Raw genomic sequence first — 137,457 nt, 5'->3', positions numbered from 1 at the left:
AATCGGTGTGTTTAGCCCAGTTACATTTAATGTAACTATTGATATTTTTGGATTCAGATCTGTTGTTTGCTATTTGTTTTCTGTTTTCTTCCCCCTCTGGTTTTCATTCTTTTTTCCATTTTCTGGCACCTTTTGCTAAACGTTATTTGAACATGTTTTATTTTATTTTTGAACATGTTTTAGTAGTCCACTTTAATTTGCCCATTGTGTTCTGAAACTATACATGTTTGTACAGCTATTTTGGTGATTGCTCTAGGGATTACAGAAGACACGCTTAACTTTATACCATCTGTTAGATGCATATTTTACCACTATAAGTGGAACATAAGAAACTCACCATCATGTAGGGGCAAAAAAGCAGGTAGCCAACGGAGCACTGCTTAACAGCTGCAACCACAAAGAGTCAAAATTGGGGTAAGGGCAGTCACCATCATCCCAATAAAAAGTTACTATCCCATGGTTATTTCCCAGTCCTTATGCAAAGGAACCTACAGCCATTACAGCCATTTACTTGGCTGACTGTGCACAGGAGAAAGAGAAACCCTCAGACATTTCAAGGGCTACTGGGCACAAGACGTAAGTGGGCACTGAAAACTGGAAAACCAGAATGTCACTATGGCCCCACTGTTAAAATGGGGTGTATGGAGCCATGGTAATAAATGGAGTTCTGGTTAAAGTTCAGCTTTATGTGATCCCACTGGGTCTACAACTCACCCAGCAGTCATTTTTCTATCACCAAGTATATTATTAGAATTGATCTATTTGGTGGTCGGAATAACCCCCACACTGGGTCCTAGGCCTGTGGGTTAAGATCTCTCATAATGGGGAAGGAAAACTGAACAACCTGTGACAGTTCCCTCAGTCCCACCGCAAGCTGAGACAGTCTGTCAAGAACAACACTGCATCTTGAAGAGGGAGAAAGTGGAGACCATTGAGGTCATAAAGGATACAAAGAGAGTGGTACCTAGCACATCTCCATTTAATTGGCCAGTCTCAGCCCTCATCCTGGAGAACAGCCAGATGGCTATGAGCTAAAACGGGTGGTGGTTCCGGCCACAGCTGCTTTGTCAGGCACGATGTCTGAACCCACAGCACATCCACGATATTCAGCCAGTGGTTAGTCAGATGCCTTCTTTCTTATTCTGCTTAGAAAAGAGTATCAAAAAGAGTCTCAGGGGAGGCACACAATAATAGCCTTTCTTCAGTTGATAGCCTCAGGTCTATGTGAACCCTCCTTCCTCTGTTCTAGTCTTAAGAGATCTGGACAACTTGGACATCTCACAAAACATTACACTGATACATCGGTGACGTCAAGCTGATCAATCAAGGATAAGGGAGAGATGACTAGTACACTGGGGACCTTGGCAAGACACACATGCTCCAGAGAGTGGGAGTTAAGCCCTGTGAAGGTTTGGGAACCCGCCATTTCAGTGAAGGCTTTATGGGTCTAGCGGTAACGTGTGCTCGGTGTATCACAGAGTGAACACCTAACAACACCGCTCCAGCCCGGAGGCTGCCTGACAGGGAAGGATGCCGCCTTTGAGTGGGGCCGCGAATAGAAAGGGCTTTTGCAGCAGGTCCAGAATGCGCCACAGTCTTGCCACTTATTGGAGGTATCAATGGGGAAAAGTCTGTTAAAATGAGAGGATTTTTGTCCTTGAACAAAAAGACCAGAGACTTACCAGACTTACCAATGAGGTTTTCAGGGATTATTTAAAAAGTACTCTGAGCCATCAACTTCACACATTGCATGGTGCTACTCATGGCATCCTGCATCTGTGGATAACTTGTGCAAAGGGCTTTACAGTTTCCAAAAGCTCCCATCTGCAGTTTCTCATTTGAATCCCATTCAACGTAGCAGGACGGTAGATCCAGTTGGGTTATGGGATTCACTCTCAGCCACAGAGCTGGAAAGAAGCCAGTCCAGTCTCAGATGCCCTGAGATTCCAAAGTCAACGCTCTTTCCCATATAACCCAACGGTCTAGCTTCCTGTATCAGCAAATAGGTAGTTGAGGATTGTACTCCAAATTGATCACCTGTTTTATGTTTTTATGGTCTTAGTTTTAGTTTTATTTTTATCATAAACCTGTCAGGGGTCCAGGAAATAACTAGAATGAGTATTTAATTTTTGGCAGATAGGATACAATCAGGGCATCCTCCAACATTGGCCTAAGTGAGAGTTGTGATGCTTTCAAAGTTCAGTTCCTGTACATTTACCAGTCTGAACTGCTGTCAAAGAGACTGATCCATCAGGCTATCTATCAGCTAGCTAGCTATCCACCCTCCCACCCGCCCATCCACCTCTGTCTCTCTAGCCGTTACGTATCCCTCTTGGCTATGACTAGGTCATCTTCTCAGTCAGGCTTAAACAGAATCGTAGGGTATTTGAGCTTTCGGGTTCTTCTGCTGGGAGCTTCCACTGCACTGAAGGATCACGTCCCTCCTCAAACCCATCTAAGTCCTGCTCCTTGGAGAGCTCCAGGAGAACCTGAAAGGGGAAAGGAATAAACAGTGAGGGTGCCACGCAGCCTCCTATCATTCCAGGTGAGCAAGACGATGTTTATTAATTCATAACTTGTATATGCTGATATCTAATGACTAAAATATGTTCCAGGGTGGACTTTGAGATGCTGTCCTCCTCCAGATCAAATGCCCCCCCTGTGGGAACTGTGGTCAGAGCGGACTTTGCACGGACAAGGGAGGGGTGCAGAGCCTGAAGCCCTGGGTCCAGCTCGCGGGTTAACGGGTGGTCACACCCTCTCCTTGACCTCCTCAAACTAATACTTTAAAAAAAGAATACAAATTAAATCTCTAGCTCAGAAAAATAGAATAATAATAACAAAATAAACCAAAAAGAAAGCCAAACAAAGAGATAATAAAAGAAAGGCAAAACATAATAAGAAGAGAATAGAAAAACAGTACGTTTAGTTAATCAACCTAAACCTTTTTATAAATAAATATTTTAAAATACACAACCACAAGCTAGCTAATCATTTGGAGGACCAAAAGGAAATATGGATTAAAGTGAAAGATTTTCTAAAATATAATGACAATGTGTGCAGGTATGTATATGTATATTTGTGTGTATGTGTTTCCACAAATGTTTGGAAATTATGTAATGCAATTCTAAATTAAAAATGGACAAAAGATAACAAAATGGAAAATTAGAAAACATTATTTCTTAGTTATAATAAAATACAGTACATAAAACTTGTGAATATAGTTAAAGTAATGATTAAAGGGCAATTTGTCGTTCTAAACATACATATTAGAAAAGAAAAAAAGATTGAAATCAGTGATTGAAACTTCATCTTAAGAAGCTAGAAACAAAACAGTAAACTTAACCCGACAGAGGAATCTTGTAGCCCAAAGGAGAAAAACCAATTAAGTCAGAATATGATTCTTTGAAAAAAATAATAAAAATTGATAATACACAGAAGAGGACTGAATAAGAAAATTAGAGGATGCCAAATAAATTACCTGTATCAGGAATGAAAAGGAAAGTTTCTTTATAAATCCTACTGATGTCAAAAAGTAATAAGGGTATTAAGAACGACTGTAGCCCAGTAAATTGAAATTTTTGATTAAATGCGAAATTCTTAAAAATACAATTCAGCAAAAGTTAACAGAGGCAGACATTTGAAAATCTATCATAAAGCTTTTCCGTGAGAGGGAAGGAGGGAAGTTCCCAGGTCTGGATGGCAAATTTGTCTAAATACTTGAGGAAAAATTAGTACACTCTTACACAAACTTTTCAGAGAAGAGAAGAAGGAATGATTATGTGAAGAAAGACTTACCGCTGGACTGGACGGCTCCATGATCTTCTCCAGGGACACTGGAAGTTGGCTATTGACCCTTGGCCAAGAGAAGAAGAGACGGGCCAGCTATTAATATTCAGTGCGCTGCCTAAGGTATAAAATTCCCCTGGCAGTACCTGGGCCACCTTGCCTTCATTGTTTAGGGATGCACAGACGGGATGGTTTACATCCAGTTAAACCAGTTACACGGCTTGGTTTGGCTACCAGTGGGGTATAAAATAGCCCACTACACTTTTTTTCCCTGGGAATCTCCTGAAACCAATATTTCTTGTACTTATCATGGTGGCAGATAATTCAAAAACAAAGAGTAACTTGTGTGACTGACAAAAAGGACCCCAGGGGGCTACGTCTGGAAGTTCTCTGGCCTCTGGTGCTTTCCCTGCACTTTCTCCCTCCTGCTGCACCTTAACACAGAAATACACCCCAAGAGTCTGTGAGTTCTTTCAACGATACAATTTACAAAACCAGCACCGCGCACAAGATTTTTAAAATTACCCTTGACGCTACAGTCTTAATCGTGGCTGTGGCTTTGTGTGGGATAAAGAAAAACGAGGAAAGGCAGAGGAAGGGGGACCAACTGGAAACACAGAGTGGCCAGATGGGTTTTGTGGCCATTCCTGGGGTAAAGCGGCTGATGGGCTGTGATCTCTGACAAAAGGAAAACCTTATCAGTGGGACCTGGAGTTGGTACATCTGAGGTCGGGGATGGATTACAAGCACATTGCAAAAGAAACACAAGCTGACTGGAGATCAGCCAAGAAAATGGTAACTTGGCTGCTTTGGGTTCTTTTGTCAACAATGAAAGTAACTAAGAAACAGTCTGAGGCTGCCAGGGTTGCTGAGTTACAACGGGTGATTCAGCCTGAAGAAGGAAGGACATAACATCATGGAGGATTTCGGTGAATATCTGTCCTGATAGGAAGGCGGTCCCTGTCCAATGAGTGATCACCGAAGAGATGTCACAGGTAGCAGGGAGAGAGCATACAGGCAGGGAGAAACCACCTGAACATGGGGCGCTTGGCCGCGGTGCGAGCCAGCCTCCGGACGCCCTCTGCACTCTCTAATGCAATGGATTTTCCATATGGATATTTAGGAACTATTTTCCCTGCATTGGATACCCCCAAAGTGGAAGGGAAGGCTTGGTCTGACTCAGGACCCTCAGTTAGGGCTAGAGTAGCAAGGAAGATAAAGCAAAACAAAAAACAAAACAAAACTGCACTTGGAGGGAGGCAGGTCATTTAGTTTTAAAGTGACACTAACCAGCGGAGAGTGGGTTTTCACGGACTGGATGGGAGATCTGTTTCTTGATCTATAGCCTGAGCCAACAAAACAATACGCACTACAAAGGGACACATCTTACACATAGCGTTCAAAGTAAGCATGTATCTGGGATCTAAAAGATCTGAACGACTTAACCTTCTTCAATGTGGAATAAATTTTGTCTTCTCTTGTACCTTCATACATGCCCTTCAAAAGTATTAATACAGTAAGAAAAAGTGAAAAATAACCCTCGCCCCTTGTAATGCACACACACATTGATACATGGAACCACGTCACCCCCTCATTTTGTGTTTCTGAAATTCAAACTGAACTTCTAACGTTGAGATTTAGCATATTGGGTTCCAATTCAGTTTATCATCTCTTTGGATTAGTTTCAGTTTTGGAATTCTGTGCTTCCCAGGGTCTTACTTCAAACAGACCTCTCTGACCTGTCTGTAACCTGAAGACAGTCCGTGACAGAGGTTGCCCGTTCTTGACTGACAATTTATAAACCACCAGCGAGGAGCACCTGTTAGGAGATGAGAGGTGGGGCCGATCTCTGGGTATGAGCGGCTGACCTAAATCTACCAGTAGAAATGCTAGAATGGGTTCACGGTCATCCAAGGAAGCCAGTTTGCAAGCAGGAGAATTAGGAGAGGAATAGTGAGACTCGGTGTCAGCTTCATATCTCAGGCTCCTTGGAGTCTAAGTACATTTTGGGACTTGTCTTTGCCCCTCACACCCCTGCTGCAGACACCAGGGACTCAGGGTCTTCGTACAGAACCACAGTTTCCTAAAGTTTCTGAAACCTAGAAATCTAGGGCTGTTCTCTACAGCCTCATCCACTCCCCTCACCCCATTCAAAAAGCTTTAATATGGGATAAATAAATGGGTCTCTGAGAGGAAAGTAAAAATCTTCAGGAATTCAGTGCCGTTTCCTGCAGGAGGGCTCAGTGTTCACCCTCTGCTGTTCAGGTAAATATTTACCTACGTATTGTTCACAAATAATCAGCATGAATTAGATTCCTTTTCATAGGATTTCATTTCTTCCACGTCACTTCCACCCATGCTGCTCCTTATGATTATGTCCTTGCGATGCATTAAAATTTAGCAGTGCGACGCACGGGTTACTTTTCGTATAATCCACTGAAAAAAATATTTCCCTTCTTGTTATTTAAATTATATTTCTCACTTTTCTGCTTTTTTCCCCTCTAACTCCTAATCATCTGTGTTCTGCAGCAGATTCAAGGTATAAAATATCTATGTTACTTTTCCAAAGCTGGTGCCACCCCTGAGTTGTTAGATAAACTTGGAATAAATGCATAGATTTAGAATGAAAGTAAGCGATACATTCTAGCCCTGTTGCCCATCAGATTTGCCACATGACCCAATTTGTTTCTGTGTCAATCTCCCATTAATAAAGATACTGATAATATCCACATATGGTATTCCTAGGACAATTTTTTTTTTACTTTGTTTTAGGCAAAGTAATAACAGTGTCTTCTTTTCAAGGTCTCTGTGAAGGTTGGACAAAATAACGGAAGGCTAGGACAGGACGGGGCCTACGGTAGAGACACGGCACGTGCATGGCAGCTTCTAAAGCAGGTCTCTCGTCTCTGGTTTGTTACTGTTTTTTCCTAGTAACCTACAAATAATCTTTGTTTTAGGGTTTTTTTGGGGGGTAAAAGTGACCTTCAGTGTCTACAAGGCAAAACAGCTGTCAGGAAAAAAGCCGACATTTGATACCCAGTCAAAACCAGCAGACGTCTTTACCTTTCCCACCAAGCGGCCTGGGGGGAAAGCCTTAGAATTTCAGCGTGAAGTGAAGGGTCTCCTCTTGCGTGGGGGTCTTCATCTTCATCTGCAGCAGGTAATCCTTGCCAAATTTGCTCTTCAAGTGTTGGATGGAACCCATGCATCTGGAGCAGGAATGGTAAGTGAACAAGGCAACGAAGAGAAGCGTATTTAAGAAAACGCTCCTGTTGCTACTTAGCTAGTGCTGCAGACACCGTGGTCCTACCATGGGTATATCAGGAAGCAGCAGCCTCAGCTCCTCCCCAGGATCTGACTCCTCCAAGAGCAAAACTTGCTTTCTTCTGCCCCAAGCTGCAGTGGTCAGGCGTTGGCTCTGGATGGGCGCTCACCTTCCAGACACCACGATTGCCCTGTGGTGATACGGAGCCTCAGTCTCTGCTGTGTAGTGGGTGGTCAGGGGGAGCCTCAGTCTGTTTCTAAAGGGGGCCTGAATCACCTGCCAACACTGGCAAGAGAACACTGGCAATCAGTGGAAGTCCTGTGATTAATCTGAAAATGGTGGGAAGGATACTCCAAATGGCAGAAGAGCTGAGGCAGCAAGTCTCGATAAAGCAAGAGGGCAAGATAAAGCAAGGATGAGGACAGACAGATCAGATTCAGGAGGAAAATGAAATACTGAGATTGGAGGACGGAAGTGGGAAAAACCTAGTAGACGTTTACATAAGAGAAAAATTCTGAGCAACAAAGAATTGTTTATGAGAAGGCAGAAGGAAGGTGAACAGACCCAGCAGAACCATACAGCTGTCAGGACTCCCAGGAAGAAAAGGAACGCACAGCAAACATACAGACCACAGTGTCCAGGAACCCCAGACTTCAGACGCTTCAAAAACTAGATCCGCAAGCTAAATATCAGAGTCATTGGATTCTCGCACTAACAGAAAACATAGCAGATGAAGAACCAAGTGAATGCTGAACTCTGAAAGCTTTTCCCCACCCACTCAATGAGATCTGGAAATAAAATGTGAGACAAAATGCTATTTTGGAAATTATTAGTTAGTGCTTAATGATATGGATGGTGTTTGCTACATTTAAAACCGTTTTAAGGGACAGTTTTTGTTTGTTCAACAATACTAACAAAATTCACAGATTTCCAGCAAGGCCTCTGCACGGGCCGTGACTGGGAAGCACCCCTCACTACATCTGCAGCTGCCCCTCGGGGTCCATCCCCGTGGACGGCTCGTCCAGAAGCACCGCCGACGGGTTTCCCAGGAGGCTCAGCGCGAAGCACAGCTGGAACGGGAGGAACCGCGTCTGGCACCGACCTGGGGGTGCGCAGAGGAGCACCCAGCCCCGCCCCTACCTTTCGCTTTACTCCCTCGGATAAAGCCTTCACGGGGAGCTTCAGCTGCTCCTGCAGCTTGAGCGCATCTACCAACCTGAAGGAGACAGAGTGTTTCAGGCTTCTGGATAACAAGGAAAGTTGATGGGAGAAGGGCCAGGCGGGACAAGCGTGGGGACCAGAGCTCAGAAATGCGGCTCTGAAAATGACACCCAGTCATCTCACATTGGCTGATCCCCCCCCCCAAAAAATAGCCTTTCTCTTAAAAAGAAAATGTAGGCACATTTCACGATATCCAGATAGCTGCCCTGTGATAGTTTAAATTTTAGTATTTTTGATAAATTTTTACCAATGGTTATTTCCTCCCATATTCAATATGAGAGGAAAAAACAAAACAAAACACTTTGAAATCCAGGAAATTAGTTTCTAGTTGGAAATCTACCCGGTGTGGCCCGGGTCTGCATTCAGAGCCCCCGCCCTGAGCTTCCATGAAGGCCGGCCCTCCCAGCTGTCTCCCCATCCCCTCAGGAGAGAACAGGTGTGTCTCCCCCGTGTACCGTGTGACGGCGGCCATGGCATCTGCTTTCCTCAGCCCTTTCATGGCTGCGAACACCTCCAGGTGCTCCTGCACAGTCAGGCTGGGCCACAGCGCGTTCTCCTGGGGACGGTAGCCCAGGAACCCCAGGGCGTCCGCTCCGCTGCGCCCTTTCAGTAGCACCTGCGGAGGAAAGTCCCCTCTCAGAGCCTGCAACCTCTGAGTATTGGCATGACGTCGTTCTCTTTATATTAGGTTCAGTGATAATCTAGCAAAGAGGAAACCATTCAGAGCAGGAATACACAAAACCAGGTGTGTGCAAAGTAGTGCATTGACCTGTGTTGAAAAATGAAACACCCCTGACTTGCCCGAACTTGCCTTTGCAGCTGAGATCTTGCAATCAATTTCCTCATTATCAGCAGGACAAAGCACCTTAATTTTTCAGAACTTGCCTTCATTCCCACCACTTTGTTTTTTTATTGCTCCTCTGTCACAGACATTGCGCAAAGAGCTTTGTCCAGAGAGGAGAACAAAGTAACTAGAGTTCCTGACCACGTGGTGTTTCCATTCTGTGGCGCCAGGAGGGAACAATCAGTGAATTGGATAAATGCAGTTTGTGACTGTTCCTTTGAAAAAAATGTTCAGGAGGTTGGGTTGCAGAATAACAATGGAGTGACTCTAGGCAGGATTCTGTTTGTTGGAGCACTAGAAAAAAAATCAAATAAGCAAATTTGGGGGAAAAAGCACAAGAAGCATCTTCTGAGAAGAAAAAGGGAATAATTCATATTTGCAGGTTGCTTGAAATGAGGATAAAGACGGTGAAATTCAAACACAAAAGCAAACGCATTTGCAATTTAGCAATAAAGACAAAGACTTATAAGTAAAACGTAAGAAAACCATTTAAAAATATTTTTTAAAGAAACTTGTCCAGATTGGACACATTGGACAAACATTGCATAGAACATTGGCTTTGGATAAGTCATTTTTTTTTCCTTTATACATACTTTGTAATAGTTTTATCTGTGCTGGAAAAAAGAAAATGCAAACATACAGACATACAATATAACCACTAGTTACACACAAATACAAACATATATGTGTACATTTGTATTTAAACTATTCACATTATATAATAAACATAGTAGCAAAAATTATAAAGTGAAATTTTTTTTTCCTGAAACTTCAGAAAAGCAGAGATAATCATTATAATCATTACTCATAAATGGTTCTTCCAAATCAACATGGTCAATAATCAAGTCCAGAAAGGAATCCCACTGCTGCTTTGCGGTCACCAGTTCACGTCCCCCTTTGTCCAAATGTCTACTCATGGCCTTCTAGGTGACAGGATGTGGCTACTTTGTCTTGCATGGGAAATACAGCTGTGAAAGACACGGCCTTTGCGCTTGGACACAGAAGGCGTGGTAGACAAGTGATGCAGCACACAGCTCACAAGCACTTACCACGTACCTAGCGTGCCCAGGCTCTCTCAAGTTCCTTGAGGCATTCCGGCTGACAACACAGGAAAAGACGTGTGCCTTTGAGGAGTTTATATTCTAGGGACAGATGAATAAATGACAACGGGTGAAACTGTAAACATAGGACTTAATGCCCTTTCTATGTGATTATGCATGACATCACAGCCACCTCGGGAGATTTTTGACAATATAGATGCCCTAGTGCCACTCCCAACTAGTCCAGACAGAAGGTGTCCACTGAGCTGGGCCTGGCCCGTCTCTGAGGCCCCCCCGGCTGGCTCTGATCCACAGCCAGAGTTTTGAACCACTGAGCTTTCAGCAACTACAAATTTCTATAATTAGGGACAAAACCAGGAAGCATTTAAGGAATTACATTTATAAGCAGCAGAAGGAGAAGGAGGAAGAGGAGGGATGGGGAGGAGGAGGGACGGGGAGGAGGAGCAGGCAGTAATCATTAACTTAATTCCTCTAAAAAGCTGTTGATTCTATTCACACAATGCAGAGTTCAGTCCTGAGCAGGTAAGTTGCAAGGGAAGAAATGAAGAACTGTTTATTTTTGTGGTGACTACTGGGCTCATCACCTTCCTGTTGATGTACAAGTAGTTCTTAAAATATAAATAATGAATGTATAAGAGATATTTTTAAAAGAATGCAACCATAAACATGGCATTAAGTTTTAATCATGCTACCATTTACTTGGTAAAAATTTTTCAAAATTAAGTGCCAATACCAGATAAACTATCAAAAACCAACCTGAAAAGGCTATGATTAGATTTGAGCCATGCCTCAAGTCTGCTTTAGAATTCACATCATGATCCATTCTAAGAGCTGAGGTTGAAAAACAAACCAATAAATTAAAGGGAATTAATTACTTTAAAAATTTAAACTTAATAGTCTAGCATAGACTGTAATCATTACGTTCCAAGAGATCCCAGAAAATACAAAGTTAATGCCTGCCTACTTCAGAGTTTTCTATTGGAAAACAGGGGTGTGTGAAAAACTATAATATAGTGATTGGTACGGTAGAGGCATGTTCCAGCTGAAAAGCAAGCACGGAGGCGAGAGGCAACATTTGGGCAGTCAATCCTTAAATAGAACTGGGAATTAGAAATTGGGAATGGGAAAAGGTAAAATGTTTTAGAAGATGGTGGCCTGAGAATAAAAATGTTACGAAAAAGCACTGGTATGTTTAGGGAAAAGACAGTAGAAAAATTGGGCTGATCCATATTTCTCAAGAGAAGGAATACTATAGAGTTAAGTTTTTAAAACACATCATAGTGGAAATTTACTGATTGGCCTCACTCAATTATTGGGGGAAATGGGTAGTCTGTTCAGTGTAAGAAGCCAACAGAGGAAGAGAAGAAAGACATTTTGGGAATGAAAAGGGAACTACCTATGGAATAGATACTATTATTTATCCTATTTTAAAGAAGAAAAATCTAAAGAACGAAGTAATTCATTCATCTCCCCTGGTCTCAGAGCCTGAAGAGCTAACTCCAGAAAATTGATAATAAGACAAATATTTACTGTCCGTAGTTATACACGTGATTCCTATCCATGGCAATTTCGTCAGCTTGACACTATAAATCTCTGTAAGTCAAATCCTCATTTCAGCTGATTCTAAACTACTACTGACCAGTCTGAAAAGGCGTTATACTGTATGATTCCAACGCTATGACATTCTGGGAAGGGTCAAACTGTGAAGATAGTAAAATGAACCACCGTTGCCAGGGGCTTGGGGGAAAGGAGAGGGCTGATCAGACGGAGCCCAGGGCATCTTTAGGTCAGTGAAACTCTCCTGTATGAGACTGTGATGGTGGATATACGATATTGCTCATTTGTAAAAAACCTGTAGAACTGTGCAACACAGACTGAACCCTAATATAAACTACAGTCTTTGGCTAATAATAATGAATCAGATTGGTTAATCAGTTGTAATAAGTGTATCCCACAAATGCAAGGTGTTAGTGATAGGGGAAACTGCCCTGTGATGGTTTCTTCCGTAATGTCTTAAAAATGATGTCTCTTTCAAATGATCAAATAAATGCCTTCTATTTCCCATAAAAACTCTTATAGCAAATGGTTAATTAAATGTCAGGGACTCCTAATTCTCACAAATCTTGGAGCAAGGGATATTGGTTGTTCAACATCTGAAACATTCTCCCGAATGACAAATGTGCAACAATTCCACCTTCACCTCAGAGAACATGGCAAAGTCCAGCCTTCACCTGGCCAGCATTACCAAGTGCAATTTATCTGATTCACAAGTTAAAAAGGGAACGCTAGGAAAGCTTTAGGTTTGAACAATGATGCTTTGTAGCCAGAAGAGGTCTACTTTACCTGAGTTCCTCCACCCATCTATTTATTCTGGATATTCCTTTTTCTGTTTTATTTGGAACACATTTCTTTAGACATTTCCTGACTCTTTTAACTGTTTTCATCCTAACTTTTATCATTCCCTTTGTTGTATTGAAGTTTTACTTTTGTTATAATGAAACATTGTAATTTTCACTCTGTGATTTTGTATATGTGTGTGTATGTATGTCCCACATTTTTGAAACACTTTCCTTTCTGGAAGCCAAAATACATTCTTCTATATTTCCCTCTAACACTTCTAAAGTTTTATTTGTCACGTTATTTATTCCACTCTCCTGTATTTCATTTTTGTGTAAGGCACAAGACAGGGATCTAAATTTTTCTTTTACGTTTGTCAAGCTAAATGTCACAGCATGGTTTACTTAACAGTTCTTTCTTTCCTCATGGACTTTTTGTGCTTCAGCCTCGTTTTCTGACTTTCTCTTCTCCCCACTGACTTCTTTGTATATCCCTTCCATACTGCCTTAATTACAGAGCTTTCTGAGAAATCTTGGTACATGATTCCTTTATTCTTTTCTTTAAAAATGACCCTAGTGCCTCGGGGACTTTTCCCTCTGTGGTTGACAATGTTAGCTCATCACTCAAGGGCACTTCATTATTGTTGATTGTTTTTCCCCTCCTCTTTTCTTTCCCGAGCACATATCCAGGGTTCATTTCTCAGCTTCTTTGCACTCAGATGTGGCCTTGATAAGGGAACATGAGGTGGGGGCGATATGAGGAAGCTTTAAAGAACTGGGTGTGCCTAACAGACCCCCTTTCCCTGGACACCAGAGATGACAGAGCCAGGAGATGGGGGTCTAGTTCTCAAAGTCGCCGCCGGAGGAAAGGCAACCACTGATCAGATATAGTCACCTAGGACTCTTGTGAGGAAAAAGAATCTCTTTGGTTTGAGCCCTTACACTCGTTGGGGTTGACTTGTTATTGCAGCCTCGCTTGTCCTAATATGCCTTCCACACCTTCCAAATCCATTCTTCCCCCAGTTTCACTGAGATAAATTTGACATACAGCACTGTGTAAGTTTAAGGTGTACAGCATAATGATTTGACTTAGACATCATGAAATGACGATCACAATAATTCAGTGAACATTATCATCTCACATAGATACAAAATTTAAGACATATTTTTTAAACGTTTTTCCTTGTGGTAAGAACGCTTAGAGCTTACTCTATTAACGACTTTCATATGTGACATACAGCAGTGTTAATCACACTGATCTGTTGTACATCACATCCCTAGTACTAATTTATCTTGTAACTGTTAAGTTTGTACCTTTTGACCGCATCCATCCAATTCTTCCTCCCCTCCCCTCCCCCACGCCGACCTCAGATAACCACAAACGTGATCTCTTTTTCTGAGCTTGTTCGTTTGTTTCTGACGTATCATTGACCTACACCACTACAGTAGTTCCCGTTGCACGATATAGTGATTTCATATTTCTATACATTTCAAAATTATACCATAAATCTAGTTATGATAAGTTACCATACAAAGATATTACGTATTTAGTGACTATATTCCCCACACTGTGCATTTCATATCCATGATTCATTTATTTTGCAACTGGAAGTTTGTATCTCTTTATCTCCCTCACCTATTCCTTTCTTCTTCCCCTTCCTTCCCCTCCCCCATCTACCTGTTTGTTCTCTGTATCTATAACTGTGTCTATTTTGTTATGTTTGTTCATTGGTTTTGTTTTTGAGATTCTACACATAAGTATAATCATACAGTATTCTTCTTTCTCTCTCTGACCTATTTCACTTAGCATAATACCCTCTAGGTCCATCTATGTTGTTACAAATGGCAAGATTTCATTATTTTTAAGGCTAACATTGCATTGTATATATATTTACCACATCTTCTTTATCCACTTATCTATTGACAGGCACTTAGGTTGTTTCCATGTCTGGACGATTATAAATAATGCTGCAATGAACACAGGGGTGCATGTATCTTTCCTAATTCGTGTTTTTGTTTTCTTCAGATAAATACTCATCAGGGAAATGCAAGTCAAAACTACAATGAGATATTACCTCCCACCTGTCAGAATGGCTATTGTCCAAAAGACAACAAATAACAAGTGTTGGTGAGGATGTGGAGGAAAAGGAATCCTAGCGCATCGTCGGTGGGAATGTAAATTGGTGCAGCCGCTATGGATAGTGGTATGGAGATTCTGCCTCTCCCAAATCTCAACGTTTTAGAAACAGTTTGACAAGAAACATCTTAGAAACATTTCAGTAACTAATCATCTTATTCCTTCAGTGTTTAATCGTTACATCTTGGACATTGCTTTGTCGTTACATATCAAAGCCTGACGTCATTTACTCCCAATCAGCTTGGCTTACAAGAAAGAAATTTCAACATACCTTAACTCTGTGGAATTTCCAACCACGATCATCCTTGTCACCGCTTTATAAAATGTTAGTCCCACCTTCTCTGTTTATAATACGCAAGAGGAGATGCTTTCTTACAATCACAAGTTGGTTAGCTGCATGAACGGATGTCACTGGTTACCATGGAAAGGCGGGGATGTGCTGGAGGGGATGGGAAGAGCCTCCCCGGACACTGAGATTCAGATAGGCTTTAGCTGGTGAAAACCCAGGACCTGTTGACCTGTTTTTGTTGACTTCCTTTCATTGATCATCTAGGAGGGTCAAAATGGTGCAGATTATAGAGTGAGTGATTACAGCGGGACTTGAACACGTATACAGAAGAGAAGTGGGCATGGTTGCGTGGGAGAAGCTGGGGACGGGGAGAAATGGTATTTAATATTTTGGACGCTTGATTATTAGCAAGACGGGGGATGCTGACATAGCAGAATATGAGCCAGACCAGGTTATATATCATCCTGCACAATCTTCCCTGATGAGGCGTGTTTGTTACCACAGACACCATCCTCAGTCCCTGTATGTTGTGCACGTAGGCAAGGCTGCTCAAGGTGTGGGTGGTTTCTGGCCAGTGACAATATAGTAAAAATTTAAAAAAAATTTTTAAAGTAAGTGTATACTTTAGAAGCTTTTATAGCAATTTAACATTTCTGCAACCTCACGGTACGTGTTTTTGTATTTAAAAAATACATACTGATCTGTAGATGAGAAATGAAATGATCCTTTACCATGGATCGTTTGAGAAATACTGCTGTATGATGTCCTGGGAGTGTAAGATTTCCCCAGGCGTTGACAGCCTGCTGGGTGGTGGTAGAACTTGAAATGGAGACTTAGGGATTACTGTAAAAGAGGGTGTTGTGAACAGAGGTGCCGGTGGAGTTGTGGATGCCCTCGGCATCTGGCAGGCCCACTCACCCTGCCCCTAGGTGATAGAGCAACAGTTGCAATTTCCAAGAATGTGATACAAAGGCTACTTCTGCTTTTTGTTGTTTATGTGTGTCTATGTGCGTGCATATGCACATGTGGTTTGTGTGTGGCTAAACGGGCAGAAGGCAGATAGCAATGGTGAGGACGATAAGAGAGATGCAGAGAAGAACTTCAAAGATTTTTAAGCTCTTAGCAAGCAGAGCAGAAGTATAGCAGTGGACCAGCCCCCTCATCTGGTCAAAGCTGCAAATCACAGCCTTCGTACTTATAACCTATGGCAAAAGGAATGTCTGGGAGGGTGGGGATTCCTATAATGTGATGGGTATATTAGTTGGGATTCTCCACGGAAACAGACCAATAGGAGAAATAGATAGCTGACTGATAGCTAGGTAGCTAAGGAGGGGATGTAGAGAGAGAAATTAAGTAACTGACTTGCACGACTGTGGGGGCTGACCATTCCTGAATCTGTAGAGCAGCCTGGCAGGCTGGAAATTCGGGCAGTAGTTCTACGCATGGTCTGAGGAGAATTCCTTATTTTTTGGGAATCTTCAGTCTGTGTTTTCAAGGCCTTGACTGAAGGAAGCCCACCCACAGATGGAAGCTAATCTGCTTTACTTAAAGTCCACTGATTTCCATGTTAATCACATCTGAAAATCACCCTCACTGGACTGAAAAATCACCTTGATCCAGGTTGGTGTTTGACCAAACAGCTGACCACCACAGCCTAGCCAGGCTGACACATAAAATTAACCATCACGAGGGGAGAATTTACACACACGTTTCGTTGCAGCAGTAAACGGCTGGTCTGGTCACCAATTCCAATTGTTTGGGGGGTGGGGTCCCCCCCACACCACAGAGCAATTCTCTGGATACCAGCTGGGTGTCCCACCACTTATCTCAGTTCTGACACTGCCTATTCAGAGATGGAGTCAGATTCCACAGGTTAAGGGTTCAGTCCTACCAGGCTCGGCCTCCCCCTAATTCAGATGCCAGTTTCAAGCCCAGGTTGTTACCTGTGCTTCTAACCAACTGCTTATAAATCAGAGGTTCCCACGACCCTCTTATTCCTCTGATTTGTTCAATTTGCTAGAGTGGCTCAGTGAACTCAGAGGAACATTTTACTTACCACATCACCAATTTATCTTAAAAGGATCTAATTCAGGAACAGCCGGGTGGAAGAGGTGCATAGGGCAAGGTGTGTGGGAAGGGGCTCAGAGCTTCCATGCCTGCTCCAAGGCGGGCCATGTTCTGTGAGCAAACCTCCATCACTAACCTGGAAGCTCTCTGAACTCCAACCTCTTGTGGCTTAATGGAGGCTTCATTATGTACTGATGCAACCATTGGCCATTGGTAATAATTCACCCTCCAGCCCTATTCCCCTCCTCGGAGGCCAGGGGGTGGCCTTGAAAGTTCCAACCCTTTAATCACTTGCTTGATTTTCTTGATGACCAGCCCCCATCTTGAAGTCACTTCATTAACATAAAAAAAGACTCATTACCACTTTCATCGTTTAGTGAATTCCAAGGGGTTTAACAGCTCCGTGCCAGAAAGGGAATAAAAGCCAAATATGTGCATCTTATTATAAATCACAATATCACAAACAGAAAGCCAAAATCTCACTCAGGAGACACTTCAGGGCATTGGTGAGTACCATATCTTTTCCATAGCCTCAGTCTAAAATCCCATACCAATAGGATTTTCTGGGTCTCTCGAAAACTGTGGGAACTTAAGTATTTACAAAAGGTCTTCATTGCATAAGAAAATAGATTTCTCAGTCTGAATTACCAGAATAAAAGTTATTTTTACAGGGAACATTAGTTTTCTGGAAAGCACGCCGGGGGCATGACTTCCTGAAATGGATCGAGACTTTAACACACAAAGCCAGCAGCTCCATCCTAGCTGGTCTCATTTGGCTCTTAGGTCCTGACATTTGAGATGTGATCCGCTCCTTTTACACTCTGTTGGCTAAGAATGGTCCAAACAGTTGTCATGGAATATTGCATGGAGATAAGAAATGGGGGTCCCCTGTCAGAAGGCTTCATCCCACTCATGAAGCAGGATGATGCTTTGGGTTGAAGTATCTCCTAGAGACAAAGCTCAGGTAAGAGGTGCAGGGACCAGTCCCAATAGGAGGCATGCTAGCCAAGACAGCCTCAGAGCGCATTGCCAGAGGAAGAACGTACGTGTGGCTGCTTAATGAGGCTGAGAGGCAAGTAGACAGAAGCAGACTTAACATGTTATATCCAAAGAGTAAAAGATACAGGAAAGCATCTTTTTAAAGATATAAGTCTATGGATAAAGTTGTGATATATTTATACAATGGAATACTACTCTGCCATAAAAAAGAATAAAATAATGCCATTTGCAGCAACATGGATGGATCTAGAGATCGTCATTTTAAGTGAAGTAAGCCAGAAAGAGAAAGAAAAGTACCATATGATATCACTTACATGTGGAATCTAAGAGAGAGAAAAAAAAAAGGACACTATGAACTCATCTGCAAAACAGAAAAAGACTCATAGACTTAATAAACAATCTTACAGTTACTAGGGAAAGAGGGTGAGAAGGTTTAAATTTGGGAGTTTGAGATTTACAAATGTTAGCCACTGTGTATAAAAATAGATTTTAAAGGTTTCTTTTCTATAGCACAGGGAACTATGTTCACTATCTTGTAATAACCTTTAATGGAAAAAATATGAAAATGAATATATGTATATATATGCATGACTGGGACGTTGTGCTGTACACCAGAAATTTACACATTGTAATTGACTGTACTTCAATTAAAAAAATTCTCTCTCTCTCTCTATATATATATATATCTGAGAGTGAGATAGAGACAGTAAAAACATTTTTCTAAATGTTACTGGTGAAAAAAATCTTACAGTTAGAGTAATTGTACCCAAAATACCTCCAAACTGTCATGCAATAAAATCAGATACATATACTCATGTATGCATAGCTATTTGTCTATCTACCTGCTTTTCTCTCTCTCTCCCTCTCTCTATACACACACACACACATATACGTACTCAGACTTGCAAATTCATTCACAAGAGTTACTTAAGTTCGTAAAGATCAATCCAGTAGCAAATTTCCAGCTTACTCACACAGTCAAGATTTTTGTCCTCATATGATAAAATAGTTGCAATTTTTTTTTTAAAAAAGGTTATTAACCCAATGATTAGCCCTCCTTTTCTGTGGAATATAAATCAGCAGCTATTCATAAACATTAAATTAATTATTATAAGAATGTCTCCAGAGATGTTTGGCATTTAGCATATGGGAATCATATGTTTTTGTATAATACAAACAAAACAGAAGAAAAAGATGAACTTACTTTTGAGACAGTAAGTTTATGCCTAGGTCTCATTATTTCCAGGAAAACTGTTCACATTCCTCATCTGTAACACCTCTGCATTATGGTTGAGCTGTTTGCCTGCCTTGAAAATTCCCTTTAAGACTGCTTTCTAGAGGGAGACTGTGATAGCAATTCTCTTGGCCTGACAGCACTGGATTCATGTGATCACTCTTGGAGAAACTGCTTTTTTACTGACCTGCAGCCGATTCCTTGGCAGAGAAGTGTCAGCTGTATTTCTGGAGCATCACATAAGGAGGGGTCTCCAGAGGGAATCTAAGGTTTGTAAAACGCTCTCTTCTGTGCCTCAAAAGAAAATGGCTGATTTCTAAATATAAAACACTACCTTTAAAAAGTAAGAAGGTAAAGAGCTTAGTCAGACAGAATCCTTTTTTCCTCTGTTCAGGAGTTCTGGACCTTCTGAATGGTTATGTTGACTCGAGTAATTTAATCAGGTTTTGACCATTTTGAAAAGCAAATGCTTAAATCTTCTCTGCTTCCTATATCATCACATCCTCCTTTCCTACTTTTTACCTCAGGAAATAGCACCAACTTCTACTTGCTCAAGATAAAATACAGGAAATCTCCTGGACTGTTCTTTCCTCCCCCTCCCAACATCCCCCCACACCCAAACCACCAGCAAGTCTTACCCGTCAATGTTAGTTCTCAGGTATAACCCAGTCCATTCAGTCTCCATACCTCTCCACCAACCTACACCAAGCCTCTGTCATCTCTCAATTTGTATTATTGCAACAATTAATTAATTAATTCCCTGTACCCACTCTTGATACCATACAATCTATTCTCCACTCACAGGAAAGTGCTGTCTTTTTTAAAGTGTGTATCTGATAATGTAATTCTCCTTCTCAGCACCCTTCAAAGACTTTCCGTTGCACTTCAAGTCCATGTCAATTTCCTCATTTCACCGAGCCCTCCGCGTTGCTCCAACATCACCTCTAGGCACTCAGACCTGTTCCTGACTTGAGACCATTGTCTGTGCTCTTCGCTTGGCCTGTCCATCTCTCCCCTGTTCTCAACATCACTGCTTTCTTCTTGCCCTTGACTCTCACCTTGTCATTGGCCAGAGTAAGTCTTTTCTGATTAATGTCCCCAGTGTTTCCTTCCACCATTTCTGTTATCTGACCACATTATTATTATTTATTTTTTGCACAGTGCTTACCTCTATCTCAAGGCTTCTCAACCTCAACACTATTGACACTTGGGGCCAAATAATTCTTTGGTGAAGGGAGGAGCCGTGGTAGAAATGAAATAAATAAGGGATCATTGAGAATGAGAAGGCTGAAACTACAGAAATTTATTTTCTCACAGTTCTGGAGGCTAACAGTCCATGATCGTGGTGCCAGGAAATTTAGCTGCTGGTGAGGTCTCTCTTCCTGGCTTTCAGACAGCCACCTTCTCGATGTGCTCTCAACATGACCTTTTCCCTGTGAGTGTGCAGAGAGATGAGGTGTCTCTTCCTCTTCTTGTAAAGACACAAGTGCTATCAGATTAAGCCCCATCTTATGACCCCATTCAAACTTATTACCTCCTTAAAGGCCCTACCTCCAAATACAGCCACGCTGGAGATGAGGGTTTCAGTGCATGAATTTGTGGGGAACACAATTCAGTGCGTGACAGCTAGCAACAATAACAGTAGCAACGACAACATTAAAAGCTCACCTAAATAAGAATGTACAAGAATAGTGCACTGACTTTAAAGTGTTTATAAGATCACTGGTTGGGTAGGTCATAACATATACAGATACAGGAAAGTAACATCTATGAAGTTTTAGTGCTTTGTATAAGGGTAGACCTTTGCATTATAAGAAAACATAAAATAAATTTTGAAATTGTATGTACTATACGTAGTTTAAAACTTGTACCAGCTTGATCATTCAAATCTTACTACAATGACTTTAACAGGTTTCAAACCTCCTGCATCGTCACAACAGACAGAACATGGACTCTACAACCCAAAATTTGAAAAGTGACAGAAAAGGAAAAAAATCAGTAAATTAAGATCAGGTGATAAAGAAGTGAATCACGAAAAGCAACACCGCGCTGCTATAATTAATCATTTGACTCCCCTTCCCCTACAACCATCGGCATTGTCTCACTGCGTACGTACCTGCTCAGAAAGACGAGAAAATAGTTAATATTTTGAAGTTCAGAGAAAGAAAATGAAACAATCTCTGTATCATCCTCAGAAGCATAAACAGTTCCATAATCAATGCGTTTTAAAATTTGCTGCCGTGTGAAACACGGGGTTCGGCAGCTGCTGGGGGGCTGCACGGCCGGCTGAGCGTCACCGCCCTCACGGGCCTTGTTCTTTAGTCCCACTATATGGAGTATTATTGAGAAGAACGATGGCATGAGTTTCTAAAGCATTTTGAAGCCACATCTGAGATAAGATATATTAATGCCATAAAATACTATCTTAAAGATCGAGTATTTGGGCTTTAGGGCTCTCCCTGCAGGAGCTTCCACTCTATTGAGAGATCAACTTCCTCATCAAAACCGTCCAGCTCCTGCTCCTTGGAGAGCTCCAGAAACACCTGCAATGGAGGGAAAAAATAAAGAGAAGGGCGTCACACTGCCCCCGGTGGCTCCAAGGGAGTGCAGAGTGAGCGTACGCACATAATACGCACACATTCCACGGAGGCCGTAAAATCCCTAAAGCGGACGCACCTGCTCCAGGGTGGACTGCGAGAGGCTGTACTCCTCCAGGTCGAAGCTCCGCTTCACTGCAGAAGGATGGCCGTGCATTAGGAGCGCATATAGTTTTCATTCACAGAGTTTTACCAAGTCATGGACGAGAAAGTCCGTACAAACAGATTTTAAATGTAAAAGGCAAGGTAACAAATATTCCTGGATTGAACATGGGAAAGCAAATTCACCACACGGTCCTGCAACAGGATGGAAACACTCTCCCACTGTCTGGGAGTTTGGGCAGAGGCTCCACGAGCCTGGAAGACAACACGGAAGGTTCCAGACCAGCTGTGCAGGACAAGCCAAAGGACAGGTCCCTGCGGCCTGAGCACCTACCACGTGCCCCTGCTGCCTCCGCCTTCCCTCTGCCCCACCCTGCCCTCTGCGCCAGAGGCTGACTTAAGAGGCTCCTGCTGGGGGGCTCTGCCAGTGGAAAGCCCAGGAGGAGGGACAGAGGAGAGAGGAGATGAAGGCCTTTATTCCTTCTCTTCCTCCCTGACACCAGGTGTGTCCCTTGATTCAAGGTCACTGCTTCCCTCAAGGTGGCAAATTCTACATGACTCTGCTCCCAAGTTTCAGTCCTTGTTTTCTCTCTCGGTCCCTTCGGACCTGAGAATGGAAACACTTCTGCCATTTCCAGCCTCGGATAATTGCACTGTTGCTTGCACCTTGCCAAAGGGTCCCTTTATCAACAATACTGCATGGGATTATCCTGGTTTTGAGTTTACAGTCTGCTACCAGTGTGGACTGTGACCGAGCCTCCAACTGTGCAAACACGTAAGAGAATAATGAACGGGAAGACGGGGCTGGAAAGCAAGGCTTCTTTGGACATCTGTGCATGGCTGTGGTATTTCCGCCCTCCTCTCCACGGACAGAGGGTGTGGTGGGACTGGCCTGCAGTCTGGGGGCATGGGGGTTTGTCCTTGACTCACTTCTGCGAACATGTGAAGAAGAAATACTGCGGGTGGCTGACGACCCTGTACTTTCAGAATTTGGAGAAGCAAAGACGCTGCAAATTTCTGATGGACTTTGAAGGGAGGCACCCCAAGAGTAACTCCTGGAAGGACCAAGGGGTTCTGAGCAGGAGCCCAACGTCCGCAAGGTGGTAAAGGAGGCATCACCTCCCCTTCCCAGGAGGCTGCAGTCAGAGATTACAGATGGGAGGGAGAGGAGCCTTCAAGGAACCCACAAAAGCACTCCACAAAGGAGAGAACTGCTCATCTCCACACAGGAGGCCCTGCTGCCGTATTCCGGCTCTAATGACCAGATCAAGCTTTGCTGCCGTATAATCTCCTCCACTCTCCTTAAACTCCACCCCAGGGAGGCCCAGAACATCAGCTTATGGGCAGAGGAGGGAATAGGGTGAGACGAGAGAGAAAGCTGAACATCCCGCCTTCCCAGTTTCAGGTCTTCAAATCTGAGGCAAGTCTGACCTGCAGCGTGAGGCTCATGTTTTGCTGGAGTCTGCATTACCCGAAAGTGATCTGATGGCCTGGAAGAATGGGTCTAGGTATCAAGGCAAGGAAATTGTCACCGGGCAGGCATTTTGCTTGCCTGATGCTGGGCCGAGCTCATTCAGTAAATGTGTTGCAGCTGAGAATGTAACTGTGTCTAAATTAACATTTGGAGGGAAAAAATGCTAGCCTAGATCCCCTATTTTGTACTTTGTGTACTCTTCACACAATGGAGCAGGAAACTGTCACAAAAAGTTGTTTTTTTCCCCCCAAAATGAGAATTTCAGTTTTAGCACGTTAAGCACAGCAGAAGGAATCTGAGGTGGGAGGAACAGTTTTGAAAGCAGAAATGTGAGAAGGCTCTTAAGAAAAGGCTCCAATGTATTCCGGGGAGGGAACCATCCTGGAACATCTCCCTCCCTGATCTTAACTAGTTATAAAACCCTTCCTGTTGCCCGGAGCCAGCCAGTTGTGGGAATCCTTCCCACTGAATGATGCAAAACTGGTCACTCGGTCAAAATGGTCAGTGTGGAGAATGACCACAAGAGCCATAGAACGAAGGTGACCAAAGTGAAAAGAAAACCTGCCTGGGACGATCGGAGCCTTGTCTCAAGGAGAAGACTCTCTTTAAGAACTAGCATAGAACGCTGATGGGGGTGGGGGAGCGGGGTGGCAGACAGCTCGGCGGTAGAGCACCTGCCTGCACGTAGGAGGTCCTGGGTTCAATCCCCAGTACTCCCATTTAAAAAATAAATATACAACCAAAAACTTGTTTCTTTAAAAAAAAAAAACAAAACAGAAAAACTAGAATGCTGGGGCCTGTAAAGGCAGGTCACTTGCAAGAAAGGCAAGATCAAGAAGAGCGGGGCGGTGTTCAGCTTTTTATCAGAGTTCATACATTGGTGTGTCAGGCAAACACTGAGCCCATGACAGACCCACGCAGGAAGCAAAGATCAAACTCCGCGAGCCTAGAGAAGAGGCCTGGCCTGGCCCAGCTCCACAGAGGGGGCCCTCCTTATCAGCATCTGAAAGGCGATGGAAGCATTAAAGAGACAAAAAGCATGTGTATGTCTGTCTGTCTGAGCTGCGGACGCTGTGGCCCCAGATGCCAGTGTCTCGTCCTCCCTTCTAGTCTCCTTCAGTTAGGCTGGGGTTTCTCAGTCTTGGCGCCCGGTCCTTGCTTTGCTGTGGGAGGGGCTGACTTGTGCGCTGCAGGATCTTCAGCCCCTTCCCTGGCCTCGAGAAGACCTCCCAGACACCAGCTGTACCCCGAGTCGTGAGAGCCAGAAGTACAGGCCGACGTCATTTTACTGCGTTTCATTATTGCGCTTCCCAGATACATTTTTTTATCTTGTCTTGTCTTTTTTTTTTTTTAAACAAATTGAAGTTTGGTGGCAGCCTTGCATCGAGCAAATCTATCGGTGCTATTTTTCCAACAGCATTTGCTCCCTTCGTGTCTCTGTGTCACATTTTGGTAATTCACAAAATATTTCAAATTTTTCATTATTATTATATTTATGTCATGGTGATCTGTGATCAGTGATCTTTGATGTTACTACTGCAAAAACATGATGACTCACTGACAGCTCAGACGATGGCTGGCATTTTTTTAGAGAGAAAATATTTTAAATTATGGTATGTACGTTGTTTTTTTAGACATAATGCTATTGCACACTTAATAGCCTCCAGTATGGTGTAAACACCACTTTTATATGCCCTGGGGAACCCCAAGATGAGTGCAACCCACTTTATTGGGATGTCCACTGTACTGTGTTGATCTGGAACCAAACCTGTAATATCTCCAAGGTCTTCCTGAATCCCCAGAAACTGCCAACTGAGAACAACTGGGTTAAAAGTCTTGATATTTATTTAGGTATAATATCACAATTTTATCTTCATGTGTTTATTATACTGTTTTATGCAAGATTTGCATACATCTGTTTACTAGAGTCTCACCTCTCAATGGTTACTCTTACCTGCTTCTAATTTGAAGAAAGCCTGCGATAAAGGTCGCACATCCTCGACAGGCAGCCTGTAGACCATGAGGGAGGAGAACCTGCGAGGAAAAGAGAGCGAGGCTGAACTCCAGATTCCAAAAGCACAGTCACTAACGGATGCAGGTCTGAAGGGGAGTGGACCTCGTCCACAATGCGTGCAGGCGTACGCATCTCGACAGCGCTGGGGGCAGCCGTAGTGTGAATGGTCTGTGATCAGCAGGAAGTAAACTTACTCAAGCGGAACCATTAGAAGTTTTACTGTCGGGAGGCACGGGGGACGATGGGGAGGAAGCTGACAGCACCGACGCCCCGAGAAGGGGAGAAGCAGGGTTGTGTATCACCCTCTTCTCTCAATGAGAAGAGGGGAGCATTCAAGCGAGGAGAGTCAGGTTCACCTTCTGGCTCCCCCACTAGTTCCTTGGCAACATCTAACCCACCTGGGCTTCAAGGGCCACTGCAGATCATAATTAAAATGCTCAGAGATGCCATTCCCTGCGCTTTGACTGACGCCTGCTACTGGGCACAGGCTTCACACAGATGATCTTGTTTAATGGGAGTAGTTTTATCCTTTAGGAAGAAAACCACTGAGATGACCTAGGTACCTGTACATGTTAGTACCTGGCACGTTATAGAGCTGCCAGAAATGCTAATTTTCTTACAAGGATCAGCTTTCAAATCAGTACTTGGTTTTCTTAGTTCCCCTCTGTACTATCCCTTGGAACTGGGCCTTTCTCCAGTCATTAAAGTATTCATAATCACCATAGAGGTGGAAAAAAAAAAATGAGCCAATGAAGCTTTTATCTCTCACGGCCATCAGAGAAAAACAAAACAGAGACCAAGCTGAAACAGAACAAGTCCTGTGTTCACCTCTCCTGCCGAGCAGCGTGGAGGAAAACCCTCAGAATTTCGCCGTGCAGAGACTCCACCCGGGCCAGGGTCTTCACCTTCATCTCTAGCAGATAATCTTTGCCAAATTTGCTCTTCAGATGTTGGATGGAGCCGACACATCTGGAGGTAAGAGGAGGAGGAAACCCAGGAAGAAAATGGAGAAAGAACCCTGTTGTAGGTGACCTGGGGCCGGGAGCCAGGGGCAGCCAAGCCCTGCGGCCTCTCACAGACATAACTGTGTGCAGGGAGAGGCCGCTTGTGCAGAGCACACCTGGGGGCCAAGCGTGGGCTGGGACGGGCACCCACCTCAGCCTTCCGGACACCATGATGGCCACGCGGTCACACACGGCCTCGGCCTCTGCCATGTAATGGGTGGTCAGGAGGGCGCCCCTCTCTGTGTTCCTAATGGTGGCCTGGGTCGCCTGCCTAACATGAGGTCAAGGGAAATGTTAGCTAGTGGAAATGCTCCGGGCAACATGAAAACACATTTTAAAGGAGCTTCCATTGGCTCATATAAAACAGTGAATTCAGATCAGACAAAGAAAGGATCTTTGAAGGGCCAACATGCATGGAAACAACCAAGCTAACAGGGTACCTAATTCAGAGCATGGCCTGAGCTGAAGGTAGAGAATGACTGCGTACAAGGTCGTTTAGAAAAATGCTGAATTTCAAGAATATTTATGAAAGGCAGTGGGAAGACAGAAAATGAGGAGAGCTTATTTAAAAGCATGAGAGTAATGACATATTCCCTAAAGTACAAAGTGACAGATTTCAGGATATTCCTAAAGTCATTAAAAGAACACATTGAGTATAATCTAAAAAACTTCTGAATCACAGACGTTGTATGTCTGAAACTAATATAATATTGTAAATCAACTATACTTTGATTAAAAATGTTTCAAAAATAAAATTAAATGGACATTTTGCATGGCAAAAATAAGAATATATTGGAATTTATTTTCCCTCCATAAGAATTGTGTATCTGGTGGTGCTGCCAAAATTTAAAATTTAATAATAGATTAAGTTGATTGAATATAAAAACAGGCCTTGCACACTTGGAAATTCTTAGAGTGAGTACTGAGTTGTTAAGAATTATCTTTTTCTTCTTAAAAAAATTGTCTATGACATGACGTTAGATTTTTTTTCTCTTAATAATTGCTTTTTCTGATAATGTGGATGTTTTCACATTATAAACAATTTAAAAAAGAATTTTATTGCATCAAGGATTTTTTTAGTGTAAAATTTCAGACTTTCAAATGATGACTGCACAATCGTTGCCTAGGTGTATTTATAAACTGTGAGTCAAAGAGGAAAAAACCTCCTTCGGCACAAAAAAATTCACTGACTCTCACTATTGGATCGGTTATAAACGATTTTGAAGTTCAGTTCTTACAGGGCTATACATTCACTTGGGGGTGCTCCTCATATACCCTCACCACATCCGCAGCTGCCCCTCGGGGTCCATCCCCGTGGACGGCTCGTCCAGAAGCACCACCGACGGGTTTCCCAGGAGGCTCAGCGCGAAGCACAGCTGGAACGAGAGGAACCGCGTCTGGCACCGACCTGGGGGTGCGCAGAGGAGCACCCAGCCCCGCCCCTACCTTTCGCTTTACTCCCTCGGATAAAGCCTTCACGGGGAGCTTCAGCTGCTCCTGCAGCTTGAGCGCATCCACCAACCTGAAGGAGACAGAGTGAGTCACTCTCTCCACACTGCCTCCGCACAGCGGGGAGTGCGTGGGAGAAAGGGCAAATCAGAGCCAACACTCCAGTAGAGACATTTTTAAAAGAGTTTTCGGAGTGATCGTAAAATTGGAAGTATCTAGGATACTTCGTGAACTTTGTATGGCAGCCAAATTCATATTTTCAGTGGCTTCTTTCTGCATTAAGGAGAATCCATAACCAAACATTATGAGGGTTCCTTAAAAAGCTAAAAATAGACCTACCACAAGATCCAGCAGTCATATTCCTGGGCACATACCCAGAAAAGACAAAAACTCTAATTCAAAAAGATATAAGCACCCCAGTGTTCATAGCAGCACTATTTATAACAGCTAAGACATGGAAACAACCAAAGTGCCAATCAAAAGATGACTCGCTTCAAAATGTAGAATAGATAAACAAGATTGCACTGTATAGCACAGGGAAATATATGCAAGATCTTATGGTAGCTCACAGAGAAAAAAAATGTGACAATGAATATATGTATGTTCACATATAACTAAAAAGTTGTGCTCTACACTGGAATTTGACACAACATTGTAAAATGATTATAAATCAATAAAAAATGTTTAAAATAATAATAAATAAATAAATAAGAAGATGTGATATAGATATAGTGGAATACTACTCGGCCATAAAAAAGAGAAAAATATTGCCATTTGCAGCAACATGGATGGACCTAGAGAATGTTATGCTTAGTAAGTCAAAGAAAGACAAATATTATGTCACTTATATGCAGAATCTAAAAAATAATACAAATGAATCTATATACAAAACAAACAGACTCACAGACATAGAAAACAAATTTACGGTTTTCAAAGGGGAAGGAGAGGGGAGGGATAAATTAGGAGTATGGGATTAACAGATGCAGACCTCTATACATGAAATAGATAAGCAACAAGGATTTACTGTATAGCACAGGGAACTATATTCAATATCTTGTAATAACCTATCATGGAAAAGAGTCTGAAAAAAATATATACACATAACTGAATCACTTTGCTGTACACCTGAAATTAACACAATAATGTAAGTCAACTATACAGCAATCAAAAAAAAAAGAATAATCCATAACCCTTTTCTCTCCAGGTTTAAGGTGAGAGAAGACACTGAATTGGGCTCTTGATGATCAAATCGTCTCCCATGAACATCACTTAGAATCTCCGTCCCTTATTTTGTGTTAAGGCATCATCCCCCTGGTGGAGAACAGGTATGTCTCCCCCGTGTACCGTGTGATGGCAGCCGCGGCGTCTGCCTTCCTCAGCCCTTTCACGGCGGCAAACACCTCCAGGTGCTCCTGCACCGTCAGGCTGGGCCACCGCGCGTTCTCCTGAGGACAGTAGCCCAGGAACCCCAGGGCGTCCCCTCCGCCGCACCCTTTCAGTAGCATCTGCGGAGGAAAGTCCCCTCTCACATTCTCTCCAAGCCTGCGTGTGTGTGTGCACTGTGTGCGTTTCAGTGATGCCCCCTGACGCACATGGGCTGCCAAGAGTGCAAAAGTACATACGTAATCACTTCACTCTGGGGAAAAGATGATGAAAAACTCAAATGGCAGATAATCCACACTGCTGTACCCCTCCATTAAAGTTTAGATTTTATCACCAAGTCCATCACCATGACTGAATTCAGGGTTGCTTATTCAGTTGCCCAGTGCTTGACTTCATTTACTGATCTAAACATGCAGAGGAACAGGTATTTGCTGAAGATTCTGTTTTTCCAGTGTTAAAACAGTTATAACATCTGTTTTACACGTTTGTTATGAGGATTACATAAGGCAGTTTTTCTCAGTTGGGGCAATCCCAGGGGATATTTGGCCATGTCTGGAGACATTCCTGATTGTCACGACTAGGGTGCTGCTGGGATCCAGTGGGTCAAGGACAGGGGAGCTGCTAAATATCCTGCAATGACCAGGACAGTTCTTCACAGTAAAGTCATCTGGTCCAAAATGACCCGAGTGCCAAGCGTGAGAAATCCTGCACTAAGGTAATAAATTAAAAGCTCTGAGCACTAGCCTGGCACACAGGAACCAATAAACACACGATAGCATTTCTTATTTTTATGAGCCAGATACCATGCTGTATATTAATAATGACAGGTAATGTGTACCAGGGCTTAACATTTTATGTTTTGAATTACTTTAACTTTAGAAAAACCCTCTATGACTGAAGTATTGGTTTGATCACCCCTGTTTCACATGAGAAAACAAACACATGCACAGATTTAGAAATTTGCAGAAGGTCACACAAGGCAAACCCTAGAGTTGAAACTGGGATCCACCTTCAGAATCCAAGCCCTTGACCTCGATGCTATAGTGTCTCTCCCCAGTACAAAGGAGGAGAGACCTAGCTCACCTGGCCACACAGAGCCTTCAATCTAGACAGAGAAATGGAAAATAAACAAGTAAACACATATGTGAATGAGTTACAGCCCCTGCTGAATGCTTTCGAGGAAAGAAATGTGCTAAAAGGGAGGGTCCAATTTAGCTCCCAGTGTAATCAGGGAAAGGGCTTCTGGGGAGGTGAGTTTTAAGGTGATGAGAAGGAGATAACCAAACTCATGATGCACCGAAAGAAGAGCACTCCACCCACCAGAAAAGCAAACCTAAAGGTGCTACGCTGGGAAGACGAGCAAAGGCCAGCGTGAGCAGTCGGCATTGGGGGAAGGGTGCTCAACAGAGCCCAGATCTTACAGGTAAAGGTTTGGGATCAATTCTAACGGAAGGGTTATAAGCAGGACAGTGACACGACCTCATGTGCATTTCTTAGAGACGGCTCTGGCTGCGGTGTGAGGCGAGAGTGGAAATGGAAGAATGGTAACTTGGGGACCTCCGCAGTGACCGGCACCCCTGCGCAAGCTCTCTTTGTGAGCGCTCCCTCTGGCCTTAACCCTCCATCAGGTGTCAGGGGCGTCTCCCCTTCAAAGGTTTTGAACTTCGGTCCACTGTCCATCGTTTCACACAATTTGGCACGTGGTGTGTTCATAGGCTATTCTCATTTTTGCTTTGGAATTTAGACAGTTTCCTCTAAACTATGATCTCTATTTTCTGAATAAATCCTGGATCTTGGCAATTCAATTCAACAAGTTCTCGGGATACGTAAGTCAAAAAAAATAAAATCCCAAACATCTTGGACTGAAAATAAAACTAATATTTAGCTTTACTTACCAAAATATTTCCCGTTAATGTCTCTATTTATCATTCTTTAAAAGGCACAGTATAGATAACACGTAACCCTTTTTAGCACCTAACTATTTTTGGACTCAAGGAGAGAAATTTTTAATTAATCCTCTTCATTCAATGCATAAATCACATTGGTTAATAAAAAAGGATCATCTGTGTATTAAGACTGTCATCAGTATTCATTGTAAAATGTTTGCTCTAGGCAGCATTAGTGACCACGTTTCTGTGTTTTACTGACCTGCCCTGCGGTTGGTTTTGTGTCTCCGGTTATCATCTTGATAGTTGTACTTTTACCTGCTCCATTGTGTCCTAAGAGCCTATAACTTCACCTGAAAGAAACAGGTGTCCTCAGAATTACAACTGCAAATAATTACAATAAAACAAAACAAATGGTATCTGAAGGCTCCCCACGTGTCAAGATTGTTGTCAAATGCACTATGTACATCATTTCACTTATTCTTCACACACACACACACACACACACACACCCCTAGCTTCATTTTGCAGGCAAGGAAACTGAGGCATAAAAGACGATAAATGACTTGCCCAAGGTCATGCAGCCCATAAGAGGTTGAGCTGGAATTTGAAACAAATTCTGTTTTGTGGCACTTAACCATCCCTCCACAAAACATGCTATTTGTTAGAATAAAGAATCCCACTGAATTCCCTTCTGGGTAATATCCCCTGCTGGGAAATTAGTTATATTACTTAAAAATCCATCCTTTTTAACAGAAAGACTGCCTCTGTTTGGGTCATTGTTATTCTTATCCTTTTCTGGTTTTTGTTTGTTTGAACAGAACAGACATAACTGTCTCCCTGTGCAGAGAAAAAACATTATTATTGTAACTGAGTCTTTTAAACAGGATGGACCAGCCTCAGCCTGTTGACGAGTTGGCCTCCACTCATGTTTATCAGTAGTCTTAATCCCCTCAAAGGATCTCATCCTCAAGAGTTCAAGATTGCTGTGCTACAGACATAGAAAACAAACTTACGGTTACCAGGGGGAAATGTTGCGGGAAGGGGTAAATTGGGAGTTTGAGATTCGCAGACACTAACTATTACATATAAAATAGATAAACAACAAGGTCCTACATTACAGCACAGGAAACTATATTCAATACCTTGTAATGCCTATAATGAAAAAGAATATATACACATGTATAACTAAATCACTAGGCTGTACATCAGAAATTAACACAACATTGCAAATCAACTACCCTTCAATTAAAAAAGAAAAAGAAAAAGACAGCTGTGCTAACAGAACTACCGTTTCCAACCTTCCTTTACACAGAAAGAGATGTTTCTTGTGGCTACTTTTTTCTTCCTCTTGGCAAAGCAGGTTTTCCTTCTGCCTGTGTATTCCTTCCGCAGACAGCTGGCAATGATGACTGGGTTCTGTAAAGACAAAAGTCAGGACCAGGGGGGCTTCATTCTCACCATACTCCCTATGACCACATCGTCCCCTGTTCATTGCCACGAAGCCGGCCAGTCCTTCCCCTGGAAACTGCCATTTCCAAGCGAACTCTCCCAGTCTATATTCCTGCAGGGAAAGGACATCTGTACTCTGTCGTGTCGTTTGAGCTTGCTCTTCCCCAGAAAAGTGGAATAGACGCAACTACATGACCACCAGGACTGTTGAGACACACACACACACACACACACACACACACACACAACCCCCTCAGATGTGAACTGCTTGCCATAAGCTTTACTCACTTTATAAAACTCACAAAGTCTTACTTAGGTTTTGTAATGATTATATTTACTTGCCAAAAACTATGACTGAAAAATAAATGAACAAGTTAGTGTGTGTGTTTCCTTAGTTCTCTTATCTTGTGGGCACTGCATAGTCACAGAGGTCAAATAATGAGCTAAATGGGTAAGAATGAAAGAACCTTGAAGCACTTGAGTGCTTTTGAAAAAGTAAGGCTGCAAAGTAGCCCACTTCCTCTGACATAAAATCACGTGATGCATGTTGTTAGCAGTTCTACCTAGTCCGAGTCCGGGGCAGTCACAGCGTTTGCTGTTCTCATTCTTTCCATCTGAACATCGTCATCCTCTCCTTCAGGTTTTTCTGGGTTTGGAAGAACACTGCTGCTTCTCGGTGAAATTCTGAAATCAAAACAGTGTGAGACCGACAGGTTTCCAGTTGAAAAACTTGTAGCAAAATAAAGAATTTTCGATAAAATGTTATCAATTACTTGAGCAGACTGAGTAATCGTGAGCACAACATACTCCCCATTTTTCCACTCTGCACCACTTGCCTTTCTAACAGCCTAGTTTCCACCAATGATTCAAATGATGCTGCTTTTACAGGATCCTGGCTTTTTGCCTAAGCTTAATTCTCCTTATCGGCTGTGACTTCTTTTTAAAGTAATAAAACAGTACATACTCTCTGGCAAAGGATTTTGGAGCAGAGTTGCATGTAAAAGGAACCTAGGAGCTGTAGTTTTGACACAGATATTTTGGAATTCTGAAGGCTTTGTGACAACAATGGATCCAAACATTCAGAATCAGAGACCTGTCCTAGAAAAGCCAGGACATGTAATCCCCAGTAAATGGACACAGTCATTTCTTGGGAATATAGGTCAGAATCCCTCTTTCCTGATTGCAGTTGATCTCTTTCCTTCACCATCCTCACCACTGATTACCTCTGATTCCCACCCGTCTCCCTCACCCCAGCCCAAATGACTGCTGCCAGCAGATTCCCTGAAACAGGGCAGCCATCCTGTCACTCTCCTGCTCTACCTGCCCACTCTGGGCTTGAGCCTGATTCACATTCTGTGAGTTAGGCAAGGTTTTCAAATCATGCTTGTCTCTGTTTCCCATGAGGTAACTTGCATAATGGGAAAAACTTCCCTATTCCAAGACCTTCCAATATCTAGCTTCCAATTTCATTGTCCATCATCCTTCAACACAAGCCTCCAGGTTCCTCCCAGCTGCCTTCTCAAATCTACAAGGAGGCATTTATTTCAGCGTGTTCTTCTGCCCAGACGACTCCTCCTCCCTGGATTGGCTATACTTTTCCAAGTGCTTACCTCTACCTACCGACTGTTTTAAAGATTCTACCTCTTGTCTATCACTCTCTTCTAGTATGTCAGTGAAATTACCGTCTGCCTTAATTTTTTGGGGTCTTATATGTGCTAATGTGGCTTCTCTCACTAGAATGTAAGCTCATTAAAGTACTATCAATTATAATTTTGTACACTACACAGTCCCTTAAAAACAACCCTACAAAGTGCTTTTTACTCAATTTATTAGGGCTATTAAAATGTCTTTAAACAATGACTATTCAAATAAAACATGAAATTCTATTGGAATTTTCTTAACCTGAACACAGGATCCTTTCTCATTAGTTTCTTCCTAAAGTTCATTTCCAGACATCGTAGAACAAAGAGGAAAGTGAAAAAGTGAAGGTAAGGCTAGGGGGAAAAAAGGACAGTCAAAATTAGCATCACCATAAAAACAACAATTTCCATATAGGAAATGATTTAAGGAGTTTGATCGTATATGAAGTTTTTGAGGATTTGATTAACGTTTTTACAAGATTGAAAGACAATGTATTTAATATTCTAGGAAACTCTCCTCGTTAGCATCACTGCCCTTAAGAGAAACCATGACAGCAACAGTAGTAGTAAGTTGATACCATTCAGAGTTTGAGCTTTTCATTATCAGTTGATCAGTATTAAGACAGTGGTCCAGATTTTAAAGCTTGTGTGTGTGTGTGTGTGTGTGTGTGTGTAGTGTTGCTTCCGGTGCGTAAAGTGAAGAATTTTTAAGCGCCAAATTAAAAATTTAAATTTAATGCAGAGCATACAAATGTGCCCCCTCATGCAAGAACATTTAAATGGAAATGTCTTCTTACTATTAGCAATGCCAGAAATACAGTCTGCTGTTCTGAAGCTCCCAAATAATCCACAGAGTCAGGAGAAATCTGTAAAATGAGGGAAAGAGTGTGTTTAGATGAACCTTTATCTGTTTCTGAATCTCCTCTTAGATAAATTAATGTCCATTAAATGACCTTGCCAGCCAGCACTCTATGTGGTTCTCCCTTCTGCATCAGGGGAAAGTCCGTGTCTGACTTTGCTGTGTGTCTTCCTTGCTTCCAAGGTCACTCAGTGACCTCTTCACCTGTGTCTGGCTGTGGGCTCAGCTGCGTTTACCTGAAGCACTGGGACTCGGCGGGATTCGCCCGGTAGCACGATCCTGGGTGCTGCTGGCGGGACCCATTGAAGCCACGGGCAAGAATTGTCTTAAGACAAACTCTCTCCCCCAACGACCTGCCTCTCTCTCCACATCTGTGCTCCCTCCCTCTTTTCTTCCCCAAGAGCCCTAGAACCATTACACTGCTCCGTGCCTTGAGGAATAATCATGACAGTCCCTCACCCCGAAGACGAAGCCCTTCCCTTGGAGTTCCACGTGCACACGCTTACATGCTGCTCATGCCGTTGAGGGTCTGGGCTTTGCGCTCTGTGTCAGGTGACCAGTATTAAGATAGTGGTCCAGACTTTAAAGCCTCTGTGTGTTGGTTAAGGGCATGGTTTTCCTTAGACAGGGTTTGAAACATCCCCCAACCATTTAGTGAATAAGGGGTAAAGGGCCAATTTTGTTTCTTGAGCTGTATTTCCCAAGACTTTTTTCTGAGCAACTTTAAGCCAGTGTCATAAATTTTTAGCCATCACAGCTGTCCACCGTCTAAAAATGATGATTTTTTTTTTTTCCATACCGGATGATTTGCCGGGATCCTGACTTCATTTCAGATGGTCTCGTTTTTCTAAGTGCTGCAGTCACCCACTTCAAAGAACCGTATCATATCCGAGATCAACTTCAGGCTCCCTGATCTATGCTCTCTCTGCCCCTACATCTTATTCTTTCAGGTTCCTTACTCTATAATTTGGAGTTGGCGAACTTCCAAGCCACCAACCCACCACTTCTTCACTGTCCAAAATTAACAGAAAAAGGGCATCTCTTCAGCCTCCCAGTAGGGTCATTTATTCCCAGGAGTGAAGGTTATTATGAGAAGTGTAAGATTCCGCCACGGTGGAGTTGCCTTTGACCTTCATGGACCCCGGCGGGGCTTCCTGTGGGTTAAGAATGCGACCCTGGCCTGTGGTGAGTGAACCGGCTTTCTGAAGGCACACTGCAGACACTGTACGGCCAAGGACTCTACATACATTTAACACATCCCATGGCTTTCTCCAAAGGCAACACATTTCATGACCCAAGGACGGGAGTGAAATGACTTACCTCAGAAAAAATAAACAGGGAACCAATCAACGTGAAGGTTGGTATTAACATGGTACAGAGAAGCAGCCCTAGAAATCCATATTCATTTAGTTTGGTAGCAACCATGGAGAAGATGGTAATCTGAAACAAAAACACAACGTAGCTTCTCTAAAGTCTAACAGTCTAAGAGCAATATTAATTTACCACTGCGCTGAGTACAAAGATTAAAATATGTGTTCTTAGAATCATTGAAAATAGTTTAATATGCACTGTATGTATACTTACAATTAAGAAGAAAAAGGACCAAATGCCACTGTTTTTTCTCCCACTGCAAAAAATGAATGAAATCACGTATGTCAAGAAAATAAGAGATGAGACATATCCAATACTACACAGGATCGGAAAATAGAAATATTAAAGTTGTGCAAGGTAAATGCTCTCTAGATATATATTCATACTTAAACCTCAACTTTTCAAAATGATGCTATAACAAAGGTAATTGTGAAGTTCTTTGGCTTAAGATGAATAATGTTATTGCATTCATGAAAAGTGGTCTAAGGAACCCGTTTGATAACTTTGGCCACTTACCTGAACTAACAGGCTTTGAATTATAAACAGAACCTCCTCTGGGCTAAAAATGGAATCCACGATCTGCATCAGGAGGAGGATCAAGAAGAACAGTGGGACATCCACCAGCGCCTGCCCAAACCAGTACACGGAAGGGCAGAGGCCTGAAATCCGTAGCTGGGAGTGAGCTTTTTTCTGACAAAGAAGTAGAAGAATTATTAAAAGGTCCCAAACTATTGAGGCTTGAGAAATTGCAAACATGTAGTCACAAAATCATTAATTTTCCGTACGTCTTTTACGTGTTATGCTGAGTGAGCAAATGACACTGTCACTTGCCACATTCCTATTTCGGGAGCATTAATAATGCTGCAATCCGTATGATGACTTCATTGTCTTAAAGGGAAATTTTACCAACATAACATTCCAGCAGACTGGGCATTGCCTCAGTGAGAAGATATTTGTTCTTTTCTTTTCAAAGCTACTGCTCCCTCTGACACTTTCAAGACTTGCAAGTTGCACAAAGTTTCAGTAGGTTTACAATTTCCTGTAAGATTCTTAAGTTTTATGCTGAATATAAATAGTGCACTTATACTTGGCATTTTATTTTGTTTTCTCGTGGGAGAAATTGCTAAAGATAAGGAGAGTTTAAGGATCAGAATAAATTAAAATTAATTCAAGTCCACCACCATCCCCTGAGTTCACAAGGCTTAACAGCACAAAGAGAGCACCAGCGATGGTGCTAAGGACATGGGGACACACAAAGGGCCTTTCAGTGGCACAGAATACCATGGAGAGGCAGAAAGACCATGAGGGGCTTCTTAAATTTTTATAAAGTCCTTGCAAAAACAACGCTTTAAAGGGACAGTCTTTTTGAACAATAAGCCAAAGTACTATGGTGAACTGTCTAACTGGGTAACCGCACCACCACCTGGAAAGTGGAAACCATCCCCGAGGGGATGTGACCACGCTGGTGGGTAAGTGGCTGCAAATTAAATGCCAAGTGAAATGCCAGATAGAAGCTGCTGTTCCCTGTTAGGTGATAACACTTCCTAAGCCAACCTTCCTGAGGTCTCTCATTTGATTAAGAAAAATAACATTTTCTGAGTATTTGCCAGCCTTTTATTAAAATGGTCGGCTATTCGTTGTTTCAAGCACATAAATGAGGTGCAGCTCGTATGTGTAAATGTACGTGTATAAGACAGGGAAAGGTTCTCTGGGTATTAAGAACATATCAGGACTTTGTTGTTAACTCTTCTTACTTTATTTTTTTTTAACATTTTTTTATTGACTTATAATCATTTTACAATGTTGTGTCAAATTCCAGTGTTCACCACAATTTTTCAGTTATTCATGGACATATACACACTCATTGTCACATTTTTTTCTCTGTGAGTTATCATAACATTTTGTGTATATTTCCCTGTGCTATACAGTGTAATCTTGTTTATCTATTCTACAATTTTGAAATCCCAGTCTATCCCTTCCCACCCTCCACCCCCCTGGTAACCACAAGTCTGTATTCTCTGTCTGTGAGTCTATTTCTGTCCTGTATTTACGCTTTGTTTTTGTTTGTTTGTTTGTTTTTGTTTTTGTTTTTTAGATTCCACATATGAGCGATCTCATATGGTACTTTTCTTTCTCTTTCTGGCTTACTTCACCTAGAATGACATTCTCCAGGAGCATCCATGTTGCTGCAAATGGCATTATGTTGTTGGTTTTTATGGCTGAGTAGTATTCCATTGTATAAAAATACCATCTCTTCTTTATCCAGTCACCTGTTGATGGACATTTAGGCTGTTTCCATGTTTTGGCTATTGTAAATAGTGCTGCTATGAACATTGGGGTGCAGGTGTCATCCTGAAGTAGGCTTCCTTCTGGATACAAGCCCAGGAGTGGGATTCCTGGGTCATATGGTAAGTCTATTCCTAGTCTTTTGAGGAATCTCCACACTGTTTTCCATAGTGGCTGCACCAAACTGCATTCCCACCAGCAGTGTAGGAGGGTTCCCCTTTCTCCACAGCCTCTCCAGCATTTGTCATTTGTGGATTTTTGAATGACGGCCATTCTGAGTGGTGTGAGGTGATACCTCATTGTAGTTTTGATTTGCATTTCTCTGATAATTAGTGATATTGAGCATTTTTTCACGTGCTTTTTGATCATTTGTATGTCTTCCTTGGAGAATTGCTTGTTTAGGTCTTCTGACCATTTTTGGATTGGGTTGTTTAGTTTTTTGTTATTGAGTCGTATGAGCTGCTTATATATTCTGGAGATCAAGCCTTTGTCGGTTTCACTTGCAAAAATTTTCTCCCATTCCGTAGGTTTTCTTCTTGTTTTACTTCTGGTTTCCTTTGCTGTGCAGAAGCTTGTAAGTTTCATTAGGTCCCATTTGTTTATTCTTGCTTTTATTTCTTCTAGGAGAAAATTTTTGAAATGTATGTCAGATAATGTTTTGCCTATGTTTTCCTCTAGGAGCTTTATTGTATCTTGTCTTATGTTTAAGTCTTTAATCCATTTTGAGTTGATTTTTGTATATGGTGTAAGGGAGTGTTCTAGCTTCATTGTTTTACATGCTGCTGTCCAGTTTTCCCAACACCATTTGCTGAAGAGACTGTCTTTATTCCATTGTATATTCTTGCCTCCTTTGTCGAAGATGAGTTGACCAAAAGTTTGTGGGTTCATTTCTGGGCTCTCTATTCTGTTCCATTGGTCTATATGTCTGTTTTGGTACCAATACCATGCTGTCTTGATGACTGTAGCTCTATAGTATTGTCTGAAGTCTGGGAGAGTTATTCCTCCGGCCTCTTTCTTTCTCTTCAGTAATGCTTTGGCAATTCTAGGTCTTTGATGGTTCCATATAAATTTTATTATGATTTGTTCTAGTTCTGTGAAATACGTCCTGGGTAATTGGATAGGGATTGCATTAAATCTGTAGATTGCCTTGGGCAGTGTGACCATTTTAACAATATTGATTCTTCCAATCCAAGAGCATGGAATATCTTTCCATTTTTTAAAGTCTTCTTTAATTTCCTTCATCAATGGTTTATAGTTTTCTGTGTATAATTCTTTCACCTCCTTGGTTAGATTTATTCCCAGATATTTTATTACTTTGGGTGCTATTTTAAAGGGGATTGTTTCTTTTCTTTCTTTTTCTGTTGATTCATCGTTAGTGTAAAGAAATGCAACTGATTTTTGAACGTTAATTTTGTAACCTGCTACCTTGCTGAATTCTTCAATCAGCTCTAGTAGCTTTTGTGTGGACCTTTTAGGGTTTTCTATATATAGTAACATGTCATCAGCATATAATGACACTTCTACCTCTTCTTTTCCAATTTGGATCCCTTTTATTTCTTTCTCTTGCCTGACTGCTGTGGCTAGGACTTCCAGGACTATGTTGAATAGGAGTGGTGATAGTGGGCATCCTTGTCTTGTCCCAGATTTTAGTGGGAAGCTTTTGAGTTTTTCACTGTTGAGTACTATGCTGGCTGTAGGTTTGTCATATATAGCTTTTATGATGTTGAGATATGTTCCCTCTATACCCACTTTGGCGAGAGTTTTTATCATAAATGGATGTTGAATTTTATCAAATGCTTTTTCTGCATCGATTGAGATGATCATGTGGTTTTTGTCCTTTCTCTTGTTGATGTGATGTATTACATTGATTGATTTGCGTAAACAATATGTTATTGAGAAAACAATGGATCAATGAGGAAATCAAAGCTGAAATTAAAAAATACCTTGAGACAAATGATAATGAAAGCACAACTACTCAAAACCTATGGGACACAGCAAAGGCAGTGCTAAGAGGGAAGTTTATAGCGATACAGGCCTTCCTCAAAAAAGAAGAACAATCTCAAATAAACAACTTAACCCACCACCTGAATGAATTAGAAAAAGAAGAACAAAAAGCCCCAAAAAGCAGCAGAAGGAAGGAAATAATAAAGATCAGAGAGGAATTAAATACAATAGAGATTAACAATACCATAGGAAAAATCAACCAAACCAAAAGCTGGTTTTTCGAAAAAGTAAATAAAATTGACAAACCTCTGGCCAAACTCACAAAGAAGAAAAAAGAGAGAGCACAAATTAGCAAAATAAGAAAGGAAAATGGAGAAATTACAACAAACAAAATAGAAATACAGAATATCATATGAGAATATTATGAAAAACTATATGGAACCAAACTGGATAACCTAGAGGAGATGGACAAGTTCCTGGCAACATACTGTCCACCAAAACTGAATCAAGAAGAAAATGACCACTTGAACAATCCGATCACTAGAAAGGAAATAGAAATAGCAATTAAAAACCTCCCTACAAATAAAAGTCCAGGACCGGACGGCTTCACCGGGGAATTCTACCAAACATACAAAGAAGAACTCATACCAAATCTCAAACTCTTCCAGACGATTGAAAAGGAGGGAATACTCCCAAACTCATTCTATGAAGCCACCATCACCCTGATACCAAAACCAGGCAAAGACACTACATAAAAAGAGAATTATAGGCCAATATTACTGATGAACACAGACGCCAAAATCTTCTTACTTTATAGTCGCCGACACTGCTCATGGCAATGTAAGGGGTGAAATGCTGTCAGCGGGATCCAGAAGGCGGTGCTGCTCGGGTAACCAGACTCGTAGGATGTGTGCTCCTGAAATCAGGCAGAACTTGTGAGCTGATGGCAACTGGGCCCAGGCTTCATTGTATTTTCTAAACTAAATTGTTCAGACAAGTGAATCGGTCAAACTACCCAAAGCACTTCTCAAGAGTTTATTTGCAACTTCTTCCCCACGTTCGTTTTCAATCACGCGCTACAGCAGCTTGGACACTTGGACACGTACCCTGACTTATGCATGAAGAAGCAGACTCCACCAAGTCGTATGACTTGGCTAAGGTCCCACAGTTAATAACCTGTGAAGTAAGCACGAAACTCCTGCGCTCCAGCTGTGTGAGGACAACGTTTCGGCTGATGTTTTCATAGACAATAGAGTTTGAGGACTGCCGATGGAGGAGCTAATTCTGCTACCCTCAGAAACCGATGCCAAATCAGATCAGCTCCACGTTTACGAAGATTCACTCCTCTAGCTCAACATAATGCATTAGGAGCAAATTCAAATGCCTTAAAAGTCCTGGCAGACATAAATTAACGAGTAGGTGGATGTTCGAAAGTAAAAGTGATGGGGCTTGGAGAAGAACGGTCAGCGCACATTTCACATAAAAGCACTGAAGTAAAAAGAATTCAAAACCCTGTACAGCTTAAGGAGGGCCTGTTGGGGGTTGTTAGAAGCCTTGATTTGATTTGTGACCTGTTATCTCACCATTAAAGAGTAAATCACACCACCACCAACCCACCCTGGTCCACATCCCTTAGGCCACAGTTGACCCAGCGGTGTTTGAGTTGGACAGGAAACTGAAGTTTCGGATGGCACTGGAATAATACTTAATAACAAAAAAAAATGATCAGGAAGCTATTGAGTATGCCCAAGGTGTCATTTAAAGAAGGCAAAGGGAGATTCAACACAGCGAGATGAAAAGGATGACTTGAAGATGTAGATTTGCACATCTTCCTCCCACCTGTGGAGATTCTGACTCAGAGGCTCTGAGCCGGGCTGTAAATTATACTTTAAACAAGAACGTCTTCTAGTTCTAATCCAGCCAGTCCCCTGACCTAGTCAAAGCTGAACATTCTTTCATGGAAACTTGCCGAATTCCCAAGAGGAAACAGTATTAACCTCAATGATGACGATAAGAGCGGTTTACTGAGCGCCTAGGCTTCTCTCTGTGCCTCGTCCCTTGTCCTCATGGTAACTCAGCAGCTAACCCTGACGCTCACAATGCCTCATGTCCTTTTTAAGAAATCTTTGTGAGAATGTTTTCATCTGTATTTTCTTGTGGATTGGTGAACCAAGGCCTACAAAAGTCGAGTTGTTAGAAGACCACATGGTCTGGCATTTAAGATGCTGGCTGTTTAAACTAGGTCCTACTACCAAAGAGCCACAGATGGTAACAGATCTAAGACCAAAAGCCCTCATTTCTTTTCCCCAGTTAACTGTATTTTCTGATGTTCCATAGGTCATCTAGGTAAGGTTATAATGTTATGTAATCATTGCTAAACACTGTATATGTGTGTATACCTATATGTGTACATACATTAACATATATGCAGTAACTTACATGTACATAAGACATATTCAAGAATAAGTTCATAAAAATTAACATGCTATTTCAGCACTTCAGGTATTTTATTGAAAACTTCTTGTGGCTCAGGATAAGTGAGATCATCTTATACTTACTTCAAAATATGTGCTTCTGTCAGTCTCAATGTGTTCTGAAGAATTAAAAATTCCAAGTAGCCCATTGCTAATAATGTCCAAGAGGAGAGGAAAGCAGTTCAGCCTTTTGGTGTTACACGCTATGGAAAATCTGTGATCCTAAAATATAACAAACATGTATTCTAAGTTCTCAGGAAGCAAACACAAAACTTAATAAAAGAGTATGGTAGAAGCTCATTCAAATTGACAACACAGTAAGGCTAATGCATTGAATGTGATTAGTATCACCATCAATCGTATTATTTGATTAATTTCCAATATACGGCAACATCTAGTATTTTAGTCTCTCCCAACCACGGCATTAGCTGCATGGCTATTTATGCCTAAGCTCTCACGAAACAAAGCCCCTTACAGGATTTTTAGCAGCAAAACTATAAAACTCCATAAACGCAACCTCCCTCTAAGATGGCAGTAAGCTTTGTTTCAAAATGTGACACGTTCATTTTACAAGTAAAGAATGTGCAGATACTTGGGAAGCAGAAGACTGGCAGCTATTGTAATGCTTTCACATTGTATATGCTTTCACAAATACTGAGCTTGCAATCATAGTGTTGCATGTAAAATCTCTTTTCAAATGAGATTTTAAGATCACTTTCTGATATATGAAAGTCAAATCATTTTACTGTACCCCTTAAACTTATACAGTGCAGTATGTCAATTATATCTCAGTAAAACGGGGGAAAAGCACATGGTAAAAAAATGTCTACACATACATATGTGTGTGTGTGTGTGTGTATAATATATATCAACATGATTATTTCTCCTCCAAATAAAACATAAGTAAATTATTATCTATATTGCATGAAATATCATAAATAAATCAAGTGGAGGGGAGGATATAGCTCAGTGATAGAGCACATGCTTAGCATGTACGAGGTGCTGGGTTCAATCCCCAGTACCTCTATTAAGTCAAACAATCAATCAATCAATCAATCAATCAATCTAAATTACCTCTCCCCAATAAATAAATAAATCAGGTGAATTGTTTCTAACCAAATTATTTAAATGTTTATTGACATTAAGAATGCTATTCTTTTAGAAATATTTTTCTCAGTATGCTGGAAACTAACCTGATTAAAACGTATCAAGGACTAGTTGGATCAAAGGTAACATCTGACTTTATTTTTGGCATGGAAATTATTCCTGAGAATTAACTCTGACAAGCTGCAAACAGTCCAACTTTGTGACACTTAACGGCTGTGATTTATACATGGAACACTCTCTTCTCGTCTTTTTCCATTTGTTGGCTGTAGGGATCTCTACCCAACTCCCACAGGGTCCAGGCAGGTAGTATAAATAAATGGAGCAGAATGGAGCTGTAGCAAATTGAAAAGTAAATCCTGACTCTGAAGCAACTGTTTCTGAGTTCAAACTGAAGACAGTCAGAATTGGCATATGGAGGGATTTTTCAAGAGAAGTCAGAAATTTATTCATTAACATTTTTTCATTGAAATACTGTTGATGTACGTACAATTTTATGTTAGTTTCAGGTGTACTGCACAATGATCCGACATTTGCATATATTATGAAAAGATCACTATGATAAATTCAGTAACCTTCTCTGTAGGGAAGCTAGAAATTTAAATCTGTATGTGAAATACTGCCCAACAAGGCAGTCCTTCTCAAACTTTAATGAGCATGCTAATCTTACTGAAGTTCAGATTCTAACTTAGTAGCCTGGCGTGGGGCCTGAGATTCTGCATTTCTAACAAGCTCCCACTTGATCCAGTGATGTTGATTCTGGAATCACACTTCAAGTCGTGGGAAACTAAGGCATTTAAAAATCATCAGACAGTTGGGCATAAATATTTATCTGAAGATTTGTCCTATTTGGGTAAAGGTTAGCTGGTAAGAATTGAGCTTTTTCTTGCCCATAAAAACCATGCGAAAATCTACTGTAAAAAAATTAAGAGCGATTTTTTTTTTTTGGTAACTGGAGCTGAAGTTTGCCATAGGTATTAGTCAGATTTCTGTTTGGAAGATTCATCAAAATGTCATGAGTTGAAATCCAATTGAGAATAAGATTGAAATTAATTATTGGGCCATTCCAATAATTGTATTCCATATACAATTGATAATGAGATTTAAATTCATTGTTAATTATAGCAGTGCACACAACTTAATGAGGAATAAAAATCACACAGCATTCCATTATACGTTGGAGGCTGTAGGCAAAGAATCGTGGCCCAGCATCTCCACTAAAAATAAGAAGTATCCCATTTGCTTGTGCCCAATTGGCCTTTCATGTCAGTTGATGTGTTATTCAAACTGCACATTCGTACTCCATCTTTGGTGGGATGCAGCAATCAGAGCCTGACGTACCCTGTCATCACCCGACACAGTGATAGCACCATTGTATGATGGCTCGTCTGGGCCGCTTCTAGTTCCAAAGGCGTCCACTTCCAAAGCTATGATCTGTTGCCTCAGGGAATGTATGAAGTCATCGATGCTTGACCCTACCAGGAAGGCAAAGATCAAAAGAAGCATAAATGAAGTAAAACAATGGTCAAATAATTTTTTTTTAGAACCACTAAATTTTTTTTAGAACCACTAAACATGTCACTCAAAGCACACCATAATAAGGACTCTCTAAGGATTTCCTTTAAAAGGTGGAATTGATGTTATGGGACTTAAATCCATTCTGATATCAAGGATATGACAAACTTACTTTGCCTAGAGCTATCGCATTGACTTTTCACTTCTGTTCCTGTAAAAACACTACTTAAAATTAACATTTTAATCCTTGACCATAGTAATCTTCTATTGTCTTAGAAATTTGGAACAGGTTTTTTTTTCCCCAGGGCTCAAGACTGTGCAGTCCTTAGAAAATGTTATAGAAAGACCTCGAAGATGAGTCAGTAACTGCCTTTCCAAATTCCCTTTTGCCGTTTTGTGCAATAAGCTTTAGTCTTTAACTAAACTTGCAAAATGTGTTTCTAAAACAAACTCTCCAACCTCGTATTGTTCATTTTGAAATTAATTTCCTTTTTGGCCTCATATACACTTTCTAAAACGTACAGAATTTATTTTTCCCTCGTGGTTTCTGTTGTCTGGTAAATTTTGCAATATGAACCAACGCTTAAACGCTGCATCACATCCCCGTGTTCACCTGTTTTACTGATGACCAGTAAGTGGGTCAGAGGTGCCTGAGGTGGTTGCTCTGGCGAGAGGAAGTACATGTTAGGAGACAGTCCCCAAGAACAACTTTTTTGATGTAACTCATAGAATAGACGTTCCAAAAGCTGAGGGCAAAAGCTAATGCCAAAAAGCAACAATCTACATGGAGAAAAATGTAGAAGAAAATATTTACCTATAGCAACTTGACTAGGGTTTTAAGTTTGAGCAGATAATGGATGTGATCATAGGAATAAATTGTAAACACTAACCAAACACAGGAACATGCATCCCCCCCCCTACCTTTTTCTTCTTTCTAAAATGAGATGGTTCCTATGTATCTAACCTTGGTCTCCCTGTCTCTCTAAATGCCTTCCTCCCTCCCCACCTTTGAACATGTCTTTAAAGCTCATGAAGTCAGCCAAGAATGACTCTTAAATCTCTCTCTCCAGTGCTCGCTTCTTTGTTCTGTTTCAGTCTTGCATTTCTTCCTTTTCTGGACCACTGCACACTGGCGTATCACTAACACCCAGACTCACTACAGCCTGAACCTTAGCCTCTCCTGTTCCCAATTTCTATAAATTACTTTTTCTCATTCACTCAAGCTCTGAAGCTCAAGCATTTCCTACTCATTTCCCTCCCTTACATCCCTTTACCAAATGGTTGAAAACTTCTATTTGTATCATTATTGCCTGCCTCCAAAAATTCTCTCCCTTACAAGCTTGGACCTTAATTATCCCCATCCTGACCTCTTTCACATTGTCCTAAATGTCTGTTTCCCTTGTCTCCAATGTCTACTATGTCCAAACCATTTTGCACTGTGGCCCAATTAAGTTTCTTGGCATTCTGTTCTAATTATGTCAATGGCCTATTCAAAATAAAAACTAAAACCTCATTAGTTCCTTATTTTTCTATAAAGTCCAAACTCTTTAGCTCTACTTAATACATTATCAAAATTATCTTTACTCTTTTGTACACCCTATGTTGCAATTAACTCAAATTCATAACAAGTCTTCCGTCTCCTCATGTAATTCCACGCCCCAAACTGCTTTCTCTGCCGGATCTTCCACCCCCCTTTCTTTCCTTACTTAAATGCCCCATTTTCCTACACCAAATTGAAATCCTCCCTCTTGTAAAATTATTTTCTATTATGCGCCTTTTGGACATGATTTCTCTTGTACTGAATGCTACAGTTGACAATATTGTATAATTTTTATTATTTTTTTTAGTGTACTTCTTTATTTAATTTAATTTTATTTTGTTTTATTTCATTTATTGACTTTTTTAGGGTACTTCTAACCACCCTCCAAAGCCGAATCTCATGTCTGGTTTATTTTGGTAAGTGTTACAAACATTTAACACAGAGTATCAGGCAGGGGTACTCACATGTATTTTTTAATGAATAAATACCCTGGGTAGAGAGAAGGCTTATGGAAGGAGGTATTACTCAACAAAGAGCCTGATGCTGTAGAGGAATGTGGGACCCATATAGTAAGTTTCAGATAGTGACGTGAATTCCTGGCTAAGACATGGTCTGGCACAGAGCTACTCTGGGGAAAAAGGAAAGTCTTTGGGATAGGACCCGGGTGCTAATTTCCATGCTTCTGAAAAACTACTTCAACCCTTTGCTTCTAACCTGCAGACTGCAAAATTAAAAGAAAAATCCCAAACTTTATCTAATTTAATTACATATCCACTAAAGCAATTAAAATTTGGTTTCTGTATTAAAAAGATCATATGTGGTTGCTGAAATCTATTTTATCTCAGTTTTTTTTCCTTGAATTTATTTTGAGTGCACTGATCAAACATACCTGAAACACTCACGTACTCACATGGTCAACAGAGTTCTTCTTTCTTTCTTTAATTTCAGGAAGCGAACTTTTGCCATTGCCCAGAGCTGCTGCCTCCAGAGAGCCATGCCGCTGACTGCACTCTTTGTTTCATTCAAGGAAGACAAAACTTGTTCCAGCTCAACAAGGCTTCCTGTGTCATTTGTCCTATCACTTTGTAACTGTCCCCAAATTCCAATATCTATAAAACACAAAACCAGGAACTTGTGAAGCACCATTTTAGATGTGCATTATTTCCCCATGGGCATCTTTTCACCGAATGGAAGGAGAGAGCCTTGGGGAAGGATCAAGGACTCTAATTCAGGGCTTTACTAGAGCAACTACTAAAGAAAAAGGAACAGAGAAGAAAAAAAAAAAAGATATAATACAAGAAGAAAAAATAAGGATAAAAGAGAATATTGTATTTTCTTGAAAAAACAGTTCTGTGTCTAAAGCTTTAAAGGACTCAATCCTAGGGAACTTAATGAACAGAAACCCATATTTAGCCTGGAAAAAATCTATTTATTGCAAGAGACAAACTATTTAGTATTTTTGACCAAGATGGAAAAGTCAGTACTTTGCTTCTCCTCCAAAGAACATGAAATTGGTAGAGACAAAATTTTTAATACACCCATGTTTGAAAACTAGACAAAAGTTACCTCTTTTGGAAGAGGAGCCTAGAGAAACTGACCAACTCTAGACTTTTAGAAAGCTCTATAGCTTTCTTTTTATTTCTATTTTAATATATTTATTAAAAATTGAATATAATCACTACAAAAAGATATTAAGTGTATAACTTCAAAAGTGGATGACAGAGGGAAAGAAGGATCAAAAAGACCCCCCACTTTATCAATCAAAAAAAAAGAAAGAAAGAAAAGAAAAAGGAAAAGGGCACAGGAAAGGGTAAACACAGTAGGTTGATAGTAAACCAGAAACAAAGGTACATCTTAGAGCCATTAGAGAAGAAAGGCAGACTACTTCCCAAGGAACGGCAATTAGACTGACAGCAAACCCTTCAACGGCAACAGTGACATACAACCTGCAGTTCTAATTTTCTTTTCTCTATTGCACTTACATTCAAAGAATATTATATTGCATATTTGTTGTCTGCTCCATGAGGACCACATCTTGTACACTGCTGTATTCCACATGCTTAATAAAAAGCTTGGTACAAATTATGGAATTCAAGGTGGGGAACCAGCATTGAGAGAAGAGGGAAAGAAATAAGAAACCTATTTCCTATCTGCTGTAAGTTTCCTCAAGACCATATTGAATTATAGCACCTTGAAAATCTCATCATTTCATCATTCCAAGTATACTTTTAGGATAACAGCACAGAAAGGTAAAATTCAAGTTAAAAAATATTTTATTACCTGGTTCATCGACGCCTGATTTTCCTTCTAATTTCAAGAACACTTCATTCAGTGTTGTCACGGAAACACCGTAATTCTCAATGCCCTGGTTTGAACGTCTATCAAGATCCCTGTAGAGGTCTAAAAGCGGGCATAAAAATGCATCAAAATAATATAATTTGTAATGAGATTGATAACAACTGTATTTTTAAAAAATAGGAAACACTTGTGATCGGCCAAATGCATTCATCAGAAACAAAACTATGAAATAGACAGTCCCTTATGTCTAAAATAAACTACACAGTGTGCTAGCTTCCAAACCTTCTTGAGTATAAAAGCCTAAACTTTTATTTTTTCATGTCTAGAAAAATGTATTATATTTTATTTAATGTGTTTTTAAATGTTTGTTAGATGATGGGAAGCGTTATGGATGGACGGAATGCTTGTCTCCCCAAAACGCACCTGTGGAAACTCTGCTCCGCAATGTGGTGCTATCAGGAGGTGGGGCCTTTAGGAGAGAATTAGGATTGGATGAGGCCATAGGAGTGGTGCCTTCATGAATGGGATCCCCGCCTTCCTAAGAGTCACACAAGAAGTCTCGCTTTTGCTCTCTGCTCTCTGCTGCGTGAGGATGCAAGAAGTCAGCCGTCTGCAACCCTAAAGAGACCCCTCACCAGAACCCCCTGTGCTGGCGCCCTCACCCTGAACTTAGACTTCCCAGCCGCCAGCGCTGTGAGAAGTAAGTGTCTGCTTTCTGTGAGCCACCCAGTCTGCTGGCATCTGTTACAGTAGCCTGAACTAAGACAGGAAATGTTTAATTCTAAACCCTCATTCATTAAGGAATCTTTTCCAGAAAATAAAGATTTGTGCTTTCACATTAGGGATAAGTGCTAGGCAATATAGTAACAAATACAAACAAACAAACAAACAAACAAACAAAAACCAACCCCTAAAGTTTATCAAAATAATTAGGTGCTGCAGAATCTTTTCCTGGCTTCAGTATATATAAATTGAAGGAAAGGGCAAAGTATGTAATCTTGAGTTCTCTCTCTCTCACTCTCACTCTCTTCTCTTCCAGCTTCTAACTATGGTATGAAAATTGCACAAGATCCTTGAAAGAGGGTAAGTCTTTATGAGGGATTTTGGAGGGTCATTTGGAGAGATTTTTTTCCTTTAAGATAGGGAATAATCCTTGGACAGTTCAGGAAAACTGAGAGCAGAATAAAGAACAAACTAATTTCAATATTGGGAGAGATTAAAGGTTTCTGTCTCAACAGTGTGTTAGGTAAAGAAAAACAGACATGTAGTCATGATTTCTAATGAGTTCTTAAACCCACCTACGTGCTGGTTCTTTTTCACTCTTTCTCTAAGTTGTGCATTCCCCTTCTGAAATGCATTTAATAAACAGGTAATACTTGGCCCTGTGGGCTTCATGAAGTTTTCCGTCTCCGTAAACGATAACATATATCAAAGACATTGTGTGCGCATCTAAGTCTATCACTATGTCACTGACTCTAAGATGAGTACATTTCCTCATCTTTTAACGTATCTGAAGTGAGCACGCATCATAAATCCTAGTCGGTCACATTTTAAATGCCAGCATTGTTTCTTTCGGTTTCTTTCTTGGTAGCACACACCGAATTTGAGGGGGCCATAGACTTGGCAAAATACCACAGCTACTATGTGTCAAGTGGGATTCCAGGTGCTTTATTCATATTTAATATTTTCATAATAATTTAAAATATATTAAATCACCTAATGTTTATTAAAACCCTATAAAGTTAGTTCTAGTATGAGCCCCCTTTCACAGATGAGGAAACTGAGGTGCAGAAAAGTGACACCACCTGTTAGAGGTTACGGAGCTAGCAACAGCGCAGCTGGGACTTGAATCCAGCCAGGCTGGTTCTAGCATCTGAGCTTTCAGCTACTGTGTTCTGTCGCCCGGGGCTGTGTGTCTTCATCGGCCGTGAGTGTGGCAGGCTTCCTAGCCCAACCATGAGCAATGGCCTCAGTACCCTCCAGTAAGAGTTGGCAAAATCCCCGAACTCAATAAAGTAAACACATTTCTACGGGTTACACTTTTTTTTTTTTTTAACGCGATCTAGCTCAGAACTCTTGGAAAACGGAACAGCATATTGGGAAATCAGATAGGAAAGCACTGAAGGCAGCGATCCTCCAGGTTTTTGTGCTTGCAGCAAAGTTGTGGATCTGTGAACGTCTGGCGGCATACAGGTCGATTACAGTTACTATGGAATTTTTCGATCATAATGTTACGTCACAGTGTTTATAAAACCATCTACATATTGTGTGCCGTTCCCTTCGCTCCCATTCAGTACTCTGCCACTGTTTTCACAGATCTTTTCTTGCCAGGACCACATTCTCATTCATTCTTGAAACAAATTTCCCAAACAGCCCAAATTTTAGTTTGATGCTGCCCTGTATCTTTTAATTGCACGTGTTGCAACTTGAAACATATTTAGTGTCTTTGTGCCCCAGTTTACTCATAAGTGATGTGGGGATAATGTCAGGGGCTAAAATTGGAAGTGACCTTGGGGATATTAAATAAATTAATGCACAGTGCCGTGCACTTAGCAAGCACTAAAATGTTAGCCATCATTCTAAACACCACTGTTAAGTAACAGCATTATAAATCATCCTGTGGTCTCTGCATTCTGTTACCTGGAAATTTGCTTGTCCTTTCCAAAGGCAAAATATATACCAGCTTTTCTTCACTTTGTGCTGCTAATTTGGCATCAGGGATGTGCTGTTTAACAAGCGATGTTATACCGTCTGGGTCGCACATTTCATTCAGATGCAAACTGACATGTAAGAAGAGTAAGTTAAAGCTATTTTCATCCAACACTATCTCTACAAACAACCGTAGCGTGTGTTTGTCACTTAATATCAATGAGGCAAAAAAGCGTAATCTAATAGAAGAAGCAAGACTAAGTATTAATTTAGTCCAAGCTGTCTAGTCTACACAACACGCAGATCATTATAGGATTATTAGAGACAGGTAAGTTGACTCAGGGATTGTTATTTGGAGAAGAGAGATATTTGGCTCCATCGTGGCTGGGGTCAGGTGGAGGGGAATGCCCAATTTTGTCTCTGTCTATTCAAAAACTCAATGATGAATTCTCCCTTTGCCGTAAAGTCTGAGTTCTGCAAAAACTAGGGTTTGACCATGATAAAAACAAAAGCTAATTTGGTCCAGTCACCACCCTGTCCTGAGGATCCATGTTCCAGAACTCTGGCTTCATGTCTATGAGCACCAGTTTTCTAACTTGTGACATGAACGAGTACTCAGCTCTCAAAGAACTTTGAAAAGAGAATAAAATAAAGTATGTATGAAGTTGCACACGGGGCCTTGCACTGGGTAAACCCTCAGAATACGTTAGCTAATTTTAGCATATTTTTCTGTCCAAAATTTATTCAAAGCTGGTCTGTTTTCTGGCTGAGAACATATCAAGTTCTTCATGAAATCACTGGACGTTAGAAACCTCATTATTAGTCATGTCCATTGAAATTTACTGAGGCTATAGAATGATGAGGGCTTCACAATTCACACTGATGAGACAAACCTAAAAACATCAATTGTAGATAAAACTATTCTGTGTTTACAAGGCCCTGTGTGAATCACCACCCAGGATACCAAATAGGGAGAATGTAGCACCTTCCCTAAGGAGCGGGGAACATAACAGTAATATAAAGCAGCGTATTAGAGAAGAAGTAGGGCAGAGAGAAGTTGAATCAAACCAGTTAAGCCCTTGGCACCTGGTCAGATATTCATTCATCATTTTTAGCCTCAATGGCAAAGTAGGTCTTCTTGCCTCTATTTTATAAATGAAGTTATTGAGGATCAAAGTTTATTAAGTTGCTCAAGGCAACAATTCAAAATAGTGTTTTCAGGGCCCCAGAAAAGAGGATGCTTATTATTAAGGAAAAGACATTCAAAAAGACTTTCAGGAATGGCTGGGATTTGACAATGGTTAAAATGGGTTGGAGAAAGACATGTCAAACAGATGTCCTCCTCAAGCAGAGACAGGACACTCAACTACGGAACGTACCCAGGGAAGAGTGAGTGGTTCGTGTTGGTTGTGTGTACTTATCCAGCTAGGTTGTACCGAGCAATCAAGATGGAACGGTCGATTAGGTCAGGGTAAACATGGGGAGGAAATAAGGAGGGGACCCATTTCACCACTGCGCATGAAGTGACCTGAATCACTTTTTAAGAAATATTAATACTTTAGTGGGAAGTATAAGGAGCAATTTATATCACATCTGAAATCTTGGTCCAAATATTCTACCACTCATAAATGAGGTGAGATTGGATGGATTATTAAAACTCCCTGACACGTCAAAGGAACATAATAATACCATATTTTTACAGTTATTTGGAGGATTAAGTATGATTATATGAGTATCTTATATGTAAAGAGCTTATCAAGTAACTTCAGTACAGCTAACATCTAATAAGTGACAGACATTACTTAATAGTGATAATAATTATTATCAGAAAGAAAAGGAGACAAAAAATAAGGAAGAAAAGGAAGTCAGGGAGAACAGACTGGAGGCAATTGAAATTGCCAGGATCAACAAAAAATAAATATTAGGAATAGGGTAAGAGAGAGGACTGGAATATCATTAAGTTTCTCTTAGCAAATCATGTGTTGTGAAAATAGTTTCCAAGCATTTAATTTAAACTTAGCTTAAACATTCTTATATTCTCAGTGTTTACAGTCCCACATACCCTTTTCTAGCTAAGAAAGAGAACAGTTGTGGTGTAGTTCCAACACAGCCCTCTTGAAATGAACTTACTGTGTTGCCTACACTAACACACCGACACTGCTATCACCTGTCCCCAACATTCCCAGTGTGTTCCAACATGTTCCCAACAATGATGGTTATACCTTAAATGGTAGCCGATGCCCCATTTCTTCTTCAGGAATAGAGAAGAACCTGCACACTTCAGCCTTCCACTGGATATAAACACCTTCCTATCTAAGCAGGAAAAACCAAATAAATTGTATTAAAGGGTTATCCTTTCACTATTTATAAGAGAATAAGTCCATTAATAAATAATGTATTTTAGAAGCCTGAACCACTAAAAGAGATGCATTCTGGTTCTGGTCAAGGTAAGCCACTTTCTTTGTCATCCAGTAACTAAAATGATATGTTAGTTTATTCTTTAGTCTATTTAGAAAATTATCTTGCATTGAAAGGAAATTTCAAGCCAACTGGCATTCACACTGCATAAAACATAGTGTATCTTAGAGAGGATGCTATATATTTTACAACCAGTGAGCTGCTTTGCAATAGGATCAGAACACTCTCATGGGACAATGTACTCGGGGATGCAGGCATCCCGATGGATGGGAGAACAATCCTCCCGCCTTGGCTCATGGCGGTGACGTGCATGGCAGCCGTGCTGGGACACATCCATACAATTCCATATGTGTCCCTAATTTGTCACTAAAATACGTGCGAGAAAACCAAGAATCACCAGCCAGGATGTCAGCCTCATCCATGAACTGGGTACTGAAGAGAATTACTCTGTCTGATTTCCTCTCTTTCAGGAGGTTCCACACGTGGTGTCTTGAAAGAGGATCTGATCCAGCAGTTGGTTCGTCCAAAAGCAAAACCTGCACAGTAGGAAAGCACACAAAAGTGTTTCCTCTTTTCATGCAAAGTTCTTTAAAAAAAAAAAAAAAACCACCTATATAGTGGACTCTTGAACAGCATGGCTTTGAACTGCAAGGGTCCACTTAGAGGTGGATTTTTGTCGCTACATACTACAGTAACACACAAGCCCAGGCTGGTTGAATCTGCAGATATGGAACCATGAACACAGAGGAGCCATGTATACAGAGGGCTCACTCTAAAGCTGTACCAGGATTTCTGACTGCGTGGTGGGTCAGCGCCCTCAAACCCTGCATTGTTCGAGAGTCAACTGTACTTGTACAATTTTGAGGGGGAAATATTTTTGTACTTAATTTTTCATTGTAACTGTTCTCCTACATTTATCACTTGCAAATTAACCGTGATCAAATATAGTCGTTTCACAGTCCTCGATCTGATTTCGCCAGTAACTTGAGTTCAGCTTACCTGAGGATCTCCTAAAAATGCAATCCCCAAAGTTAGTTTTCTTTTTTGTCCACCGCTTAAATGTTGAGCCAGAATGTCTTGAATATTTTCCATCTCTAAGTCCCGTAAAACTCGTTGAACCTAACAAAGTAAAGGATATTTAGTCCAAAACCCAGAATGTTTCTCTTAAAAATGCTATCATTTTGCTGTTCATCACAAAGGATTTTTTTTTTCGACCTTTAGAGGATGAATCATGGAGAAGTCACACCGATTCATTTAGAATATTCTAGCTAAACAACTTCATTTTCCTGGTTGTATGACATCTAACATGCTTATCTACCTCTTGCGCCACTTCATGTGGCTGAATCCCTTTCACTTGGGCAAAGAGCCTGAGGTTTTCTCTCGCGGTGAGAAAGCCAAACTGCACGCTGGGTTGTGGACAAGCTCCAGTGAGCCTGCTGATCGTTCCTGGGTCGGCCGTTTCTGAAAGTGAGTGATTATAGATGGTGACCGAACCTAGAAGGTAGAGGGTCAGCATCAAGGTGATGTCCCATGCTTCATTTAAGATACTTAAAGTGGAAAACAGTGTGCGTCAATCATTCGAGCCCTTAGACGTACTTTCCCTGTCAGGAATACCGTACACTCTGGACTGGTTAAAAATTTAATGTTCACAATATATCTGACCCATTGGAATACCCATTAGAAAGCATAAAGCTACTTATCATGAGATACTTCAGCCACAAAGATTTTCCTAAATAAATAAAACATAAATCTGTAAAACAATAACTTAAAACTTCTAAAATTTTCCTACTAAATGCCCGAGTGTGACTAGTAGCCAGTGAAATTAATGAGTTCATGAAAAGCACAGTTAACTCATTTGCCCGTGTGCTTGCCGTCGGATGACTGTCTTCTCACCTAATGTTGGGGCCAACAGTCCACTGAGCGCATTTAACAGGGTGGTTTTCCCAGCTCCACTGCGACCAAGGAGGGCAGTGATCTGGCCTTCATGTATGTCAAATACCAGACCTGGCATTGTTTCAGAAAATTTACACTCAGAGCCTCTATAGTAACTGGTACATTCTCTGAAATTTTTATAAGTTCTTATTGCATGTGTCCATTTGGTTAGCAATATTCAAAGTAAAATCCACCCCCCTCCCCAATTCTTACTTTTAAAACTGCATCTTCTATGATACACATTTTTATAGGCTAGGATTGCCATGATATATTATTATGCGATTAACAGGGTTTTGGTTTTTTTTTGGATAAAAGCAGTTTTGTCATTAAAGATAGGCTGACTATAATAAACACAGCATTAGGATTAGAAAGTATGATGAGTTGAAAATAATATGCTATCCTCTGTCAAACGCATTAAGATATCCGTGGTGCAGCCAACTTCCCCAAATTGCTATAAGATCTTTAAATTTACTTGGAAGAAAACATAATGTATCCAGATAAAGGAGAGCCATGATATCTGGGGCGTCTGTTCTTAACCCCTACCAAGGCAGGACAACAGTGAGGCACAACCCCTACATCAAACCGCTACGTCAAATACGATGTTATTTCATTACCTTTCAAAGCTTCTACTTTTGCATGCTTTCCTCTTCCATATTCTTTCCTAAGATTTCTTATTCTGCAAAAAAAATAGGAAAATGTTTTGAGCCAATTGTAGAGGTGGAAAGAGAACTGACTAATCAAGTCATTGAGGCTGTCGGGAAATCCGGGGGCTCCTTCCCGACACACGGGTTCTGGGGGCCTGGCGGGGGGGAAGGAAGGGGGTCTCACCAGAGGCAGCATCCGCGATCATTATGACAGATGAGTGTCTGCCATAAAGGGAAAGGGAAGAGAAAAGCACGAAGAAGAGAAAGAAGAGACAATGAAGAAAATGGAAATATGAAGATGATCTCTTTATTGACAGTTGTTGTTACATCATAAGATATAAACGTAAAAGCTGACAACGCGAGAAAACAAAGTGCGAATAAGAATGAGTGTTGCGGAAGAGTCTGTGGCCATACCACCCCGAAGGCGCGGGGTCCGGGAAGCTAAGCAGGGTTAGGCCTGGTTAGTATTTGGATGGGGGACCCGCGGGAAATGCTGGGTGCTGCAGGCTTTATAAAAGCAGCGGGAAGGGTATAGCTCCGAGGTACAGTGCATGCTTAGCATGCACAAAGTCCTGGGTTCAGTCCCCAGTACCTCCATTAAATAAATACATTGATAGAGAACGATGTTGCCTTTCACGAGTGTAGCAGTCTGGGATGTAGGTGGGTACAGATAGATCTATGGTCTCTGATTCATTCTCCATTTGCAACACCATGTAATATTTTTATTACCTAACGGCTTCTTTCCCATGGAATTCTGGAGACACTGGTTCAAAGGGGTCGCTAGTTGAAGAATCTAAATCTGTCTCATTCTCAAGGGCCGCGTGATCAGCCCTTTGGTGTTGAAACCAGAAAGAGGATTTCAGGAAAAACCAAGGCGAATGTCGACATCCATATTCAGCTACACAAACAGGAGGCAGTTAAACACTGGGTCAGTCACCACTTTAAGGATTATAGTCACTGTAGACAGGATGGCACGTCAATGCAACTCACTGGGGGAGCATTTAGAAATTTCGAAGATCCAGTATCAAGCACGAGCATTCTTTAACTAGTTCTAAAACAACCACTAACATTATAATTATCCTTAATCTCTTGCAAGCGACTCCTTTTAAAAAGAAGCCACCTAAATCGTTACAGTAGAAAAAGATCTTAGAAAGTGATTCTATAAACAGAGTACAGAATACCACTAGGTTCATTTTAGAAATTTTGGGGAAAAAAATTCTTGATAATTTATATTTAATATGTTGCAGACAGTTATTTAAGAAATACAGCGAATGAAATTGTGTTGAATCACAATCATGTTACTACTTTCTGGGCAAAATTTTGTCAAAATATAATGTCAATACCAAATAGAGAAAAGCATCAAAAACCAGCATGAAAAGAGTTGCTATTATTAGGTACTGGTTGTTTGAAGAATCCAGAGGGATGTTAGAGTTCCTATCATAGTCCAAATGTGTAAGCTGAAAAAAAAAAAGAGATACATGCATGGACTTTAAAAAAGATAAATAGAGCATTAAGAATGATCATTGTCTTATTTCTGCTAGGCACTGGGATTGAAAAGATAAATGAGACACAGTTCTGGTCTTTACAGAGCTCTAATCTGTTGGAAGATACAGCAGTGAAACCACGTAACTACAAAGCACTTTGGGAAGGTGGAGAAGGCAGGTGCTGGGTAAGGGTTCCCACAGGCAGCAGCAGGCAGGTCCTCTAGGCAGAGGTGAAAACTCAAGGGAGGTGGTATATGAGGTGGGCTTCCTATAGGATTTCATCAGGCTTATGATGGGGAGGAGGAGGGCATTCTTGATGGGGACATGTCTGAAAGTGAAAACACGGAGGGATGCAAGTACCTCTGCACTTGGGCCGAAGACAAGAGTAACTTCCTAGTGTAGTTAAGATACAGTGAGTTTATGTGTGACATAACCTTTCACTTTGCATTTGATAATTATGACATCATAACTTATTTTTTCTGAGACGAGGTTCAGTTTCATATAGAACTGGCCAATCAAAGAATAACAATTTATTTCTAGGGAATTCCTGGTTTTCAAATACTTGTGACAAGACAAGGGGTCATGTTTCCTGAGCATTAAATTCGATAAATGTGCATTGGAGCATCCCAATAAAAGTAAAAACTGATCCACACCGATGACGGAGTATCAGTCTATATCAGACCTAAAAAAAAACCCTAATTATGCTGAGAGAGAAAAAGTGAACCCTCTCCTGTCTCTTCAAAGTGCATCTTTACAAAAGTGGATGGGAATTTTAATGTTTAGCACGTGTAGCATGAATTATGAAGAGGGAATCCGTTTTAAATGTTCTGTAAAAGATGAAATAGTTACATTAACTCTTACCTGGGCCATTCCAGCAGTGAAAGCAAAAGGGCTAAGAAGACATAAGGTCCATTCCAAAAATGCAGGAAGGTGTCTGTACAGAGCAGTGAATCCCAGACTCCCCCAAAAGACAGTAAGAAGAAAGACAGCCAGCCCAGTAAGGGAAGGTTTCTTCACCAACACCCTCATCAGGAAAGCTAACATTATCTGAGAGGAGAGAAAGACTTCAGGTAGTATATAATCCTCTGAGAATGATCAGTGTCGTGATAAAAAAGAATTTCATAACACAAAAGTATATTTCATCTTTCCCCCAACCTTTAGATACTGTCTCATGCAAATACTCAAATACTGCAAACAGAACAGAAGAGGGTGAGCAGAATCAGTGAGACATGACTTGTAATTTCTCTGAGAAACAATCCCGAGAGAGAGAGAGAGAGAGAGAGAGAGAGAGAGAGAGAGAGATTACATTAACCAACTCACCAAAGACATGCCATAGAGGAGGAAGAGGGTGAAGACCACCATGAAGCCAGTTAGGATGACAACTGGGGCGGATTTTACAATCAGAGCCATCAAAGTGGCCATAATGAAGGTGAAGCCAGAGTACATCAAACCCCAGGAGAGCCTGGCACAGAAGCAAAGCATCAGTTCAAAGGGCTGTTACTCCATCACTTGATTCATTCCTTTTTTTTTCCAGCCAATGATTTGTGAAGCTTACCATATATCAAGAATAAAGGGAATTCAACAGCTAATAAATCGGAAAACTTCTCTGCCCCTGAAGGTCATATTCTACAAAGGACGGTAGGCAATAAATAAGTCAACAGGGAAAATAGGAAGCTAATTTGAAAAGAAGAAATAAAGTGGATAATATAATGAGAGCAATTGGGAGATGTTTTCAGGGAAGGCATTTATGACGATTGATTTGTCAGTTCTGGACTTCCTCTTTCGGTAATCACACAGACAACATGGACAGGAAAAATAGATGATGAAGCAGGAATCAGTGAACTCTTTCTCTGAAGAGCCAGAGAGTAAATATTTTAGGCTTTTCAGACCATAGTCTCTGTTGCGACGACTCAGCGCTGCCTTCGGAACACAAAAACCGTCAGAGACAACATTTACGCGAGTACGGCTGTGTTCCAGTGAAAGTGTATTTGTAGACACTGAAATGTGAATTTCATATACATTTTTGTGTGCCGTAAAAATATTACTGTTCTAATTTTTTAAACATAAAAAGCCATTCTTACTTTGTAAAAAAAAAAAAAAGGACTCTGTATTTTGCTGTTGACACAGATGATAGATTATAGATTCAGAAACGCACAAAGACATAGGGCATAGATAGATACAGATACATAGGTGGATGTGAGATAAGTTTTTCTTGCCATCAGTTCCAAAGAATCAGGAAGAAAGTGCTTCATAAGGGAAAGAGAATAAACCCTCCCATCGTCCACATCAGGGTTCAGGCTTTCTCTGCTACATTGTAATGATTATGATCCTGAGAGGTAGTTACTTAAAAACCTTAAACTTTAAACTTCCTTATCTCCTACTGAAAAATAATAAGAGAATGAAATGAAATGTTGTATTTTATGGATTCAATATGGCAACTTGTTCATAATGGGTCCAAAATGAACACTAAGTTTTCTTCTATTTAAAGTAGAAAATGCCATCATGTGTTGGGAAGTCTCACCGGATTGTAATGATTCCCTTTGCACAACACACTTCCACTCACCTCACATTGTTCATCTATCTTTGACCTCTCAACATGTCTGTAATTTCACTCATATGCTGTACAGAGTGTCACAGCCTTTTCTTTCTTTTTTTTTTAAATTGAAGAATGGTTGATTTACAGTGTTTCGGGTGTACAGCAAGGTGATTCAGTTACACATATATATTTTTTCAGATTGTCCACAATAGGTTATTATAAGATATTGGATACAGTTCCCTGTGCTGTACAGTAGTAGGTCCTTGTTGTTTACTTTTTACATGTAGTTGTGTGTATCTGTTAATCATAATCTCCTAATGTATCCCTCCCTCCTTCACCCCTTTGGTAACCATAAGTTTGTTTTCAATGTCTGAGTCTATTTCTGTTTTGTAAATAAGTTCACTTGTATCATTTTTTTAGATTCCACATATAAGTGATATCATGTGATATTTTTCTTTGACTTACTGCACTTAGTATGATCATCTCTAGGTCCACCCATGTTGCTGCAAATGGCACTATTTCATTCTTTTTCATGAGTCATAACTTTTTCTTGGGGGGGGAGTCCTGATTTTTTAAAAACCCTTCCAAATTGGATATATTTGGTTCATTTTTTTCAAGTATCATGTTGGCTACTTTTCTCTGACTCTTTGTACATTTGCAATATCTTTTAAAATACAGTGACTAAAATGTCCTTCAGTATTGACTTAGACAATTTCAATACAAAAAGAGACACCAAAAAAAAAAAAAAGCCTCCCACTCTAGACCAAACCAAACCACAATCCATTTTCTCCACTTCATACTCAATTTAGTGAAAAACTCTGAAGGAAAAATAAATAACTTTGGTTTACACCAATGGCAATATGAAAAATGTGGGGTCTTCCTACTCACCTTAATAGCGTCTAACATTTTTAAAGGCTATTGGGCATATATCTAGTTATTCTATATATCTTGTTTAACATTGAGAATATTATCACAGTGTGTAAAAGGCAAATTCTAACCATTGCTTTCTGACTCCAGAACTCACTCTTTCACTATTATGTAAGCCTCAAAAACATCCCTTGGCTGAACTCATTAAAATTTTTTTGTCACTAATTGGGGATTTGATCCTTGGCTTCTTAACTTGCATTTACTGCCCTCTCAGGTGTAATACTTCCTAAAGTTCTATCAACTGCTATTTAATGTCAAGTGTTTAATTTTTGTTAAGCTCAATATAACACACCTTAAGTACATTCCCTTCTTTGATCTGCATGACCAGTGAGACAGGTATCATCACCAGTGTTTCACAGGAAAGAAAACTAAGGTTAAAAAGAGATGAAGTAACTTGGTCAAGGTAGTAGGTACTAAATGCTCAGCTGGAGATGACCCGTGGCTTCCTTCCTCCCAGGCTTGTGTTACTACCATCCCGCTATTCCTCTGCCAAGGAAAGATCTGTGCTTAAAAAGCGTAAAACGTTCTTTTTCTTTGGTGTCATAGAAGTGATGACTCACTCAGTGTGGGGGCAAAACCACTCACCCTTTCTAATGAAATATCTGAAACACATATTTCATTGGACATACAAAACCTCAAGCTGTCGTATATGAAGGTTCACCCAGATATGGTACCCAGATGACTAAGAGTCTTCATTTGTATTGGTTAGTGACCTGGGTTCCAATGATCTACAGCATCAGGCTTTCTTTAATTTAAAGAAAGTAAGAAAAGTTTCATTCACCAAGCCCATAGGTCCATCTACTCCACTCACTTATAATGTGCTACTCTATGAAAGCATCAAGTTTAAATATGATGCTCTATAGGTCTAGGGAGCCCAGCCAGCTAACTTGCTCTGTTTATTTATGTTGCGTGATGAATCACAGCCACGTGATTTACCAGAATGCCGACTCTTGAAGCCCCATCATCGTCATCAGTGACTTCATGTATCGTCTTTCTAGTGTAACATTGACTGATAAATAATATATAAATGCAGAAAAAGAAATAATGCAGAAGAAAATGAAAAAATCCGTTGTCACTCCTGCTTGGGCAATGAAGGGTAATATCTTCATATTTATGCCAGTAACTGACATCAGTTTTTCCATCACTGAATGATTTGTTGCGATCTTAAGGAAGACATCAATGAACAGACTGTTATCATTAAGCTAATTATAACCTCACACATTTCCCCTCAATTATAAGAAATTACATGCATCCCACATTCAACCATATATGCCCATTGTGATCTGTGCCCTTGTAGTTCCTGAAACACTCTGGCTTTTGTCTTCATTCCTTAGGACAACCCTACTTACCACCTGCACTGAAACAAAATCCTACTCATGCTTGAAGTCACAACAGAAATGTCACTTCAACTGGTAAGTCTTCTCTGACATTTCTCACCAGAGTACTTTCTGCCTCGTTGTTTGCCTGGCACATCATTTACAATTCCAGGATAGAACCTAAACTCTAACTGTAACTATTTATCCATAATTTTATCCCCTGACGACCCAATATCCCTGGAGAAAAGTGCCTGTGTGTGTTCTACTCATTTCCTGATCCTCAGTGCTTAGCATAAGGTTTACATAGAGCACTTGTTCAGTATATTGTGCCAAATTAATTAAGTGGATAAATTGATTAAATGATAGACTAGGACAACCCATTCTATTACCATCCATTAAGACTGAATTTACAATGCAATTAGTTTCCTTTAATTCAATACTCACTTCTACGATAGCAGCATTAATAGCGGCTTGAAAAGCTACAAAGCCCTTCTCCCAGAACACTGAACTTTCACATGTGATTGTCTCATCCATTACTTGACAATGAGCTTTAGGAAAAGAAGAAGACACGCATTAGGATGAGACGGGACAGTCTCAGTTACAGGAGAAACCAAAATTTCAGATGCTCCAAAATACACTTCAGGTCCACAACAATGTAGTGGATGGTAAGAATTCTCAGGGGAGGTTTGTAGCGTTTACCCAAGGAGAATACACCAGAGCTGCTTTATTAATGTTCTTAAGACCAGTGCTCAGTAATTTCTCATTAAGTCTGATAATTCTCTCCATTAGTCAAGAATGCTTTGTTGAGCTCTTCTCTTTTGTTGCTTGTGTCAAGAAAGCACTATTTTTATTTTATTTACTTATTTTTGATGATTGGGAATCACTGAGCGAGAGCCTTTTCTTTAGGTTTTTACTTAGAAGTAACACAGGAATAATAGCAAATATAATTTAATAAAAATCTACTTAAGAACAGAGGCTTCACTAAATAAGAATGAATCTCATGTATCTTCACAGATTCAGAGTTTATCTTGTGTGTGTTTGCATAAATTTCTCTTATCACACATGTTTCCTTGTGGCTAATAACATAATCGCAAAAAAAAATTTTTTTCCTAAGAAGTTACCTGAATGGTCTCTGTGTTCCTTCATCTTGGGGATTCTATCTCCCCAGAGGAACTTCAAATGATACAAGAAGGTATCATTAAAGATGACTCTCACTGCGTCTGTAGAATAGTTTAAATCCAGCTCATCCATGCTTTTTTCATCAGGCCACCCCATGATAGTTCTTCCTGCCACGAGAAAGAAGGGAATAGCTAAGTAAGAAGATTTCCACGTGCGCCAAAGACAGCATGTCGTATTCAACTACGTTAAAGCTATTTGATGCTAAAGTTATTTCTTTACTATAGGCAGTGCTGGTCCTAAATAAGAGATTCACACTTAGAGGGGGTCAGTGGGGGGATTTTAATGTCCCAGATAAAGTCAGAAGTGTTGTGTGGCAGTCACTTTTATCACAAATAGATTGTGCCTTTCCAAATGAATTAGTTAACTGGTAATTTGAAGCACAAGGAAGTTGGAATAATAGCAATGTCGATGCATATTTAAATTCATGTACACACAGGCCCATCTAAAGTGGAAATATATGTTATAAGTATACACTATAATTACATTTCCATTTGATGATGGTGTCAACATAGCCAAACTTCCAAAAGCAGCATAAAATTGTGACACTTGGAGACTGTTTCCTCGAACGACTTTGCCTGTTCTAAAATATATCAGATAAATGAATGGCTGACTGTTACTGACCAAACCCAGGCCTTTTAACCCATACAATTTCTCACAGTCTGGATTCTGCTGAATCGAGGCTCCTGGTGCCATTCAACATGCTCCTTTGTCCTCTGCATCTCCTGCAACCTGGCAGCTGCATTCAGAGGCTGAATCAAACTCAGGTCTAGTCCTCTTGGCAAGACTGTGGGTGGTGGTGTGTGGGTTCATCAGAGAGCCTCTGTTTCAGATTGACTCTCTCTCTGAGATACTAGCTGCCTTGGATGCTCAGTGCCTGGCTCCATTAATTTAGTGGGAAATTTCAAAATGGTCGTGTTCTCTTTGCATCATTTCTTTTTCACTTATTAGTAGAAAGTATTTATCAAGCAGTACTCTCCATCATCTCCTTGGTTATCCAACAGTACAGTTCACAGGGCATAAATGCTGGTATTTCCCCTTTATGTAGACGTTATCACATAAGAACTGGCTTCCTATCCTCCTTCAAAGGCAAACTTCTTTTTTCAATATCATTATGAAAGCATGGATTTAAATCTACGTTGAGTGAGTTTCAAATCACTGCACTTAGTCTTGCTGGGGCTCAGCGTAAGCCAACTCTGACCAGTGAGAGTCTCTTCACGCTGACTGCTGACTCCTCTGACATCACGTAACCATTCTCAGTGGCTTCCTAGCTACCTGGAACGACAGGGTCCCTCACCCTGTCAAGTTCCTGTCCCAGATCTCTTCGTCGCCTTTCTTCCTTCTTCTGCCTGTGTTTCAAGAACACAGGGGTAAAAGAGTTCAACTATTCCATACTTCCTTATTCAGCGTTTCCCACGTTACATGTATAACAGCCTTGGAATAACATCCCAATACTGCACAACCAGTACAAGTACTGAAGGTGTCTTTAGCTCTCGTCCTCAGGTTGGACCTCTCTGCTTTGCAGGGGCTGCTGGGCTCTTATTCTCTCCCCTGGTCCATCAGACAGCCTGTCGCTTCCCTTTGCTCTCTCCCCACCCCCTGACATTTTATGGTTCAAGGAAACACCTTGTCACTTAGTTTTGTTGTAAGTATTGCCCAAGGTTTCTTGGTTTTGCTGTTTAAATTCTCTCTCAGTTTTCATATGCGTATTTGAAGAGATTAAAAAACCACGCTCTCACCACTGTCCAGTCTTCCCAGAATCTTCTCACAAACATACATTTGAAAAATCCTGGACTATCTCATTCTGATATGGACTGTAGTGAGGATAACCCTTTTAATGTAAAATTTCCTAAATAGGAGACTAATAAATAGAGCAAGAAACTCCTGATATTCAAAAGGAACATGTATCAATGTTGGTAATTAAATCTAGAGACTTGAACATTTAACACAGTTTATCAAGGAAATCTCAAAACGAATTTGTGTGTTTTGCAAATAAGGAAGTTACCATGAGCTTCTAGAGAACATACCTTTCATAAATGGCGTGGAAGCCACTTTGTTCATTATCTCCTGGGTTGTCTTGGATTTAGGAGCAAGTGCGATAACGTAATTAGAATCATTAAAATCATCTACACGTCCCAGATCCACTGCAGGCAGTTGATGAAAGTCATTAACTTGGTGTAAACTGGAGGAAAACAGGTATGCAAACAGTACTAGAAGAAGTGAGAAAAACCATTCCTGCACATCATGAGAGAAAAACAAAGCAAATCAGTAGCTGTCCAACCACAGATTAATCACTCACAAACAATTTAAACCATTTAATTCTGTTATGCTGCTTGGATTCTGTTTTTTCCCTCCCTCTCAGTTTTTTTGTTCTTTATTCTGCACTTTTTGAAATATGGCCATTGTCCATCAAGACAGAGCTGTAGTACTAATTCCAATTATAATTAAGAACCTAACTGTATCATACTTTAATGCAAGTGTTAAAGGCTGGATTGCATCATGAACGGCCCAGGGATATACAGTTATGTTGAAACCTGAGTGATAATGATAAAGAAGCATTAGGTGGCATGAAATAGATACCCAGCTTCCACAAACAGGAGCAAGGTCATATGTTTATCTTCTATGCTGAAGAAGATACTTCCAAAATATTGCTTCAAAAAAGGAATGTTAAAAGCCTTTGTCATTGTGGCAACACTCTGGATCTGGAAATGCAACAGAATGCATTCAAAGTCTAGCGGGAAGAACACACTTTGTCCAGTTACACTTCTAAACACATGGCCTTTAAAAGAGGTATAGATCTTATTCGCCAGATGATCTTATTTTAGCTATATTTGTTAGTCTATTTTTACAACTATATCGATCTAGATAGATAAACTGGCAGATAAAATATTTATATTGAAAAGAGATAAAAGATTAGAAGTAAACACCAATACCACTGAAATATCAGTATTTTATAAGTGATCTTAACTTACTTATTACACTTTTCTGAATTTACTAAATTTTCCACACAAATCACATGTAACCATTCTGATCATGAGAAGAAAAGCACCATCTTAATAGAAGCAAAAGTTCAAAGCCGTTGTCCTTTCCTGTTTGCGTATGTGCTCGTTATTTCTTTCAAACTGACATCATCTCTGTCCATAGTATGATGGTGTGGAAGTGCTGCCTGTTGTCTTTTGAGTGTTTTTTTTTTTTTTAAATTCTGGATGAAATTCTGCCTCTCTTTGACTTTACTCCTGACTTTTTGTATTTACTCCTTTATGAGATTCAAGTGAGTTCAGATGTTACTTGTTATCTCTGCAGCATAAAGACGTGGCTTTATTTTTCAGGGAATTTCTGAATATGAATTTTTTTCAAAATGCTTCCAGTAAGACATATAATCATGATATACTTTAAAGGAATCTTATTTGAAATAATAGCAAAGTCCAGAATTTGAAAAAAAAAAATCCAGCCTGCTAATTAGAAATAGAATATAAAAGAAACATTCAACAATGAAGATAAAGTGTGTGCGCTACCCAAGAAAATACTTTTTCCTTTTGTAAATACGAGAAGACATACGCTCCAAACCGTACCAACAGGGCCTCTCTTTTCATCCTCCATTTTTTAAGAAAACTCTTGCGGAGAAGGGCCCGCGTTTGCTGAGCCACGCTGAGGTGTCTCTTACTCATTAGGACCTGTTTATTTTAAAAGGAGAAAGTAAAGGAAGTAAATGTGAAGGTCTGGAATAGAAAACATTTTTCAATCCAACCAAAAAGAAACATCACCACAGCCGTTTCCAATTGCGTGCGTAGCAGAGAAGGAAGCCAAAAAGCTGAAAAACACATGAAGAGACATTCAAGCTCAGCACTGAAAGAAATAAAAATCAAAACAATTATGAGATACATGTAATTCATACTGGTTCCCTCATTGGTCTGACAAGAAGTAGAGACCTTACCAGAGTCAAGTGTTGTCCCACAACTTGGCATTGTTCAGTTTTCTAAGGGGATAAAGGAGCCTTATGTACTGCTAGTGGGGGAAGACTTCACCATTTTGGTGATTCATTACCAGTTCATTACTACTTAGCAGCATCCTGCCGTCAGTCAGTTCTGCTCCTGGGTATGTGCGCCAAGGAAATTCCTGCTCCGGTCCACGAGGGGACCCGTACAAGGATGCTCATCATGATGTAGGCTATTGCAGCATGGAGCTGTCAAACAAGTTTTAATGGATACAGTCTGTAGAATACTGTATAGGATTCAGGAGCAATGGATTGGAATATACTCAACAACATGAAGAGATCTTAAATACATAGTGCCGATTTTAAAAAACAGTAAGAAACATTGAGAGTGATACCACCATGTCATTTGTATGAACAAACACTACCTGCAATACAGCGTTTTCAAGAACATCCAGGGACTAAAGGTTTTCCATCAAGTACAATGAAAAGGTGACCAGAAGTGGGAAATGGAGGTGGAGTGTGAAGTGGGAATTGTAAATTCAAGAAAATAAATAACCTAAACAAGATGGGAGCTTTGCTTGAATCAATCATTCTGTGTGCCATGAAATCACAGTACGATTAATTCCATCTCTATCAACCTTTTATACATGAAGTCCAGAAAAGTCCCAAGCCAACCATCATTAAAACACACACACACACACGCACACACACACACACACTAAACCCAACAGTAACAAAACTCAAAGACAAGTAGGTAGAAAAATCTCTTGAAATTTTAGAGCATTTCATGTTGTTCATTATGGCTGAAACAAGGAGAGATTAGAATTAGCTTGAATACAGGATATTAAAAAGAAAATCATACTAACTATATTTAATTCTCTTTTCTATGTTCCAGGTAGTTCTAAGGGTTTTATAAAAATTAGCTAGTTTAATCCCCCAATAAACCTTTGGGAGATTTCTCCCCATTTTACAGATGAGGAAATTGAGTCATAGAAGGGCAAAGTGACTCCCCAAACACTGCTAATGCTGGCACAACCAGGGATTTAACCCAGAAAGCCAAGTTCTGGAGATCTCACTGTTAATCAGCATGCCAAGGGATCAATTCTCCCTTCAGAGTAAGAGCAGAGATTCTCCCGGCACCCAGCCAGGCAGGGAGGAGACCTAGGAGGGATCCACTCAGGCTCTTTACTCACTGGCTCCACTTTGTGCAGTTGTTATCAGGAGTCCCCAGATGCTAGACCATAAGGAAAGTTAGATTACCTTCAAGAGGCAGAGAAAATATATAGTTTTTAAGAGAAAATTTTATTATATATACAGAAGAAAAGGTTTTAAATCTTCCATTTAATGACTATAATAAAATTTCAGAAGAAAAAACGAAATGAAATAGAAATGAAAAGCAAACAACAGACTTAAGATTCCCACTGAAGTCAGTAAAAACATAAAATCTTCCATAATACAGAGACAAAAATTTGTAATCCTCCCAAATTTTAAAAGAAAATTAAAATGCATTTGAAAACAGTGAGAGAGGGAAAAAATACATGAAATCTTGGGGGAAACGATCAAAAGTCAAGTATTTGGTAAAGAGATAACTGAAAAGAAGAAAATACAGTTGCAAGAAAAATGCATTATAGAAAATACATTTTGAAGTATGTGAACATAGATTTAAAGAAAATTCATTGTAAAAAGTGCAATGGAAATTAATTTTTCAGGGTTGTGAGAAGACATGTGTATTTACCATAAAGGCTTTCCAGGTACTAAGTATAATGACAAAAATTATATTTTTGAATTTACAGTATAAAGAGAAAAGTCTCTAAGAATCAAGTTGACTGGATGGGGGTGGGGTAGTTCAGAAGGAAGGGAGTAAATAGTATATAATGGAAAAACAATTAGCCTACCTTAAAAGTGTATGCAAAAAAGTTGATTTCCCCAATTTCCTTTGAAAATTTTACCAAAATGGACAAAAATAAACAAGAACACTGAAGAAACCTCCATTTGTGGTAGAACTAGAATATCATTTAACCTCAAACCACATACACATTACCCCACTCCATAAAAAGTCAGCCAAATCATTAAAATTTGCCTCCAATTAAGGAAAATACACAAAGAAGTTTTTCAACTCTCCTGACTAAAATGTGCATATTAATCTAGAAATAACCAAGAAAATTAATTTAATCTACAATTATTGAGAGCACTGAAAACTACACGATATTTCTTTGCTTAAAATGACCTGTAGTGTTAAAGGTCTGGACAGACCCATGGGGTCTGATTCCGCATTATGGAAGGTCAGGCAGGTTCAGGGGGAAGGAAATCTGCAATGGATACCATACTTCTGTTTTCTCCGGTTCCAAGGCTGAGATATAGAAGGTGAAACACCTTCACACCAATGGTAAAAACAACCCTAACCCTAACAAAATTAAAATCCTATTCCCCATGGCACTGGCAAAAAAACAGTATATGGAAGGAACCCTTGATGAAGTGAATTCCCAAGAAAAACAAGCCCATGAAAGGGGGAAAGACAGCCAAGCATCTCATCTAGTTTTGGGTAGACAGAGAAGGCAGGTCTGCTGGAAAGACTATTTGCAAGAATGAGGATAAACAAAAAATTTAACCTGTAGATGATAGTACGGGTTAGATGAAAAAATTGGAATCTAAGAGTCCAAAATGCATAGGAAAAAAAAGTAGCCTAAACAGTGTTTTCTTCACCCTACAGCCATGTTAGACGTTCCCCCACTGACCCCCTCTCCCTCCTCCAGGAAAAGCAACAGTGAAAAAGGGCCTGAAAAACAGAGAACCCTTGAAGCTCTGTGCATTCGGATGCCTGGATTCGGAGGCCCTGCCAGAGATGGGCTCCTATTGAAGAGGGATGGAAATCATAGGTTGCTATCATCTCTTTCATCATTTTACCAATGAGGTTACTTCTGGCTACTTGGTTCATCGCCTAAAATCCTTATCTTACCCATGGGGCGAGAACAAAGTCATAGATGGGCTGGCCCATGCTGGCGTTCGTGGGGAGCTCAAATGGCAAAACCACCTACTCAGCGGGCAGGGGGCACTGCCGGAGGGAGCATCTAACCACGTTTTATTTCAGGGAATACTGTGCTGCTGCTATCTCAGTCTGAGAGGGCAGGAATAATCGAAGAGGAACATGGTAGGCAAAAAAATGGTCCCGTTCTAATCCTATAACGGAGCAGGACCCTATTATCATAGGTGACAGTACAGTATTTGTAACTGCTTAATTGTATAATAGTTTAAATGGCTTTTCTCATGCTCTTGCCGTCCAGGGTGGGCTGGAGAAGAGCGGGGCTTGGGTGGTCGGCCCAACCCCCTGGCGGTGCCATGTGTAGGGGTCCTGCTCAGTGCCCTGCCTTAGCTCCCGACACCTCAGAAAAGGCAGTTGGATGGTTTGTGTATCTTCTTATCTGTAACTCACTAATGTCTGCAGTTCTTTTTTAGCCCCTTGTGGTTTCTTTGTATTCTTTTGTTTGAGGTCCCAGCCTGCAGCAAGAGGTCCCAGGCCTCAGGCTGACTGAAATGCTAGAAGCATATATCAACCTGACTTTAAACTGCACAAGATTTTCTCTGGAGCACTTTTCCACAGACACCCTCCCTCAGCTCCCTTCGTCCCAGACTCAAGAATATTAGGAGAGTCCCAAAGCCAGAGGGAAACATCATACCCAACAGAAGGAAGGGGACCATTGCATCTGCAAAAACATGGACGACTTTGCAACCATTTGTTACCCTGTATGTGATCTCTATGGAAACCAGCGCTGCCCCTTGAACTGTTAAACTTTTACCATAAACCCCCCTGCCTTTCCTCCTCAGCAGGCTTGTGGTCTCAGAGGCGTTAGCCCACTGTGACCTCCTTTGTCTGGCAAAGAAATAAAACTTCCTCTTTGACTTCATCCAGAACTCTGTGCCCGGGTCTCAATTCCATAAGCGAGGTATGGAGGCTCAGTTTCGGCAACGATTCTGAACCTTGTGAATACATGACATTACAGGGCAGAGGAGAATTAAGGCAGCAGGTGGTCATAAGGTTGCTAACCAACAGACTTTAAATCAGGGAATTAATCTTCTATTATGTGGGCAGACCCAGTGTAATTACAAGGGCCCTTAACTGTAGAAAAGGGAGACGGAAGTGGAGGTCAGACAAAGACCATGTTAAAAGGACTCAACCCTTTGCTAGCTTTGAAGATGGAGAAGGAAGGGTGTGAGCGGAGGAATGTGCATGGCCTCTGGAAGCCGTGAAAGAACAGAAGGCAGAGCTTTTCCCTACATCCTACAGGAAGCAACACAGCCCTGCCAACACCCTGAGTTTAGTCCAGTGAGACTCAGGTCCCAAACTGTGAAGTGATAAATCTGTTTTAAGCCGTGAAGTGTGTGGTTATTTGTTATGGCAGCAATAGAAAGCGAACCCAAGCAGTAAAAGAGGAGTGTGAGAGCCTGAGGACTAAGGACAAGACAGGAAGGAGACCCTATAGTCAGTCCAGGTCTAGAACAAGGGCTTTGGAACAAAATTAGTTGCTGGTGCTTCCTTGTGTGGTGTGCCCCTTTCATGGACCACACTCACGTGTAAAAAGCACCTAAGAATGGATGTCAGGATTCAGAAGCCGTGTGGATGAGCTCCTGATAATAATGCCGTCAGAGCCGACGGGGACAGCTGGAGACCCCAACCAAAACCGAACTGAAGCATTTCCAACTAGGAAATCACTGCTGAGGCAAACCACGGCATCTGAAAGGGTTAAACATGTTGCCTGGGGCCTGTTCTTTTTCCTTTCTGTGGATGAGCACATGTGCTGGGACATGTTTACGACTAAAGGACAATGAACATGATCTATTTGCCATGATTGTGGCTGTCTGTTTCTGACTGTTAAGACTGATTTTTTTTCCACTGCACATCCTGATCAGGAAAAAAAAGATTAGGAAAAAAAAAAAAACCATACTATTCACTGTAGTTGCATAAAATATCTAGTTAGCTTAAATGGCTCTGAATGGTATAAGTCATGTGATCTAGAAATAATAACTTGGCTATGAAAAACCAGTCACTTCCCAGTCAGAATTCCCAAGATTCAGAGCATAGATACATTGCACAACAACTTAGATCAAAATTCTTAAACAGTTAGTATGACAAACAAGCTCAATAAAAATATTACCTTAAGATTTTTTGATAAAAATATTCTCAAGCCTGTTAAATCAACTTAAAACTCAGAAAACTGAGCATCCTCCAATGTTTATAAACCCTCTGGTGGAAAAACTGAAAATCAACAAAAAAGAATAAGTAATTTTAATAACTTGGGAAACAGCTCATACTTGCAAAGAGGCAACATAAGGTTACATTCCTTTCAATTCATCCAATAGTATATTAGATAACATAGGCTATTTGTCCAAACATGCTTGTCATGGGGTAAAAATGAAAAAAATCTTAGTTCTCCAACTGGTTATTTAGTCATACAATATAAAAGACTCAGATGATTTGAAAAATCAAAATGACTAGTGACTTACCGCATTTAATAGTTTCCATCTAAATGTTTGGCGTTTCCTATTTGAAGGTGCACATTGTATTTTCATATGCAAAACAACCACAGTTTTAGAGGTTAACTTACTCTCAGGAAGGCTGGAGCAAGGATCTGGAAACAGCTCATCCACGGGTCTCTCTGCGTGTCCTGGAGAAGAACTCACATTCCTTTTGGGTCACTACTATATCATGCTTTTAACTTCATGTTTATTGTCAATAGTTCCGTTCAGAATGATTTCCGAAAAGGATTACGGTCTTAAGTCCGCCAGGCTGCCAAAAACTCTTGGCTCACGTCGCATGGCGACTTCTTTCCAGTTTTCCGTTTCTTTGTCTCCCCGCCAGTTCCTCAGCAGGGAGTTCAGAGTTGCAGATGGCTGGCTGAACACAGAAGAACATTAGGAACTATCAAATCAAAGGGAACATAGTCTTTCTCAATTAGCTTTTTCAAACAAGGCCCTCTTGGGAGAGTTGATCCCCAGCACAGTCTCTTAAAGAAACAGTTCGGAGCAGAGCAGAGAGAAGTAGAGAAGGAAAAAAAAAATTTTTTTAATGATAGCTGTACATACAAACAGTTCAGAAAGTAACTCAAAACCTTCCACTGAAATATAGTTCTTAAAACCTGGATATAGAAAGACGGCAATGAAGCAACGTATTTTTTTAAGGGTAGCAAAATGAACTTCGAATTTTCATCTGCATCTCGTTGCACTGCATGCAAGATACCTGCAGCATCTTTCTTGAAGTGGAAAATAGGAGAATCCTTAGAGCAATGTCACAGACAAGTATCTGCATTCTCAAGACCTAGATAGGCTTGTGATTTCTGCAAGTCCCAGAAAGCAAAGTACCTTCTCTATAAGCGAACACTGGTTTTTAGTATGTCCTGTTTTCCATATTGTTCAAGAAATATTTTTTTTAACAGGTAAGAGCTGCCATTCTATCTTTTTTGTGTGTGTGAACATTTCAGGTAAGTCAAAGACAAGGCAATTCCAAAACTTCTTGTATTTCATGGAGTTCGTCTTTGGCGGAAGGAGAAAGGTGAAAAGGGCCACCCTCTTTCTGCTTGCTGTCAGTCTGTTAAGTTCCTCTGCATTATCATTACTCCGTGAAAACATGGCTGAAGGGAAATACTGTGCTACGCATGCAATTCTCACATCAAACAGACTCACCTGTGTCCCACTGGCCAGGGTAATTGCATGAAACTTCCTCACCTACTTCTCGTTCCCTCAATATTTATTCAATCATGCTTACTTTTTGGCTAATTATATGGGCCCAGAAATTGCTCAGCTAATAAAATAGAGGCAGATGGAATTCAATAACGCATGAGACAGTCAAGCTTTAAAAAAAAAAAAAAAGACCGCTGTTCCTGTATGTCTGCTGTCTGCTGTAGGAGATATAAGATTACCATATTTAATAACACTACTAGCATTTTGTACACAGATATTCAGGAATTTTTTTTTTCCAGTAACTGTTTCCTAGAAGAACTTTGTATCTAGGAGAGAGCTGGCTTCTGGACTGTATTCTTTTCTTTCAATATACTGGCTTCTTCCTTTACTGCATGGTAATCTCTGCAGCATTGTAACCGAGCAAGCCCACCCTCGTTCAACTTCCTTTTCAACATTTTTTTGATCAAGTCATGTCTTCACTCTTCTAAACAATCTTTAGTCTCAGCTTGCCAATTAAAAAAAAAAAAGAAAGTCCTACTGGGATTTCACAAGTGGAATGGCACTGATTTTATAGCATAATGTACCTACTGAGCAACCAAATAGGACACTTCTTATGTGGAAGGCACACAAAAATATTAACGCATTTAACCCACACGATAATCTCATGAGGTAGCATTATTATAATCATCCCCATTTTACAGATGAGAAAAGTGAGATTCTGAGTTTAAATAACTTGCCCAAATTCAAACAGCTGGTAAGTAACAGAATCTGGGTTAAAACACATCTCCAGTCTGTTATCTCAAATAACAAAGTCTCCTGAAACAGTATACTTTATTTTTCTTTTCATCTCTTCTGCAAATCTTTTACTTTCCACAAGGGGATGTAAGTCCCTAGGGTAGCCAGTCCATTTCATCCAGTCATCTGATAGTGTGGTCTCTAAGATTTCTTGTGGTTTTCCATTTCTCCATTTCTACACTGATTGTTTTTTCTCTGTTCCTTGTTTTAGGTTCCCCTTGCTCTTTCTTCCTCCTCTCCTCTGGAGCGTTCTGAGTGAGAACTTTCTGATATTTCATTCTACTGGTGCTCACCTTTAAATGCTGGGAAGTGTAGTTGAACCTACATTATGCTGGCAATGCAAAAAAGTCAGCCTGTATCTCTCCCTGTCTCCCCTCCATGGCCTGCTATGGACATACGTGCCTCCTTCCCACCCCTTCCATGATAAGTCCTTCAGCATATATGACCTTGAAACCTTAGCTCTCCTCCTTGCTAGCTGTGCAACGGTGGGCAAATGATTTACTCGAGGACCCTCAGTTTCCCCACCTGTAAGAGACAAATAATACAATAGTATCCAATGGGGTCACATAGATAAAAATTTGGGATTTGGGGGTAGGGTAGAGTGAACACTCAGTAAATGCTAGAGATTATATTCTCCAGCGCCTTGCCCAAACTGGAAATTATAGGTATTAATCTAATGGATGAAAAATACTACCACTTTGATTACTTAACATACATTTCTTGGATTATCTGTGATGCCAAGCACATTTAAGTTTAATTTTTGGCCATTTGTAGATTATTTGACTAATAAATCTGTCCATTTTTTCCACCTGTATTTCTGGTACTCTGCCATTCTAGGTTTTTTGTTTATGTGTTTGCTTTTGACCTCGAGTGAAAATAACTTAAATCATTCACTTAAAAATGTTGCTGCCTTCTCACATCTAGTTCTGCTGCTGAGAATGCTTACATAACTTTGATCTCATTAACTTGAGGCATTTTGTTTTTCTTGCTAGAGTATGTTAGTATTTTCTCTTTAGCCTCAAGTGTGTGAGATTTCATGACACTGTACCTCCGTGTAAGTTTTGTTTTGGTTTACGGTTTTATTTTTTTGCCCTGCATGGCACTTTGTGGTCACTTGCATTCAAAGAATTTGTGTCTTCACTGTGGAAGGTCCCTAAGAGCAAAATAAAAATAGAACTAGGTATATATCTGAAGAAAATGAGAACACTAATTTAAAAAGATACATGCACTCTGATGTTCATTATTTACAGTAGCAAAGATATGGAAGCAACTTAAGTGTCCATCAACAGATGAATGGGCCAAGAAGATATATACACATATATAGACACACACAATGGAATACTACTCAGTTATAAAACAGAACACAATTTTGCCATTTGCAACAATGTGGAAGAAGCTAGAGGGTATTATGCTTAGTGCAGTAAGTCAGAGAAAGACACTATGTTATTTCTTATATGTGGAATCTAAAAAACAAAACAAATGAGTGAAATTAACAAAGCAGAAACAGACTCACAACTATAAAGAACAAACTAGTGGTTATCAGTGGGGAGAGGGGAGTGGGAAGGGGCAAAATAGGGGTAGGCGATGAAGAGGTACAAACTACTATGTCTAAAATAAATAAGCTACAAGGATATATTGTACAGCACCAGGAATATAGTCAAAATTTTATAACTTTAAATGAAATATACTCTATAAAAATATTGAATCACTATGTTGTGCATCTGAAACTAACACAATGTTGTAAAACCAACTATACTTCAATTTAAAATGAAAAATGTGTCTTCTTTTTAAGATCTGGGAAATTTTCAGCTAATATATTGGTCAAAAATTGCCTCCCTCCTAGTCTATTTTTTTTTTTTAACCTGAAAATTTACTAGGTATTCAAGATCTATTGTCCTTGTCTTACCTTTTGCCTCTCTACCATCTTGGAACTGGAAAACAATCCATTTCACACCACAAGTAAACAACATTTCCACTGTACAATTTCTATAACGCTACTCCCATTGTCACCTTCACGGTGTCGCCATTTCGCTGCAGAAATACACAAGACTTTTCATCATCTGGTCCTTGCTTCTCCTTCGCCTTCCTTTGCCTTAACCTTTCCCCCAAACACAGGCATACTTCAACATGATGCTTTTTAAAAAAATGTATACACTGCATTCTCATTTACCTCTACTGTTTCTCCGGGAATGAGCCCCTCCTCTCAGCTGGTCATCCCATGATGACTACATTGATCTGCCTAATTCTTACCTGTCCAGCAGGTCTCAGGTCTGATGTCTCCTCCCCCGAGGAGAGCCTCCTATGTGGGTTAGGTGCCCCTCCCCGGTGCTCCTGTAGCACACCATGGTTACCGCCATTGTAGTGTGTACCTCACCATATTTTAAACTAGTTATACTCATCTCTCTTCCATCCTAGATTGTAAGCTTCTGAAGAGAACCACAGAATCCTCGCTGCTGTACACATCTCAGAGCCTGGGACATGAAAGTTGCTCAATACGTTTACTCTGAGTTTAAAAGATATAATGTTGAATGTGAGGTAGTGAAGCAAAAATAAACAAAAACTAGCATTTATTATTTCCAGAAACTTGATTATGAAAGAAAAGTCTTTGTTGGCTGGTAGCCAAAATGAGTTGTTTTGGTCAAGGGTAGGGTTTTTTTGGTTTTTTTTTTTTTAAGATAGTACTTGGAAGGGGAAGGAAAAAAGGAAACACCAAAAATACAGAAGAAATCAAGTAATAGATGGAATGTTGCCTTTTCAGGATTGCGTCAGAACCAAGACGAGAGGAAACCTTGAAAAGGAGAAGGGAGAGTTTCTCTGTCGCAAGAAAAAAAGGAGGTGAAACTGAGAACTGAAAGAACTTTTAAATATGACAACATCCAGTGAGGATTTCATCCCTTGAGAGTTAAGATATTGTTTCCGTGAAATTCTGTGAAATTCTAAGAGCAGACCAACAGATGTGCTTGGCAACTGAGGACAGTGCTAGGAGTCCTGAAACTGCTCTCAGGAGAATGGAACGGGTTTACCTTAGAATGTGTTAGGGATTCTCAGTCATGCTGAGAGCCCTGCTGAAGGAGGCAGAGCTCCTTAAATCAAAGGAAAAAAAAATCATGGCGTTTGCCTTTGAACTGATGTCTCAAAGTAACATTTTTAAAAGTCATCTATTTGCTGACTAAAATCACTAGTAGGTCAAGAAAGGCATCAATGACTACAGAAACTGATAAATCATGAATTACCCAAAGACTTACCCAAAAAAATGCTTAAAATGAGCAAGCAAGCAAGAACATTTATCCAACAAACTGAGTTATTCAAACTCAGGACTCCAGCATCAGCACTGGTAACTCAGTGACTAAAACGTCGATGCAGAAAGTGCATGAATTGACATCTTATTGTTGAATTTTGCGATGTTTTTGCTATTTCATTCTTTTTACAAAGTGCAGTTTGCCAAATGCATAACTAAATGTTTTAATGTTGTTACTTATATTCACTAATTTTGAATTTAGCAAATAAAGTCACTGGACTTACACAAGTTTCTCCCTCTTTTCTTACTTTATATAAGCCTAACTGGTAAGCTTGGGGCTCTCAGGGCATCACCGCCCATCGTAAGTACATCGTTACAAGCTCTAGGTAGACTTAACAAACGCTGCACACGGCTCATCGGATTTGAAAGAATGAGGCAATATTGACACTGAATTCTTCTCAACTTTGGTTGAAAGCAGGCGAGTATCTCAGGGCAGTATGCAAAAAGTGATGGCAGATGCCAACCCCAGTGCAGAATGCCTGAATGGTACCTGAGAAATTTCAGCTCCTTCTCTATTAGAGACTAGGAAATCCAAGCCTCATCCCACAATATTTTGGGCTATTACTATTTCCTATATTTGTTTTTCAGATATTTGATTAAATCCATATAGCTTAAATTTTGCATGAGCTTTTTTTCTCACAGAAATTATTACTGATTATTACATAAGCTTAGATGCTCAGCTTTTTTGCATATTCAATGAGAGCTTCAAACAAAAATGCATTTATTCCATCATCTGAAAGCATCATTTATAACATACAATCATTACTCTTCTAAACCCACCCCCAGGTGTCTCTTTTGCAAGTTTTCCGGTTTACCTAGTGTAAAACCTAAAAAAGATGAAGAAAATATTGGGCCAGTTCAGTCAATCATTTGCACTAAAATATCACATAGTGTGATTTTAAAGACAATAGTAAGATTTCTATCAACAGTTGAACTCCTGCTGATGTGTTTTTCTCCCTCTCATTTAAAAATGGATGGAAAAAATATAACAAAAATAGAGACCAAATTCAAAGAAAAATAAATATCCAGATGCCAGAAATTAGACAAGAAAACAAAGTGAAAAAAAGAGTGCTAATTTAAGCAAGTAAGTTTTGGGGTGGTTTGGCAAAGGCTGATTGATAAACCGGCTAAAATATAAATCATGTGTGATGATAACATAGTCCTATTTTTAAATAAAATTTAGGGTTTCTCCATTATAGATATCTCTGATAATGGATAATATATCTTATAATGGATCTCCTTCAAGAAGAAAGAAATTGAGCCCAAAAGGAAGTAGTTGGATGTTGGAGACAAATAAATACATTGGTAAACTAAGTAAATATTAACGGTGCAAAGTAATGACGACAATGACTAATTTGTGCATGGGGGGAGGGTGTTAAACACAATGTGGGATTAAAATATCACACAGCAATTATACTGGAGAAAAGAGAGGCATGATCAGAGCCAAGTTCCCTGTAAATCTTACAGTTCAGGATGAGGACAGAAGTACTGACTAACTTTAGAAGTGCACTGTCCAATATGCACAGCCACTAGCCACCTGTGGGTATTTAAACTTAAATTTTAATTCATTAGAAGTCAATAAAATGTAGAATTCAGCTCCTTTACCTGCGACACGGAAAGCGCTTGGAAGTCCTCATTCCCTTCCTAACAACAAGGAAAAGGTAAGCAAACTGAACATCAATGATGTTTCTTGGAACCATCACAGCCCTGAAATCTGCAATCACAAGGACCCAAAGGTGTTAAGAGACTTACAGCTTTTTAAAACTCAGACATGACCTGCTTTTGTTTGCCTCTCCACACAAATACAGCTTTCTTTTAGGTAGCCTCGTGCATGGCAGCTAGCGATATTCCCAGAGGTGGAACAGTGTTCTCCCAAATCCAAATAAACCAACCAAACACAGCGCTTCTGGTTTGGGCCTAGGGGAGAGCAACAGCAGTTTAATTTTAGTCTCTTGTAGAATATCCCGGATGGCTCCTGCCCACGTTACTCCAAAGAATTTTATCATTAGGGCTGGTCCTTGGACTTTCACTAGATTTATTAGCCCAGCCTCAGTTATGTGATTCACCATATATATTCAATTCAATCATAACGTCATCAATATGGTGTCTTACTGCACTGGAAACCCACATCAAGCCCAAATCCCTTCTGACCAAATGATGACAGTAAGTTGAGGAGTTAAAATAACCCGTGACAGCACAGTAAACAAACAGAGATCTTCCCCATGTGAAGATGAACGACGCTTGGCCCTCTTCCAAGACTGAGATGGAGAAGAACCTGTCTGCAGAAAGAGTTGCTACGTCCCAGTCTCATTTAGCCGGCTCTACTTCTTTGCACGGTTGAAGCCGCGTCCAGAACTGCTGAGTTACGGCCGATCCAAACCGCAGTCATCTCTTGTTAGCCTCCATGAGCTACAAGCCTTTGCCAAGGGCTACACAGGGCTATTGGGCGGGGAAGTCATTGGTACCAGCACTCCAGCTTCTAACATGTCATTAATTTAAGTGGTCATCCCCTTTTGCCCACCAAACTATTCTATATTGTTTTAATTACCTACTCATGTTCTATTGGTTCTCTTTTAGTGCGTCCAATTAAGACAAGCCTGAGGGTGTACTTCCATGCTTTCTGTTTACAATGTTCAGTAGAGGAACCAATCCCCAGTTAGATGTAATACCCATCCCAATGGTGTCCATCCCAATAATACACTCAGTAAAGGAGACTTGACCACCTCACATAAACGTTGCTCAAAAATCCCAATTTTCACCTACACTTTCACTTAATCCCATCAGCCTTTGCCTCTCCACATCCTCCCAATCTAAATTTAGCAGCCATTAACATTTCACCAACAGGTTTCAAATCACAGTGCTCTGGGCGCCTGTGTCAGTGAATCCCAGGAAAGTCTCTCTCCCACTCCTCCCTGGTCATGTTACCCACACATGTACATATGGCCTTGGGTCCCCACCAGGTAGGACCAGAAGACTGTGTCCTCTCCTTCACTCTTTACCTTGATTAATCTGCTTAACCAATATCCCAGGTGATTCTGGGCAGAGTATCTTATCATCATGTTTGCCTTCTGGTTTTTAAAATTCCTCCAAACTTGGGTAGATGAAGTCGACTTGTTTGGGCCCTTCTGATGCTGGGGACCAGCAGAGTGTCCCATTGGTCCACCCAACCTTCGACAGTACTGCATCAACACCTTTGTTTCATTACCACCAATGTCCACCACGTTCACCCCATTTCTCAGTAACCATCTAGAACGTCCCCCTTTCTAGGTCAAGTTCCTTTACTCTCCTCTCAGTCTCTCATTTTCTTTTTAATTACTTTAGTAACCTTGGTATCAGTAAGATCTATATGGGGAAATGAGACTGCAAATCTGATAAAGCTTCTCAAACTCATTAGATTTTTGCAGAGTAATGTCACGTGGGGTGCCTATGTAAAAGGGACCCCTTTAGTTACAGCATTTACCATAACCTGCTAATGAGCATATTTAATGGATGAATGTCCCAGTCACCATAAAGCCAATCCCACTTGCATGCGAAGCATATCCACTGCTTCATCTGAGGTGTTCCACTAGGCATTTCTAGGGGAGTTGGGCAGTTACCCTCTTCAGAATAAATACATTTTTATGGTGGCTTTTATCCAGTCCACCAGGCTGGCCATTCCCTCAAGAATAACCTTCTGTGTGTCTGGATCACATAGAGCCATCTGTGACTGTTCAACGGGTCCTGTAAGACCCAACCAAGCTCTTCCCCTCTGCAGCACTCTGAACCAAAGACACAGCCCCCAAATTAGCCACTCTCACAATCCATTTTAGTAAAGGTTCTTCAGGAAGCTGATGGTACCAATCCATAAAATGAGACACCTCCTTCACACTACAGCCCTGGCCTCAGCAATTTCTTGGTTTTCCCTCCACCACACTGACTTCCTTTTTGGAGACCAGAGGCCTCGGAGGTACTTTCTTGGCATAATTTTCCCCTTTGCAGGCAGCTCTGAGGTTAGTAGCCAAAGCTAAGACTGACCCAAATCTGACAGCAGTTTCTCCCACTTTCGCTATTACAGACAATAGTAACTTCCAGAGATTGTATGTTCAGCACGCGTATGTTTTGTTTCCTTACATAACCAATGAACCAGCTCCTTGGGAATTGTGTCTGCTCTCATCTCTCCCTCCGCTAGTAACTGTTACCTTTAGTGACTGATGGTAGCACCGTTGCAGTTTTATACCTCGGTGACTAGGGAGCCATTGGGGATCAAAGGCTCCCCATCCCTTGCCCTTTCATACTTTCTCTCCCAACCCATATGTTTCCATGAGCCAGTGCAGTCCTAGCAAATTCCACTTCACTGACACCAAATGTCCAGGAAAAACACAGTGTTTCCTTTTGCAACCCTACTTCACTTCTGGCCATCAAAAAAGGGAACTGTGATGCAGTCCATAGCTGGGTATTGGAGGATTTAATTCAAATAATTTAGTTCTAACACTACCTACCTGGAGCTAGTATCAGATCCCACAAATTACGGGCTCAGTCCCACAAAACGACTTCCACGACAGACGCTAATCGCAAGTCCCCAGGTGGTCACCTGTGATTTTGATCAACGGCTACAAATTTGGCTTCCCATTACTCCCCTCCTTGGGTTCCCCAATTTGCTAGGACAGCTCATAGAGCTGAAGGGAACACTTATTTATGTTTACAGGTTTATTATATAAAAAGGATATGATAAAGGAGTCAGGTAAATAACCATAGGAAGGGACACAGGATGAGGTGTGGATGGGTCCCGAGCACAGGAACTTGGGTCCCTGTGGAGTTGGGGGGTGCATCACTCTCCTGGCACATGTGTTTACCAACCCAGACACTTTCCGAACTCAGTACTGTGGCGGTTTTTATGGAGGCTTTATCAGGGAGCCACGATCAATTGTTAATTCAATTTCTTAACCCCTCTCCCCTCTTCAAAGAATGGGAGATGAGGCTGAAAATACCAAGTTTTTAATCATAGTTCGGTCTTTCTGGTGCCCAGCCCCCATCCAGGAGCCCACCAATAGTTGCCTCATTAGAATAAAGGATGCTTTTATCACCCAGGAAATTCCAGGGAATTTATGAGCTCTGGGTCAGACAATCCTACTGCTAAGGAAATTACAAGGATTTTAGAAGCTCCGAGCCAAAAACCAAACATTAGCAGAAACCAGGGGCAACAACCAAGGTATACATTTCTTATTCTTTTACACAAGTGAATACAGAGAATGACAGCCAAGATCTGCTTACCTGGAGAAGCCGCTAGAGCCGTAAGCTGGCAGGAGCAAGCACTGAAATGGTAACTCTGAGGGACGGCTTGAGGCTGAGTGTGGGCTAAGCGGGAGACACTGCTGAGGCCAGCTGTGTCATGAGGGGGCAGAAGTAGGTGGCTGCAACTGGGGGAGGGGGGACAAAGACTGTAAGCTACATCTACTGCTTGAGATCCGACACTAAAACAGGGGTAGGAGGCGAGAAAGCCTCTGGTCTCTCTCTTCCATGCTCCCATCTCTTGTTGCTACTTCCTATTAGACTAGTCAAGCCAACTGGAAGCCAACCATCAAAGAACGGAACTGTGATGCCAACCACAGTCGACCTTTTCAGGTCAGCCTCCCCTGAAAAGGGTATGTCAGGAAAATAGAGAACAAAAGCTGCACGAGATCTGCCGACAATAGATTTAGAGATGGTACAGACTTTCCACCCTTTGTAAAGCATCCCTTCCTCTGTTTTATTCTGATCACCTTCTCTTTTGGTAGTGATTCACCTGCTCTTGAACATAATCCTAATAAAAACACAAGTCAATAGTTTCAAAAACTATATTATGATAGTTTTAGCAAACTATATTGTCCAGATTAATCTTTTAAAGATTTCATAGTACTATATTTGATACTAGTTATTCGGTACTTTGTAAAACATATGTCTATAATAATTAAGAAAATATATAGTTTATAAAGAATACAAGCAAAAATTTCATCATTCGTTATGTAAAATGTTTATATATGTTGTGATGTTATACAGTTGAGCAAAACAGTATTATTTATTGCTTGAGTTTTAGAAATAATTAAATTCAACTCTCATTATGATATGGAATTACTTTTATAGGCCACTAAGGGCACCTGAGTAAACAATTAACTATAGATCATTTATCATAGATTTGGAAATGCAATGCTCCAGATATAATTATGATATATGTAAAATATATAAAATATTTCACTATATAAAAAGCTTATAAAGTGGCTAAGAAACAGTTAAAATACAAAGATAAATGAACAGAGTACAAATAATTAAAACAAAATAAAATGCAAACATATAAAGCTGCAACCTCACCATAAATTTAAAAGTAAATTAAAACCATTGTTATATCAGTAACTATGCATATTATTTAATCAGAAAATTATATGTACTATCATGATTCTATGTAAAAAATGAACAAAGAAAAGAAAGGAAGAAACTAAAGAAAAAAAGGAAATAGTTGACTTTGGGAGGACAGTATAGAGAAAGGGTGATGACTCATTCATTTTATTCAATTTCTTTTTTTTTTTTCTATTATAGAAATTTTCTTCTCTGAGCACAACAATTTGTTTTTAAAGTTATGTAACATATCACCCTCAAAAAGCAGCAAGAATACTGCTTGGCCTTGAAAACTTTTACTGGTGATATTCAAAACAAAATAGCTTATTGTTTAAGGAGAAAATGAAATACTATGTAAAGCTGGCACAGATTTTTTAAATTGAGTAATACAAAAGATATCTGCACGTGTGTGTACATAAGATACATAAGAGAGAAATAATCTCAAAGCAGCAGTAAAAATACGAAAGAACTATTGATCATATGATGAGGGAAATCAGTGCCCACCACAAACATAAGAACTTAATACAACATAGTCAAATTTTTAAAAATCTGAACAAATACTGCTGTGACTCCCACTGTTTTCAAAAGGTATATTTGAAGTGCTTTTCCAATGCACGTGCTTGTTCACTTGTGAATACAAGGGACTCCTAATCCCACGAGTTTTAAAAACATTTCTGAAAAGGTTTCAGAGGAAGACCCTTGGGTTGTATTTGTGTATTAAAGCGAACTCATGTATCCAAAGAATCACAAACTGTTGTGCAACAATCATGCAGCTATAGCTGTTGAATACATCCCTCACACAGGTGAGCAGCAAAGTTTAATAAATGTCATATTTCTTAAAAAGTCGTATTTAAAAAAACTTCAACTTTGTGGATTTATTTTCACAACCCCCTATGCCTGGCTCCTCAGGTATATTTACTAGCACTTTGTGCTACTGCCTTTATCACAGATCGTCCATCACCGCTAAATTTGAGGGGAAGCATAATTTTTAAATTTATTCGTTTATTGATTAAACATACAAATATACTAATATTGGTGTTCATAATTTTCTAATTACAATTCTGCTAATTATTGCACATGACACAGGCTTATACGACATCCGCAAAGAAGTATCAGGCTTGAAGTGCTAAGGGTCCTCTGAATGAGGGAGGAGTTTCCATCTCACTGTTGTATCCACCTCTCTATCAAAATCTCCTGGCTCTTGCTCCTTAGAAAGCTCCAAGAATACCTAAACGGGAGACAAATAGGAAGGAAAAAGGATTATCAAGGTGCTGATTGTCTTCCACATAAACAGGAGAAATGCAGTTACTTTCACGTGAAATTTACGGGGATGATACAAAACCATACTGGCTGACTCACCTTTTCCAATGTGCAGTGAGAGAGGTTGTATTCTTCCAGGTTAAAGTTACATTTCACTGGAAAAAACAGACTAGTAGTAGGTGCTTACAATTTACTTAGATTTTTTTCCAAAGTCATCCAAGATAACAATTCAAATAATTAACATAAATAGAATTTAAAGCTGAGGAAACAAAAGCTTGGTGAAAGAATGAAATAATGAAAAGTCATAGTGTTAATATAAATACATACTAAATTCACCTTCATATTAGAATTCTCTCATATAACTTTTTGATAATATGTGTTTTACTACTTAGTATATGTGTCTTGGGGAGATATGTCAGTTCCTTGAGGAACTGCATAAGTGATCGATGTAGTCCTCCACATGAGGAAGATTTCAATTCCATCCCATTCCCTTTAAAAGGACACACTAGTTTTGTGTGACTGTACTTCAGCCAGCTCATCTTCCGTGCCAGCTCTCTACCAGGAAATCTGCATGAGACTGGTCATCAGATTTACAAATTCATGCTTCCACCATCCACCATTTGTACAAAGAGAATTTTCTATGTGTGAGCCACCCTTAGGTGTCAAGGATAGAGCAGGAGAGAAATAAGGCCAAACCCCAAATTCCTGCCTTCATGTAGTTTGCATTATAGTGTGGAGGAATATGGGCATTGAATAAATAAGCACTTAAATATATAATAAAGTAAATGATGATAGTTACTACAGAGAAACATCCAAAAAATAAACAACTTGACTGAAAAGTAGGCAGAAGACTTGAATAGGCATTTTTCCAAAGAAAACATACAGATGACCAACAGGCACATGAAAAGATGCTCACCATTGCTAATCATCAGAGAAATGCAAATCAAAATCACAGTGAGCTATGAACTCACACCTGTCAGAATGGCCATCATCAAAAAGAACACAAGTAACAAATGTTGGAGAGGAGGTGAAGAGAAGGGAACCCTTGTACACTATTGGTAGGAATGTAAATTGGTGTAGCTACCAGGCAAAACAGTTTTTGAGGTTCCTCAAAACTCTAAAAATAAAACTACTGTATGATACAGCAATTCTACTCCTGGGTATATAGCTGAAGAAAATGAAAACACTAATTCAAAGAGATATATGCATCCCATTGTTCATAGCAGCATTATTTATGATAGCAGAGATACAGAAGCAACCTAAGTGTCTATCAACAGATAAATGGATAAAGAAGATGTGGTGTATGTATATATATATACACACACATATACATACAATGGAATACTACTCAGCCATAAAAAGAATGAAAATCTTGCCATTTGCAACAACATGGATGAACCTGGAGGGTATTATTCCTAATAAAATAAGTCAGACAGAGGAAGACAAATGCTGTATGTTATCACTTATATGTAGACTTTAAAAAATAAAACAAGCAAATAAATATAACAAAACAGAGAAAGACTCACAGATATGGAGAACAAACTAGTGGTTACCAGTGGGGAGAGGGAAGCGGGGAAGGGCAGCATAAGGGCAGGGGCTGAAGAGGTACAAACTACTATGTGTAAAATAAATAAGCTGTTGTACAGCATAGGAAATACAGCCAATATTTTATAATAACCTTAAATGAAGCATAATCTATAAAAATTTTGAATCACTACGTTGTACACCTGAAACTAATACAATATTGCAAATCAACTATACCTCAGTTTAAAAATGAAAAAAAAAGTTAAGTTAAATACAAAAAAAAAAAAAAACCTATCTAATTCTGGATTAACTCTTCAAAAGTTTTATTTAAAAATGGTCATTCTTACCCGCCTCTAATTTGTGAAAGGCCTGAGAAAGAGGGTGAGCGTCCTCCATGGGCAGTTTATAGGTCAAGAAGGAGGAATACCTGGAAAGAGAGAAATGTCATACTTGACCTTGAGTTTCAAGGGGAAAAATGACCATTAAAATAAATGATATTAACAGTAATTTCCTTTTTTAAGATAAAAGTAACGCAAATTAATCCACAGCTTAAATACGAAATAGCTAATTTATCAAGGACAATTCTTTCAGTGGCTTTGGTGGCTGGCTGCTAGAGATCATTCTCCTAGAAATGATCCAGTTTAATTACATTTATGCTCAGTTTAGGCAAACCTTTTTCTTGCTGAGCACAGATATTCTGAATGAGTCCCTTTGATTAGTTCAAATTAGTCTAGGAATAGGACTGAGTTATATGCCCTGACATATATATGTATCTCAGATAATTCCACCACACCTGTACTGTGCTAAAAGGAAAACAGCTGTTGTCATGTCCTGCTTCTTTGGTGTGCTTATCCCTCCAAGAAACTTCAGATTCAGTTCCTGCTCCACCTCCCTGCCCTCCCCTTAATAACACACAGACATACACAACACACGCAGACATATATGCACACACATGCACCTTTCTAGTCTTTGTTTTGAGGCATGAAAACTGTTAAAGGGACACTCCTGGATTATCTCAATTGCTGTTTGTTTCCAATGAGGTAGATTTACCCTAAAGAGTTACATCTTTAAAACTGCCAATGTTTATATCTTTTAAATATTCATAGGGATGTCTAGGGAAGGCAGCATGGCCCCGGCTGCAGTCCTGTGTCGATCCAAGTCGTCAGAAGTTCCTTACTCCAGTTTTCCCAAGTCCTCCTCCAGAGCTGGGGACCAACCCTGGACAGCCAAGGAGACCCATGCAGGGTGTCTCCAGGCCTCCCTGTGGGAACATAGCTTTCTGGATAGCTCCCAAATACCTTATAAGCTGGAAGACTCAACAAATCAGTTCTCAAGGTCCCTAACTTGACTGTGAAGTCAAATTGCCCTGAAGTCCTCACAGAGCAGAAGAGGAGCCGCTGAGTGCATAGGGCCCACCTCGTTCTCCACAATCAAAAGCCCTTTTCACCTTTCCTGCGTTGCAGCCTGTGGGAAAAGCCTCAGAATCTCAGTGTGGACCAAAGCCGCCTGAGAAGTTTCCTTCACTTTTAGTTCAAGAATGTAATCTTTGCCAAGTTTGTTTTTCAGGTGTTGGATGGAGCCGATGAATCTACGAAGGAAAGAAAGAAAGACATGTTGGGAAAAATCTTGCCCGTTAAATTTTTTCATGTTATTCTTAAATTTCAGAAGTAGGAAAAGAGGCGTCCCGAGGGAGATGAAGTGCTCTAGCTGCTCATAATGATTTACCCTCTTCATGGGGAATCTTGTTTTGAAGGTCAAGTTCAGGCTCTGGAAAGACACCCACCTCAGCCTTCCAGACACCAGGATGGCCACGCGGTCACAGATGGCCTCGGCCTCTGCCATGTGATGGGTAGTCAGGAGGGCGCCCCTCTCCGTGTTTTTAATGGCTGTCTGGATCGTCTGCCTGAAGTGAGCCCCCAAATTAACACCATTTTTTAAAGAGCAGGGAAAAAAAGAAGTGGAGGGGAAATCTTACAGATAAAACATAGTTTATGAATTATATTTAAATCCTAATTTTAAAAAAAAACAGGGAAATGTGAGTACCAAGTAAGTTTTTGATAACATAAAGAAAAGTTACAATATTTTTAGGTATGCTAATGGTGTTCTGGTTAAGTTTAAAAAAAGAAAACTTCATATCTTTTGGAAAAACTAACTGGAATGTTCATAAGTAAAGGATACACTACCTAGTATTTGGTTCAAAATAATTAGCGAATAGGGAGAGGAAGTGGGGGAAGGTGAAGATGAAGAAAGATTGGCCTTACATAAATAATTATTGGTTTAATAGGTTCATAAATTATTCTCTTTTCATTTGTATAAAATTTCCATAACAAAGTTCTTTTTAAAAAGTTCAGAATATATTGGATAGTCACAATTATGAAACTGAATTAAGAGAATTTTATAATTCTAAATGGAAAATCCTAGATAGGAAAGTAAAAAGAATTTAAAAACAAACAAACAAAAAAAAACTAGATTGGTAAATTTGACAGATTAGGTAAAAATAGGGAAAAAGGAAATGAGAAAAATATATCAGCGAGTTAATTGTTTCAAAGGAAACAGCTATCGACATTTCAGTAATTAAAAGGCAAAATTAAAATACACTCCAAATTGCAAGACCTGAAACTCCAACAAAACACTTGGAGAGTTTTTTCCAATGTGAATACCACACGAACATGATGCAATATTAGAGAATCTACTTGTTAAATATTTGTTTTCCTAATAATCTGGATTATCTCCAGGATTAGGAACCAGTGGGTTCGATTTTCCAAGATCAGTTTAAAAATGCTACCTTTACATATGGCTTGTACTCCTGGCACTGAGGGTTATGATAATTCTCACCACATTTGCTGCTGCTCTGTTGGATCCATGCCGGTAGACGGTTCATCCAGAAGCAGGATGGGTGGATTTCCCAGGATGCTCAGCACAAAGCACAACTAGAATGCAGAGAAACGCCCCATTTGCTGCCATCACCCATCAGCCCTCAGAGTAACCCCACACACCACACATACCTTTCTAGTGGCTCCTGTCATTAATTTCTGCACTGGAACATTCAGCTGTTCATGCAGTTTGAAAGCTTCCACCAATCTGACAGAAAATAGGATGAGACCATGTGACCAAGAGAGGATTTGAAGGAAAGGTAACCACACACAAGAGTAAGAGCATTATTCTAAAAACTCTAGTGATTAAAGAAAAAAAGTTTATTTTGGAACACAAAAGATTTTTCACCTCATAAAAAGTTTTTAAAAATGTCTAGAAATCTGAGTTTGGAAGTGAAATGGGTGATTATGCATGATTACTCATCTATTTAACACTGTCAACGATTTCATGCAATTATTTTTTTTAAAGATCCTCAATCAGAGATGCAGGAAACAGCTCCTGTCCTCCATCTCTGCTCTACCACTGACACTCCCTGAAAAAGTGGAGATGTCATTTCTACTCTCCACTCTCGACGAGTGAATTCGTCATTGATGGTACAGCCTCCCTGACTCTTGGCACAAAGGAATCCCATGACCACGCTGTACCGTGAAATAGTAACGGTGGCGTCCGCTTTCCTCAGCCCTTTCACGGCAGCAAACACCTCCAGATGTTCCCTCGCTGTCAGCGTGGGCCACAGCACGTTCTCCTGAGGGCAGTATCCCAGGAACTTGACCCTGCCGTCCCCCCGATGATCCAAAACTGAATCATATCCTGTCAGTTCCACCTAAGAAAGTAAGCTGGTTTTAGAAATGTGTAGCCTTTTCCCTAACCACATGATTACTAAAGACCTGATATACAGCTAGTAAATTTTTAATTTTTGAGCATCAAAGAAATATTACAGAAATTACTTCATATATTTATTATAGAAAACTTTTTAACTACTAAAAATAAGTCATAAAGATACAAACTATACATATTAGGATACTTCTATTTTGGGAATAGACACCATTTCTTCATTTTCACTACCTCTCCAGCTGTGGGCTTCATGATCCCAGACACCATTCTAATAGACGAACTTTTACCAGCACCATTAGGTCCTAGTAATCCCAAAATTTCACCTGAAAAGGAATCACCAACTATCAGTGTTGGAAGTAAAATAATAATATAAACCTGTTCCTTCAATAGCCTTCTGAGATACAGGTGCACCCCGTCAGTACCATTTTGAAATTTATAACGTATATGTAACCCATGTCTCCAAAACATGTTCTGTAACTCCTATAATTACATAAAATATTTTTGAAAGAGCTTGCGGATTTGTTATCAATACATGGGTCTTATTTTTTCCAGATTACTTTTTCACTGATTTTTTTTTTTTAATAGAAGATGGCTAATGTGCTGAGTACATAAGTGATTCCTGAGCCTGGGGAGTCAGGGACATTTTTTCCATCCCAAATTCCACCACCTGTGTCTGAGTCACCATAATCATTCATCTGAACTGAATAAAAGCCTCTTAGCTTGTCCAGCACACAAATTCATGAGCAAACAATAGCCAGGGTGTAATTTTTTTCCAAAATATAAATTAAATGGTAACAAAAAGCCTCTAAAAACCCTCCGGTGGCATTCCACTAACTTGGTATAAAATGTAAACTCTTCTGTATTCCTCAATGCAGTACCCTATCTGGCCCTGCTCAACTCTTTGACTTCATCCCTTCCATTCACAGATGCCCGCTGACCTCTCTGTTTGTGACTTAATCATCCCAAAGACCTCCTTATGTCTCAGTCCCTGCCCTCGCTATTTCCTCTGCCTGGGGTTCCCTTATCTCTTTAACCCCACAGAGCCAGCAACTTATCACCCAAATCTTGGCTTAAATGTCACTGCTCAAGAAAAGTCTTCCCTAATCCTAAATGAATGCAGCCCCAAGTCATTCATGTCACTTCACGTATTTGAATGCTCCACACAGAACTTGTCAATGTGACATCTGAAACTTCTCTTGATAAGCTATTTTTGTTTATTGACCCCTCTTAGGATGTAAAGTCCATGAGGTCAGTAACTTGTCTACTTTTTATGTAATATTTCCAGATCCTAAAACAGTCCCTGGCACACTCAAAAAATGTATTTTGAATGAATGAATGACTGCTTCAGCAAGTACAACAGTGCCTATAACACAGATGTTTCGTGGGCATTTCTAAAAAATAACGGTGAATAAAAAAGTGATTCTTTCAAACCTTTTTTAACACAGAAGGAGATATTTCTCACTGCTATTTTCTTCTTCCTCTTTGAACAGCAACTTTTCTTCTGGCCTGCATATTCTTTGTGCAGACAGCTAGCAATGATGACTGGTTTCTGGAATAGATGACAGCATAATTTTCCTCTTGAACTTCAGAGAGTTTACGTTTCTCTGTTCTCCCTACTGGACCATTTCTTGCCCTATATCATGAACTAAACCATATTTTGAGTTGAGGGTAACCCGTATTGCTTGTTTCAAATGTAACATGCATTCAGTGATGTCGATAATATTTATTGCTTCTAAATGGACTCAGAAAATAGCATAGTTTCATGGAAGCCGACTCCTTGTCTTCCCAGCAGTTTCTAAGCTCATGGAAACACCACAACAGCAAAGTCAAATGAAAGAATAAGCCTTGAAATCTTAATCTTCACTTGTCATTTTAAAAACAAATCTCACATAAATTCTTCAACTCATGAAATTTAAGGTTTTGAAATTATAGCTCTGCTTATCCAAGCCCATTTTTCTCAAAAAAAATAAAACCATTATGATTTGTGCTCTCCTTTGAGCTTCCAGAGAGCTCCAAAGAAGTGCCTGCATGTGTAAGAATCACATAATGCCCCAAACTGTAAACTTTCAAAACAACAACCAGCCCATCAACCTCTGTTCTTCACAGTTCTTAAATAGTTCCATTAACACCCGTTTTGTCACTTGCTTTCCTACCTCCTCTATTGAAGTGGTCAGGGCAGTGGCTGTTCTTATTCTTTCTGTTTGAACGTCTTCATCTTCATCTACAGGTTCTTCTGGATTTGGTCGAGCATCTCTACTTTTAGGGGAAATTCTGCAGAGAAAATGAAATGTCCAATGTGTGGTTTTTCTGGGTGTAAAAGATGTATCAAAAACCAGCTTCTCTGTGACTCTACCTCGGTCCTCACTCTCAGTAAACAGGATGGTGATGGCTGTATGAGTACTGCCTCTGCTCTTGCCAAGAACTTCCATCCCAGTAGCCAAATCCCTTTCTTGATGTTGTTGCCATACTCCTAATGAGCATCTTTGACCTTTTTTTTGTGTCAGCAAGCACTGCTGCTTCTTTAAAAATCAGGTCACCTACAGTTTCTCTGTTAACTCTGAGCCAGTGTTAATCACATCCAACATCTTTTACTGTTTACCCTTTCTAGAACTTGTAAACTCTGAACTATTTTGCTGAACCAATTCTACCCCATCTCTTCAGTTTAAGCATGTACAATCCTCTTGAATGGGAGAATGGCATATTTGAGTACTCATTAAATTTTTAAGAGACTAAGAGCTTCCTTCAGTTGATTCGTGGCAGAACTCTGCCTGGGTGTCCTATTCCTGGCAGTTAAGCCAGAAATCCACTGACCATCATGAAAATCGTCATGCTGTTTACACCATAAATATAAATTCTTATTAACGGATTGATAGTGCAGCCACTATCTATGAATATTAAAATATGATATAAAGTGTGAAATTAAGTTTTATCCCAACCTGAAAACAGGATCCTTTTGCATTATTTTATTTCCACACTTTATTTCCAAGCATCTTAGAACAAAAATGAACAGCAAAGCCTGAAAGTAAGGCTAGGAAAAAAGAAAAACAGTTACATTTAGGCCTAAGTTCAGAAATATTATTTAAACATTTGAATAAAATTTGTGGTCTTTTGTGTTCAGATAAAATAGATGTGAACCATCCTTACAAATGAGGGGAGGAATCCAGCTCTACAGTGACAATCCAGCTTTGTGGAACCTGCCTCCTGTCTTCCTCTTATATGATCTACATCCAGTCTGTCAGCAAAGTCTATCTGTTCCTACCTTCAAAACTGTCCAGAACCCAGCTAATTCTCACCCCTGCTTATGCTGCTGCCACCCCGGCCCAGGTCACTGTAGTTGCTCATTGTAACATGACAACACCTTGCTACCTGGTTTCCCTCTTCTTCCGTTGCCCCAAGCATCTATTGTCAACACAGTAAATAGAGTTATTTTTTAAAAAGCGTAAGTCTGATCATATCACTTTGCTTAAAACCCTCCAGTGACTCCTTGATTACTCAAAGCAAAGTCAAAGTCCTTAAAGTGACGCAGAACATTCTGTCACCCCTCTGTCCACCCCGCACTTAAGTAACCCTCTTACTTCTGTGACCCCCTCTCGTAGCACTCTCCCCTTGGGTTGCTCCACCACAACCACTCTGGCCACACTGGCCTCCTGGCTGACCCTGGAACAAGCCAGGGTCACTCTTGCCCCTGCTACTAGAAAGTTCCTCCCCACGCTATTCCTACAGCTTGCTTCCTTGCTTCTTTCAGGTCTTTGCTTTTAAAGTCAGTCTTTTCCTGACCACCCATCTGACACAGCATATGTTATGCTGTCTCTTTATAAGCCCCATGAGGGCAAGGACTTCTGTCTACTTTTGCTCTATGCCTAGAAAAGTACTGAAATGTATTCAAAGACAGTAGCTTTCTTCAGCCTAAATATACCAGTATAATCATTTTCCCCCTCGCATTCTTATTTTTTGACTTTTGCCTTTTATCTCTAATGCGAAGGATTGAAGTTATATTGCATGTTTTTTTTCTCTTTTAACAAGCTCTCAAATTTGGAGGGGCAGTAGACAGGGTAAATAAACATGAAAAATTATTTTTATATTGAATTCTGGACTTACGGAATCCATTCAGGCATATTAAAAGTAACTAGGATTTAGAATCATGTTTGAACTTAATTGCTTTATCTAAGCCTATATTAGAAACACTTTCAAAGTTGGCACCCAGACAAGATCACACAGTTATTACAATAAATGATAACCATCAACAAAAGTAGCTGATGAGGTAGAGAGGCAGTCTTACTATTAGGCATAGTAGAAGATCAGCTGCATTCAGATCATAATTTGGGTCTGGATAATTTATTTCGCTTTTGTGGGCTCTCTGCAAAGACAAAAAAAAAAAGGCTAGAGGGAAATTCATCAATTTTCCAGTCTGCATTTACATAATAGGGAATTTCACACACTGAACACTTCTCTCATTAAGCTTGACTCCCCTATGTGCAACGGTGATAAGCTATTCCCTGCAGATGAAAGAGGGTACCCTACTTAACCCCAAACACCTCTCAGTGAGAAGGGAACCTATGTCTGTTTGTCTCTTCTTTTATTTTTCTGTAATATTTTGGTTTAATGTTTGCGAAGTTTACAAAAGCACAACAGAGAGAGGTGCCTGCACTGTGGAAGATTCTAGGGGTCCACCATATTTGTCAAAATGCCCCTGATGAGTCTTCCTACCCCGATGGTTAATGTTTCCCACCACATTAATTAGCCCCATCATGGTGTTCTTTCTTCATCAATCAGTGTATTAAAAAAAATAACTCATTCCTCCTAAATAATGCATGACAGAGTCAGGTTAGTGTATTTTACCTTACAAGTCTACTCACATTTTAGGAGAGGAATGTTTAGGGAAAGGAATGAATTTCTAACCAGGAATTCCAGGCATTGCTCAATAAAGGGAAAAGAATTTTTGCAGCTGACTTCCTAGGTCCCCAAGAGCACAAATGACTGGGAAGCCCTCTCTACTTTCCTTAAAGCCATTTCAACCAGGATGAGGCAGGGCCCAAAAATGTATGTCCCAACTGAGCTGTTCTGCTCATCTCATCATCCACTTCTTTCCAACTGAAGCAGTTGGAAAGTTTCTTTAATGCCTCCCAGACTTTCCTGCATCAATGCCTTTGCTTCCCTCTACAGAACACGCTTCCCTCCTGCCCCACCTTCCCACTCATAAATTCTTACTTTTTCTTCAGGTTTCTGTTTAAACACTGCTTCCCCAGAAGAATTCTCTGACTCTCCAGAGTGCGTCAGCTAAGCTTTGAACCTTACCCTTGGTATTTTGCCCTTTTCCTTTGTAACCTTTAGGCCCCTTGCATTGACTTGCCTGAGGCTGGCCTGTCTTTGTCTCCACTAAGCTCTGTGAAAGGAAGGCCTGAGCTACCTTGTTCATCATGTGTCCCCAGTTACTGGTACAGCATCTAACACAGAATAACGTTTAATATATATTTTTGAATGAATGAATGTTATTGTATATCAGAATATCCTCTCAATGGATAATAAAGACCCATTAAATTAGGCAATGTTTTTCATTCTGGCATTACTTTTGACTAGCATTCGACAATGTTCATGTTTTGTAAAGTGCATACAGCAAAGCTTTTTAAATAGCTTTACTGAGGTTATATTTTCATGCCATAAAATTCACTTATTTTAAGTGTTTGATTCAAGGATTTTCAGTAAATTTACAGAGTTGTGAGAGCATCACCACAATTCACTTAAGAACATTTCCATCAACCCCAAAGAGACACCTTGGATGCATTTCTTGTCACTCCTCACACCCACCCAAGCCCTGGGAAACACCTGCCCCCTTTTGTCCTTATAGACTGATGCACAGTGCTTTAACAGGCTGCATATTCAAAGTTAATGACACAATTGATAACATTTCTTACCTCTTCCAAGAAAACTACAAATCCGCCCAAGGTCATTGAGGGCACTAATATCATGCCAACAATCCAGATAGGCAGTGAGTCAAATTCAGCCAGGATGCTAAACGTGATGACTGCGCTCTACAAGGCAAGGTGAAATACATTACATGTCATACATATTCAGGTCATTGATATTTGATAAACTATTTAAGATGTGTAGGTGTTTCTCATCATATACATGAGAATTTTCCATATGCAGAAATACCCCTTTCAAAGGGAGAAGGGAAGGGAGGAGCTTTTGTTAATGAGAACATAAGTGATCTTCAGCACCTCAACAGGAAATTCTTGGATAAAAAAATCTGGAGATTAATGTGAAAGCTAAAATGACCAAATAGACTTCCTGAAACCTCAATTTTATTCCTGAGTCTGTCACTAATTTTTGTATTACTTTTAACAGGTTACTTATTTTTTTTCCCCTCTGTAAAATGAGGTAAATTATACTAGATAATCTTGACTTGTTTTCAAATCTGACATTCCAGTATTCCATAACTATGCAGCTTCTTTTCAATAGTGTAAAAATAAAATAGACAAGTTAATTTGAAATAGATAAGGATGAGAAATAAAAAGGGAAAATAATCAGAAATTATAAACGAGTATTGTACTGTAACACTATGATGTATTTTTTTACATTTTGAACAAAGATGTTTTTATTTTACAAAATTTAGCTTGCTTCTGCAATACTACTTTGTCTTATTTTAATTGGTAATAATTCAAAAAATAGTTGGCAACAAAGGATAAAACAGTATCCAATCATTTGTAGATAAATTTCCATTTGAAAAATGCAGTGTTTCAGAGTCAAATGTTCAGTTCTCTGCTGTGGTGCTTTTCTTGCTATAGTTTGTTAATATCACAGAGAGAACATCTTAATCATCACATTAATCCACAAACCTCATAGTAAAAGTGTCTGTATTATCATGACTTTCCTTAGAAATAACAAAGTCAAATTTCTTCATTTCATTTGTTCATTTATTCACTTGCAGTTGAGGAATTATACAAGAGGAATTCACAATAAGATAAGCAGATTCGATTCTGCCTTCTCCCACGTATTAAAGGAACTTTGCTCTCATTAGACTTTCAAGCTCTGTTACGTAAAGATTAGGAAAACAGTGGTCTCCTCTCTCTATGCCAAGAGGTGAAAGCTATTGCTCTAGCAGGTTCTGGTGTATCAAGTTCTGGAAGGTCTGTCATATCCTGTGGAACTGATACACTGAAATCCTAGAACTTGGCTGAAACAATTCTGTCCACATTTTTTCCAATCCAAAACACCACTCCAGAGTCTGCATCCCTGAGAAGAGCTCCACCCCTCTTCTGCTTCTCACTGAAAGCTGAAGTATCAGGGGCTGAGGTCCGGTCTGCTGCTGATGTTGAGCTGCCCTCATCTGAGAGACTGTCAAGTCTGTACAAGCCAGGATGAACTGTGAGTACACGGTAAACCAGGAGCTGGCTTTTCACTTGACACACAGCAAACATGCATTCATCTAGACATGCATTTATCTCAGTCTGGAATGGTTTCTGTTTAAGGAGAGCCAACATAAAGAGTGGGAAAAGACATTAAGAAAAAGGAACCATGACTTAGGACTGAAGACCAACAAGCTTAAAGAGTGTCTCTGAGGTCACTCACGGGATATTTCGAGCCTCGGTCAGGCTGACAGTCACAGAACTGTCAACAGCCATAGTGGCCAATAACCCTGACATTGCTTGACCATCAGCTCTGAAAAAGACTTTGTTCAGAGTTGAAACTACTAGAAGACACAAAGTGTGGACACGAATTCTTTGTTCACCTTTGCTAGATATGCACAAAAGTACTGACTGAAAAGAAATCAATGATTAATCAGACTGACATCTGTACTGTGGACCCAGGATGTGAATTTACATTGGGCAAAAGGAGTAAGTCTTTTGACCTAACCAAAAAAAGTTTCCAATGCAAAGCATGAATGGAAAGACTTTTGGTGCACCAAATCTTTGTGATTGCCTCAAAGCCAGTCTTCCAAATAAGGTAACTCTATAGTTTTTTTCTCTAACTTCTATGCTTGGAATGGGTTGTGCTGATGGTGGCTAAGAGGAATAATAATAGACACTACCTGCTGAATACAGAGAAATATACTCTAGAGAAGCCAAATCAGAATACTGTCCACTGAGAAGGGAAAAATCTCAGTGACCAGAGCAGCCCAAGGCTGATTTCTTATAGAAGTCAATGGATGATGTTAAACATATTTTCTTAGCAGATGGAATTTGGCTGGGGTCCTCTCATGTTTCAGGACTCCCACTCCAACAGGTACGAGCTGTGTTTGCAAGACAGACATTCAGCCACCAGTTGGGGTATCAGCTAATAGGCAGCTGACGTGCTGAGATTAGACACTCTGGGTCTCCTGAGCCTTGGGAATGATTTCTGTCTGAGTTTTCAGTAATCGTGGGCTTTCAGTAATCTTTCATTTATATTTACTAACAAGTCTTTTGGCACAAGTATGAAAACATCTTTGATCTCTTAAATGATGAACATCTGATGTTAAAAGTGGCCTTCTTAAAGACCACAGGAATGGACTGTACTGTCAAACGTTATAAAGCCGTGTTTTGTTCTAGAATTACCAGAAGCCCTATATTCTGAAAGGTCCAGTAACTCAATAATAGCATCGTGAATTCCAGATCTTCTGTAAGGTTCTCCATAGATTCTAGTCAAGGGTTATACACGAATTCTCCAGGAACTTCATTGACTCAACAACATGTTACATTCCCTCTCCTTTCTAGTGTGGAATTTTAAGGTATTAATTTTCCCCACTGCACAAAGTATATGTGACTATTTTTAATGGTATATTAAAAGTTTAAAAAAGAACTCTATGTGTTTGTATAAGTACTTACAATATAGAAGCAAAATGACCAAAGGCCACTATTTTTTCTCCTCTCACGAAGGATAAATGATATCACATATGTCAGGAAGACAAGAGAAGCTGCATAACCAAATGTAATCACAGCCTGAAGATAATACAAATAAATGACATAGTCAGAAAAAGAAGTATTAACTGAGGGCAAGATTATAAATATTTTTTATGTTTCTCATTACACATGTACTTTGCATGTTTTTTTGTGTTGGTTAATGACAAAATGAAGATGAAGACATCATGATTATATAAAATATAAATACTAAAATGTATTCTGAATTACTTTATAAGATGCTGTCTATATAATGTGTTACTTACGAAAGCAAACACAATTCGACTTGTGAGATAAATGGGCAGCAGGTTTACTATGTAGAAAGTTAAATACATTGAAAGGAGAATAAAATTGTAGAGGTTGACATCCACCAGTGCCTGCCCACACCAGTAAGCAGAAGCGTGGAGGCCGGAAATCCACAGCTGGGACTTTGTTCTCCTCTGATGGGAAAACACAAGATACACATAGAGTTGATTGAAATCCAAATCCAAAACAAACACGTTGGAAGATTTTTAAATATAAGCATAATCTCATATTCTAATATTTTTAAATCTTCTAATAATTTTAATTAGGTATATGCTGTTAATTAGGTATATTTGAAAATGAGTACTGTTTCATTTGACAGATTTGAGTCACAACGCTACTTTAACTCATGAAGAATGAATAGAAAAGTAGGCCTCATAATGATCAAGGCATTAATCTCCTTCAAAAAAATGTTATTTTGTGATCTGAAGGACAATAAATTCTCCATTATACGAATATGCTCTAGGAGAGTTAACTGACTCAGAATGCTGAGGGATGACTTATTTAAATCTGATGTAACTGTTTTGCCTGGATAATAGGCATAACTCAATACAAATATAACCCCCCAAATTTTATTCTCCACAGTAGAAAGTATTCAAGTCTTAAATATTGTCCTCAATGTTCTTCCCTGTAGTTAGGAAATAATGTAGTTGAAAGTTTTGTAATACTCCCCTTTGAAGGTTTAGATTAATTTGAGTCCCTGCAAGATTACTGAACTTTTCCTGTAATTTTGGAGTAAAAAGTATTTTGTGTTTTGAGAAGTAAATTTTCTGACTTGATAGAGATAATGCTTAACTACATCATCTATTTCAAGTATATCATAAAATGTTTTCCTGTGAGGAAACAGATAGCATTTAAAACGCAATCTCTGAGGGCTCCTTCCCCTTTACTTACTTTGTAATCACTGACACTGTGCATGGCGATGTAAGGAGACAGGCTGCACACAACAAAAAACAAGAAAAAGGAGCCCTCTGGCAGCCCAGTCCAGAACGGTGCATAAATCTGCAAACATAAAAGGTACTTTATTTTGTAGGGTATATAGAAGTGGAAACATGTCACACGCATGAACCTTATCTAATGTCACAAATCAAAGTTAGCTTTAAACAAATTAATTACTCAATTAAATATATCTAATTAATTAATTAAAATAATTTAAACTAGGAATTTGACACAACATTGTAAAATGATTATAAATCAATAAACCAGGAAATATTTTTTAAATGAAACAAATACTAATCATCATAAACAAATGTGCTTCTTGAAATACTGAAAAGTCAAAAGAAAAGTGTATATATAGTTCATCAACAGCTACGCATGGAGGTAGGTGGGAAAATCATTTCTGATCATCTAGCATGAGGCTTCAACTCCTAGGGAGAAAGAGAAGTGAAAAACAACTCAGGACCCACCTCAGGGTGTATACCAAAAAGAACTGAAAGCAAGGTCTCAGAGAGGTACCTGCACACACAGGTTCACAGCAGTATTATTCACAACAGCCAAGAAATGGAAGCAACCAAATGTCCGTGGACAAACAGAAAGAAAATGTGGTATGCACATGCAATGGAATATTACTCACCCTTAAAAAGGAAGGAAATCCTGCCACATGCTACAACATGGATGAACTGTGAGGACATGATTCTAAGGGAAGTAAGCTCATCACCAAAAGACAGATACAAGTATATGATCCCACTTAGATGAAGTAACAAAAGTAGTCAAATTCATAGAAACAGCAAGGAGAAAGGTGATTGCTGGGGGCTGGCTCCTATCACTGCTACCTGTTGTCTAGATCCATCTTACAGCCAGCTGACAAAGATCCTGAAAATCCAGCCTGTGGGTATCACAGACGTAATGTAAAGAAACTGTGGGTGAGTGGAGCAGTTAATCAGAAGGCAGACAGCCCGAGGACTGGCAAATTCTTCTTCACTTCAGTGTGTCTACTACCCATTCAGTCAACGAGGGGTCCACCAACAAATTATATTGGATTTGTAGGTCCTCAAGCTGAGTGATAAGTGCTCCTGATTTCCAATTCAGTGTACAGACAGACAGACACACACACATACACACACACACACACACACACACACACACTCTCTCTCTCTCTCTCTCTCTCTTTCTCTCCAATACACTTCAGCAATCAAGTATGTATTTTTTCAGAAGATTCCCTAGGAAGACTATGACATAATAAAAAATATTCCCCCATGGGACTTCTCTGGTAATAACAAGTCAAAAATCATCTTTTGTTACATATAGTCTGTTTATAATGTTAGGACAAAATAATAACTTTAAGGATGAACAATCAATTATTAAGTATTTAAAGGCTAAAGAGGGAAAACAGGTTGCTTCTCAAATTCCTAATTGTTCAGAATGAGTAAATCCAATACTTACAAAAGGAAATGAGCTTCTCTCGGTTCGAATACATTGTGTATGATTAAACATTCGAAGTAGCCCATTGCTGATAACATTCATAAGAATAGGAAAACAGTGTAGTCTCTTGGTATTGCACACAACTGAAAATCTATATGCCTTCATACAAAACAAAGACAAATAAAATAATGTTAATTCTAAATCATTAGAGAACAAAGAAAAAGGTTTTGTATATAAAATCTTAACAGTGCCATATTCCTGATGTGTGACCACTTTTAACTGGCCTTTCTGAGCTACAGCTTCCACTTCTGTGAAAGAGGAAGATAAATGGGCTGTTACACTTTAAATGTGATCACATCTATTACACTCTAGCACAGTGGACAGCACAGTCAGCAATATGAGTTTTTATTAGTATTGCTAATTTTAGATCACTTTGTCCTCATTTTGCTGATGAAGAAATTTCAACTAACAGAACTTGAATGTGGCCCTGCCAAGGGGACACTGTGTAAGTTTACGGTGAGCCAGCAAAGGAACCTTGATTTTATGGGTAGGAGATAAGCATGAAATTCATAAAATATTCATGGTTACACTGTTAATGAAGCATTTTCACACTTTCTAAGATAATGGTCTTCATGTTGATGACAATGTTTCTGTGTCCATCAAGAGGCTCAATACTGTTTAAATATTACCAGTAGCTCATGTAATAAATACGTTAGATAAGTGTCAGGGGAAGCAATGCCAAGCAACGTGGTTTCCTAAAGTTTTCATAGAGATGACGTTTTTCACGACATACTAACTTCAGGTAGAACTGAACTCACTGTCCATCGTCAAAGGCTTTTGCTTTTGTTTTTATTTCCCTTGTAGCAAGAAATAAAGAGGAAGCGTCACTTAATTTGGCTTCCAGCCTTCCGCGGGGACATAGGACTCAGAGTCTTCCTTAAGGTTGGGATGTATTTTCAATAGTCTCGTTCCTTACAGGATCTCTATTGCTTGTACTCTTCTATCCAAATTGAAACATACTAAATGATAAACTGAGAACACATTTTTCTCAGAGGCTTCATGTGGCTATTATAATATTTAATGTATTTTCTCTCTATATAAAAATATTATTTGGGTAATTAGTCATTAAATAGGATTTCTTAAATTCATAACTGCATTGGTTGGTAGTTATAACATCTAATATTTTACTGAGTCTGTATAATGCAACTACATTTAGCTACTTTCAAAATGTAAAAAAAAAATCATCTAATTCAAAAGTTAAGATACAAAATGTTTTCCAACAAGTTATTGTTTAAACTTCACAGTTTATTCAATAATAACCCCAAATGTTTTGGGGTCAGGTTGTTGTATGCTAGCTGGGATGACTTTCTGCAGTTTTTAAAACTGTTAAAATGTTGCACTTTATTAATTTTTTTCATAAAAGCAAAAACAAGAGGCAAGTAGCAAGCGTACTTTTTGTTTACCAGAAACTATGATAGCTCCATTGTAAGATGGGTCATCAGTGCCATTTCTATTTTCAAAGTCATCTATTTCCAAAAGGATATTTTGATGCTTCAGTGATTGTATAAAATCTTCAATGTCTGATTCTGGTATTAAATCAATAACAGAAGACCAATTTAAAAAAATAAATCACAAACACAATTTAAAGTCAATATTTATAGAATATTAATGTAAAGGCATGTCTCTTTGGGCATCAAAATAATATTGGCCCATGAAAGAGAACCCATTTTATCATCTTATATTTATCAAATCTTATGCTGTGATAACTTTATAATTATATTTAATGCAAGTTAACATGTGACCATTAAAACAAGATAACACTATTTTCTGATTTGTGGTTAAAAAAATACATTTGAACTCAATAATTTGTGGAAATATAATAATTGCATGAGAATTACTTTAGATTGGGCAGCCTAAAATGTCCAATAATAATGCTTCCCCCTCCCTTATTCGAAATAATAGAAAAATAAATATACGTATGTGTATGTATAACTCACACATCTATTTTACGCCTATTTTACATATTGACATATGCTACATTAATATATTTTTGCTCTTAGGAAGTAGGAAGTGAAGAGGAACACTGTCCAACCACAGTTTTTGATATGCCCTTCAAGAAGCAAGCAGCTGAGACTGGTTTGACAGAGAAGACCTGCAGCCTAGAGCGCCTAGGAGCAGACAGCTACAAGGTAGACCAGCTTCCAGGAGATCTAGACTCAGAGTGGGCAAATTCAGGCGGCAAAGCGGGCTCTGAAGCCACGGTCAGGCTCACTGACTGGTTAACCACGCCTTGAGCAAGGCGACCACATGCCGCTTCTCATGTTCCCCACAGAGGACGCAGCAGCTGCAGTGGTCCCCCAGGATACAGGTCCCCAAATTTACTTTCTAAGAGACATTATCTGGGGAAAACATCAGGGCAGGACCTAAGGTAACTCCAGACAATTAAAAGGACAGGGTGGAATGAGAAGGAAAAAGGAGGACTCTCATCTTTTGCTCATTTAAATTTTGAACTGGGAGGCATTCTGGGGCAGTCACACATCCCACTGCAGTCACTTTACCTTAATGGTGGCCCACATTCACCTAGGCAACCAGGGATTCTCCAATTTAAAGATGAATATTTAACCAATATTCAACAGATTTTGAGAAAAGAGGAACAAGATGGCATAGAAGCTCCAAACTTAAATCACAAAACAGCTAACAGCTAAGTACAGAGAAGAAAAAAATAAGTAAACACAAGTATGTTGATCTCAGAGTGACTGGAGAGGAAAACGTGAGATGAAAGACTGAAAGGTGAACAATTCTAGATATTGGAAATCCACTATGCAATTAGCAAGACTTTCAGTTTTAGGGTAGCAGAGTGAATAAAATTTATTTTCTAAAACTCAAACAGAAAACAAAGAGATCAAGAATTAGAAACAAAAAGACCATCTTGGTTTAAAGATGTGAACTCTGAGTCACAAATGGATATAAAAATTGGAACATGCAGGGGGAAGTCATCAAGAGAAGACTTGTACTCTGAACATACTTTTTGACATCTTAGGGAGAAACATAAAAGCTTCTTTTTCACAATTTAATGAACAGTTAGGCAAAACCAGTTACCCATCATTTAGGATAACAAGATCATGGGTTCCAAACGGTCTTAAAAGGAATCTTCCCAGATCTTGTTGGAGGGACTTAGGGTATAAAAATGCCATCTTTATATATCAATCAGTGAGTACAATATTTATGGACTAGGTTGGGCTGCTGTAACAAAGAGATCTAAAAATGGGGAGGTTCAGTAAATACAGTAGTCTACGTCCCTCTCACATAAGACCTTAGGATAATCAGGGAGATGCGCAGCTCTACTCTACCAGGTTACACAGTGACTCAGGCTCCTTCTAGTTGTCCCATCATGCCCACCAGGTCACAGCAAATATGCATTGTTCCTCATAAGTAGTTTTCTATAAATGAGGTTTAAATACACACATTTTCATATCTTATATTTGCCTCCCTCCCAACAAATGTTATTTAGAAATAAAAATAAATTATTTCCAGATTTAAGTGTTTGTTTTTCTGTTTACCAGTGTTATTGATGATCAATAAGCTGGTACGAAGGTCTTGGGGAAGTTGTCCAGGAGAGAGGAAATACAATTCAGGTTTAAACTCCCAAGAAGTCTTCTGACTTAATATAACATAATGTATCCTTTCCGCAATCAAAGGGAGCATTGCAATCCCAAGTACGAACAGTCTACCAACAAAGAAAAGTTACCGTGTGAATCTATAACAATGTTACTCATTCAGCCAGACATTGCACAAATATTTGTCGAGTTCCATCTATAGGTGCTAGAATTTTGCAAGTCATACCTTAGTAGGCCACACAGTGCTGAGAGGCATTGCTATATAAGCACCAGGCTATCAATCTGTGAATATTAAACAGACCTCTGAGTAAGGCTTATAAGGTCCAACGTATGGTATTCCCATTGCTGGGAAAATCAAGCACTGCCTTTATCCGTCCTCTGGCAGGAGTGTTGGTTGGGTATTGTGTTCTAGTTTTAAATTTACTTCTAGTTTAACCCTCTCTTGACACTCATTATCTAACAAACCACAGTGCTCTGATACTCACAGGGTCAAAAGTGCTTTCTTTCCATGTTTTAACTTTAAGAAACGGAGTCGTGCAATTGCACAGAACTGCATCCTCCAGAGACGCATGCCACTCACAGCCTTCTGCGTTTCAGGGAGAGAAAAGCACGCTGGCTCCATTTCATGTCGGCTTCCTGTGTCCCTTATCATCTCTGCCTGTTCAAAATCTGCACACACACACACACACAATATGAATGTCATCTCTGGGCATCATAGCTTCCTCTTCTTAGTAATATTAAAAATTGCTTTAGAATGTTTGTGGTTACAAAGCAAAGAATATAAGAATTATGTTTATGATGGCCACATTCAATAAACTCAGTGGTAAAATATACTGAATTCACACCAAAAGAATAATTCAGGAAAGGGTGATCTCATTATGCCCAGTCTTTGAAGAGGCATGGAAGGTTCCATATGTAACAATGTTCTGAGGGATTTCAAGAAATCTTCTCCAAAGGAAGAGCCAGTCATTGATGCCTAAATGCCCACTATTAAGCTATCAATAATTCCGACCTGTCGGTGAAAGAGTGCCAGCTCTGGAACCAGAAGATCTGTACCTGATTCCCAAATATATGACTTACAAGCAGCATGATTTGGGACAAATCACTTAAGTGCTCTCAGGTCTGAATTTCTAACATGTAAAATGGTGTCCAAAGCATTTGCTGGAAAGGTTATTAGAAAAAGATAATGCAGTAGCTACACATTGATCAAACAGACACTCCATTGTTGACAACTCATTCTTATTGTTCATTAAAATACATCTTGGGAGATTAGCTAATCCTTCTCCCCATTAAGCCTTAAGTGGAATTTTGTATTTGAACAAGCTAAGGGCATTTTTTAACCCTTAGCAGAAATATCTGGTCAGACCTCATGACCCTGACTGAGAGCCTTTCACATCCTCAAAATATCCAAGAAGCAGTGAGCATCTGGGGACAGGAGAAAACTGCTGAAATAGGAAGAAAACAGTTTCCCTACAGAAATTTGGGATATTCCAAGAAGGGATCTGTGTTCAGTCCTAGTAATGATGTGAAGAAACAATGACAGTCCCTCCCAAATGGCAGAGTCAGATCTGGAATTTGTCACGTTCCTTAGTGTGAATCATGCATAAGACATTATAAATACTAAGCTGATACATGATCATGTGGAAATTGATCTTCTATGAATTATACAAATAGATTTACCTTGTTCGGTAGTTGATTTTCCTTCAAGTTTCATAAAGACTTCATTCAGAGTTGACATGGAAATGTCATAACTCATCACACCCTGGCCAGAACCCTTATCAAGATCACTGAACAGGTCTAAGGCAACAGAAGGGAATAGATACATGTGAAATACCACATCTATAACCAAACCGAGTAGATTAAAATTTATTTAAAAGATGATGCCGACTATTGTTCAGAAGATGTATGTCTTTGGAATACCACAGTAGGCAAAAGCAAGATTTTAGTAGAATGTTCTCCCTCCTTGAAATGAGTGTGTCAGGCTTCTCCCTCCATCCTCACACTGCCTACATGCTGTCTTCTGTTCCCTGCTCATGAACTGCCTGCAAAGTCTCTGATGAAAGATGAGCAATCAGAAGGAGCATCGTCTTCTCACCTCCACATCATAAATTAGCATATATGTCTCCTGATTTTCCTTCTGTATGATTTGTAGCTGCTCCCACCAAAGACGACCTCTCTGACTTGTGTCCTGAATTCCATTCCTTTTGGGCATCTCAAGGACTTCCCCAAATAATCTCCTCTTTCTCTCCTGCATCATCAATTTCTCCTACCTGAACTGGGTCACCCCAAACGCAAAAGTGCTGTGAGGTTGCCCACTGAACAAAGACAAGCAACAGCAAACAAAACAAAACAACCTACTCCCCACATGCCCCCCTACGCACAGATGGCTTCAAAGATTTGTCTACTGTGCTGTCTTTCATTAATCACATCCGATGCACACTTACCCTACTCAAATCCTAATGCTACCCTTATCCCTCCACAGAAGCTACTCTTTTCAACGTCATCAGTGAGTCCAGGTTTTTAAATGTAATGGCCAGGTATGGTAGGGGGGTGCTTTTATTCAAAGCTGTTGACTCTTCCCTCCTTCTAGAAACATTTTCTCCCTTGAGAACACATTCTCTTGCTTTTCCTTCAGCTTCACAGGGGGCTTCTGATTTCCACTACACTCTGACTCTACTCTCTCCTGAGGATTCAGTCCTAGATCACTTCTCTTTCCATACACTGTAATCCAATCCCTTTTCATTAAATCCATCTATATGCCAATGATTCCCAAATTCAATTCTCACTTCGTTCTCTGATTTCCAGTGTCCTATAACCAACTATATACTTGGCCATTTGACATCTCCACTTGGAAGTCTAAAAGGATCTCAGAGAAAACATTTCCAAAACAGAGCATTAATTCCTCCTTCGCCATTCTACCCAATTGTCCCTCCCATCATTTCACAATAAATGACACCACCTTCCACCTAGTAATTCAAGTCAAAATGCTGCAGGTCGTCCTTGATTTTCCACTTTCCTTGTGCGCCACAGACTGGCCATTAGCCAGATTCTTTGGCTTTATCTCCAAGTATGTTTCAAATCTACCCATTTTCAACCATCTTTCAGCTGGTACCATAGTAACCCAATCACCATCATCTTCTACCTACACCTCTGTAATGGTCACATGGCTGGTCTCCTAGTGTCCATTCATGTCCTCTATATCTGGTGTGATCTTTTATACCCAGAGAATGAAAATATACGTCACATCACATCAAGCCCCAGTGATGACTTTCAGTGGTTTCTCAATGCATTTAAAATAAAGTTCAAAGACCACACCACAGCTTCCAAAGCTCCATACGTGCAAGTCTCTATCCCCACAACCTTGCCCATCCCCACTTGCCACTCTGCCCTCTCCCTCACTACAGTCCAGACATCCTGTTTCCCTCTCTGCTTGGAATGCTTCAAACATTTTCCTCTTGTAGTTTTCAGTGACTACTCCATATAAACCCCAGCCTAACACCAGTCAAGCCCATATGTTTATTATTTTATTATACAGTTGTAATATCATTTGGGTTATTGTGTATGTCCACTTCTCCCCACCCAATGGAATGTAGGCTTCTTGAGGGTAGGGACATATATGTCTTATTTAATCCCTAGCACGTTAAGCAGTGCCTTTTATACAACAGGTTCCCGATAAACATTCATTATGTACGTCTTTCATGGTGGGTACTTGGACGAGGATGCAAGCTTCTTTGAGAAGACTCTCACCTACCACTTTCTACAAATGGTTGCCAGATAGGCCAGCAACATTCCTGAGAGGAACTAGACGAGGTCTGAGGTTGGAGAGGCACTGTGTTTCCCCACGGCCTGCACATCACATGCAGAGGCTCTGGGATGTTCTAGCAAGGACGTAAGTATGCCATGGACTGGCAGAGGCCTGGGGTCTGCATCTGAGGCTGCCATGGCTCACAAATCAACACCAGGGACTCTGGCTAAGTGACATATTCTAGTGGTGATTTCAGCATATAACTTACTATTCCTCTTCCCCAACCAAAAAAGAAGGTAAGCTAGTTGCACCTCATTGGACGTTAGTCCAAGAACAGAAGAACATAGTACAGCCCGAGGACCTGAGGACACCATCTTCCATGCTACTCTAAGGATGACAGAAAGCCACCCTATTTGCAGGTTGAGACTAAATCTGAATTCCTGAGTACTTGTCTAATGAGAGTGAATCATCCACATGAGCCTGTTTGATCAGGCCTGCAGAAAGTTAAACCTTTAATGAAAGTAAATGTTTAAGCAAAAAGAAAGCTGTTTAAATCAGAAAAGACTGGGGCACATTTCCTCAATTTTAAGACAAGGAGAATTACAGCACCATCCTCACCGAACTGCTGTGAGGGCTAAAGGAGTTGACATATATGAAGCTATCAGAACAGGGCCTGACTGATGGGTAAGTACTGTGCCAAGAGCTAGTGATTATTAGAATTACTTAATCAAAGAGATCCTAGTTGGGTGGTGCTACCCAGCAGACTGGGAACCCATGGTAAATACTTGGGTAGAATAAATAAACTATGTTTTTCTCTGCAAAATAATTACATACACAATTAAATTAAAATACAAAAGGGAACCTATAGCAGCGGCCTTGATGCTCCACCCCCACCTCTTCTGCACTCACCTAAACACAGCAAATCTGCTCATTAAGAACACCTGCCTGGAGGCATTTTTTCCCCCTGAGCTGTGCAGCATGCTAAGTTCATGGTGGGCACAAGCCAGAAGGGTCAGAAAACTAATACTCCTGGAAGCCCCTCTTAACCAGTGACGAATAAGGAGTAATTAAATACCCCGGCTTTCTCACCCCTCTGGTGACATACCTCTGAGCCCCTCATTCATTTATTTCTCTCAGTGGCTTCATATCTCAGTGGCTTATTGCAATAACCTGCCTGAAAATGCAAACTTCCCTGGCTTCCTCCCCTTCCCTCTCTCTTGTCCCCATTCCTTATGGTGCTTCTAAGTATCAATTACCAAACAAATCAGTTCCACTAAATCCTTCATCTCAAGTTCAGCTTCTTAAGAAACCCAACCCAAAACAAGATCCAAATCCATTAAACAATGAAAACTAATAATGATGTGAACACTGTTCCCAAATTTCACTCCATTGTGTTCATATTTGTTACCTGGAAAGTTATTTGTCCTTTCCACAGGCAAAGCATACACAAGCTTTTCTTTGCTTTCTGCCTTCAGTTTAGCATCGGGGATGTGATGCTTAATGAAGGATGTTATTTTTTCTGGATCACATGTTTCATTTCTGCACAAACTAATATGTAAAAGAAAAGACAATTCATTTGTATTTTCTCTACTGCTACCAGAAAAAAAGAGCTTTTATTGGATTTCTAGCTTTTGAGTACTACCTTACTTGGCTTTAGGGAACAAACAAAATGAGTAAATAACAATAACAATGCCATCGGTTTGAAAAATCTTATGATCTAAACGGAAAAGGTGTATAAACTCAAAACTACAGATACGTAATGTAATTAAAACTACATATTAAGCACGAAGATAAACAGAGGGAGGTAAGAACATTAGGCAGAAGAGATTTCTTAGGGAAAATAATTGTGTAGATAACAGAAAATTAGTGTCTAATAGGGAACTTTGCCCTTCATGTATGTTTTGTTTGGCCATCAGGTTTTGTTTTGCTTTTTAATTTTTTTAGCCTGGACATACTTTCTTGTTAGACACAGTCCTCTCTCTGCCACCAGATTTACTTGGTTGATACTAGCTTCTGAAAGCATTGGACCTTGTGCCCTAGGAAAGAATGAGAACACACTGCAGGATTCTACGGATCAGCTGAGGAGAACTGAGGGTGGGGAGAAGGTGGAGGTTGAGGCTGCACAGGGCGGCAACCTGGAAAGTGGTCCGGAAGAAGCCCTGCTGTGACCAGTCAGCCTAGGCTTCCCCTTTGGGATTCTGCCTACCGTTGGTCAGTGAAGATACAGGAGGCAGGAATGTGGGGAAAAAAAGCTTTTGGGAAACACTGATTAATCCAGTTCAGCAGCGATGGAGCATGAGGCCAATTCTCTCTCAGAATGGTCTCCCTTTTTGCTATACCAGTATCAGAAATACATCTACATGTCCAATCTTCCCTTAAAGTCTTTACCTTAAGTGATATCCAAGACCCCATCTTCTCTTCAAAAAGACAGAGGAGCCTGCACACTTCAGTCTCCCGCTGGACATGATCACTTTTCTATCTGAGTAACAAGAAGTAAGAGAGAGAAAAGGATAGGAGCCACTTCTCCCAAATCTAGAAAGTGTGGGTGGAGGAGCACAGCTCTGATTTCCAAAGGAGAAGAGTTCTGTGGGCATAACTACATCTAAGGTGCATTTAAAAATTGGAAACATGCATTAAAATAGATGCATTTAAAATGAGCTTATGCATTCCAGTCTTCTTCAGTGGCCCTCAACACTTCTTAAAAAAACCATAAATTATACAGGCATATTTCCTACTCTTTATGGTAAAGAATGAATGGATATTTTCAATCAAATATACATGAAAGAAGATCTGGATGTTGAAATTAAGCTGATCTGAAAAATACCACTTTTCTCATTAGCAGTCACAGTCTCGCACATGTACAGTTGCTGAGGGATTCTACAGTGGGATTAGATGCCTGTCATCCCTCAGATTCCTATGGAATAGACACACCAAGGTGATGAAAGCAGGCATCTTGGCCTGGGAATAAATATTTCCCAAGGTCTTTACCATCATGTTGGAGAAAACCAACAATTACCAGCCAGAACATCAGCTTCATCTATGAAATGTGTACTCAAGAGGATCACGCGGTCTGCTTTGCGCTCTTTGAGGAAGCTCCATACTCGATGTCTTGAAAAGGGATCCAATCCTGCAGTTGGTTCATCTAACAGTAAAATCTACAGAGGATGAAGATATATAAAGTGTGTGTCTCTTCCACGTTAATTATTTCCACAATATAATATAAGAAACAATAAAAATCAAAAAATAATAATGACTATCCAACAACTTATGTCCTATATACTTATATTCATGGCTAAACATAGTAGGTTCTCTCTTGATCCACTACAATGAAAACTCCACTACTACCAGTGGTAAAAGGAGAGCCTGACTTCTTTGATATTAATCTTAGCAATATTTTTTGGATATGTCTCCTCAGGCAAGGGAAACAAAAGCAAAAATAAACAAATGGGACTACATCAAACTACAAAGCTTTTGCAGAGGGAAGGAAATTATCAATGAAACAAAAAGTTTGACTACTGAATGGGAGAAGATATTGTCAAATGATATGACTGATTAGGGGTTAGTATCCAAAATATACAAAGAACTTACACAACTCAACATCCAAAAAAAAAAAGTTATAAAATGTTCAGGGGACTTGAAAAGACATTCCTCCAAAGACATACTGATGGCCAACAGACACATGAAAAGATACTCAACATCACCAATCATCAGGGAAATGCACATCAAAACCACAATGATATATCATCTCATATCTGTCAGAATGGCTGTTATCCAAAGGGCAACAAATAACAAGCATTGGTGAGGATGTGGAAAAAAGCAAACACTCGTGCACTGTCGGTGGGAATGTAAATTGGTACAGCTACTATGGAAAACAGCACGGAGTTTCCCTAAAAATTTAAAAATAGAACTACCATATGATCTAGCAATTCCACTTCTGGACATTTCCCCCCCAAAAAACCAAGAACACTAATTCAAAAAGATATATGCACCCCTATGTTCATTGCAGTATTATTTATAACAGCCAAGATATGGAAGCAACCTAAGTGTCCATCAATATAGGAATGTATAAAGAAGATGTGAGATACATATACAATGGAATATTACTTGGCCATAAAAAGAATTAAATCTTGCCATTTGCGAAAACATGGTGGACCTAGAGGGTATTATGCTAAGTGAAATAAGCCAGAGAAAGACAAATACTGTATGATCTCTTTTATATGTGGAATCTAAGCAATAAAACAAACAGAACAAACAAAACAAAACAGAAACATACTCATTGATACAGAGAACAAACAAGTGGTTGGCAGAAGGGAGGAGGGTGGATGAGTGAAATAGGTGAGGGAGATTAAGAGGTATAAACCTCCAGTTACAAAATAAATGAGTCATGAGGATGCAACATACAGCATAGAGAATATAGTCAATAATATTTTAAGAAGTTTGTATGGTAACAGATGGTAACTAGACGCATTGTGGTGATCATTTGTAATGTACAGAAATACTGAATCACTATGTTGCACACCTGGAACTAACATTGTGTTGTGGGTCAATTATACTCCAAGTAAATAAATAAAGTAAAATGTAGTTTCATCATCTGTGTATACAATAAAATGTCTTTACCACACACACACACAAAAGAGCATGACTTGTTCCTGATACTCAGTCTGCATTCCTCCACACTTACTTGAGGATCTCCTAAAATGGCAATCCCAAGGGTCAGCTTTCTTTTCTGACCTTCACTTAATTGTACAGCAAGACTATCCTGAATGTTCTGTATGTCCAATTCCAATAAAATTCTTTGAACCTAGACAAGAAAATATACAAAGCTTAAAATCCAAGATGATTAACCATCCATTAAAGTTATATATATACACACACACATACACACACACACACACACATATATATAAACACACACACATACATATATTTTTTTTAAAGGGCCACATTGTCTAAATTTTATTCATAACAGGGCAGTAAATCACTGGCAGGAATTCTGTGGTCATGATTTAACTTGGCAAATGGTTGGCAGTTTTGATCAATTTGAGCATGACCATCTACCTCTTGTTCCACTTCCTGCGGCTGAATCCCTTTTATTTTAGCAAACAGCCTGAGGTTTTCCTTCACAGTGAGTGTGTCAAATTGAACATTGCGTTGAGGACAAACACCAGTTATCATTTGGATTTCCTCCAAGTCTTGCATTTCAGAGGGATTTTTATTATAGATGGTCACTGACCCTAAGAATAGAAGTTAAAAATAATTGAACATTGGTGAGATAATATATTTTATTAGTGTTTGGAGATCTTATTCAGGCAAATATTGGCATATATTCAGAAATACCTAAAATGATGACCTTATAATTTATTAGCAACTACTAATTATTCGTAACGTAAGTACATGCTCAGAATAGTGTATATTTTCCCTGGAGTATCACACAGCAATGGAATAAAGATAATGAATTTCATGAAAATCTGGGAAATATAAAATACATACAAAATCATGTAGTTCTGATAAACAACTTTAGATAAACAAACATTATTTTCTCTTAAGCAGTTAAATTTAAATCCTAAAATGAGAAGGGCATTCACATGACCTCATTCGATTATCAGACATCTTGCCTTCGGGAGATTTCTTTTTGCTTACCTTCTGTTGGAACAGACAATCCATTAAGGATGTTTAGCAACGAAGATTTGCCAGCTCCACTGCGACCCAGAATTGCTGTGATTTGACCTTCATATATGTCAAAGAACAAGCCTGTTTTCAGAATAAAATATTAACATTGTAAATAAGAAGGCATTAGACAGGGCTGGTTCTAAAAACAGAACAAGAACATTTAAATGTGTGTTCTCAAGCATCTCAATAGTTTACAAAATGTAAAATTCAGTATTTTCCTGTTTGCTAAAATAACATGCTTATTGTAGAATATTTGAGATATAAATTCAATCACTTAAGAAGATAAAAATCAATCATAATTCCAAACATTAACATTGTAATACACTTGCATCTAGTGCATATGTATTTGCATATATGAATTTGTAAATGTATCTTTACAAACTTTGATCATCCTCTTTTTTTTCTAGCCAGCCTTTTTAAATATTAAATCGTAAGTACTTTTCATGGCATTAATTACCTTCTAAAATATAGTCGTCAAAAATTTATATTTTTCCCTGTGCCCATTTTTCTATTCTTGAGTTATAAACTTTTTGCATTTATATGTCATAGAAAAATCATTTAGCTGAGAATCTTTTGAAGTATTATTTTTTGCTTTTTTGCCTTACCACCAAGTGAAAATCAAACTTTGTTATGGAAAGTTGTTAAACAAAGTAAGATGAAATTCTTAAGAATCTTATAATACATTATATTGAAAAGATAGTTCCCTTAAGCAACTTACTTTCAAACATTATTGAAATTACTTAATAGCTGGGCTGAAATTTCAGTTAATCTATTTTCTATCTGGATGATCTTGAATAAACTAAACTCTATAAGGTTCGGTTTACTCAGATATTAAATGTGCTAGTAATAATAATTATAAATAAAGAGAAAATTCTTTCTGTTGTAATCCAAACCATTAAAACCCTCGCTTACAATTTGACTGAAAGATTCTAAAGATCATTGGAAGAATAAACTCAAATAATTAAGAAAAATTAAACAGTAAGGAAATCAGCCTTGGCTATAAGATATTGAAATATACTAGAGAACTATAATAATTAAAATATTAGTAATACAGTAACACCAGTAGAGCAAACATAATAATTAAAATATTACTGTTCCACGATACACTGACCAATAGAACAGAAACTTAAAATGGACTAACGACAAGAAATAAAGATTAATGAAACAACTTTTCAAATTCATCAAAAAGGTGAGTTAATTAATAAACAGTATTGGGACAACTACACAAGACATTAACAAATTTCATGCCTGTTGTTTTTAAATGGGAAAAAAGGTGTTTTCAAGGATAAGAGAAAAGTAATGCTAGCTATCCTGGAACTGACACATATTAACTGAAAAAAGAAATATAAGTCTCAGTTTCCTCATGTGCGAAATGGGAGGCATGTTATGGATTTCATCAGATTAAAGGGAATTACCATGCACATCACTTAGCATGGTTCCCAGCACACACTCAGTAAGTACTCAATAAACTTTAAATGTGTGTTGCTATTATTACTGTTATTGATGTTGTGGTCAACTACTGCTCTTGGGAGGATGAATTTTCATAACTTTGGAGGAGAATGATTTCATGTATGAAACAGGAATCTTTTAAAAAAATGCCCAATTTGAATAATTCTGCTTCTAGAAATTTTTATTTAGGAAATAATTAATGATCCTTACAAAGATTGAGCAAGAATGTTCATTATAGCATCTTTTACGATAGTGAAAAAGTTGGAAACAAACTAAATTTCATACACTAGTGTGTTAGTTAAGTAAATCATGGTACCCATACAATGGAATGTTATCTAGCCATCGAAAAACAGGCTGTAGACAAAGGACTTCAAAAGCATATTTCCTAAAGTGTTCCAAGTTGCCACAGGAACCAGTTTCCTGGGCAGAAGGATGAGAGGGTAAAAGTCCCACCCCTGCTTCCCAAAGAACAACTCCAATTGGTTGTTTCCTATATTTTTTTAATATATTGATCCTTGATGTTTTAATTTTTTTTAAGTCCTACTACTTTTAAAAATAGAAGAAATCCTTGCAGAAGTTGAAACTGTTCACAGACATGGATGAGTGCAAAAGTAGTTCATAATGTGTTCTAGAAATTGAAATGATATATTTAAAAATATTTCCACGTATCTTTGGCTAAAACTAAATCTAGATATAGATGGTATCTGTTAAGAATAAACTTGCTTACATAAGTACATTAAATTCTCAAAGATATAATCTCAAAGGAATAATAAGTAAGATTAAGTTAAGGTTTGCTACATTTATTAGAAAATAAATACAATATAAGTAAATTGGACCAAGAACCCTCAATTTTTGGGAGGGTCTATGGCTCTTCGTTTTTCAACTTTAAGGCTTTTGTCTCTTCTAAAAATAATTCACATTCCTCCTAAAAATCATTATTCATAAAAGCAAACTGTTTTTTATGAAATGTAACCACTAAGTTTGATGCTTGCTTAAATGTTTAGTATAAAATATGTTGGTTAACTAAAAATTATGAACCGTATTTGTCATAGGATATTGACCTGTGAAATTTAATTCGTGGTCAATGGTGTTACTCACCTTGTTTTTAGACAACCTCACCAGTACCTATAAACTATGTAAATTCCCTGGCTAGCATAAAAAAAATGATCAATTTTAAGTATAGATGTTCTTTCCTCATTGTGCAAATAAAATATTGTTTATATACCAAATTCATCTTTTAAAATGAAGTGAAATGGCATTTTTCATTGTATAATTCCATTTTTGTAGATTAATAGATCCATGAAACATTGGAAGGATTTTATATCCAGTTCTTAATCATCGTCAGTTTTCAGGTGGTGGGGCTAGATTGTTTATATATTTTTCTGTTTGGCTTTCTCTAATTTTTCACATTGAATTTTCCCCCATTTTTGCTACAGAGAAGTCAATTAAACTATGAAATATTTTTCCTTACCTTTCAATACTTCCACTTTTCCAGTCTTTCCTTTATACTCTTTTTTAACATTTCTGATTCTGAAATAAAAGAGGTGCTTAGTTAACCAACAGAAAAGTAAAAACAGTACAGATTATGAACAACCCTATTTAGAGTGACAGATGCGATCAACTTCATGAGAAATAAGGGCTGGCATAACAGTCTACTCAAAAAGACCAAGACTTTCTTCTGATCGATCACTTCCCCTGAGGGAGAAAACTAAGAGTCTCTTTAGAAAGTTACAATTAAATTACTAGTGTTTTGCTTAGACAAGTAGAATGCTGTATTGTTACCCTCACTTTCTTACTCCAGTCTTCGAACATCTGTTGCTTTGCTCTGTACAGGATGAGCTCATTCATCTGCACTCTTTAACCATCATCTCCCATCCCCTTTAGTCTTGCTCATTAACCAGACCTCTGTCACCTGCATTTTCCATAGTTTCCTCTCTGAGACCTTCTGTTTGAGTTCTAACTCTGCTTTAGATACAATCAAATTTCTCTCTTCCCCTTACCTTAAAAATTTTTTCAAAATAAAAGTGTAAATTTGCCATCAAAACTTCCTCACATCTCACTTCTTCCTCAGTCACTCTGGCTTCTGAAACCACTATCCTAGCAAATCTCTTCATACTGAAATCATTAGTGTCCTCCTAATTACCAAACGCAACAAATACTTCTCCATCCTTACTTATTGGATTGTGGGTCACTACTGAGGACTCTGTCTTTGTTGAAAGTGTCTATTTTCAAGGTAACGTTCAAGTTTGTTGCTTTTTTCTTCCTGTTTTTCAAAATGCTCTTTCTGTCTCCTTGTAGAGTCCTCTTCGTTCACCAGCCCTGACCCTGGTGTTCCACGGGGCTTTCTCTATGCACATTATGGGTCTTCTCATTCTAGGCTCTGTCAGTGCATTATTTCATTGATTCTCATTGTTTCAGCACCAACACAACATTGACCTCATTCTCTGCCCTGAGCTTTAGGCTCACCATCTAAAGGTTTGCTGTTATTGCTTCATCCCAATATCTCTCTCTCTCACACACACACATACACACACACCTCTAAATCAATGATTACCAAACCTGAATGCACACTGGAATTTCAAAGGAAGCAGATACAGGACAAAGCAGGAACCAGGCTCAGACAGATTATAGATGTCTTGACTATGTATGATCACGACTTTCCTTTCCTGGCTTGTCAGTGGCCCCAGACCTCCACATTAGTGAAGAATCCAGACAAAGTGAAAGGGATGCCCAGAATCAATGCAACATAGCTTTGTCAGGGCTGCAGGGTAAGGGGGACCGGGGCAGGTCGGTGAGGACATTTCACTTTTCTCTCCTTCACAGAAGTCAAAGAACAAGCATTTTTTGAACTATATAAGTAACCTTATGACTTTCTTAGGAGATTGAATCTGAAACTTATTATAATTTGAATAGTAATACAATTTTTATATTTTGTGTTCTCAACTGGTAAAGAGGGAATGATGACACTGAATTTGGGGGGATTATTCGTCACTTGGCTTTGCTTTTTTGGGTAGAAGCTTTCTATGGAGCTGGGGTTGGGAGGGGCTGTAGCTTAACAGACAATAGGGCAGAATTAGAAGTCTGCTGCTTAGGTACATAAGTTCACCCTATGCTCTTCGTCTTACAGAGAAATATTTTACTTCATAGCACTTCATAGCTACAGTTTCATTTTATTCACCTTCCTTTGCCTCCTGACAGCTTCTCAGTAAGAGTATAGATCCTGAAACCAGACTGGATTCCAATATCAGTTCCTCTTTTACGAGTATGTGACACTGGACAAGAGACAACATCTCAGGACTTCACTTTTCTCATCTGTAAAATGGGAAAATAGAAGTATCTGCCTTGTAAGCTTTTTGTGAGAATTAAATGAGTGTCCAGTACATAGTAAGCACTATGTGAATATCTGCTGCATAAATGCTTAATGTTTAAAACTCTCTAATTCTTCAACTTGAGTACACATTAGGAAAATCTACAGAGCTCTTTAAAATCCACAGGTACTGGGGTTCAAGCCCACAGTCCTTGAATTAGAATCACTGGAGGTAGGGTGTGAGAGCAGAGAGATTTTTAAAGCTCCTCATGTAAGTCTGTTACAAACAGCCCTACAAAGTAGATGTTACTCTTGTTTCACAGAGGACACTGAGACTCAGAGAAACTTCTTCACTTGTTCAAGATAAAACAACAGATGAGAGGAAAGGATGGTATTAACTGCTAAGAAATTCTGATTCCAAACTTCCTGCTTCTTCTATTATACCATATAAGCCAGACAAAACCATGGAGGAAGGGATTCAGAGAAAGAAAAGAGCAGTAATAAAAGAGAGGTGGGGGACAAGAGACAGAAACAAGCGGGAGACAAGACAGAGGGTGATGCAGTAACATTTTATGGAGCTGAGCAAAGGGAATTTTCAAGTATCAGTAGGAGACGCTGATGCTGATGATAGTGAAAGACTTCAAAGTGATGCTCACAAAAACAAACTTCTTTTTCAATATTCTGCTTCAGGTTCACTCTATTCTTGGTTAGTAATCCATTCACCTCGCACCCGTGTATTAGTACACATGCGGTTACCTGATGGCTTCTCTCCCTTGGAATTCTGGAGGAACTGGTTCAAAATAATCGTCAGAAGGGTGCTCAGGATCTATTTCTTTCTCGATGATTTTGTTACTAGTCCTTTGGTGTTGGAAACAAGATGATGAGCTCAGGAAAAATAATGGAGAGTAACGGCGCTCATTTCCATCTAATTAACCAAGAGGCAATACGATACTTGTTCAGTAACAAAAAACAATAAGCAAAGAAGCCTTGTTCAGAACAGTGCAGAATATCTTGGACTTCCAAGCATCATAAAAAAATATATTTGCTTTCTACCTTCCTATTATTGAGAAGAAAATTTGAGAGTGAAGAAAACAAGGAAAATGAAAAAGAAATAACATATTATTACTAAAGTTAAACAATATAATAGAAAATTTGATGAACTATAAATCAAAGGTTGGAGTAAAATTGTTCTAAAAGGTATTTGAAATAATGAATTAAATCAAATATTGGAGGGGGAAGACTTAATATGGCACATAAAAATGTTTGTGAACTTAAGAAATTACATGACCACAGCAATATGATTGAACATCATACTGAAATCTATATGGTACCTGAATAAAAACTACATGAAGAAATTAATTTGTTTAGGATGAATATATGGTCATTCTCCAGATTTTAAGAAATGAAATCATATTTGTTATTAAAGGTCTTTGGATATTAACCAGAAGTGATAAAAAGACAGAAATACATACAAATAAATATATGGGAACATACAAGACAAACAAATACAGTCAAATAGAAGGAACATAAAAAATAAGATAAATGAGACTGTGCAAGAAAAAAAGGCATTCTGATTCTAATATGTGTGCAGGAAATCTAGCCTTTTTTGAAATTTTTGGTTGTTTACAAGATACATAAAATCTAACTGGGCAATATACTCTGTAAATATGAGCACTATATGAACAGTTTAATGCTGAAATCATCCTCTCCAATTTTCATTTGCTATCTCCTTAAATGACAGACATCTCAAATGGTCCTCCCATAAACAGGGGCAGTGAGGAAAACACTGGTTATTTCCCACCTAGGTCCTATCTAGCTGTGTTTAGTTTACAATCTACCCCCATTCTCGTAAAAATACTTATCAGGAAGCACTTCCACTGCACAATGGCTCTACACTAACCAAAACCATCTTAAGAACTAATTTATTTCCTCTTGTTCTGATACAAATCCTAAATATCACCCTTTGAAAACACTTTCAGGGATCCTTGAAAAGAGTAACATTATTTAATACTATATTACATACATTATTGTATGTTTATAATGTGTTTCACTATATTACATTCAGGAGAACAATTATTTTTATGTAATAACTCCTTCAGGCCATTAAAACTACTAAGCAGAGATAAAGAACTCATTCAACCTGTGATGGGAAATATTTCATTCTTCATTTCTTAAAATATATTTATATAACCTTAAGGAAAAAAAATCTTCAATGTGATCAGTATTTGTGGAGGTGAGAGGAAAACTCATTACTACTTACAGGGTAAGATTTTGTCCAAGTATAACGCCAACACCAAGTAGAAAAAAGCATCAAAAGCCAATATGGAAAAAGTTGCTATCATTATATACGAGTCTCCTGAAGCATCAGGAAAAATCATACCATACATATTATAATCCAGGCGGATAATCTAAGATTCAGACAAAAATAGTAATAAATATTTAAATTAAATAAATAAAAATAATTCAATGTAGCAGCAAAAATGATCATTTTATTAAGTAGCTTTTCCAAGAAGCCTTCATTATGAAGCTATTAGTGAAACTATTTCTATTTTACAGCAATCAAAGGAATGTTAGAAGAAAATACTGATTTTTTAAAAATACAATGTTTTAATAACAGGAATTTAGATTATAATTCCTTTGGTTCTTTCATAATGCCATTGCAATACTGCAAAATATCTACTACATGCAACAAAGGAATACAAATTTTGGAAAGAATATGAAGGATTCTTCGAAGTTTCTTATTAGGATAATGATAAGAGAACTTATCTCTTCCTAGTTTTCACTGTAAATAAAGATTTCTGTTTATAATTTTGCCACGTAATAAGAGCTACCATGTTCTAGGCACTGTTCTAAGTGTTTTTTGTATGATTTCGCTTAATCTTCATCATAACCCTATGAAGTAGGACTTACTGTTTTCAATCTGTATTTACACATGATGAAACAGAGGCACAGAGAAGTTGAGTAGCTTAACTAGATGAAGTCAAAATCACATAGGAGTCACAAAGCTGTAATCAGAATACCGGAAGCCCAGCTCCCAAGTCCAGTTCCTCACCCTAGACACTCCACAATTTTTCAATTTATGTTAAAATGTTAACAATTCATGACAACATTGAGTTTATTCTAGGAATTGAAAGCTGGGTCGATATACGAAGATCAATCAATGTAATTCAACTCAAAGCAGACTGAAGCAGAAATAATGTAATTAATCTAATAGATGTAGAAAAAGCATTTGATAAAATGCAGTGCACACTTATAACAAAGAAAGTCTCTACAAACTAAGAAGATAAGAGGTCTTCCTTAATCTGGTGAATTCAGTGTAGGCAGATCAACACCACAAATCATGCTTAATTGGGAAATGTTGAACTTTTTTAGCCTGCATTTCTATTCAACATTGTCCCAAAGGTCCTGATCTGTGCAGTAAGGCAAGCAAAATAAATAAATGACATAAGGACTACAAAAGGAAAAAATAAATCATCATTAATTTTAAACAACAACATTATACATAAGGAAATCCCACAAAAAAGCTCAGAAAAAGACTAGATTTAACCAAAAAATATAGCAAGAATACTGGATTCAACACCAATGTACAGAAATCAGCTGCACCTCTCTACATTAGCAACGTTTAGAAATAAGAATTTAAACATAAATGCTACTTTTAATGGCATCAAAAGTATCAAAAACTCTGGGATAAATCAAACAAAAATGTGCAGGATACTATACAGAAAACTAAAACAGTTATTAAAGGAAAATGTACGTGAAAATAAATTACGTTCTGACCAAAAAAAGGTATCAGTTTTCCCACAAACTGACTGACAAATTCAACTGCACCAAAAATCTCAACAGCTTTGAGCTCATGTACTGTGTATGTATATAACTTAAGTTAATTCTAAAATTTACATTATTTCAAAGAACCTAGAATAGAAAAGACTCTCTTACAAAAGAAAAAGTGGTAAAATTGTTTGTGCCAGATATCAAGACATATTATAAGGCAAAACAAAACCAATGTGGCAACAGTGCCAGGATAGACAGACGCGTCAGTACATGATTGGTTCAGTTGTGACATAGGAAATACTGGAATTCATTTGGGGAAAGGATGGTTTTCAATAAATGGAACTGAAGCAACTGAATATGTAGAGAAATTAATACTGCCTCTACCTATAGATACACAAAAGTTATTTTGAAATGGATTTTATGTCTAAATATAAAAGCTGAATTGATCCAGCTTTCAGAATAAAACACAGGAGACTATCTTTATAATCTTGGGGTATATGATGCTTTCTTAAAAATACAAAGCACTCTACATAAAAGCTTGACAAAATGGACTTTATCAGTAAGAACCTCTGGTCATTGAAAGCACCATTAGGGCACCAAGAGTAAAAATGCCAGCAGCAAATAACTGAAAAATGCCTCATATCCAGCATGTGTGAGTACAAAGTCATAAGGAAAAGATAGAAAACTCATTTTAAAAGTGGGGAATCCGGACTTGGATAGGCAATTTATAAAACAGAAAATCTAAAAAGCCATTAAGCTGCCATTTGCAGCAACATGGATGTTCCTAGAGAATGTCATTCTAAGTGAAGTAAGCCAGAAAGAGAGAGAAAAATACCATATGAGATCACTCATATGTGGAATCCAAAAAAAAGAACACAAATACAAAACAGAAACAGACTCATGGACAGAATACAAACTTGTGGTTGCCAAGGGGGCAGGGGGTGGGAAGGGACAGACTGGGATTTCAAAATTTGTAGATAGTGACAGGTATATGCAGAATAGATAAACAAGATTATACTGTAGAGCACAAGGAAATATATACAAGACTTTGTGGTAGCTCACAGCGAAAAAAATGTGACAATGAATATATGTATATTCATGTACAACTGAAAAATTGTGCTCTACACTGGAATTTGACACAACATTGTAAAATGTAATTAAATAAAAACTATGATCTTACCTGCTTAATTCCAGCAGTGAAGGCAAAGGGGCTACAAATACTGAAAATCCACTCCCAAGGTGAAGGAAGTTCTTCATAAAATGCAGTGATTCCCACACCTCCCCAGAAGAGAGTGAGGAGAAACACGACCAAACTGGTGAGGACAGTTTTCTTTAACAACACACTCATCAGGAATGCCAAAGCTATCTGAAAGAGAGAGATGACATCTAGCTGTTACACAGATTGAGTTCTCTGAGAGTCACTGGTAGTGTGATAAAATAAGGATCTTGATACCATAACATAAATATTTATAAGGGAGACAATGATGAACAATATTAAGGTATGATTACGCTCAGTCTTCTCTCAACCTCGTTGTAAAGAGAATCCTTATTTACCCTACTCATATGGTGGGCTTTCGTTATTGAGGAAAGAGTGGGGGAAAAACTGCAGGGAGAGCTGAGGAACGATAGAAATGCAGACTTGGAAGGATTGACAGAAACTAAATTAATGTATTACCAAAGAGCAGAAAACGCCCTGCAAAGTGGAAGAAATCAGAGGGTCTTGGTCAGAGAACGAAGTGGTGGGTGACATGGGAAGTCAGAGCAAAGTGCGATGTTAGAGGGAAAAGAGATGTGAAAAGCTACCATGTGACCAGGAACCTTTGGGGAAAAAAGATGAGTCCAGCCCTTAAAAACATCCATATGAATCATCTAGAAAAGCCTTGGATATTTTTAGCGTTAAAATAGTTTGTTTCTTTTTGATGCATTATTTCATTAATTCAGACCTTTATGCAAAAAGAAGTCCAATTTTATTTAAATTACATCATTTTCTCATAAAGACTTTCTCAAGCAAACACACACACCACACGAAAGAAGCTGTTGTAGCAGCCTGCTGAGACATTACTTTTTGCAACACATGACTAAGACCTAAAGCGGAGAAAATGGCAATAAATGCATGAACTTACCAAAGATAAGCCATATGTGAAAAACAGAGCAAATATAACCATGAAGCCCGTCATGACTATAATTTGGGTGGATGTTATGGTGAGTGCAATGACTATGGAAGTAATGAAGATGAAGCCTGCATACAGTAAACCCCAGGAGAGCCTAAACAAAGACAAAAATTATTTCAGTTATTTTAACTTTCATCATAGAATATTTAAAACATAAAACACTATCTAAAGTATAATTCAGTGATTATCTTTGTACCTGCTACCTAGATAAACAACTAAAATGTTACTAATATTACACTGGCATGGCTGTGCTGGTGCCATGGCTAGGTATCAGCTCTGTATTCATACATCGTACAAACAATATGAACACTGCATAAACAGTATACTCTTGTATATATTCTTCTGCAAATTGCCTTTATCAGCAACATATACAATATTATACACTGCTGTACAGTATTTCATTGTATGAATAAAACACAGTGTTCTCCTGCCCATGGACAATTAGGTGGTTTCCATTTTTTATTTCTAATGCAACGTTGCTAAGAATATTCTTGTACTTACGTTTTTGGGGGGAGAGTATAAGAAAATTTCTCTAGGGTGAAATTGCCAAATTAAAGGGGATAAGCATTTTGCATGTTCAGCTTAACTATATATTACATATTACCAAAGTGTTCTAATTACAGAATTAGAAGAAACTTAACAGCTGCTGATCAATCAAACACCTGTGGACTGGGGGCAGGTAATAATTTGACCACTCTTGAGGATCTCAGCCAGAAGCACCTCCACTCTTCCTAGCAGTAGAGAATTAAAATCCCATTACTGCACTGAGCCCATTCCATTCTTGCTATTCCTAGTCATGATTTCTTTATTTAAACTGGTATGCACTATGGTACACCCGTAAGTGCTCACACTGTTCTGCTTTAAATGTGCTAGAGTTCACATTTTTATGAAGTGGTTATTAGAAATACCAGTCAATCTTAGATCTAACAAGCGTAGAGGGTGTTTTAGCCTAGCTTCTCATTTTACAGGTGAGTAAACTGCAGTTCCTATTACTAGGTAATGGGCCTACTCAGGGTCAACAAAGTACACCACCAACAAAGCTAACACAGCAGCTGCAGCTTTTCGCTCAGTCCAGAGCTGTTTCCTCTGCATAAAATTGCCAAATTAGAATTCAACAGCTGAAGAAAACAGCAGAAGTATTAAAACTAGGAACTTGCATCAATATGTTTCCATAGAACATGTTTAATTATTGCTTATTTGACTTTTTAAATTTTTATGTAGTTACAACTATTCAGATTGTTAGAACATCTGCGTTTTTGGAAAATAATACCACATTCTGCAGAATTCACTTCCTGAGCACAAAAGGGAACTACCATACGTCAGAACTGAAAAACCATAGGATAGTGGAACTACAAATGAAGGAAATTAAACTATTACTTAGAAAAAGGAACTCACTGCAGGGAGTTGGGGGTGTGATGGGGAAGATAAAACCATGAGAACCTTCATGATAAAAAGAAAGCAATTCAGACATCACACTTGAATAAATACTGATTACATTTCACATTTATTTCATTAGGGAAAAAAAAGGGGGGAGGTGCCATAAAACTTATTTCCAGCAGACACTCTGCTCTTACAAGAACATTTCAGAATTTTTTTCCTTCTTCGTTTTAATGACATATATTCATTTTGCTAAATTTCAGGTTAATGCATACTAAGAAGCATTTATCCTGAGAATGAACACACATCTAAATGTCCAGTGCCTTTCTGATTTTAATCTAGAGTTGGCTTGTGCCTACATGGTCTGAAGTGACTGACTGCAGGGATACTGTTCCACAGAACAAGCCTTGGTCGTTTTTACGTAGTTCCTCTCTTCCCTCCTGACAAACTTTATCCATTTCTTTGTAATTCCCAAGGTTCCACTGTTTTTTTTTTCTTAATCTCAAGACTCAGTTCCTCTTTTTCTATTTCACAATTCAGGTATATTAGAATTAAAACTCTCTCTGTTAATAAAATATACTTTATAGAAAATTTTAAATTTCCTAGACCATAATTTTATTTCGGGGAACATGTGTCTTGCAAAGGATTGTTTAATAAATAGTTCCTCATCCATTCCAGATAGTACCACATCCATAAAGAGAATTGTCTTGACATGGAGAGTATATGGAGAAATATCTTCCAGGATTCAACATTAGAAAAATGCTAGTTTTCTTTCCAGGTAAAACAAACAGACTATTTTTCTTTTCTTTTCCTAGACAGTACAAGAATTCTCTGCCTCTTGGAAACTTAGAGCTTATATGACTTGCATATTTATCTGTTAATCTTACCCATTTGTTAGTTTGCTAAGTCTTTGTTTCTACTCCTCAATTATTTGTTTTTATTATAATACAAATATACACAGATACATATATACATACATAGTAAATATTTAAATATATGTTTATTTCAAAATCACTTTAAATTTAAATCATTTGTGGAATGGGGCAAGATATGATATAAATATATCAATATAAAATGCTCTTATTAAGTCTTTCCTATATGCCAGCCTATGTATTGCACAAGCTGGTCACATTATATAGGCTATGTGAACTCCAACATGTGGTATTTAGTTGCTCCAAAAAATATATCCCTGGCGATCTAATCGCTGAACGTAAGCTAGCTAATACAGGATCATACTTTTTCAATATGAGGAAGTATGGAGAAATCAAGTGATAACTATGGGCAGACCAAGCAGGAGAGCTGCAATCAAGGGACCTGGAGTGGAGTCCCCACTCTAGCACACAGCATCCATTTGACATTAGGTCACTCTTATTCTCTGTGATTTTAATGGTACCTCTATCACAGCATTAGCTTAACACACTTATGGTGCAGAAAAAATGTGCAGCAAATTATAGTCGCTATTTTGCATAGCAAAGTTTAACAAAGACTGAATCAAAAAGTCAGAATAACAACAAAGCAGTCATCACAGCAAGTTTAAATCATGATGTTCTGAAACAGAAACACTTTTTTACTGCTTCTGAATTTCTCTGTTTATTCGTTTGCACTACTTGAATCAGTCACTCACCAGAATGCTGAATCTTGTAGACCCATCATTTTCATCGAATCCTTATACTTTTTTCTCTCTTTTGTAACATTGAGTGATAAAAAATATATAAATGGGGAGAAGTAAACCAAGCAATAGAAAATAAACATCTCATTGTGAAGGTTCTCTTTAAAAATAAAGGGTAATGTCTTCATATTTATAGCAGTAACTGACATCAACTCCTCCATCACATAGTGATCTGTTGTGATCTAAAGAAAGGTTTAAACAAACAAAATCATTAAATTATAGAAACTGGTGAAATCTGAATAAGCTCTGAAGATCATACCAAAGTTCATTTCCCGGTTTTAATCCTGTTCTGTTGTTGTGCAAGATGTTACTTTTACGAGAAACTAGATGAAGGGCACATGGACCTCCCTGTACATTGTTTTTGTAACTTTCTGACATTCTATAATTACTTAAAATTTTTAAGTTTTTTTTTAAAAAGTAATGTGCTCCTTTGCCTAAATTTCAATTTCAGCATTTGGATGCCTACTTCATTATGTAAACATAATAAAACCTGAGTAGACACTATCTTTTATCAAAATCTTGATGCCTCTGGAATTAGTTCACATTAATTATTAGAACTTTTCTTACTTGTATAATAGCAGCATTAATCGCAGTTTGCAAAGTCAGGAATCCGGTAGCCCAGTATTTGGCCAGTGAACATGAAAATTCATTAGCTATATCCCCACACTGAGCTATAAGCACAAAGAAAAGCATAACCAATATTATGGGATGAAGGCAACTGGAAAATAAGACACAAGAATCCAAGAGAAAAATATCTAGAGGATGCTCCACCAGGAAGAACTTCAACCACACAGAAAAAAAGAGGCAAATGAAAGTTCTTAATACAACAATTTTATTTGTGGAAAACATGGCATGCATAGAAAGTCTTAGAAAATAAAAGAAGATGAAAGCAAACACTCTGCTTGTACTACACTGGACTCCTTGCTGTGCCTCAAAACACCAAACACACTAGAGTACTAGCACTTTCTTTGTGTTCAAATGCTCTTCCTCCAGATGGATCTATGGCTTACTCCTTCCCTCCATCCTGATCTCTTTTCACAAATTAACTCATCACAAAGGTCTTCCCTTGCCATCATAATTAAAAGCATCTCCCCTCTGGTTTAAGCCACCATCAGCTCACTAGTACTTTTCACTGCCTGACTCCTCTGCAATCCATTCTCTGGGCTATATCTAGAGTGCTCCCTTAGGCTTAGAAATCTAACCATGTCTCTGCCATGATTAAAGTACCTTGATGGCTCTCCATTGCCTTGGGTTTTCAAGACATCGCAGGATCTAGCCCTTGAGTAACTTCAACCTCATTCTTCCAGCATGTTCCTCTCTGTATGCCCTGTTCTGCTATACCGTACAGCTCTTCTTCCATATCTACTAACAGATGCCCCTCTTCACCTCAGGGTCCCCCACCCTGGCCCTTCTGCTATCTGAAATGCAATGCCCTCTGTACCTCACACATGCTATCCCTTCCAGTGTTCATTCAAACACCACTTCTCCAGGCAGGACTTCTCTAATCCCACAGTTCATTAGAAACCCCTCGTCTAAGACCCCAAGCACTTTTCCTTGCATTGGTCATTAACTATTTGTTCACTGCTTGCCTTTCCTGCTAAACTGGAATCTCACTTGAGGCTGGGACCTATCTGTCTTCATCAACCCTGCATCCTTTGAAAATGCACTTGTGAATTCACTGTATATCTGTTGGATGGCACAATGGTTGTTTAAGAGCATCCTTTAGTGGGAAGATATGATTGACCTTGGAATAAGTTCAGCAATAAAATGTTTATTTTCTCATGCCATCAAAAGTATCTCTGTTGCCCATCCCAACCTACTCCTTATGTTAAGAACATGAAAAATGCCATAATGATATTTCATATGGAAAGTCACCTGGGTAAAGATCTTCCTTCAAAATTGTAAGGCCATATCCCTGATAAAATTCTAACTTATAAGAGAAAGTGTCATTAAAGATGACTCCCACTGCATATGGGAAATCGTCTAGAAGCATTTTATCCATATATTTTTGATTTGGTACCCCAGTGATTCTTCTTCCTGAGAATTGCAAGGTAAAAAACAGACACAGAGGACTGTTAGCATTTCACCAAAACAGAATATAACATCCAACTTTGTCATCACATATTTTCCATTGGAATTAAACTAAAATTGTTTTCCCTTTAAACTAAACTTATCCCAAAAGGGAAAAAAAGTAACTTTATTTGTTTCAGATTCAAAATCAGGAGACATTCATGAGAATTGAGTGTTTTATTTTAATAACAACAAGTATTAAGGCAAGTTTTAGGTATAAAAAAAATATGCCATGATAAATCTGTTAAGAGAATTAGGGTATAAAAATAGAGGTAATTGTAGTAGTTATTTTGCAGTCAGAGGGCTCCAGATTTTAGATTTATGAAAGCAAAGGCACTTCATGTGGAATTTATCTTATGCAGGAACCAAGATCACAAAGTGACTATTTTTAACAGCCACAATTTTACCTGTTAGAAATCAAGGATTAAAGAGTAGATAGTTAGACTGCACCCATCCTGTGCATGAGGGAAATACATATTTTGGTTTTATCAGTTAAAGGCCTCATTTAGAATGAAGACCTTTAAAAATGTTTATAAATTATATGATATGCAGACAGAAAACCTTAGATTATCTATCCTTACTTTTCATAGCTCTGAAATTATTGTTTTTATAACCATGACCTACTTTCTTTTATTTATATGGTTTTCCTGTGTTGTAAATCTTAATCATTATATTTCCCTGTTAAAAATGCCCACAGCCACCAGTGGCATATTCCTAGACAATATATTGTTTTAGTTAAACTTCAATAGATATGTAGGCTTCCCTAAGTTGGAACCCCATCAAGCTAAAAGGGCTTAAAAGGCTAATTGTCATGAGAGAAAGAAAAAGCTAACTAAATTTGTATGCTATGTTAATGCCTAGATAATCAGCACAATGGATAGCTATAACTTCAAATTAAACATGTATACATTTTATCAAAAATATATAAAATACAATCACTAATACTTTTTTGCCATTAGCACACCTACCTTTCAAAAAGGGAGCAAATGCCGTTTTATTCATAATCTGCTGGGTTATATTAGAGATCGGTGTATATAGAAGGTTCATAGAAGAGCTATTAAATTTATCTACCCTTCCCAGATCCTGGGAAGGTATTTCAGGAAAATGCACATTTTCTTTGAAAAATAAAAATGTGCCCATATAAAGTCCTACAAGTATTGGGAACCCCCATTCCTATAGAAAAAGAGAACAAAGTTAGGTTGTATTCCCTTAAAGAGCTCAGTCAACATCAAAGAACTATTGAAGACAAATTCCAGTTTTGCCATATGGTTGGCTTCTCTGTGCTCTCCACTCTTCAAAGCAAAGGAAGCCAATGAAAGATACACACTGAGATAGTTGTCACATATGTCATTCTCTAATATTAGAACTAACCTTTTGTACTAAATCATGAACTACTGCAGAAGCCGTAAAAGAAACTAACAGTCTGACAATCTCTGTATGCATGGGCATCTGACTCCAGGGTCTATAAGACATGGAGTATCCCAGATAGAGCTCATGGTGGCAAAAAGCAACATTTTTGTCAGTGGTTATATCTTTGTATTGGAAGTCTAAGAAAATGAGAAGGCACTGAGTGGTAGAGACAGTCTAGTGATTCACCAATATTAGTAATACATTCCTGCTTGGCACAATGCTAGACTACCTTCTGAGCCTCCGGAAATTAACTGGGACCAAATGCTTGTGTTCTGGCTAACGGGATGTGGGGAGAAATGATATGCACCATTTCCAGGCCTGGCTAATGGAACCCTGCGAAACCTTCCATATTCTCTCTATCTCAGTCTTTCTACTTCCTGATCTGACTGGATGCAGAGGATCCAAAGATTGTCCCCAAAGTCTAGTTAGATGGCATAGTCTCTAGATGAGCCTGGGTCCCTCAATGACTATATGGAGAAGATTCCTCCACCTACCCAATCCACGTCACTTTTACTGTCAACCTTACTTAGACAGTGAAGAATGAAAAATAAATGGCTGTTCTATGTTAAGCCAAAGAGACTAGTGGCTTTAATGCAAGCTGACAATCAGTGGTGTTGCTTAGTCATTATTCTTGGAAATAATCTCTGTGCAGAAAATGTATGGCCTCAATAATAAATTTCCCAAATTAAAATTCCTCTATTTCTGCCAGACACTATTTTTAATAGTTCTTGACTCCACTGCCCATGATAGTAGCTTTAATAGTTGCTATAACATACCATATAATTAAATTTTCAGTTACTCTCCTTTTTACAGAAATATGAGTACTACTTTGTCTTTGCAATTCTACATTATTTTTTCAAAGATTGCTGTGAGTCTCTTAATTCAACAAGCATAGCTAGAGACATTTAAAATCAATAAATGCAGTCTTCTACTTAAAATATAAAATAAGAGAATCATTAGGCAATGAAATAAAAACATACTGCTAACTATGGAAAGAGGCAAACTTTTGAACATACCAATGAGCTCTCTCTTTTCATCCTCCATTTCTTAAGAAAATTCTTGCACAAAAGTGCTTGAGTTTGTTGATACACACTTTTCTGTTTCATATGCATTTAGCCTGTTAGTTAAACAAAGACAAAGTAAACATGTGGGAGCATAAGCTAGCAATAAGAAAAACCCTGATCATATTTTGAGGAAAGATTGGGAGTTCAAGATTTACAGATACTAACTACTATATACAATAGATAAACAACAAGTTTATACTGTAGAGCACAGGGAACTATATTCAATACCTTGTAGTAACCTCTAATGAAAAAAATATGAAAATAAATATATGTATGTATGTGTATGATGGTAATATGCTGTACACCATAAGCTGACTGTACATGAACATTATAAAATGACTATACTTCAATTTTGAAAAAGAAATACAAAGAGAACTTCAAAAAATGGATTTAAAATATTATTTTACTAATCATGATTGTAAAATTTTACATCAGATATACTCACTGTGAGCTATCTGGGAGATAAGTAATGCTGGGGAAGTAGAGTGAACTATTATCACAGTTTTACAATAAGAGTTTTTCAATGGGAAAGATATAATTACAGAACCTGTAATATATTTCTCATTTTTGACATTTTATAAGAGGAATTCAACTACATAAATAGAGTAATTGAATTATATCTCATATAGTTAATAATAATTTTTGTTCTTTACACTTAAATAGAAATCCCAGAGCAAATCAAATTAACATAAAAATTCTGATCACTTAATTTTATCTAAGTAATTAATTATGTCCATTAGAAGCAATCTCAATGAAGTATTTTCTTTTGGTATGTACCTTCCAGATTGAATTGAACAACTTTTATCAAAAAAGTTAGGACATAGGATAACAATCCAGACTTAAACGACTTGAAACTTGATTCTAATACACAGAAAGAATGAAACAATTTATATGAGTTTTCTGAATTCAGAAGTCCCTGAATAACTGAGGAAACAAACTGCAAATAGAAAGAAAGAAAGAAAGAAAGAAAGAAAGAAAGAAAGAAAGAAAGAAAGAAAGAAAGAGAAATCACATGGGAAAGTAATTTTGCCCAAATGTTTGCAAATAAACAGACAATTTTTTCCGTTTTTATCATCGCAAAATTAAATTCTTTAAGATTTGAATATCAAAATCTTCAGACAATTCTCCCTCAGCTAGTACAGAAGCAAATTTTACTATTTTCCTATATTTTGTTGTTGTATCTACACAATAAAAATTGGTTGGGAAAAAGCAGAAACATTTTGTCATTAGGTCTTCAATACAAAACACAGAAGTATTTGGAAACATCTGAAAAATAGATAGATCTTAGCAGTGTCCACCCACATATTTGGCATAGCACAACAAAACAGAGCTTTACTTACTGTTAGGAAAATGAGGGGAAAAAAGCACTCTGGAAACACTGTCAAAACACAGTTCTTTTGTATAAGGCAACAAATTAAAATTTCTTTATTGCCACTTCCTAATTTATTCCTTAAAAGAACGCTTACTCTCAACAGTTCTTACCCAGGCTAGTTTCTGAGAAGGGGTGTAGCCAGACCAAGCTGCACATGATGAACTTGTTTTGTTTTCTGTCTTTTCTTCCCTGAGCCAATTATTCTGCAGGAAAATGACTGGTCCGTGGCTGATTGGGAATAAAACAAACCCTGTGTTTGTTCACTTGGCCTTTCAACTCCAGGGATAAGAGGGGAAATAGTAAACAAGGAAAATGGAACTAGCCCTTCAGACATGATGAGACCAAGATGGGGAAAGGGCAATAAATGAGTAACTAACCAAACAAAGCAGTTAAATTTGCACGAGAAATCTTTAACTATGTATTTTTTTCCACTACTAATGCCTAAACACAACTGCCATTGAGATATCTGAGTAACTTACACACACTCTAGAATGTGCTGGAGCTGAACTTTTTTGGCCTAACAAAAGCTAAGTAATCAATAGTCTGCCTCGGAGAAACACCTAAATTGGACAAGTAAAGAATTATGAAAAAAATTCCTTTCTCCTGCTCCTTGCATTGTGGATGTAGGATTTCATAAGGCATTTGAACAAAATAAAAGTAAGCGAATTATAAGGACTAAAAAAACGTTGAAAAAGATTCAAGTCAATTTTTATATGGGAACACTGGGGAAAAAACTGAAATGTATTCAATTCCCACTGCATCGTCTATCTCTGTAAAGAGTTACGAATTTTTCGTGACCTGCCAAAGTAAATCGCTAAACAAGAAACCAAAGTCCATGAATTGGGAAATCTCAAATATTTGACATGGCTCCCAATCCACACATGTTAATAATCATAAAGCTGAGACATGTTCTGAAGAAAAGAGTATAATTAAAGAGAAAAAACTTTAACACCATGATATTTTGTATATA

The 137,457-nt window shown here is 39.0% G+C and overlaps 2 protein-coding genes across 4 annotated transcripts; both read right to left on the bottom strand.

Moving 5' to 3' along the window:
• Positions 1-20,514: 20,514 nt before the first annotated feature.
• Positions 20,515-78,600, bottom strand: ABCA9 (ATP binding cassette subfamily A member 9). The gene is given in 41 exon segments (XM_032456996.1): positions 20,515-21,785; positions 21,919-21,974; positions 25,370-25,449; positions 26,258-26,398; positions 26,585-26,704; positions 27,715-27,809; positions 27,880-27,955; positions 29,227-29,387; positions 31,414-31,492; positions 32,440-32,570; positions 33,167-33,287; positions 34,506-34,597; positions 35,041-35,109; positions 36,423-36,542; positions 36,687-36,801; positions 36,991-37,163; positions 41,514-41,556; positions 41,558-41,619; positions 43,262-43,399; positions 45,623-45,756; positions 46,410-46,576; positions 48,247-48,445; positions 49,617-49,736; positions 52,275-52,414; positions 54,506-54,596; positions 55,099-55,237; positions 55,701-55,820; positions 56,020-56,195; positions 56,595-56,705; positions 57,248-57,309; positions 58,007-58,175; positions 58,569-58,734; positions 59,623-59,808; positions 60,082-60,223; positions 63,161-63,387; positions 63,985-64,088; positions 64,662-64,826; positions 66,744-66,951; positions 68,289-68,390; positions 74,150-74,540; positions 78,024-78,600. Coding segments are annotated over 40 exon segments (4,962 nt in total). The 5' UTR covers positions 74,216-74,540; positions 78,024-78,600; the 3' UTR covers positions 20,515-21,689.
• A 6,788-nt stretch (positions 78,601-85,388) lies between these two features.
• ABCA6 (ATP binding cassette subfamily A member 6) lies at positions 85,389-136,725 on the bottom strand. 3 transcript variants are annotated; one of them, XM_014564023.2, is made up of 39 exons: positions 136,598-136,725; positions 135,068-135,168; positions 133,610-133,814; positions 132,447-132,608; positions 131,139-131,242; positions 130,527-130,753; positions 127,478-127,619; positions 126,535-126,720; positions 123,844-123,991; positions 122,340-122,508; positions 119,748-119,806; positions 116,798-116,908; positions 116,216-116,391; positions 115,839-115,958; positions 114,174-114,312; positions 113,546-113,636; positions 112,566-112,705; positions 109,093-109,209; positions 107,898-108,081; positions 107,356-107,522; positions 105,248-105,381; positions 103,817-103,954; positions 102,329-102,436; positions 101,398-101,571; positions 101,060-101,173; positions 98,168-98,284; positions 96,535-96,612; positions 95,192-95,283; positions 94,409-94,526; positions 93,687-93,804; positions 92,487-92,578; positions 92,066-92,244; positions 91,553-91,628; positions 91,383-91,477; positions 90,331-90,450; positions 89,995-90,135; positions 88,895-88,974; positions 87,123-87,178; positions 85,389-86,991 (listed from the first exon to the last, which is right to left on the bottom strand). In XM_014564023.2, exons 2-39 carry the CDS (start codon positions 135,161-135,163, stop codon positions 86,890-86,892), a joined length of 4,875 nt encoding a protein of 1,624 aa, XP_014419509.2. In that variant the 5' UTR covers positions 135,164-135,168; positions 136,598-136,725; the 3' UTR covers positions 85,389-86,889. The 3 variants fall into 3 exon arrangements, with proteins under 3 accessions (XP_014419509.2, XP_032312877.1, XP_032312878.1); XM_032456986.1 differs by having other exon boundaries at positions 136,456-136,631; XM_032456987.1 differs by lacking the exon at positions 87,123-87,178 and having other exon boundaries at positions 136,456-136,631.
• Between the last annotated feature and the right edge of the window lie 732 nt (positions 136,726-137,457).

This window comes from Camelus ferus, chromosome 16, assembly GCF_009834535.1.
Source record: "Camelus ferus isolate YT-003-E chromosome 16, BCGSAC_Cfer_1.0, whole genome shotgun sequence".
In the NCBI taxonomy this organism is placed as follows: domain Eukaryota; kingdom Metazoa; phylum Chordata; class Mammalia; order Artiodactyla; family Camelidae; genus Camelus; species Camelus ferus.
The sequence above is the reverse complement of the archived record's forward strand: the minus strand, read 5'-3'. Positions and strand labels throughout refer to the sequence as shown.

Coding starts and splice junctions, on each gene's coding strand:
- ABCA6 (XM_014564023.2), bottom strand. CDS start 135,163: ATGCATATGAAACAGAAAAGTGTGTATCAACAAACTCAAGCACTTTTG. Junction 119,807..122,339: donor CAAGGGAGAGAAGCCATCAG/GTAACCGCATGT, acceptor CTTTTATTTCAG/AATCAGAAATGTTAAAAAAG. Junction 91,629..92,065: donor GCCACCGTTACTATTTCACG/GTACAGCGTGGT, acceptor ATTTTCTGTCAG/ATTGGTGGAAGCTTTCAAAC.